At 43.7% G+C, this 144,179-nt stretch overlaps 3 protein-coding genes and 2 pseudogenes across 3 annotated transcripts in view; 2 read left to right on the top strand and 3 right to left on the bottom strand.

Moving 5' to 3' along the window:
- The window catches only part of LOC123402951 (thylakoid lumenal 15.0 kDa protein 2, chloroplastic-like), a 1,690-nt gene extending 1,337 nt beyond the window's left edge, over positions 1 to 353 (bottom strand). The window contains exon 1 of the mRNA XM_045096922.1: positions 58 to 353. Within this exon, the coding sequence (XP_044952857.1) occupies positions 58 to 180 (123 nt within the window). The 5' untranslated portion in view covers positions 181 to 353. The remainder of the gene's footprint in view (positions 1 to 57) is intronic.
- Positions 354 to 66,839: 66,486 nt separating this feature from the next.
- On the top strand, positions 66,840 to 69,962 carry LOC123405805 (annotated as a pseudogene).
- Positions 69,963 to 94,106: 24,144 nt separating this feature from the next.
- Positions 94,107 to 128,679, bottom strand: LOC123405804 (annotated as a pseudogene).
- A 1,900-nt stretch (positions 128,680 to 130,579) lies between these two features.
- LOC123401329 (putative F-box/FBD/LRR-repeat protein At4g00315) lies at positions 130,580 to 133,159 on the top strand. The gene is made up of 5 exons (XM_045095114.1): positions 130,580 to 130,937; positions 131,076 to 131,197; positions 131,300 to 131,356; positions 131,426 to 132,307; positions 132,413 to 133,159. The coding sequence occupies exons 2-5, from the start codon at positions 131,171 to 131,173 to the stop codon at positions 132,938 to 132,940; spliced, it is 1,494 nt and encodes a 497-aa protein (XP_044951049.1). The 5' UTR covers positions 130,580 to 130,937; positions 131,076 to 131,170; the 3' UTR covers positions 132,941 to 133,159.
- Positions 133,160 to 134,732: 1,573 nt separating this feature from the next.
- Positions 134,733 to 138,455, bottom strand: LOC123401327 (elongation factor 1-alpha-like). Its single transcript, XM_045095111.1, has 5 exons — positions 138,401 to 138,455; positions 137,239 to 137,362; positions 137,060 to 137,142; positions 136,402 to 136,875; positions 134,733 to 135,872 (listed from the first exon to the last, which is right to left on the bottom strand). Exons 2-5 carry the CDS (start codon positions 137,357 to 137,359, stop codon positions 135,009 to 135,011), a joined length of 1,542 nt encoding a protein of 513 aa, XP_044951046.1. The 5' UTR covers positions 137,360 to 137,362; positions 138,401 to 138,455; the 3' UTR covers positions 134,733 to 135,008.
- Positions 138,456 to 144,179: the final 5,724 nt, after the last annotated feature.

The raw sequence follows: 144,179 nt of genomic DNA, 5'->3' as shown, positions 1-144,179 counted from the left end.
AATCATCAGGCAGACAGACAGACAGCTCATGGTGCAAGATTTGAGGTGTGAATTTACCTGGCCTGAGGAGAAAAAACCGGCGACGTCGATGACGTTGGTGAACTCCTTAAAGAACAACTCGGGTTTGTTGACCCCGGCCTTGGCATTGGCCAGACCGACAACTGCAAAGCACGTACCCATCAAGGGGAAGTTCCCACTAGAAAATGCTACACTCACACTCAGGAAGCTGAATATGAAGGAAGGATAAGATGGATGGCTTACAGCAGGAGAAGGACAGGGTGAACGCGAGCGCGCCGGAGACGGCGGCCTTCTAGGACGATGTCATGACGATTAAATACATGTCATGACAATGGCCAGGACGATGCCACCCAGCACCAACCTTGGATGGTTGTGAAACATACCTTCTCTTTCCTGATAAGACTAATATTTAATCACAAAACTGAGATTGGTGCAACTGAATTTATGATCGGGAAGGTGTGGAGATCACTTATAGCGAGTGGGCAAGCACCGCAAAGATGGCATTGATGAGCTAGGCACGAGTGTATCCCTTCTCTATGATCAGCGTGGCTCCATACCATACCCCTAGAGAGTATCCACAGATCAAAATCATCATGACGGAGCCCATGCCGATGGCAGCGACGAACTGTAAGAGCTCTTAAGCTATTGTGAGTGGGTCTTCTCGTTCGACTCAAAAACAATGGTGTCACAGAAAATTGAATATCGAATATGGTAAATAGATGGAGGTACCTCGTGACATCGATGTGCCTCACAACGATCCTTCAATCTTTTATCAACATAGTAGAAAGTAATGGACCGAAATCAAATTGGTCACCTGAAACAAACCTCAGTGATCAGAGATCACTGAACATGAAAAATGCAGATTTGGCTTTACTTCTTGAGCACTCACAAAGAAACTATGTGCACCTAGAGAGGGGAATGGATAGGGCGGTCGGTGGCTGGTAGTAGGTTAAGAGAACTGCTTTATATAGTAACTTGTTCGATTGTCCAATCTCTAGATAAGCTATTCGTGGTGAGTGCAGATAACGTTTTGTCCTATCATTCAGTAACAATGCGGAGCATCGACAGCCCATCTAGCTGATTTGTACTGTTATATTATAATTTAGCAAGAAGGGTCTATGGTTACTTTTGTTGATTGCATTACAGGTGCATTGACTAAAAGACATAGGAACCAAACACAACAAACAAACAAACAAACAAACACATTATCTATTTTCACACATAAAAAATAGCTGGAGAAGACTGGTATATACTCATTAGCTAGACTGGTATTGGATCATCCTACACTTATTTTTAGTTAGACATGGTAAATTGCTGGTATATATACCAGTGTAGGATCTAATACCGTACCTACATATATACCAGTGCAGGATCTAATGCCATGGTACACTGAGCTAGGCACTGGTATATATTTAGTTGGACCTAATGTGCAGTGATGCAACTATTGTCAAGAACACCGTCGGTTCAACACCTCATCATGCAAGGAGTGGGCTCATCTATTTGCCACTCGTGGTACCGCAGGTAAAATCGGAAGGCCTTTTACTGCCACCTTGCATGAAAACTTTCTATTCACACATGTGAACCTGCACATATTGTCTAAATAAATGACAAAGGCTACCAGGATGGGAACTGAACTTTCTCTAATCACACACACACTCTGTGCACCAAGAAGTGCAATTAAATAACCCCTGCATAAACTGAATGGTAATAACACAAAATAACTAAAAGCGAATAAGGAGGAGCTCAATTAAACTGAAGAGTAATCTAGTATTATGATAGCCAAGCCCACAAGATCCATCTTCTCTTATTATACACCCGAAACCGCCTCGTTTCGACATCCGGTTGGACCAATCTTTCTCCATCCAGGATCTCTGCTGCTTGAGCAGAGTAGTAAACTGCGGAAAAATGGGGCATATTCGCATGCTTCTTCTGGAATGGCTCCATTTCCTTCATTTAGAAATGCTACTAGTCTAACATTTTCCCAGAAAACCGTTCCTAAATTGGTAAACAGTGCAAGCACATTAATTCCATGGATTTGCCATTTAAGCCCTAAAATAACGGTCAGACAAGAGTAAGACAAACAGACAATAGACTATAGCATATATCCAACACATGAGGAACATTACTAATTAATGATGGCATAGGTAAAAATTGACATGCATAAAGAACAGGGGTTGCTCGATCTTGATTAGTAGCGTTACTCAACACATATACATGAGGTCTAAATCTAATTACCAGGCCAATTAATGTGTACCCAAACAACATGAATTCAATGCTCATGCCAATCAGTGTGTACTCAAAAAATACGAATCAATACGATACGAGGCCAATTGATGTACTCAAAACAATCTGAATCCAATATCAGGCCAATCAGTGCTGTCAAATCAATCTGAATCCAGCACCAGGCCAGTTTTACTCCACCCAAAATGATCTGAATCCTAAACCAGGCCAATTAATGTACTGAAAACAATCCAAATCCAATACCAGGAGAATCTGAATCCAAGCAGAGCCAGGCATGAAATTCGTATTGACGAACCCCTCCTCGTATAGTCGTACGTGGGGAAGAAGAGTGCATATATGGGACACATGGACGAACACCATGACAAGGACTTATTTGTTTGCAGATAGAGGACAGCACCGCGGCATACAGATTCAGATTCGCTAACACAACATGTCTTCCTTGCAGAGCCTCAAGAAGAACATAACCTGAAGGTCAGAACTTAAAGGGGACGAACCCACCCAAAGAGATGATGACGAGGAGCAGCACGTAAATGCAGGGCAGGAGGCCCCTGGCGAAGCCGAGGAGGTGGCGGCGGTGGCCGTCGGCGCAGCGCGGCAGGCAGAAGGCGGTGGCCAGCACCACCGACACGGCGACGAAGAGGACGAAGGCAAGGATGGCGTAGTACGTCGGCTTGTAGTGCGCAAAGACGGGCCCGGCCGCCGGCAGGTGGAGCAGGGTGGTGAGGGCCTGCCGGCGGAGAGAAGATGGCACGGCAGCGGTGGCCCGGCGGGATCTGTTGCGGGAGGGAGGCGGCACGGGGGGAGGGGACAGTGGGGGCACTGGTGGAGGGCGTCGGTGGAGGGGGCGGTGGGGGCTGCCGGTGGGGGCTGCCGGTGAAGGGCGCCGGTGGGGGGCGCTGGTGGAGGGGGCTCTACTGAGGGGCGCACTGAGATCTCCTGCGGGAGGGAGAGGGCAGGGGCAGGTGAGCGACAGGATTTGGCAAAAATACTAGCGCGCGGTCGATTTGGGGAAAGCCCGCCTGATATTTCGCTGTGTCCCGCGCTTTTGTCGGTAACTAATGGCGCACCACCTACAAATGCGCCATTAGTAACCCTGGTTACTAATGGCGCATCAGTTGATGGTGCGCCATTAGTAGTTTTGCAAAAAAAATATAGTAGTGACGCACTGGGTGAGTGGTGCGCCATTACTAGTTAAACTAGTAATGGCGCACTCTGCCCCGGTGCGCCATTAGTACTTTTGGAAAAAAAGTTTGTTAGTAGTGGCGCACCGTGTGTGTGGTGCGCCATTAGTGCCCATCACTGTAACATTCCAAATTTCCTAATTTGGAATTTTTTACATTGTAGCTAAGCATTTATGCATGTTGATTGAAATAAAGTTTGCATTTGAATTCTTTCGACTTTTGCTTTTGCATTTCTATTTTTTTCTTCACACGAGAAATGCCGGGAAATAATTTCTTGCATGCAAGAGAGAGCGGAGGAAAATGACCCTCCAAAATGTGAGGCATTTCTGAAATATTTTGAGCCAAGAAAGCAAAAGTTTTATTGTGAAAATAATTGCAAAAGGAAAATATAGCATAAGGGATTTTTTTCCGAAAAACACATTTTTTTAAAGTTATTTTTGCCTTGGAAAAATGTTAATCGAGTATAGAATATTTTTCTGATCATTTTGGTATATAATACCCTATATTAATTATTTTATTTGGTTTCCTTTTAGTTCCTTTTAGTTTTTGTTTTTAGGAAACAACTAAAACACGAAACTTTTTTTTTAAAGGCAAGCGCCAGCCGGCGCTTTATAGCGCGCAGCCCACCCCGCCAGCCCGGGATTCGTCGTGCCCTTTCCTATTGGGGCACCGCACCGAGCCATCTACCCTCCCCCCACCCCACTGACGTTGGGCCCGGCCCTGTCCGACCCCACCTCCGCAGCGCCCCACTCCCCTCTTTTCCTTTCTTCTCCAGACCCCCGCGAATCTCTCCCTTCCTTTCTCTCTCACGGCCGAGCCGCCATGGCCGGACCTTCCTCGGCTAGCCCCGATTCCTTTCCCCCTCAGCTACCCCCCTCCCCCTATAAACACCCGACCCCCAATCCGCCCTCGCACCGTTCCGCACCCCACCGCCCCTGCCCAGCCACCTCGCCGGAGCTCGGCCCTGCTCGAGCTAGCAGGGAGCCCCTGCTGCCTCCCCGTCGCCCCGGACGCCTCCCCTGCTGCCTCCCCAGACGCCCAGGAGCCGACCGCCCCCTCCTCCGCCACCCCCACCTCCGCCGGTGACCACCCCCCCCCCCCCCCCGTCGGAGCTGCTTCCCCACCTCGCCGGAGTAGCGCCTCGCCGGACAACCTCTCCGTAAGTCTCCACCCCCCCCCCTTTTGACCGTTGGATTGGAATCAGACGCATAGGATTAGATGCAGCAAACACCCCCGGAGCCAACCAGAGACTGCCACATGTACCCCTGCCCGATTAGTAGCAAATCTTCTTTTTCTGTTTTAATTCAAAAAGAGAGAGAGTTTCAATTTTGTTTTGATCATAAATGTTGATCTAGAGATCCAATGAGGTTGATTATTTTTCCAGTAGATCACAAATTTTCTGTAGTGTTTAAAAATATATAATTTGTCTATGTTTCAAATTTTAAAATTTGAATTTGATCAGATTTAGTTTAAACCTTGTTTTGCTTATCCCAAGAGTTTAAAAAATGATTTTTATTTGATTCTTTTTGCTACTGCTTCCTAGTGATTATATCTTACTGTGGTATAAGTTTCAAAAAAAAAAATATTTTTACTTGGGGTTTTAACAGAAACAATTTTCTGCCTTAGTGCGGTGTAGTGAATCCTTTCACTTAGGCCATAGCTACTTATTACTTGTGATGTTATTTTACTTGTTGATTGATTGTAGTGCTTATGGTGTGTATTTGTTTGTATCGGTAGATCACCCGGAGTGCGAAGCTTGTTACTTAGAAGCGCTCGATCAAGACAACTATCATCAAGGCAAGTCATTTTGATCATACTATCTCCTATGTTTTTCTATGCATGGTAGTTTCACCTTTCTTTGCCCAATTGCATGCTGAGTAGGTACTTGGCAATTTTAGTATAGGTTGTAGTATCATGTGGTAGGCACACAACAACCCCGATACTTGGCCCGGGACGACAAATTTCATATTGCTATGCTTGAGTAGACGGGATTTTGGTTGAGTGCATAACACGAGTGATGCGAGGATGATTAAATACTCAAGACCGGTTAAGACAAGATTTTCAAGACCTCGTGATGCAATGCAACTCTGGGTGAAGGACGGTTGATCGGCTCCCTGGAGAAACCAGTGGATGACCCGGGATGCTGGAGACGGCCATGACATCTTGCGGAAAGCTTCACCCAGGCTCGAAGAGACGGACGGAGGCTTCAAGACCGAAGGCTTACGTGCACAGCCACAAGTCATTATGGGCTCTGGCTTGGTTGGACACCGCGGCGACTTTGGACAGGCGATGCTAGCAGATGTAGAAGAACGGTAGGAATGGATGGGCACCGACAGGGATTTAGAGGGACCCGTTGAAAGACCATGTTTTGATCATCCGGTCTTCAAACACCCTGAAGTGCGAGGACTTACTCGGAGGCGATCAAATCTTGTGGGGAACGTGTGCAAAACTCTGCAGAGTACCCAAACCTAATCGATTAGCCGTGTCCATGGTCATGGACAACTTGAGCCGAAGGCATTGAAATTTCCCTGAACTCTCGACACAACTTAATAATGATGTGGGTATTAACAACAACTGGGGTACAAGAATTGGTTGGGGGAACCATCTCGTTAACAACAAACAATGTAGTAATATTTTGCTTCCAGCCCCTCTTGTTGTAGGAGAAAATTGGCTTTATGCAAAACTTATAGCCCCACCTGCCAAATATGCATGTAGAGATAGTTGATTATTATTTTCCCCTCTCTTTGATGACTTGCCGGCATATTCCATATGCTGACCTACACGGCTGCAACGTATCATGTTGTAGAGTACTTTTTCGACCAGGAGTGAGGCTACGATCTACGCTCAATGACATGCCCTGGAGTCGGATGGACTCGTCTACCTGATGCTTCCGCTAGTCTTCGTTAGATATCTCATGAGATGGCCTTCAGCCACTTTATTGTAATCCATTATTGTAATAAAGTACTCGTTATGAGATTTCGATTAATAAAGCTGTGTGATTGAACTCTTGATATATACATTGATGTACTGAGTGTGTACCAGCATGATCTTGGGATGGTACGGAAACACCAGACGCTTGACTCGTTTTGAGTCGGGTCGCTACAATCACACTAATGGCGCACCTGCACATGGTGCGCCACTGCTATATAGTAGTGGCGCACCACTTCTCTAGTGCGCCATTTGTGTCTATATTATCTATAGCCCTTTTCCTAGTAGTGGCCATGTATAAAACAAAGTGTAGACTTTGGAAGAACTACTTGATGGTAGTAAGACTATTAAGTAAAGATGGATCTTTAAAAGGAAGACAGACGATGATGGTGATAAGTCACTAGTAAGAAAAGATCGACTTGTCGCAAAGATGTTTTCGACAAAATCAAAGAGTTGACTATGATGTGACTTTCTCACTCGTAGAGATGCTAAGAGTCTGTTGGAATTATGTTAGTAGTTGTTGCATTATTTGTGAAATATTGCACACAGGAAGACAAAACATTGTTTCCTTGACGGTTTCCTTGAGGAAAGATTGTATGTGATACAACCAGAAGGTTTTGTCGATCCTAAGGATACTAACAAGTATGCAAGCTCCAGCGATCCTTCAATGGACTGGTGCAAGCATTTCGGAAATTGGAATATACACTTTGATGAGATGATCAAAGATTTTGGGTTTGTACAAGGTTTATGAGAAACTTGTATTTCCAAAGAAGTGAGTGGGAGCACTACTGAATTTCTGATAAGTATATGTGGTTGACATATTGTGGATCAGAAGTAATGTAGAATTTCTGTAAAGCATAAAAGGTTGTTTGAAAGGAGTTTTTCAAAGGAATACCTGGATTGCGATACTTGAACGTTGAGCATCAAGATCTATGGAGATAGATCGAAACGCTTAATAGAAGTTTCAACAAGATGCATGCCTTGACAAGTTTTTGAAGGAGTTCAAAATAGATCAGCAAAGAAGGAGTTCTTGGTTCTGTTGTAAGGTGTGAATTTGAGTAAGACTTAAAACCCGACCCCGGCAGAATAAAGAAAATAGACGAATGTCATCGTCTATGCCTTGGCCGTAGAATCTGGAGTATGCCATGCTGAGTACCGCACCTGATGTGTGCCTTGCCTCAAAGTCTCTTGAGAGGTACAGAGAGTGATCCATGATTGAATCACTAGCAGCGGTCAAAATTTATCCTTAGTAACTAATGGACTAAGGAATTTTTTCCGATTATGGAGGTGGTTAAAGAGTTCGTCGTAAAGGGTTACGCAAGCTTTGACACTAATCCGAATAACTATGAGTAGTGAAACGGATTCGTATAGTAGAGTATATATTTGGAGTATTTCCAAATAGCACGTAGTAGCAGCATCTATAAGATGACATAAAGATTTGTAAAGAACACACGGATTTGAAAGTTTCAGAACCGTTGACTAAAACCTCTCTCATGAGCAAGACGTGATCAGACCCTAGAACTACATGGGTGTTGGATTCGTTAAAATCACATGGTGCTGTGAACTAGATTATTGACTCTAGTGCAAGTGGGAGGCTATTGGAAATATGCCCTAGAGGCAATAATAAATTAGTTATTATTATATTTCTTTGTTCATGATAATCGTTTATTATCCATGCTATAATTGTATTGATTGGAAACACGATACTTGTGTGGATACATAGACAAAACACTGTCCCTAGTAAGCCTCTAGTTGACTAGCTCGTTGATCAAAGATGGTCAAGGTTTCCTGATCATAGGCAAGTGTTGTCACTTGATAACGGGATCACATCACTAGGAGAATCATGTGATGGACTAGACCCAAACTAATGAACGTAGCATGTTGATCGTGTCATTTTGTTGCTATTGTTTTTCTGTGTGTCAAGTATTTATTCCTATGACCATGAGATCATATAACTCACTGACACCTGAGGAATACCTTGTGTGTATCAAACGTCACAACATAACTGGGTGACTATAAAGATGCTCTACAGGTATCTCCGAAGGTGTCCGTTGAGTTAGTATGGATCAAGACTGGGATTTGTCACTCCGTGTGACAGAGAGGTATCTCGGGGCCCACTCGGTAATACAACATCACACACAAGCCTTGCAAGCAATGTGACTTAGTGTATGTCACGGGATATTGTATTACGGAACAAGTAAAGAGACGTGCCGGTAAACGAGATTGAAATAGGTATGTGGATACTGACGATCGAATCTCGGGCAAGTGACATACCAAAGGACAAAGGGAATGACATACGGGATTATATGAATCCTTGGCACTGAGGTTCAATCGATAAGATCTCGTAGAATATGTAGGATCCAATATGGGAATCCAGGTCCCGCTATTGGATATTGACCGAGGAGTCTCTCGGGTCATGTCTACATAGTTCTCGAACCCGCAGGGTCTGCACACTTAAGGTTCGGCGATGTTTTATGCGTATTTGAGTTATATGGTTCGTTACTGAATGTTGTTCGAAGTCCCGTATGAGATCACGGATGTCATGAGGGTTTCCGGAATGGTCCGTAGACGAAGATTGATCTATAGGATGACATCATTTGATTACCGGAAAGTTTTCGTCATTACTGGGAATGTACCGGGAGTGATGAATGGCTTCCGGATGTTCACCGGGGGGGCAGCCCACCTGGGGGAAGCCCATAGGCCTTAGGGGTGCCGCACCAGCCCTTAGTGGGCTGGTGGGACAGCCCAAGAAGCCCTACGCGCAGGAAAAAGAAAATTCAAAGAGAAAGAAAAAAAGGGGGGAAGTGGGAAGGAAGAGAAGGACTCCACCTTCAATCCTAGTTGGACTAGGATTGGAGGAGGAGCCTCAAGGAAGGTCCCTCCCCCTCCCTCTTATATATACTGAGGTGTTAGGGCTGATTAGAGACAACTTTGCCTCGGCAGCCCGACCACATACCTCCACGGTTTTTCCTCTAGATCGTATTTCTGCGGAGCTCGGGCGGAGCCCTGCTGAGATAGATCATCACCAACCTCCGGAGTGCCGTCACTCTGCCAAAGAAATCATCCACCTCTTCGTCTCTCTTGCTGGATCAAGAAGGCTGAGATCATCATCAGGCTGTACGTGTGCTGAACGCGGAGGTGCCTTCCGTTCGGCACTAGATCGGAGCGGATCGTGGGACGGATCGCGGGACGGTTCATGGGACGGTTCGCGGGGAGGATCGAGGGACGTGAGGACGTTCCACTACATCAACCGCGTTTCTTAACACTTCCTGCTGTGCGATCTATAAGGGTACATAGATCGGAAATCCCCTCTCGTAGATGGACATCACCATGATAGGTCTTCGTACGCGTAGGGAATTTTTGTTTCCCATGCGACGTTCTCCAACAATACTTGCTATTTTGAGAGAAGCCTCTAGTGAACACTATGGCCCCCAGGGTCTACTTCACACCATATTTCCATCCTTACACTTTTTACTCCGTTGCACTTTCCGCCTTCATATCTCACTTTGCAAACAATCTTGAAGGGGTTGACAACCCCTTTGAAGCGTTGGGTGCAAGCTTGTTTGTGTTTGCGCAGGTACTCTGGACTTTACGAGACCCTCCTTCTGGATCAATACCTTGGTTCTCAAACTGAGGGAAATACTTACTGCTCCTGTGTTGCATCACCCTTTCCTCTTCAAGGGAAAAAACAACGCAAGCCCAATCTCCGTCAACATGTCAATTTCTGGCGTTGTTGTTTGAGAAGTAGAAGAAGGATTTATGGCGCCATTGCCGGGGAGTAAGATCAAGTCAAGAACTCATCCAAGTAAGTGTCGCAAATTCATCTCTTGCATTTACTTTGTTTGCCAGTTGCCTCTCGTTTTCCTCTCCCCCACTTCACCAATTTGCCTTTTTCGTTCGCCTTTTCGTTCGCCCTTTTTCTCGCCTGCTTTTTGTTTGCTTTTGTGCTTGCTTTCTTGCTGAAGTCACCATGAACGAAAACACCAAAATTTGTGACTTATCGAATACTAATAATAATGATTTTATTAGTACTCCGATTGCTCCCGCCACTAGTGCGGAGTCATACGAAATCAATGCCGCTTTGCTGAGTCTTGTTATGAAAGAGCAATTCTCTGGCCTTCCTAGTGAAGATGCCGCATCCCATCTCAATACCTTCATTGAGCTTTGCGATATGCAAAAGAAAAAAGATGTGGATAATGACGTGATTAAATTGAAGTTTTTTCCTTTCTCGTTGCGAGATCGCGCAAAAACTTGGTTTTCTTCTTTGCCCGAAAATAGTATCGATTATTGGGATAAGTGCAAAGATGCTTATATATCCAAGTATTTTCCACCGGGTAAAATCATCTCTCTCCGTAATGATATCATGAATTTCAAGCAACTTAATCATGAACATGTTGCACAAGCTTGGGAGAGAATGAAGTTAATGATTAGAAATTGTCCCGCTCATGGCTTGAGCCTTTGGATGATTATTCAAATCTTTTACGCTGGCTTGAATTTCGCTTCTAGAAATATCTTGGACTCTGCCTCGGGTGGAACGTTCATGGAAATCACGTTAGGAGAAGCCACAAAGCTCTTAGACAACATCATGACGAACTACTCTTAGTGGCACACTGAAAGGTCACCTACTAGTAAGAAGGTACACGTTATAGAAGAAATTAACTCGTTGAGTGCTAAGATGGATGAGTTAATGAATTTGGTTGCTAGTAGAAGTGCTCCTTTGGATCCTACTGATATGGCTTTGTCTTCTTTGATTGAGAGTAGCAACGCTAGCTTGGACGTTAATTTTGTTGGTAGGAATAACTTTGGCAACAACAATGATTTTAGAGGAAACTATATTCCTAGGCCTTTTCCTAGTAACTCCTCTAATAATTTTGGCAACTCCTACAACAATACTCATGGAAATTACAATAGATTACCCTCTGATCTAGAGAGTAATATCAAAGATTTCATCAACTCTCAAAAGATTTTCAATGCGTCCATAGAGGAAAAACTACTCAAAATTGACGATTTGGCTAAGAGCGTTGATAGGATTTCTTGTGATGTTGATGCTTTGAAAGTTAGATGTTCTCCTCCCAAATTCAACATGGATGAAACTTTGAAAGCTATGCGTGTTTCTATGATTGAGATCCAAGAAAGAACCGGCCAAATTCGTGCAAGACATGAATGGCTTAAAAAGGCATGTTCTCGTGATGAGAATCACGAAGATCTTAAAGTGCTTGGTGTGACTCCCATTGAATCTTTGTTTTCTTGTGTCAAACCTAATGATTATGGGGATGGATATGAATCCACTTTGGTTGAAAAGTGCCCCAATGATTCAGAGTCCATCTACCTTGATGCTAAAAGCATTAAAAGTGGAGTAGAAGACGTCAAAACTTTGAGTAGTAATGAAATTACTACCGTGGATTTCAAGGAATTCAATTATGATAGTTGCTCCTCGATTGAATGCATTTCTTTGATGCAATCCATGTTGAACTCTCCACACGCTTATAGCCAAAACAAAGCCTTTACCGATCATATCGTTGAAGCTATGATGAAGGCTCTTGAAGAGAAACTTGAATTGGAAGTCTCTATCCCTAGAAAGCTTCATGATGAGTGGGAACCTACCATCAAAATCAAAATCAAAAACTATGAGTGCAATGCTTTGTGTGATTTGGGTGCTAGTGTTTCTGCGATTCCAAAGTCTTTATGTGATGTTCTGGGTTTTAATGAGATTGAAGAGTGTTCTTTTAATTTGCATCTTGCTGATTCTACTGTCAAGAAACCCATGGGAAGGATTAATGATGTTCTTATTATTGCAAATAGGAACTATGTACCCGTGGATTTCATTGTGCTTGACATTGATTGCAATCCTACATGCCCTATTATTCTTGGTAGACCTTTCCTAAGAACTATCGGTGCTATCATCGATATGAAGGAAGGGAATATTAGATTTCAATTTTCTTTAAGGAAGGGCACGGAACACTTTCCTAGAAATAAAATAAGATTGCCTTATGAATACATGATAAAGGCCACTTATGGTTTGAGCACCAAAGACAACCATGCGTGATTCTATCGCTTTTATGCCTAGCTAAGGCGTTAAACAATAGAGCTTGTTGGGAGGAAACCCAATGAATTTATCTTTTTCTTTATGTTTTGTTGCGTCCACACTTTCATAGTTCTTTTGTGATTGTGTTTTTTGTGTTTGAGCCAAGCAAAACCTTTATGACTAGTCTTGGTAATGGTTGTTTGATCCTGCTGGAAAAAAGACAGAAAATTTTCGCTCACGAGATGATTTTTCATTTTTATTCAGAAAGCGATTTTGAGTTGATTCTTCTTGATGCTGATTTATATGCTTTTTCCCCAGACCGTCGTAATGTTTCAGATTTTTTGAGGTACCAAAAGTATACGAAGTATACAGATTGCTACAGACTAGTCTGTTTTTGACAGATTCTGTTTTTCTTGGGTTGGTTGCTTGTTTTGTTGAAACTATGGTTAGTATCTGGGGGTACTAGCCATGCGAAAGTGAGAATACAGTAGCCCATCATCAATATATATAGAATTCAAGTTTGCTACAGTAGCAAAAGAAGTGGTAGTTTGTTTTGTGTTGTGAAGTTTTCATGTTTTGGGTGATGTTCTCATGGACAAAGAGATAAGGAGTGGAAAGAGCTCAAGCTTGGGGATTGCCAAGGCACCCCAATCCAAATTCAAGGACACCAAAAAGCTTAAGCTTCGGGATGCCCTGGGAAGGCATCCCCTCTTTCGTCTTCAATCCATGGTAACATTACTTGGAGCTATATTTTTATTCACCACATGATATGTGTTTTGCTTGGAGCGTCGTGTCTCTTAGGAGTCTTTTCTTTCTGTTGTGTCACAATCATCCTTGCTGCACACCTTTTTGAGAGAGAGAGAGAGACATGCACTCATCGTGATTTTGCTAGAATGATCATTGTACTTCACTTATATCTTTTGAGCTAGATACTTTTGCTCATGTGCTTCACTTATATATTTTGAGCTAGATACTTTTGCTCATGTGCTTCACTTATATCTTTTGAGCACGGCGGTGCGTGATTTGGTAGTTGGGTTATGCTATGAAAGTAGTCCCATGTGCTAGGTACCCAAAGAGGATGCAAAAAACCTCCATCTTCATGTGCATTGAGTAGAAAGAGAAGTTTCGATTCCTCTCAATTAGTTTTGAGACATGGATTCGGTAATATTAAGAGTTATGTTAGTAGGGTGTTGTGAATCTAGAAATACTTGTGTTGAAGTTAGTGATTCCCGTAGCATGCATGTATGGTGAACCGCTATGTTAGGAAGTCGGAGCATAATTGATCTATTCATTGTCATCCTTTGTGTTGAGGTCGGGATCGCGCGATGGTTTACACCTACCAACCCTTCCCCTCGGAGTATGCATTTAGCACTTTGTTTTGATTACTAATAAAAACTTTCGCAACAAGTATGTGAGTTCTTTATGACTAATGTTGAGTCCATGGTATAGATGCACTTTCACCTTCCACCATTCCTAGTCTCTCTAGTGCCACGCAATTCTCGCCGGTGCACAAACCCACCAAATTCCTTCCTCAAAACAGCCACCATACCTACCAACTATGGCATTTTCATAGCCATTTCGAGATATATTGCCATGCAACTACCATCGTTCCGTCTCATGACTTGTGCCGTCACTCTCATATTTCCATTGCATGATCATACTAGATCGTTGCACATCCCGGTACACTGCCGGAGGCATTTCCTATGGACTCATCATCATTGTGATCTTCGAGCTATGAGTAAATAAAAGTGTTATTATCATCATTATTAGAACATTGTCCCATGTGAGGAAATAAAATAAAAAAAAGAGGCCAAAGATCCCAAAAACAAAAAAATAGAAAAGAAAAGAAAAGAAAAAAAAGAGGCCTAAGAGCCAAATAAAAAAAGGGAGAGAAAAAGAGAGAAGGGACAATGCTACTATCTTTTTCCACACTTGTGCTTTATGATAGCACCATGTTCTTCATGATTGAGAGCTTCTTGCTTTTTCACTACCATATTCTAGTGGGAATCTTCACTATATAACTTGGCTTGTATATTCCAATGATGGGCTTCCTCAAAATTGCCCTAGGTATTTGTGAGAAAGCAAGTTGGATGCACACCCACTAGTTTCCCTTTTGAGCTTTCATATACCTATAGCTCTAGTGCATATTTTCTAAGGCAATCCCTACTCATTCACATTGATATCTATTAATGGGCATCTCCATAGCCTATTGATACGCCGAGTCAATCTGACCATCTCCTCCCTTTTTGTCTCATAACCAACACCACACTCTATTCCACCTATAGTGCAATATCCATGGCTCGCGCTCATGTATTGCGTGATAGTTATAAAAAGTTTGAGAAAGTAAGAAGGCGAAAACAATTACTTGGCCAATTTCGGGGTTGTGCATGATTTACATTAGTTGTGTGAGGATGATGGAGCATAGCCAGACTATATGATTTTATAGGGATAACTTTCTTTGGCCTTGTTATTTCGAAAGTTCATGATTACTTTGGTAGTTTGCTTGAAGTATGACTGTCTTCATGTCAATAGCAAACTATTGTTTTGAATCTTATGGATCTGAACATTCATGCCACATGAAAGAAGTTGCAAAGGACAACTATGCTAGGTAGCATTCCACATCAAAAAATCATTCTTTATCACTTACCTACTCGAGGATGAGCAGGAGTTAAGCTTGGGGATGCTTGATACGTCTCCAACGTATCTATAATTTTTGATGGTTTCATGCTATTATCTTGTCAAACTTTGGATGTTTTGCATGCCTTTTATTATTTATTGGGACTAACTTATTAACTCAGTGCCAAGTGCCAGTTCCTGTTTTTTCCATGTTTTTGACCCCTTTCAGAGGAGATTTTGAAACCGAGTCCAAACGGAAGAAGACCCCCGAAAAGAATTTTTCTGGAATGGAAGAAGATCGGAGGACTTGGGAGCCAAGCCAGAAGAGACCCAGGGGCCCCACAAGCCCCCACCCCGCGGCCAGGGGCGCGCCATGCAGGCTTGTGGGCCCCCTGGAGGTCCCCTGACCTAGATCTTGCGCCTATATATTCCCAAATATTCCCAAAAAAATCAAGGGAGCATCGTAATCACTTTTCCGCCGCCGCAAGCTTCTATCTCCGCAAGATCCCATCTGGGGCACGTCCTGGTGCCCTGCCGGAGGGGGATTCGGACCCGGAAGGCTTCTCCATCAACACCATGACCTCTCCGATGATGCGTGAGTAGTTCACCATAGACCTATGGGTCCATATCTAGTAACTAGATGGCTAGTTCTCTCTCTTGGATCTTCAATACAAAGTTCTCCATGATCTTCATGGAGATATATCCAATGTAATCTTATTTTGCGGTGTATTTGTCGAGATCCGATGAATTGTGGATTTATGATCAGATTATCTATGAATCTTATTTGAGTTTTTCTGATCTCTCTTATGCATGATTTCATATCCTTGTAATTCTCTTTGAATTGTGGGTTTTGTCTGGCCAACTAGATCTATGATTCTTGCAATGGGAGAAGTGCTTGGTTTTGGGTTCATACCGTGCGGTGACCTCACCCAGTGATAGAAGGGGTAGCGAGGCATGTATCCTGTTGTTGCCATCAAGGGTAAAAACATGGGGTTTTCATCATTGGTTTGAGATTATCCCTCTACATCATGTCATCTTGCTTAAAGCGTTACTCTATTCGTCATGAACTCAATACACTAGATGCATGCTGGATAGCGGTCGATGTGTGGAGTAATAGTAGTAGATGCAGAAAGTATCGGTCTACTTGTCTCAGACGTGATGCCTATATGTATGATCATTGCCTTAGATATCGTCATGACTTTGCGCGGTTCTATCAATTGCTCGACAGTAATTTGTTCACCCACCGTAATACTCGCTATTTTGAGAGAAGCCTATAGTGAACACTATGGCCCCCAGGGTCTACTTCACACCATATTTTCAGCCTTACACTTTTTACTTCATTGCACTTTCCGCCTTCAGATCTCACTTTGCAAACAATCTTGAAGGGATTGACAACCCCTTTGAAGCGTTGGGTGCAAGCTTCTTTGTGTTTGCGCAGGTACTCTGGACTTGACGAGACCCTCCTTCTGGATCGATACCTTGGTTCTCAAACTGAGGGAAATACTTACTGCTCCTGTGCTGCATCACCCTTTCCTCTTCACCGGAAAAACCAACGCAAGCCCAATCTCCGTCAACGTGTCAATTTCTGGCGATGTTGTTTGAGAAGTAGCATTGTTGCAACTATTCTAACTCATAACCAGAATTTTAGCAAGATCACAAGCTAACCACATAAGCAAATGACATCTAGGTCTCACGGTAAACTCATATCAATGGCATAATCAACTAGCGAGGAAATAATAAAAAGTCTCAAACGTCAACACTTCAATCAAAACAATCATGAAGTAGTACGAACAGATGGTATCTCGCTAGCTCTTTCTGACACCGCAAAACATAAATGCAAAGCATCTTCAAAGACCAAGGGCTGACTAAACATTGTAATTCATGGCAAAGAAGATCCAGTCACAGTCATACTCAATCACAGTTAAAAGCAAAGCATAAAAATGACAGAGGTGCTCTCTAATTGGTGCTTTTATAAGAGGAGGATGACTCAACAGGAACATAAATAGATAGGCCCTTCACAGAGGGAAGCATTGATTTGCAGAGGTGCCAGAGCTCAAGCTTTGAAAACAGAGATAAATAATTTTGGGCGGCATGCTTTCATTGTCAACGCAATGACTAAGAGTTCTCACCATCTTCCACGCTACACATGCTATAGGCGGTTCCCAAACAAAAAAGTAAAGTTTTGACTCCCCCACCACCGATCAATCACACTCCCCGACTAGCCGAATACTCGGGTGCCGTCCAAACCAACATCAATCCAGGGGGAGTTTTGTTTGCAATTATCTTTTCGATTTGAGCATGGAACTGGGCATTCCAATTACCGGCCCCTTTCTCGTGAATGATAGTGAACAAAACATATCGAGGATAACACGCCTAGCATGGAAGATACTGATAGCCCCTTGTCACCACATGAGCGGTTCGGGCATGCAAAACAGATTATTTCTTGAAGATTTAGAGAGTGGCACATGCAAATTCACTTGGAACGGCAGGTAGATACCGCATATAGGTAGGTGTTGTGGACTCATATGGAACAACTTTGGGTTTATGGAACTGGATGCACAAGCAGTATTCCCGCTTAGTACAAGTGAAGGCTAGCAAAAGACTGGGAAGCGACCAACTAGAGAGCGACAATAGTCGCCAAAATGCATTGAGATTAACCAACATTGAGTGCAAGCATGAGTAGGACATAAATCACCATGAACATGAATATCATAGAGGCTATGTTGATTTTGTTTCAATTACATGCATAAACATGCGCCAAGTCAAGCCACTTGAAACATTCAAAGGAGGATACCATCCTATCATACTACATCATAATCATCTCAAAATTCATGTTGGCATCCAAGGCAAACCATTATAAGCTCCTAGATAATTAAGCATGGCATCAGAAACTATGATCTCTAAGTTTTCATTGCAAACATGTTTCTCTCACAACAAAGCTGAATCAGGAACAATGAGCTAGTCATATTTAAAAAAACAAAATAGATCGAGTTCATACCAGCTTTTCCAGGCTCAGTCACTTCATCATATATCGTCATTATTGTCTTTCACTTGCACGACCGAATGATGTGAACAATAATAAGAGTGCTCGTGCATTGGACTAAGTTGGAATCTGCAGGCCAAAACAAAGGAGAAGACAAAGTAATATGGCTCTTTGATAGATAAACAGATATGCATGCGAGAGCCACTAAATATTTTAACCATGGTCTTCTACCTTGACCCAAAGAAAAAGAAAACTATTTACACGGGAAAGCTCCCAACAAGCAAAAGAAGAACAAGAAAATCTTTTTGGGTTTTCTCAAACTAGACAGACACACGAAAAGAAAAAGAGAAAAAGAAAATAAACTAGCATGGATGATACAGTGGCAAAGTGTGAACACCAACGAACAAAGTGAAAGCATAAGCAAGAATGTAAAGTCGGTGAGAAACACGTACTCCCCCAAGCTTAGGCTTTTGGCCTAAGTTGGTCTACTCCCAAGGAGGGAAATAACCAGCTCGAGGGTACTTCAGAGTGGACTGAGGATGCCACTGCTGTGTGAGCTCCTCTGGCTCCCACTAATAAACTGACGTCAGGTACTCGACTGGTGGCTCGGGCACGGGCACCTCTGGTTGGGCTAAGCCCCAATATGCGTAGATGTCCGAGGGCATAATAATGTACCTACCTGCATGAAGATTGAACAAAGAAGGAGCAGGCAAAGTAATAGTCTCACGAGTACCCTGACTAAATACCAGGTTATAAATCATCCTTCTATTTATATCACTATCAAGAAAGTCATGGGGAACTATGCTATCATAATCTAGATATCTCTCGGGAAGAAGAATCTCTTCTTCCTCGTCCCTTCTTTAGAACAGTTCATGTTCAACCGTTGAGCTACTATAGCGCCCAAGCTATAAGTTTTATCATTATAAAGGGCTTCGCGCAAGACCGTAAGATCTGGGGAGCTAAGGGACCCAGCTTTCCCACGGCCAATCAAACATTTTCCCACTAGTAATGAGAAGTACCGAAGCACGGGAAAATGTATGCTAGCAGCTCTAGCACAAGACACTCCTCTCTCCTCTCCTACAGCAATTGTATCGATGAAAGCCTCCAAGTCCCGTGGACGAGGTTCATGAATATCCCCAACATAAGGTAATTTGCAAACATTGCAAAAATCCTGGAGTGACATGCGCTGGGAAATATCATATAATTTGAACTCAACCATAGGAGGATTCTTCCTTGGGTAGAAATTAAAGCTTTGCGCGAAGATATTAGTGAGGAGGAGGTATTCCGGACACTTAACTTCAACGAAGGTGGTAAGGCCTGCGTTCTCCACCAAGTAGTAAAAGTCCTCGTAAAGTCCGGCGGCGCGTAAGAACACGTCGCTTGGTGATACGTCTCAAACGTATCTATAATTTTTTATGGTTTCACGCTGTTATCTTGTCTTCTTTGGTTGTTTTATGTACCTTTTATATCTTTTTTCGGACTAACTTATTAATTCAGTGCCAAGTGCCGGTTCCTGTTTTTTCCGTGTTTTTGACTCTTTTCACATCTGATTTTGGAACGGAGTCCAAATGGAAGAAAAACCCTGAAATGATTTTTTCCCGAACGGAAGAAGATCAGGGGGCCTTTGGGCCAAGCCAGGTGGGCTCCAGGGAGCCCACAAGCCCCCACTCCACCACCAGGGGGGAGGCTGCGGTGGGCAGGCTTGTGGCCTCCCTGGCCGCCCCCTGACCTAGATCTTTGGCCTATAAATTCCCAAATACTCCGCAAAAAATCAGGGGAGCCTCGAAAATACTTTTCCGCCGTCGCAAGCTTCCGTTTCCGCGAGGTCTCATCTGGAGACCATTCCCGGTGCCCTATCGGAGGGGACTTTGGGGTTGGAGGGCTTCTTCATCATAATCATCGCCCCTCCAATGACTCGTGAGTAGTTCACTTCAGACCTACGGGTCCGTAGTTAGTACCTAGATGGCTTCTTCTGTCTCTTGGATCTTCAATACAAGTTCTCCATGATCTTCATGGAGATCTATCCGATGTAATCTTCTTTGGCGGTGTGTTTGTCGAGATCCGATGAATTGTGGATTTGTGATCAGATAATCTATGATATATATTTGAGTATTTGCTGATTTCTTATATGCATGATTTGATATCCTTAAGTCTCTCCGAGTCTTGGGTTTTGTTTGGCCAACTAGATCTATGATTCTTGCAATGGGAGAAGTGCTTGGTTTTGGGTTCTACCATGTGCTGACCTTTCCCAGTGACAGTACGGGCAGGAAGGCACACATCAAGTAGTTGCCATCAAGGGTAAAAAGATGGGGGTTTTATCATTGGTTTGAGATTATCCCTCTACATCATGTCATCTTGCTTAAGGCGTTACTCTATTCTTATGGACTTAATACACTAGATGCATGCTGGATAGCGGTCGACGTGTGGAGTAATAGTAGTAGATGAAGAAAGTATCGGTCTACTTGTTTTGGACGTGATGCCTATAGATATAATCATTGCATAGATATCGTCACGACTTTGCGCGGTTCTATCAATTGCTCGACAGTAATTTGTTCACCCACCGTCTACTTGCTTTCATGAGAGAAGCCACTAGTAAACAATACGACCCCCGGGTCTATTCACATCCATCGTTTACACCTCCTCTTTTACTTTGCTTTGTTACTTTGTTGCTTTCAGTTCAAACTTGGCAAACAATCTATAAGGGATTGACAACCCCTTCATAGCGTTGGGAGCAAGCTTTTGTATTTGTGCAGGATCTTGTGATACTCCTCCACCGGATTGATACCTTGGTTCTCAAACTGAGGCAAATACTTACCGTCACTGTGCTACATCACCCTTTCTGCTTCAAGGGAACACCAACGCAAGGCTCCAAGGCCACGGGGGTCATCCTTTGTATACTTGCCTAGGAAGTCCCTTAATGCGTAGCCGCAGCTGAAGGATTACTGGTGCCGTCGACACACCTGTTTCTGGCGCCATTGGAAGGACTTTTGTGCATTTGCATAGCTGACATCAGAAGCATTTCTGGCGCCATTGCCGGGGAGGAGAAATCAAGATCTATCCAAGTAGGTCTCACAAACTCATCTCTTGCATTTACTTTTGTTGCCAGTTTCCTCTCGTTTTCCTCTCCCCCACTTCACATTTGCCGTTTTCATTTGGCTTTTTCCGTTCGCCCTTCTTTCGCTCGCTTTCTGTTTGCTTGTGTTACCATGTGCCTTCTTTTAGCTTGCATCTTTGCTTGCTAAAAGTCCATTGATATGGATCCTCATCCACTAGCTAGTGTCTTTAAGAGACCCACTATTGTGGAACGAATTGCTAGTGAGTTGAGGGCAATTGATTATTTTGATGGAGTTTTTCTTGAGATGCGTGAATCTGAAAATTGTGAGGAAGAAATTCATGAAGTGATTCACGAGGGCTCCTTGGATGAAAAGCATGATTGCAATGATTTCACTATAAATCCTATTAGTGACAATCATGCTAAAAATATGCAAAACCCTAAGCTTGGGGATGCTAGTTTTGCTTTGTCCACTACTTGTTGCAATAATCAAGATTGGGGTGATGATCTTTCTTATGATCTTGAAAATTTGTTCAAACCTCATGATGAATATGATATTTGCAATAATATTGAAAGTGGGTTTGGAGAAGTCATGACTTTATTTGATGATAATCCCACTATCTTTGAAGAGCGTCAACTTTGCATGCATGTGGATCATGAAAAGAATATCCTATGGGATAGCTATATTGTTGAATTTGAATATGACCCCACATGTAATTGCTATGAGAGAGGAAAATATTATGGTAGAAACTTTCATGTTACCAAATCACCTCTCGTTATGTTGAGATTGCTCTTGTCTCTTTCTTCTTCCTTGCATATGGCAACTATCGGTTCTCTTACCAATTTGTTCTCCTATAAAATGCCTATGCGTAGGAAGTATGTTAGACTTAAATGTGATTTTCACATGCATTAGGATGCTCTCGTTGTGCTTCAATTCTTGTCTTTTGTGAGAGCATCATCGAATGCCTAGCTAAGGGCGTTAAACAAAAGCGCTTGTTGGGAGGCAACCCAACGAATTTATCCTTTTTCTTTCTGTTTTGTGTTTTCCACACTTTCATAATTCTGCTATGATTGTGTTTTTTGTGTTTCTTTTTGCGTTTGTGCCAAGCAAAACCGTTATGATTAGTCTTGGGGATGATCGTTTGGTCATGCTCGAAAAGACAGAAACTTTCTGCTCACGAAAAGAATTTTTATTTTTTTCTGTAAGAGCTTTTGAGTTGATTCTTTTTGCTTCTGATTGCTACGCAAATTCTTCAGACTGTCATAATTTGTCATAATTTTTTAAGTACCAGAGGTATACAAAATATACATATTGCTATAGGCTGGTCTGTTGTTAACAGGTTCTGTTTTTTGTTGTGTTGGTTGCTTATTTTGATGAAACTATGGATAGTATCGGGGGGTATTAGCCATGGAAGATTGAAAGTACAGTAACCCAACATCAGCACAAGTAGAATTTAAGTTTGCTACTGTACCTAAGGAAGTGGTGCTTCGCTTTCTTGTACTAATGTTATCACGAGTTTCTGTTTAAGTTTCGTGTTGTGAAGTTTTCAAGTTTTGGGTGAAGTTCTTATGGACAAAGAGATAAAGAGTGGCAAGAGCTCAAGCTTGGGGATGCCCAAGGCACCCCAAGAGATTCAAGGATGCCGTAAAATCCTAAGCTTGGGGATGCCCCGGGAAGGCATCCCCTCTCTCGCCTTCAATCCATCGGTAACGTTACTTGGGGCTATATTTTTATTCACCACATGTTATGTGTTTTTGCTTGGAGCGTCTTGTATCGTAGGAGTCTTTTTTTTGTCACAATCATCCTTTCTGCACACCTAGAGAGAGAGACATGCACACACCATGATTTTGTCGAGCTTCACTTATATCTTTTGGTAGACAATTCAGCTCACATGTGCTTCACTTATATCTTTTGAGCTAGATACTTTTGCTCTATGTGCTTCACTTATATCTTTTAGAGCAAAGCGGTGCGTGGCTTGGTAGTTGATCTATGCTTTGAAAGTAGTCTCAAAAGGGGTAGTTATCCAAAGGGATACGAAAACTTCCACCTTCATGTGCATTGAATAGTTAGAGAAGTTTGATTCATCTCAATTAGTTTTGAGTTGTGGTTATGGTAATATTAAAGTCATGCTAGTAAGGTGTTGTGGATCTAGAAATACTTGTGTTGAAGTTAGTGATTCCCGTAGCATGCACGTATGGTGAACCCCTATGTGATGAAATCTGAGCATGATTAGTCTATTGATTGTCATCCTTTGCGTGGCGGTCGGGATCACGCGATGGTTTATACCTACCAACCCTTCCCCTAGGAGTATGCGTTGAATGTTTTGTTTCGATTACTAATATATATAACTTTTGCAACAAGTATATGAGTTCTTCATGACTAATGTTGAGTCCATAGTTTAGATGCACTTTCACCTTCCACCATCACTATCTTCTTAGTGTCGTGCAACTTTCGCCGGTGCACAAAACCCACCATTACCCTCCCTCAAAACAGCCACCATACCTACCTACTATGGCTTTTTCAAAGTCATTCCGAGATATATTGCCATGCAACTACCACCATGACATGTGCCACCACGTCTACATTGCCATTGCATGATCGTAAGGTAGCTAGCATGATGTTTCCATTGATGTCTATGCCATGCTAGATCATTGCCACGGTACACTACCGAAGGCATTCCATATAGAGTCATCGTTACTCTAAGTTTTGAGTTGAAAGTGTGATGATCATCATTAATGGAGCATTGTCCCATGTGAGGAAATAAAAGAGGCCAAAGAAGCCCACCAAAAAAAAAGGCCAAAGAGCCCACCAAAATAAAAAAAAATGAGAGAAAAAGAGAGAAGGGACAATGCTACCACTTTTTCCACACTTCTGCATATTAAGCACCATGATCTTCATGATTGAGAGTCTCTCGTTTTGTCACCACCATATAGCTAGTGGGAAATTTTCATTATATAACTTGGCTTGTATATTCCAATGATAGGCTTCCTCAAAATTGCCTTAGGTCTTCGTGAGCAAGCAAGTTGGATGCACACCCACTAGTTTTATTTAAGAGCTTTCACATACTCGTAGCTCTAGTGCATCATTTGTATGGAAATCCCTACTCATTCACATTGATATCTATTGATGAGCATCTCCACAGCCCATTGATATGCCTAGTTAATGTGACTATCTTCTCCTTTTTGTGTTGCAACCTCCACTACATTCCACACCATCTATAGTGCTATAACCATGGCTCATGCTCATGTATTGCGTGAGAGTTGAAAAGGTTTGAGAAAGTAATGGTGTGAAACAATTGCTTGGCCAATACCGGGGTTGTGCATGATTTAAATTCGTTGTGCAATGATGATAGAGCATAGCCAGACTATATGCTTTTGTAGGGATAACTTTCTTTTGGCCTTGTTATTTTGAAAGTTCATGATTACCTTGCTAGTTTGCTTGAATTATTATTGTTTCCACGTCAATAGCAAACTATTGTTTTGAATCTAATGGAGCTGAACATTCACGTCACATAAGAGGAATTACAAAGGACACCTATGCTAGGTAGCATGAAAGCATCAAGAATTCGTTCTTATCACTTCCCTACTCGAGGACGAGCAGGAGTTAAGCTTGGGGATGCTTGATACGTCTCAAACGTATCTATAATTTTTGATGGTTTCACGCTATTATCTTGTCTTCTTTGGTTGTTTTATGTACCTTTTATATCTTTTCGGGACTAACTTATTAATTTAGTGCCAAGTGCCAGTTCCTGTTTTTTCCGTGTTTTCGACTCTTTTCAGATCTGATTTTGGAACGGAGTCCAAACGGAAGAAAAACCCCGAAATGATTTTTTCCCGGACGGAAGAAGATCAGGGGGCCTTTGGGCCAAGCCAGGTGGGCTCCAGGGAGTCCACAAGCCCCTACTCCGCCACCAGGGGGAGGCGGCGGTGGGCAGGCTTGTGGCCTCCCTGGACGCCCCCTGACCTAGATCTTTGGCCTATAAATTCTCAAATATTCCACAAAAAATCAGGGGAGCCTCGAAAATACTTTTCCGCCGTCGCAAGCTTCCGTTTCCGTGAGATCTCATCTGGAGACCCTTCTCGGCGCCCTGCCGGAGGGGACTTTGGAGTTGGAGGGCTTCTTCGTCATCATCATCGCCCCTCCAATGACACGTGAGTAGTTCACTTCAGACCTACGGGTCCGTAGTTCGTAGCTAGATGGCTTCTTCTCTCTCTTGGATCTTCAATACAAGTTCTCCATGATCTTCATGGAAATCTATCCGATGTAATCTTCTTTGGCGGTGTGTTTGTCGAGATCCGATGAATTGTGGATTTGTGATCAGATTATCTATGATATATATTTGAGTCTTTGCTGATTTCTTATATGCATGATTTGATATCCTTGTAAGTCTCTCCGAGTCTTGGGTTTTGTTTGGCCAACTAGATCTATGATTCTTGCAATGGGAGAAGTGCTTGGTTTTGGGTTCTACCATGTGCTGACCTTTCCCAGTGATAGTAGGGGCAGCAAGGCACACATCAAGTAGTTGCCATCAAGGGTAAAAAAGATGGGGTTTTATAATTGGTTTGAGATTATCCCTCTACATCATATCATCTTGCTTAAGGCGTCACTCTGTTCTTATGGACTTAATACACTAGATGCATGTTGGATAGCGGTCGACGTGTGGAGTAATAGTAGTAGATGTAGAAAGTATCGGTCTACTTGTTTTGGACGTGATGCCTATAGATATAATCATTGCATAGATATCGTCATGACTTTGCGCGGTTCTATCAATTGCTCGACAGTAATTTGTTCACCCACCGTCTACTTGCTTTCATGAGAGAAGACACTAGTAAACACTACGGCCCCCGGGTCTATTCACATCCATCGTTTACACCTCCGCTTTTACTTTGCTTTGTTACTTTGTTGCTTTCAGTTCTCACATGGCAAACAATCTATAAGGGATTGACAACCCCTTCATAGCGTTGGGAGCAAGCTTTTGTGTTTGTGCAGGATCTTGTGATACTCCTCCACCGGATTGATACCTTGGTTCTCAAACTGAGGGAAATACTTACCGTCACTGTGCTACATCACCCTTTCCGCTTCAAGGGAGCACCAACGCAAGGCTCCAAGGCCACGGGGGAAATCCTTTGCATACTTGCCTAGGAAGTCCCTTAAGGCGTAGCCGCAGCTGAAGGATTCTTGGTGTTGTCGACACACCTGTTTCTGGCGCGATTGGAAGGACTTTTGTGCATTAGCATAGCTTACATTACTTGGCCATTCGCACGCTCGAACTTCTGCAACTCGAGGGACCGGATACTTGGGCTTCTTCTCACTTCCATCATCCTTGGGGTCACGGCTTGAAGAGCCACTTAAGAACCTCCTCATCTTTTCCCATTTCTATCTCTGAAAATTTCTGAAATTTTTAGTGACTCTAAGGAAAAGTGAACAAGGCTCAACAAAACGCATAGCAACTACTCCCACAAGTGCCTAGAGGCCATATTATGCATCAAAACTACTTGGGACCAGCTAAAATTAGCATGCAAAGCTCAAGAACATGGTCACCAAGGCAGCAAAAATACGCGAAGTATAAGGCACTAGAGCAAAAACTAATTGGAACAATGAAGGAGTCACTTACCAAGGAGTAATTTCCTCAAAACAGTTCGGAGAATGGTGCTTTGAGCAAGGAGATCGAAAATCCCCGCAAGAAGAGCAAGAACACAGGTTTGAGCTACAAAACGATTTTTTCTGGAGGTAGGAGAAGCAGATGGGAGCTAGAATGAGTGGAGGGTGTGCACGTGGGCCCCACAAGCCAGGTAGGCGCGGTCAGGGGGGTGCCTGCGCCTCCAGGGCTTGTGGCCCAGTGGTGCAGCCCCCAGACTAGCTCTTTGTCTCAGTATTTTTCAAAAATTCTAGAAAAAATCATACTTGATTTTCACGACAATCGAAGAACTTTTATTTTCGGGGTACTTTTCCACGGGACGCTAAAAGCAGAAAATAGAGAAAACTAAACTAAATCTATCATTTTTCTTCTAAGCAACCGAAGGTGAAAGCTTGGAACAGAGGTTTGTGACTGCTCGATTCATCCATCTCATGGTCATTGAAAGAAATTCGTCAATGAAGTTGATCAAGTCTCCTTGAAAAACTTTTTCGAATCGTAAAAGAAGACGGAGAATTTTCGAATAGTCACTAGGTTACCTCAATGGGGATGTGAATCTCCCCAACAAGCAAATTATACTTCATCTTAATAGGTGGTATAGGGCATTCAAAGCTCCCAATAAGAATCGATGAAGTTTTTTCGATAGCATTGATGTAATGTACTCGATATTGTTTCTTCGGGAAGTGCACCATATGCTCATTACCGTTGACATGGAAAGTGATATTTCCTTTGTTGCAATCTATAAGAGCCCCTACAATGTTTAAAAAGGTCTTCCGAGGATGACCGCCATGGCATCGTCCTCGGGAATATCGAGAATAACAAAGTATGTTAAGATAGTGACGGTTGCAAACACAACAGGCGCATCCTCGCAAATGCCGATAGGGAAAGCAGTTGATTTGTCGGCCATTTGTAGAGAGATTTCAGTGGGTGTCGACTTATCCAGTTCAAGCCTACGATAAAGAGAGAGAGGCATAACACTAACACCGGCTCCAAGATCGCATAAAGAAGTTCTAATGTAGTTTCCTTTAATGGAGCAAGGTATAGTGGGCACTCCGGGATCACCTAGTTTCTTAGGAGTTCCACCCTTGAAGGTATAATTAGTGAGCATGGTCGAAATCTCAACCTCGGGTATCCTCCTCTTATTAGTCACAATATCCTTCATGTACTTAGCATACGGAGACATTTTGAGCATATCTGCCAAACGCATTTGCAGAAAGACAGGTCTAATCATTTCAACAAAGTGCTCAAAATCCTCATCATCCTTTTTCTTGGATGGTTTGGGAGGAAAGGGCATGGGTTTCTGAACCCATGGTTCCCTTTCTTTACCATGCTTCCTAGAAGCGAAGTCATTCTTATCGTATCTCTTATTCTTAGGTTGTGGGTTATCAAGATCAACAGGTTCAATATCCACATCCTTATCATTGCTAGGTTGAGCATCATCATGAACATCACTATTGATATTATCATTAGGCTCATGTTCATCACCAGATTGTGTTTCAGCATCAGAGACAGAGACATCGTTTGGACTCTCAGGTGTAGCAGCAACAGGGTTGCTAGCAGTGCTAACTCCGTGAGAATCTTGTTCAATTCTCTTAGGATGACCCTCAGGATACAAAGGTTCCTTAGTCATTCTACCGCCTCTAGTGACGACTCTAACAGAATTGTCATTCAACTTACTGAGCAAGGCATTCTAAGCTTTAAGTAGTTGTTCTACCTGAGTAGTAAACATAGAGGCATGTTTACTCAGAAGCTTAAGATCATTGACATTTCTGTCCACACAAACACTTAAATGACTAAGCATACGAGCATTTTGTTCCAATTGTATGCTAACATAATCATTGAAACTCTGTTGTTTGGCAACAAAGTTATCAAATTCATCCAGGCATAAGCTAGCAGGTTTATCAAAAGGAATATCACTCTCATCGAATCTACAAAGAAAATTTACTTCTACTACCAGTATCGGGTTATAAAACCATGGATCTCTTCGATAGGTGGTAGATTTTTGACATCTTCAGATTTAATGCCTTTCTCTTTCATAGATTTCTTAGCTTCTTGCATATCTTCAGGACTGAGGAATAGAATACCTCTTTTCTTCGAAGTTGGCTTAGGAGGTGGTTCAGGAATAGTCCAAGCATTCTCATTGCACAAGATATTATTCAATAGGATCTCAGCTTGTTCTATGGTTCTTTCCCTAAAAACACAACCAGCACAACTATCTAGGTGGTCCTTAGAAGCATCAGTAAGTCCATTATAGAAGATATCAAGTATTTTAGTCTTCTCAAGAGGGTGATCAGGAAAAGCATTCAGCAGTTGGACGAGCCTCCCCCAAGCTTGTGGGAGACTCTCTTCTTCAAATTGTGCAAAGTTGTATATTTCCTGCATGGCAGCTTGCTTCTTATGGGCATGGAAATATTTTTCAGAGAAGTAGTAGACCATATCCTGGGGGCTACGCACACAACCAGGAGCAAGAGAAGTGAACCAGGTCTTAGCATCATCCTTTAGCGAGAAAGGAAACAGCTTGAGGATATAGTAGTGGCGGATCTTTTCATCACTCGTGAATAGGGTGGCTATATCGTGCAGTTTGGTAAGATGCGCTACAACCGTTTCAGACTCATAACCGTGAAAAGGATCAAATTCGACCAGAGTGATTAACTCAGGGTCGATAGAGAATTCATAATCCTTATCGGTCACAAAGATAGGCGAAGTAGCAAACTTTGGGTCGTATTTCATCCTAGCGTTCAGATATTTATCTTTCCACTTGCGCAGTAAATTCTCAACATCATAGCTATCCTTAGACGCAAGAAAATCCTCAGCTATCTCTCCCTCCATAATATAACACTCAGGCATATCAGGCAATTCATATCTAGGAGAGCTAGTTCTAGCAGGCAAAATAGCAGGTTCTACTTCAATAGTATCAGCATTTTCAGAAGTATCATCACATCTATTAGCAACTCTAGCAATTTGTGCATCAAGGAATGCACCTAGTGGCAAAGCAGTATCAAGCATAGCATCATCAGGCAAAGCAGTATCAAGCATAACATCATCATAAGCATCATGGGCAGCAGAAGTAGCATCATCAAGCACAGGCGACATATGAAGATTTCTAGCAGGAGGTGGTGTCGCAAAGTTACTCATAACTGAAGGTGAATCAAGTGCAGAGCTAGATGGCAGTTCCTTACATGTCCTCGTAGTTGAGGGAAAGACTTTAGTTCTTGGATATTTCGGATTCCTCATAGTGACCAGCAGATGTAAATCCCAAGTGACTCAGAGAATATAGTTGTGCTTCCCCGGCAACGGCGCCAGAAAATAGTCTGGATAACCCACAAGTATAGGGGATCGCAATAGTTTTCGAGGGTAGAGTATTCAACCCAAATTTATTGATTCGACTCAAGGCGAAGCCAAAGAATATTCTCAAGTATTAGCAGATGAGTTGTCAATTCAACCACACCTGAAAGATTTAGTATGTGCAGCAAAGTATCAGTAGCAAAGTCGGGTGATAGCGGCAGTAGCAACAGTAACCAGTAGCAGCAAAGTAACAGCAGTAGCAATAGAGTAACAGTAGCAGCAGTGATAGCAGTAGCAACAGCAAAGTAACATAGCAAGGACCAGTAGGAAAAGACTCGTAGGCATTGGATCGGTGATGGATGATTATGTCGGATGCTATTCGTCATGCAACAGTTATAACACGGAGAGATAAGTAACTAGCTCCATTTCATCAATCTAATGTAGGCATGTATTCCGTATGTAGTCATACGTGCTTAGGGAAAAGAACTTGCATGACATCTATTGTCCATCCCTCCCGTGACAGCGGGGTCCTAATGGAAATTACGGGATATTAAGGTTCTCCTTTTAATAAAGAACCGGACCAACGCATTAACACTTGGGGAATACATGAACTCCTCATACTATGGTCATCTCCGGGAGTGGTTCCGGCTATTGTCACTCCGGGGTTGCCGGGTCATAACACATAGTAAGTGAGTACAACTTGCAAGATAGGATCAAGAACACACATATATTGGCGACAACATGATAGGTTCAGATCTGAAATCATGGCACTCGGGCCCTAGTGACTAGCATTAAGCATGGCAAAGTAGTAGCAACATCAATCTCAGAACATAGTGGATACTAGGGATCAATCCCCGTCAAAACTAACTCGATTACATGATAGATCTCATCCAACCCATCACCGTCCAGCAAGCCTACGATGAGATTACTCACGAACGGTGAAGAGCATCATGGAATTGGCGATGAAGGAAGGTTGATGATGATGATGGCGACAATTTCCCCTCTACGGAGCCCAAAACGAACTCCAGATCTGCCCTCTAGATGAAGAACAGGAGGTGGCGGTGCCTCCGTATCGTAAAACGCGATGAACTCTTCTCCTTGATTTTTTTCCGAGCGAGATGGACTAAATAGAGGTGGATTTGGAGGCGGTGGAGCATAGTGGGCCCCACAAGCCTGCCAGGCGCGGCCAGTGGGACCCGCGCCTGGTGGGCTTGTGGCCTCACGGCTCCACTTCCTCCGTTGATTCTTGCGTCAGTATTTTTTATATATTCCACAAAAATTCTCCATAAATTTTCAGGTCATTCAGAGAACTTTTATTTCTGCGCAAAAACAACACCATGGCAATTCTGCTGAAAACAACGTTAGTCCGGGTTAGTTCCATTCAAATCATTCAAATTAGAGTCCAAAACAAGGGCAAAAGAGTTCAGAAAAGTAGATACGACGGAGACGTATCAGATAACCCTGTTATACCTTGATAATTAATACTACTAAATAGGTATGCTATGATGATTCATATTGCTCTAATAACAAGTATATGCTTGAATGCCATAGATTGCATTGCTTAGTGTATATGTTAGTTTGGTTTTGCTTGCGAGTACATTCAAAAGTACTCAGCGGCTTTTAACATGGCCAGGTTCACATAAGGATCCGTCATAGGCGCGAGGTGCTGGAGCGTCCGCGGGCTAGGAGCGTAATCGAGTCAGATCCCTGTGGATTGGAGCCGCACCAGGACCATGCTGCCGTAGATAGAGTTTTTCCCACTGCCATCACCCTTGTAGTTCACCATGTAAAACTCTTATATTCATTAATAGAAATGCATGTGTTCATGATACTTGTTGTACATGTGCATGCTAGAGTGATTTCCTGGGCTGGTGTGTATGACGACCGTCTGGCTACAGTGGTAGTCAGGCGGTGCGCCACAATGCTTGTCACTTCTGCAATAACAACAAATGAAAATGGAACAAATGTTACATACTGCTGCAACAAGGATAATTGTTTCACTACAACTAAAGAGAAATTGATCTTTAGGATTCAAATGGAACATATTGCTATCCTATGCAATTTTCATATCTTATGAACTCATGAAGAAACCCTAAATTAACTATGACATATATATATGTTCTCCCACGGTTTTGCTAATATGCAACAAGGAAAATTGTTTCACTAAAACTAAAGAGAAATTTATCTTTAGGATTCAAATGGAACATATTGCTATCCTATGCAATTTTCATATCCTATGAATTGATCAAGAAACCCTAAATTAACAATGACGTATATATATATATATATATATATATATATATATATATATATATATATATATATGTTCTCCCACGGTTTTGCCACTATGCACCTAGGAATTTTTTTCACTACAACTAAAGAGAAATTGATCTTTAGGATTCCAATGGAACATACACTACTAGAATCCAGTTCTTTGCCGTCAACCAGCTATTTGCCGTCTGCTGGCTGATGGCAAAGAACCTCTTTGCCGCCAGTTGACATCAAGTAGACAGTAAAGGGCTGACTGATGGCAAACACACTATTTTCCATGTGTCATCCCTTTGTCGCCTGCCAGCGGACGACAAAGAGACCTAGGGCACACGACAAAGAGGACAGATGGGTCTCATGCCTGCCGTGTCCGACGAAAGGGACTCTTTGCCATCCGTGGGCCTTTGTCGTCCTCCATGGGGCCCTTTGCCGTCCGGGGGCGGACGGCAAATGGGACGAGCCTATAACGGCCGGCACCCCCTCCCCTCGCTCCACTAACCCTCCCACTGTCTCTCTCTCCCCTCACCCCGCCCCCGGCGCCGCCTCGCCTCGCTCCAGCACCACCGGCGGCCGGCCAACCCTCCACCGCCCCCTGCGCCGCCCCGCCCCCGGCGCCACCCCTCCCCTCACCCGCCCCCTGCGCCGCCCCTCCCCTCACCCGCCCCCGGCGTCGCCGCTCCTCTCACTGGCTGCGAGCGCCGCCCCCTGCGCTGCCCCCTCCCCTCACCGGCTTCCGACGACGCCCCTCCCCTCACCGGCCATCCCCAACTCCGAGGAGTGCCTTCGGTACGTACCCATATTTTCTGTTTTTTTAAATTAGATAGTTAGTTTTCTTCTTTTTTTTGTTAAATTAGATAGTTAGTTTATTAGGTAGAATAAAGTAGATAGAAAAAATAGATAGAAAAGAAAAAAAATTAGAAGAAAATAATAGAAGAAGAAAACTAGAAGAAAAAAGAAGAAGAAGAAGAAGAAGAAGAAAGAGGAGAGGAGGAGAAAGAGAAAAGAAAGAAGAAAAAGAAGAAGAGGAGGAGGAGGAGGAGAAAAAGGAATAATAATAATAATAATAATAATAATAATAATAATAATAATAATAATAATAATAAGAAGAAGAAGAATAAAAAGAAGAGAGAGGACAGAGGAGAAGAAGAAAGAAGAGGAAAAGGAACCCTAGCACTCCGGCACTGACCCTTGATACGTCTCCAACGTATCTATAATTTTTGATGGTTCCATGTTATTATCTTGTCAACTTTGGATGTTTTATATGCATGAATATGATATTTTATATCTTTTTTGGGACTAACCTATTAACTCAGTGCCAAGTGCCAGTTTATGTTTTTCCCGTGTTTTTGACCCTTTTTCAGACGGAGCCCAAATGGAATGAAACTTTACGATGATTTTTTTTGGACCAAAAGAGACCCCCGAAGCTTTGGAAGAAGGCTAGAAGAGACACGAGGGAGTCACAAGCCCTGACGCCGCCACCACCCCCCTAGGTGGCGCAGGGCAGGCTTGTGACCTCCTCGTGGGCCCAACCGACGTAATTCCACCGCCATAAATTCCTATAAATTCAGAAACCCCCAAAAATAAACCTAGATCGGGAGTTCCGCCGCCGCAAGCCTCTGTAGCCACCAAAAACCAATCTGGAGCCCGTTCCGGCACCCTGCCGGAGGGGGAATCCATCTCCGGTGGCCATCTTCATCATCGCGGCGATCTCCATGACGAGGAGGGAGTAGTTCTCCCTCGGGGCTGAGGGTATGTACCAGTAGCTATGTGTTTGATCTCTCTCTCTCTCTCGTGATCTTGAGATGTCTTGATCTCGATGTACCGTGGGCTTTGCTACTATAGTTGGATCTTATGATGTTCTTCCCCCTCTCCCTTCTTGTAATGAATTGAGTTTCCCCTTTGGAGTTATCTTATCGGATTGAGTCTTTGAGAACACTTGATGTATGTCTTGCACGTGTCTATCTGTTGTGATCAACTTGCGGGTTTGTAACAATTGGGAACCTATGCATATGGGTTGGCACACGTGGATTCATGTGAGTACTTGATGTATGTTTTGGTGATAAACTTGCGGGTTCGTGACATTGGTAACCTATGCACAGGGGTTGGCACACGTTTTGACTCTCTGGTAGAAACTTTGGGGCACTCTTTGAAGTTCTATGTGTTGGTTGAATAGATGATTCTAAGATTATGTGATGCATATCGTATAATCATGCCCACGGATACTTGAGGTGACAATGGAGTATCTAGGTGACATTAGGGTATCGGTTGATATGTATCTTAAGGTGTTATTCTAGTACGAACTCTATGATGGATCGAACGGAAAGAATAGCTTCGTGTTATTTTACTACGGACTCTTGAATAGATCGATCAGAAAGAATAACTTTGTGGTGGTTTCGTACCCGACAATAATCTATTTGTTTGTTCCCCGCTATTAGTGACTTTGGAGTGACTCTTTGTTGCATGTTGAGGGCTAGTTATATTATCCAATTATGTTATCATTGTTGAGAGAACTTTACTAGTGAAAGTATGAACCCTAGGCCTTGTTTCCACGCATTGCAATACCGTTCATGCTCACTTTTGTTACTAATTACCTTGTTATTTTTGTAATTTCATATTACAGAAACCTATATCTACCATCCTTATTGCACTTGTTTCACAATCTCTTCGCCGAACTAGTGCACCTATACAATTTACCATTGTATTGGGTGTGTTGGGGACACAAGAGACTCTTTGTTATTTGGTTGCAGGGTTGCTTGAGAGAGACCATCTTCATCCTACGCCTCCCACGGATTGATAAACCTTAGGTCACCCACTTGAGGGAAAATTGCTACTGTCCTACAAACCTCTGCACTTGGAGGCCCAACAACGTCTACAAGGAGAAGGTTGCGTAGTAGACATCAACCCTCGACCCCCAACCCCTGACGCCCGACGCCACTGACCCTCGACCCTCGACCCCCGACGCCACTGACCATCGAGGTTAGTTTAATGGACTCAACTATCTTTCCGCATTATGTTGTGCGTTGGAACCAATATGATTACAATGCTAACAATGAGTTGTGTTGCAGGCTGCTATTCTGAAAGAGAGAGAGGCAATGCAAGCGGTTTTGGCAGAGAATGATAAGGAGATGAGGGAGCTGGAGGAGAGGACGACTGCATTGGTGGAGGCGGAGAGGGCACGGAATGATGCGTCTAACAGGGCCACATACGACCTCTTCGTGGTAAGTTTCTTCATATTATTTCAAATATTGCATTTTAATGTCCGTTTCATTAATAACTAAAAAGCTTGACTTGTCAAAACCAAATGTACAGTGTATGTGCGGAAGACCGGCCAAGTCCCTCCGACGATGCGAGTCATTAACATGGCGGGGACGGTGAGTTTCATTTCAATGAAGTGATCTTAAGAGTGTCCTCATGCTAACGACACATTGCAAACGATGTTTGACGCAGAATATCTCCCGAAATGCATCGCACGACCCTTCTACAGTGGAGCCTTCTCCACGGCAGCCTTCTCCAGGTGAAACAAGCCAGAGCCACCGTGCTTCACCGTTGTGATGACGATAATGGTATGTTATTTCTAGTGTTTTGTTGAACAACCGCATAATGCTCCAATATGGCTTAATAAGCATATTAGCTCCAAAATGACATATTTAACCCAAGTTAGCTCCAAAATGACATATAGTTAGCTTGGCTTCCACTTAAATGACATAATTAGCTTAGTTAGCTCCAAAATGACCTATTTAATAAAAAATGACCTATAGTTAGCTAAGTTCTCTCCTAAATGACATAATAAGGCTTACGTAGCTCCAAGATGACCTATTCCCCCTAACTTAGGTATTAAATGGCATATAATTACCTTAGCTAGATCCAAAATGGCTTAATAAGCATAGTTTGCTCTGGAATGACCTATTTTACCCAAGTTAGCTCCGAAATGACCTATAGTTAGCTAGGCTTCCACTTAAATGACATAATTAGCTTAGTTATCTCCAAAATGGTCTATTTAATAAAACATGACCTATACTTAGCTAATTATCCTCGAAAAGACATAATTAGCTCCAAAAAGGCATTCTTAGCTAATTTAGCTCGAAGAAGGGGACAAGAGGAGAAGAAAGAGGAAAAATGAAAAGAAGGAAGAAGAAGAAGAAGAAGACAAGAAGAAGAGAAGAAGAAGGAGAAGGAGAAGGAGAAAGAAGAAGGAGAAGAAGGAGAGAAGCTCCTTCTCCTTCTTCTCCTCCTTCTTGTCCTTCTTCTTTTCTTCTTCTTCTCCTCTTCCTTCTCCTTCTACTCCTCCTTCTCCTCCTCATCCTTCTTCTTCTTTTACTTCTCCTTCTTCTTCTCTTCTTGCTTCTTCTCTTTCTCTTCTTCTACGTAGCTTAGACTCATCCAACAAAGACTAAATTGGCTAATTATCCTACAAAATGACATAATTAGCTTAGTTAGGTGAAAACATCATAAGAACCTTGCTTAGCTCATTAAAATGACCAATTTAGCTCAAAAATGAAATAATAAGCTCAAAATGGCATAAGAACCTTGGTTAGCTCATGAATATTATATACTTAGCTTGGCTTCCACCTAATTGATATAATTAGCCAATTTAGCTCCAATATGGCTTAATAAGCATAGTTAGCTCCAAAACGACATATTTAACCCAAGTTAGCTCCAAAACGACATATAGTTAGCTTGGCTTCCACCTAAATGACATAATTAGCTTAGTTAGCTCCAAAATAACCTATTTAATAAAAGATGACCTATAGTTAGCTAAGTTCTCTCCTAAATGACATAATTAGCTCCAAAAAGGCATAATTAGCTAATTTAGCCCGAAGAAGGGGACAAGAGGAGAAGAAAGAGGAAAAATGAAAAGAAGGAAGAAGAAGAAAAAGAGAAGAAGAATAGAAAAGGAAGGAGAAGGAGAAGGAGGAAGAAGAAGGAGAAGAAGAGAATGAGGGGAGAATAAGCTCCTTATCCTTCTTCTCCTCCTTCTTCTCCTCCTTCTTCTCCTTCTTCTCCTCCTTCTTCTCCTTCTTCTTGTCCTTCTTCTTTTCTTCTTCTCCTCCTCTTCCTTCTCCTTATCCTCCTCCTTCTCCTCCTCCTCCTCCTCCTTCTTCTTTTACTTCTCCTTCTTCTTCTCTTCTTGTTTCTTCTCTTTCTCTTCTTCTACGTAGCTTAGACTCATCCAACAAAGACTAAATTGGAAAATTATCCTATAACATGACATAATTAGCTTAGTTAGGTGAAAACATCATAAGAACCTTGGTTAGATCATTAAAATGACCAACTTAGCTCAAAAATGAAATAATAAGCTCAAAATGGCATAAGAACCTTGGTTAGCTCATGAATATTATATACTTAGCTTGGCTTCCACCTAAATGATATAATTAGCCAATTTAGCTGCAATATGGCTTAATAAGCATAGTTAGCTCCAAAATGACATATTTAACCCAAGTTAGCTCCAATATGACATATAGTTAGCTTGGCTTCCACCTAAATGACATAATTAGCTTAGTTAGCTCCAAAATGACCTATTTAATAAAAAATGACCTATAGTTAGCTAAGTTCTCTCCTAAATGACATAATAAGGCTATGTAGCTCTAAGATGACCTATTCCACCTAACTTAGCTATTAAATGGCCTATACTTAGCTAAGTTCTCTTTGAAATAATCTATATATACTTCTTCATCTAGTATTCTTCTTCTAACTTTCTTATTTGTCATTTGGCAGATTACATTCACTTCACGGGAAGCTTAGATGATATTGATGGAATGCTTGAATATGATTTCTTGTACCATGGCTTCACGGAAGCTTGTATTGAAACTATTGTAGTATATGGATATATATGAAACTTTGTATGCATGGATGAAACTGGTGTAATATATGGTTTGGTACGGATGCAACTTGCATAATATGTCTGTACTATGGACGAAAGTTATTTTAATATGGTTATGAGTATGGAAACAAATTTATTTTTGTCAAATATATATATATATATCCTGATTATTATGAAAATTGCTGGATATAATAGGAAATAAAATAAAAAGGGGTTGTTTTTAGCCTTTGTCGTCAGCCCCCTCATGGCAAAGGGGGGAGGGCAGACGGCAAAGAGGGGAGAGAGAGGGGATGGGTCCCCCCATTTGCCGTCAGCCCCCTCATGGCAAAGGGGGAGGGCAGACGGCAAAGAGGGGAGAGAGAGGGGTTGGGTGCCCCCTTTGTCGTCAGCCCCCTCATGGCAAAGGTAGAAGGGAAGACGGCAAAGGGGGGAGATAGAGAGGGGCTGGGTCCTCCCTTTGCCGTCAGCCCCCTCATGGAAAAGGGAGAAGGGAAGAAGGCAAAGGGGAGAGAGAGAGAGGGGTTGGGTCCCCCCTTTGCCGTCAGCCCCCTCATGGCCAAGGGGGTAGGGCAGGCGATAAAGAGGGGAGGCCTGCCGTTAACACTTAATGGGACCGTCTGTGGATCTGTCGTCCCATTTAATTTGCCGTCTGCCCCTCATGGCAAAGATTCTTTGCCATCCGCCTTACAAAAGCAGACGGCAAAGAACCTCTTCACCGGATATTTTTTTTGCCGTCTGCTGACGGACGGCAAAGCCTTTGCCGTCCGTGGTTCCCCCCCTTTGCCGTCAGCCATGGCAAACGGCAAATTCTCAGATTCCTGTATTGATATTGTTATAATATATGCAATTTTCGTAACCTTTCATGAAAGAAAAGCCTCAAAACTTACTTCGCCCATTGGAAGACCATGACATTTGTCTTGAAACAAAGTTGGATGACGGCAACACCTTCTTGATTGGTCGTGTACTCAAGATCAAGCCCCATGAACTTGTCTTTCTCCTCCGCCTCTTCAAGTCATTCTTCGAAATAGGAAAGAAAACGCGGCACCATGGCGATGTCGTCTGTGTAGACAACATTGAGTTTAGTCATGCCATGTGTGAGCACCTCTCCGTAGCGAGTGATTGGATCATTCATGGTGGAAGAATATAGGGGAAGAAGAGAGAGCGAGAGAGGAGACGAACAGAGCAAGGGAGGAGATGAACAGAGCGAGAGAGAATACTCTGCCTCGCGGTACAGTTCTTTTTTCATCACGTGAAACGATGCGAGATGTGAACCGTTTGAACCTTTAGTCCCGGATTATGCCACCAACCGGGACTAAAAAGGCAGCCAAACGGTCGCCACGACCCCTTAAGTCCCGGTTTGAGACACTAAACGGGACTAAAGGGTCTCGCATCAAGAGAACGGTTGTCACCAAACATTTAGTCCCGGTTCATGGCCCAACCCGGGACTAAAGGCCCTTAACAAACTGGGACAAAATCCTAGCTTCTCCAACGGGACTAATGGCCATTAGTCCTGGGCCAAAACCAAACCGGGACTAAAGGGCCAAACAGAAGACCAGTTTCTACTAGTGAGAAATGCAACTCCAACTCAAAATTATGTTTTTATTTTTAGTTTCTCTTCCCAACCAAGTTCTTATAGTAGAGTGAGAAAATTGTAATTCCAAAGTGATGATAGACCTTGTGCAATCAACTTTCTAATGCCTATTTTCATAATATCCAACATTCTAACCGTTGTGTCTCCTAGTGTACCTAGTACGATCGCTTACAATTCTCCAATGTTTGTCATAAGGTTTTTTGTTGTATTTCCATTCTTTTAAATATGAATTGCATGCAAAGGCTACATGAGGCCAACGTATTCTGACGACATTCTAATCCAGTGACCTAACTCCTCTATTTTATAGTTTCGTAGCAACACACATACATTGTGCATGAAATATGTAAATGTGGTGTATATAAATGTGTTTCTAGATTGTACCAACTCGCCCATTTTTGTGTATTGAAAATATCCTCTTAATGTCAGAATTACCATTAGATGCACTAATACTTGCATCTCTTCCGTTTTAGTACATTATTTGCTAGCACATATATTAATATAGTTGACATTTTTTTCTTGCAAATTATTTTCTCAAAATCCCCAATGCAGTGTGCGGGGAATCTTCTAGTTTGGAAAATGTTTGGGCCAAAACAAAATTATGATAGTTACTTACTTTCCTCTTAATATGAGTTGGTATATTTTGATGATATGTGATTGACACTTTATGTATGGATCCCCTTCAAACATATTTTCATGTTAGTTTGTGCATTTAAAAAAGATATTATCTTCTTGAGAGTATATATTGCAAATAGGCCAAAAAGTAAGCATATTATTAAGATCCTACAACTAATCACAACAAGAAATATTAGTGGGATATCAAATCACATGATTGTTATAGAAAATGGACAGATGATCAACAAATAAGACTCCATGACACACAAATTATCAACATTGACAAGTCTGAAGGCCCATTAACAACAAGTCATTTGTAGCTCCGCCACTAATATAATGACCATCGGGGTAGGCCCGTTTACTATTGTATATAAATAACATAAGAGACATCAAAGATGGTAATATGATCTTCATAGTTTTGCCAGAGCTAGAGCCACTGTGTTTCTGGATTGTTGGAGCAGAAATCGCCGCGTAGAACGTGTCTGCGTCCATCGGTTGGACTTGCTGCCCATTGTTTGCCGCTGCCAACTCATTGTTGGGAAACGTTGCATGGGAAAAAATCCTATGCACATGAATACCTATCATGGTGATGATCATCTACGAGAGGGAGATCGGATCTACATACCCTTGTAGATCGCTAAGCGGGAAGCATTAAGAAATGCGGTTGATATAGTGGAACGTCTTCGCGATCCAAATGGTCGTCGTCCCACAATCCGTCCTGATCTAGGACCAAACGGACGGCACCTCCGCGTTCAGCACACGTACAGCTCGATGACGATCTCCGCCTTCTTGATCCAGCAAGAGAGACGGGGAAGTAGATGAGTTATCCGGCAGCGTGACGGCGCGTCGGTGGTGGTGGTGATCTATTCCTGTAGGGCTTCGCCTAAGCACCGCATAAATCCGATCTAGAGGAAGAACTGCAAACTAGAGGAGAGGGTTGCACGTGGCTGAAATTTTGTCTCAAAAACCCTAAAACCTCTAGTATATATAGGAGGAAGGAGGGGCTAGCCTTGAGCACCAAGGGAAACCCCCTTGGGCTCAGCCGAACCTAGAGAGGAGGAGTCCTCCTCCAATCCTACTTGGAGTAGGACTCCTCCCCAAGTTGTCCACCTCTTTTGGTTTTTTCCATTTTTACTTCATGGGCTTTCTTTGGTTGACTAGTCAGCCCACTAAGAGCTATTGTGCACCATCAAGTCCACATGTGTCACGCCCAAGATGTGATCCTATCCTTATTTAGGCACGAGGGCCTCGACAGGGATAGAAGCGCATCTTGTCGTTTCGCAAGAATGGATATCCTTACAAGTACATGTACTAAAAAGATGAGATATATGGAATTGGCTTACACTCGCCACATGCTACATCAGAGTCACATCGATACAATACATAAACATTAGGAAGAAGAGAAGGGTCCGACTACGGACGAAAACAAACGAGAAAAGAAAACGATGTCCATCCTTGCTATCCCTGGCTGTCGGCCTGGAACCCATCCTAGATCGATGAAGAAGAAGAAGAAGAAGCAAATCCAAATGAACAATCAACGCGCTCGCGTCAAGTAACCTTTACCTGTACCTGCAACTGGTGTTGTAGTAATCTGTGAGCCACAGGGGACTCAGCAATCTCATTTCCAAAGGTATCAAGACTAGCAAAGCTTAATAGGTGAGGTATGGTTAAGTGGTGAGGCGGCAGCAAGCGACTAAGAATATGTGAGGTGGCTAACTTATGAGTACAAGAATAAAGAGGGGGATGATACGCATAGCGGACTTGAACTAATGATGATCAAAGGAATGATCCTGAACACCTACTTACGTCAAACATAACCCCACCGTGTCCTCGATCGGAGAAGGAACTCGCGAAAGAGAAAGTCACGGTTACGCACTCAGTTGGAATATTTTAATTAAGTTAACTTCAAATTATCTAGAACGAGTGTTAAACAAAGTTTCCTCGTTACCACATAACCACGGGCACGGCTTTCCGAAAGATTTAACCCTGCAGGGGTGCTCCAACTAGTCCATCACAAATTACCACAAGCCGCATAGAAATCCTCGATCACGAAGCTCGCGGTCTCGTCAGACTCCTTAGTGGAAAACCTCAACTCTGAGATTACCCTCACCGGAATCCCGGTGCACAAGATATTTTATCAAAGGTAAAACTAATCCAGCAAGGCCGCCCGACGTGTCGACGAACCCGATAGGAGCCGCGTATCTCGTTCTCAGGACATGACGGATGGGTCACACTAGGAGAAACCAAACCTCGGGTTGCCCCACGGTGGCCCCGTAGTCTGCCAGTTTGGACCAACACTCATGTGGAGCACTGGCCCGGGGGGGTTGATTAATTATCCGCGGGTGTCGGCGGGTCCCTATGCATTTATTAGTTATTAGGCAAGTGTAAAACCAAAGTTGGACCTTGCTAGACTAGTCTTAATCTAAAACGAATTATCAAGGGGGTCCCCATAACAACCCCGATCGTGCTAGGAATGCTCAATTATGGAACATAACACCGGTAGCCGAAACTAAGGGGGACAAAGGTGGAACAAATCACCAGGCAAGAAAGGCCGAGCCTTCCACCTTTACCAAGTATATAGGTGCATTAAATTAAATAGTAATTAATAGGGTGATATAACAAGGCACCCATGTTATCACATGGAAGCAACTGCACCTGCAACTAGTAACGCTAACACGTGGTTAAGCAAGCGGTAACATAGCCAATCAGTGGTTAGCTAGGTTGTGAACAGGTTGAAGGTTTTCATGGCAATGTTGAGAGGCTGATATTTAACAGGTGGTAAGCAGCGAGACATAACGATAAAAACGGTAAAACTAGCATGGCAATGATAGTAATGGTATCTGGGGAAATGGTCATCTTGCCTGAGATCCCGCTTGGAAGAAGAATGACTCCGTGAAGCAGACGAACCGATGTAGTCCATAGTGTCCTCACTTTCTGACACGCTTGCGGAACTCTATCGAGACGAAGCAAAACGGTAACAAGAATCAACACACGATATTCACCACGACACATGCACGACAAAATGCAATCCACATATGATGCATGATCAAATGAATATATGCAAGACATGACATGGCTACTCACAACAATCAAACACTACACATTAAGTGAAGTTCAATATGCAACGAGTTGCGTATTGACGAAACTCCACATACGATTTATTTAGTTCTATCCCGATTAGATACACGGCAGTATTAAATGGGGTTATACATGGCAAGAGTTGAAGCGTTATTAAACTAACTATCTAGGCATTTTAGATGAGGTCGCAAATGACATATAGCATCTCCGAGATGACCCCATATGTTAATTTATAATTCTGTCCAGATCTGAACTAACACGTTTAAATGTCTGTTAAAGAGCAAAATAAATAGGTTCACATGATTCTACGCATCGTTACAATCAATTTACACATAGAGAATATCTCCAACGGAGCTATGGTTCAGAAGATACGAACACCGCAAGATATGATGGCACGAATGCAATATGTGTGCAACAACAGTCACAAGCATTTCAAAACATGCAACCAGCAAGATAATATGAAACTACACGAGATTCTAAGCAAGTTTCATATAGGAAACAATCAAAACGGAGCAACGGTTCAACAACTACGAGCTAAACAAGAAGTAGACATAATCTGCCAAAAACAGCCATATAGCATTTTCTACCCCCTCGAACAACTAGCTAGACAAATCCAAAATGCTCAAACAAGGCATGAGGCAATAGAGGTCAAGATGCACTACAACATACAACCAATAACACCTAGCATGGCAGCATGGATCACTAGGAAAAGAACTCACAAAAGGGCATCTCACACACAGTTTCAGACTTAGAGAAAATAACAGTTTTTAACAGTGCGGTTTTCGATCTGAAGGCATATTGACAGCAGCAAACCTTTAAGCTACAGGGCTCCAAATGGCATAAAAATTGACAGCATTCTATGGAAACTTAAGATCTACAACTAACTCCATTGCACCAACCTCAAAAGAGCTATAGATCACCAGATAAACTCATGACAAGACAACAACAAAATATAACAGATTTGAGACTTAGAAATATTTCAGCATCTCCAAATCAGCACTATTTTCTAGCATGTTGAGAGCAAGCAAACATCACCTAAACATGGATTTATATTGCAACCAAAATTACCAGGGGCTAGTCTACACATCCAAGGGCAAATCTCTAGTTGACAACTCATTCATATCATGCGCGGATTAAATCACACAAAATAAACAAAAGGGTAACATGGCAAAATATCAAGCAAACTAATTTGATCAAAAGCTAAAACTAAATGCAAAGTTAAATTCTATGGATTTTCTACCCCGAAAACATATATAACATGAGGGGTTGCAAAATAAAAATAGCACCACACGAATATGCGAGAATATGTCCTAAACATGATATAGCAAACTAGCGACGGAACCCTACATGCAAAAATGCAAACAACTACTCTAAAATACATGGCAAAGGGTCCCTAAAAACATGAGCATTTAAACTACGGGATTTGAGCAATCCGGACTCGCACAAAAATAAATATGGGATAAGCAACCTATTAGGACAGCACGCATTTCTAGTCATATGTGTCACAACCCTAGAATAATTTTTTGCAATCATTTGCATCATCACCTTGCATCATGTTATTTTCAGTTTAATTTGAAATGGGGATGATCAAACCCTAGCATTAAATGAAACTCAAATAGTTCAACAAAAATTATTTTCAATGAACCCAAATGGTTTTCAAAAATGTTCACCCTTTCTGGTAAATGTTGGAAACAACATACCAGAGGTGATGAACTTTTTAACAACTCTTTTGTCATTTTAATTTAATCATAAATGCATCTGAAAATGATAACTAAATTGCTATAAATATTTTTAGTCTTTTCAAAAATGTTGAAACTTATTATGGAGCTTGGAAATAATATATTCAGATCCCATACTAATACTAGGATTTTCCCCTTTAGTATTTTTGCACAAACACATAATAACAGAAATAATAAATTGGAAAGAAAACAAAACAAAAATAAGAGAAGGAAGAACTAACCCTACGCTCACCTAGCCCAGAAGAGGCCAACCCACCAGGGGCACCGTTGTCTTCTTCCTCCTGCCACGAGGAGAAGCAGGTGCGTGCCCGACGCGCCGACGAGTGTGCCACGTCCCCGGCCACCTCCTACTTCCCTCCCATCACGTTGGCGACCTGGATGGACTCGCCAGAGCCGTCTGGATCGAAGCCACCCCTCCACTCCTCCCCGTTATCTCTCCCCTTCGCCCTCTACTCCGCCCTCGCCATGGCCGAGCTCTGCTCGAGCTTGTCGCCATCGTTCCCCTCACCTCTGGCCACCCCCACACCTCCCTTTCGCGCCCAATAGAACGGCCTCGTCGCCCTGCTCCTCCTCGCCATCGGAATCAAAGTCGGAGCCTCACTGGCGCTGCCACCGTTGTCGTCTCCACCTCCGGCCACCGAAGGCTGCCGGCCCTGATTCGTGATGTCCAGTGCACCTCCAAGCCTTCTGAGCCTGCCATCAGCCTCCCCGTGAGCTTCTCCGTCGATTCCACATGCTCCCCTTTCCTCTCGCAAGCCGTAGCCGCTACTCCTCCACGGCCGAGCTCCGGCCGCCGCCACGGGCTCGCCCCGGCGAGCTCCGGCCACCCCTCAGCCACCCAACCCCCCCCCCACTCGACGCAGCTGACCCGGGGGTACGCCCCAATGGCCTCAGCTGCTGCCCCCGTGCGTGTCAGGTGGATTCCGCCGTGGTCAGAGGCCACCGGCCCAAGCAACTGCCATGTGGGCCCGACCGGTCAGGGGTTAGATTAGCCCCTAATGATGTTATTCATTAACCCCAAGGCCACTAACAGTGGGCCCCAATGCGTATAAATTAAAAATTAGGATTAATCTAACCGTGTTAATTAGATGTGACACTGACATGTGGACCCCACACGTCAGATTGGACTTTGACCAGGTCAGTTGACCTGCTGACCTCACCATGACATCATGATGACGTAATAAAGCTTTTCTGGATTAATAAAACTCAGAAAATTCCAGAAAATGTTGAAATCTTTGAAAAATCATAGAAAATAAAATATAAGTCTCATGAAAATAATTTATATATGAAAAAGGATCAGAAAAATCCAAAGAATCTGATTATGGCATTTTCATGCATGTTTGAAAAAGTTAACAACACCAAATAGGCAAAATAATGAATAGGATAAATTTAATAATTAGTTTGGAGTTGGAATTTGATTCCTATTTGAATTCCACTTCAATTGTTATGACCAAACATTGATCAAGGGAAACCAGTACCTCAAAATACCATCCTCTTGCATGATAAAACAAATTATGCGTGAGCATCAGGTCGAATCAATTAAAAGGGTATCCGGAAAATACCTTGTTGAAGTGATGCTTGAATCCTGATTCAAATCCAGCTTCAACCTAAGAAATGGTAGCTATATTGGCCCTGTCACATTTCATTTCCATTTCTTGATCATGCATCATAGTGTTGCATTTCCGTGAAGTAATTTTTGTTCCTTTCTTGTTTGCCAGTGTTGTTCCCTCTCGGTAAATGATGGTTCCGACGATGTGATCGTTGACATTGATGAAGACTCATTGCTATCTTCAGACGTGTCAGGCAAGCAAACCCCCTTGAGCATATTGAAATAAACCCACTCTCTCGCTCCTGCTCTCTTTTACTGCATTAGGACAAACACGATTCAACTGTACATGTTATCGGTAGTTGAACCCATTCCTCTGCATGACCTGATTTTGTCACAGTAAATAGTTGAAACCACTTAGCATGAGTAGCAACTGCTTGAGCCTTGTTGTGCTTACTCATCCATGCTTGTTTACAATGCCTGCTATGCTTAAAGTCGTGTCGGGTCTGATCCGTCTGGATGATGAATCAGAATGGTTGTGCTCATGTCCTACAGTGTGAGAGTAAAAGTGTGAATCCGATTTGGTAAAGGTAGCGATGAGAGGCCATGTAGGAGTGCATGATGGGTTGTCTCATTGGGACCATCCTTAAGAACTGAGTTCTGCGTATGTTATCCAAGACAAGATACTACCATGCATTGGGCCCTCAAATATGACCCCGCTCGGCTTATTAATTGCCTAGATCCTTGTCTAGGAGTTGCAATTAGTTTCTGGTGTTTGTAGGAAAAGTGTTGGTGGCCATGTTTAGCTCTGCCCGACGGGGTAGGCTTCTCTGCGGTAGATACACAGTGGCACGGTGTACCAAGTGGCACCCGGATGGTGGGCTTGGGAACCCTGCGCACATCGTTTGGGGCCGTAGAGGAAACCTCAGCCGGACTTCCTTGCGGGTTCAGTCTCAAATAGGCGACAAACCTGGACTAGGGTCTTGTGTGGTTAACGGTCGTGGCCGACACCCACGCCAATGCTTCCGCTTGAAGGTTGTCGAGATGCATGACGTGCACATGGTGATAAGTGGTGGGAGCGTGTGTGAAGAAGTATACCCCTGCAGGGTGATTTAATCTGTTCGAATAGCCGCGTCCTCAGATATGGACTACTTGGAAACATTACGTAGTACATAGACAACTTAAATGGATACTCTAAAACATGCAAGATAAGTGTGAGTTCTATGGAAGGCTTTCTCGTAGGGAGACGAGAGTGGATCCATAGTAGTGTATTGAATTGGTGAATATGTGGACTCGTGTGCGCTATCCCACCTCAAAGAAAGAACTTGTAGTCGTAGTACAGGTTAGCGAAGATTCAAAGCTGGCTTGCTGCAATCAAACCCCACAATCCTTTCATTGAAACATGATGCATATGTAGATAGTTCTGATGTAAGACTTGCTGAGTACCTTTGTACTCACGGTTGCTTTATTTATGTTTTTGCAGTGAAGATTTAGTCTCATTAAAGGTTTCTACGCGACGTGTTCGATGTTGACCGGAATAGCTTGGGAATCCCAGACAGAGGTCTGGCTCCTTTGGTAGGGTCGTAGTAGCTTTCAGGCTCTTCCAGCCACTTTTAGTAGATGTCTGTACCCAGACATGATTTGCTTCCGCTTGTTGTTTGTATGACTTGAGTGTTGGGTCACCCTACCCTTGTTTGTAATAACACACTATGTTGATTCTTATGAGTCCTTAATAAAAGCTTGAGTCATAGAGTTATGTTGTGATGCCATGTTGTATCTACACATATCGTGCATATTGTGTGTATGTTATGAAATGCATTATATGTGTGGGATTCGACACTTAGTTGTGTGCCTTTAGTAGTACTCTTTACAGGGAAATGCCTCTTTGTGCTTCTATCGAGCCTTGGTAGCTTGCTACTGCTCTAGACACATTGATTGACCGGCATGTATCCTTCTTTGCTGTTGTGTTTGTCCCCTTGAGGAAATGTCACGCGGTGTAATGGAGTCCTTGTAGCTTTCTACGACTCGTCTACACACGCTCTTGATCGACACCTGCCTTGTTGGGTTATGTATGCTTGTCCCTGTACGGATGTACCGCTTGGGTTTATAACTAGTCATGTCAACCCGGGTTCTTTGTCGTTTGAACGCTAGCAACATGTTCATATACGTGAGCCAAAAGACGCAAACGGTCCCGGCCAAGGTAAGGTGGCAGCCGTGGAGTTTACCGTGTGTGAGGCCGCAAAGTGATGTGATGTGTTACAGGTTGGGTTCTTATGACTTAGGATCGGGGTCCCGACAATATGGCAAGTCAAATCACTTCAAACATGCATGCAAGTTGCAAATTATGAATCTACACGGAAAACTACACGATTTACATATTTAAAACGTTCCGATCCGATGCACGGTTTAGAAACTACACGCGTTTGAAAATATATCCTAATTCCTAAAATTAATAAATAAATGCGAAAAATCCTAAACAACTACACGGGCCGAAACAGGGCGCTATTGGTCCTACACAAGGTGGCACAAGATAATTAAGTTCCTCCCGGGGCACAACATAGGGGGCCTGAGGATCACTTTCATGGGCCGTGGCCCAGGACGGTGGGGAAGGAGGCGGCCTGGTCGGAAGGGCGAGGCAGGCCTGGGGGCGGTGCTGCGCTGGCCTGGGCCGGGAGGAGCTGGCCAGCTGGGCCAGGGAGGCCGCTGGGCCTAGGGCGGCCTGGAGCGCGGCACAGCCCAGCGCGGGGTTGCGGCCCAGGTGGAGGAGCGCTCGAGCTCCTACCGTCGCTCTGCTCGCTCTCCAGCGCATTAGGGGCGGCGGCGACAGGCTCGCCGGTAGTAGGGGTGACGACGGATGGCGCGAACTCGGCAGGACAAGGCCGAGGGGCTCGATCCCGGCTGGATCCTGGGGGGCGCACGCGGCGGTTGCCAGATCTGCCGAGGAACGGCGGCACGCGGCGGTTCCAGCAGCCACGGGTGCTGCGCCGGCTCCGGTTGGTCGGGGCCGACGGCGGAGGAAGACAGGCGGCAGGGCACAGTCGAGGCAAGGCGGCCGGAGGCTGGAGGCGAGCTACAGGCGGCACGGCAGCGCGCTGCGGATCCGCGAGATGAGGGAGCGAGCGCTAGGCCGGCGGCTCGGTTGCACTGTGGTCACCCGGACATGTTCGAGTTGGCCAGGGACATGTGTGGTAGGTGGGGTTTTCGACGAATTGGGGTCATTGGATCAAAATCTAATGGCTGAAATGGCTATGGGGCTAGGGCTGCGGGATTTGAAGGGTGTGGGCTAGCAGGTGGGGTTTTCTAGGGGGATGGCTGCAAAAATGACTAGGGGGAAACCCTAGTGAAGTGAGAGAGGTCTCTCCATGGGGTGGTCTTATATAGGGTTGGGCTATGGTGGGGTGGACCTCGTCCGTCCGATCGCGATCCGACGACCACGAATGCAGGAAGTGGCTAGATGGGTTCGATGGGCTGTGTACATGGGCTACGTAGGGATGAGAGGGAATTGGACGACCCGACAATGATATTTAAAACCCTGAAAAACGTCCGATGGATAACCGAAGACGGTGCCGCTACGGACGACCGTTCGGGTACCAAAGGACTCTGATTGCGACGAAATTTGGCAGGCACCCTACCTATATCTAAATAAGACCGCACGTCAAGTTTCAACCCAATCAGAGAAAGTTTTAAACACACTTTTAAAACAATGTTCTAACGATGCCGCGGGCGCGTGCGAGTGTGGTCGGGCTCAACACGGTCAATAACGAACACGGAGAGAACCGGCAACTAATAACGGAACCAAGTTTTGAAAACTGGCAGCAACGGGATGTCGATGCAATGCGGATGATGCGACAAGTAAAATAAGCCACACGATGAAAACGGAATAAAAGGGGAATCTTCTGGAACATCGGTCTCAGGTTGTCACAACGTGGCCCTCTTGGGGAGTGGTGGGCCCCCGGTACTCATTCGTCACTCCCGGTACACTGTCGGCAATGCCCGGAATTCTTCCGGAATCCAAATACCAACTTCCTATATATCAATCTTTGTTTCCGGACCATTCCGGAAACCCTCATGACGTTCCAGATCTCATCCGAGACTTCGAACAAAACTTCGGTCACCAGCACCTATAACTCAACTATACCGAAACGTCACTGAACCTTAACTGTGCAGACCCTGCGGGTTTGAGAACTATGCAGACATGACCTGATACACTCCCCATTCAATATCCAATAGCGGGACCTGGATGTCCATATTGGATCTTACATATTCTACAAAGATCTTATCGGTTGAACCTTTATGCCAAGGATTCATATAATCCCGTATACCATTCCCTTTGTCCTTCGGTATGTTACTTGCCCGAGATTTGATCTTCGGTATCTCTATACCTATTTCAATCTCGTTACCGGCAAGTCTCTTTACTCGTTCCATAATACAAGATCTCGTGACTAACTTTTTAGTCTCATTGCTTGCAAGGCTTATATGTGATGTTGTATAACCGAGTGGGCCCCGAGATACCTCTCCGTCACACGGAGTGACAAATCCTAGTCTTGATCCATGCTTACTCAACGGACACCTTCGGAGTTTGTTCATGCGTTTTATACCAATATGATCTAAGCGGTCATGCGACAAGAAGTGGTGTTATCATTATCAAGTCTACATCTTTTGGCTTCGGTGTTATGGATATGTGTGTCATTACTATTGAGATTCAACATGAACAAACTCCTCACATTGGGTGCATGACCATAAAAGAAATTACTCATATAAATAGAGCACCATTATTCTCAGACTTAAATGAGTAACCGTCTCGCAATAAACAAGATCCAAATATAATGTTCATGCTCAATGGAGGCACTAAATAACAATTATTTAAGTTCATAACTAATCCCGATGGTACGGGCATCGTCACTTCATCCTTCGCCAGCCTTCGTTTATTCTGTAGTTCCTATTTCGAGTTGCAAATGTGACCAACAGAACTGGTATCAAATACCCAGGCACTACTATGAGAGTTGGTGAGGTACACATCAATAACATGTATATCACATATACCTTGTTTGGCGTTGCCCTCCTTCTTCTCGGCCAGATACTTGGGGCAGTTGCGCTTCCAGTGACCAGTCCCCTTGCAATAATAGCACTCAGTTTCTGGCTTAGGCCCAGCCTTGGGTTTCTTCGTCGGAGGGGCAACAGTTTTGCCACTCTTCTTGGAGTTACCCTTCTTGCCTTTGTCGTTCTTCTTGAAACTAGTGGTCTTATTGACCATGAACACTTGATGCTCTTTCTGGATTTCTGACTCAGCGACTTTCAACATTGCAAATAACTCGTTAGGTGACTTATTCATCCCTTGCATGTTATAGTTCAACACAAAGCTCTTGTAGCTATGTGGCAGTAATTGAAGAATTATGTCAGTGATAGCTTCTTGCGGGAGAGCGATCCCCAGCTCAATTGGACGGTTTGAGTACCCCGACATTTTGAACACATGTTCACTAAGAGACGAATTCTCCTCCATTTTGCAAGCATAGAATTTATCGGAGGTCTCATACCTCTCGATCCGGGCATTCTTCTCAAAGATAAACTTCAACTCCTAGAACATCTCATATGCTCCATGATGTTCAAAATGTTGTTGAAGTCCCAGTTCAAAGCCATACAAAACTGCACATTGAACTAGTGAGTAGTCATCCTTACGAGCTTGCCAAACGTTCAAAACATCTTGGTCAGCTGTAGCGGGTGGTTCATCTCCTAGCACTGCATCAAGGACATAATTCTTTTGTCCAGCTTGAAGGATAAGCCTCAGATTTCGAGCCCAGTCTACAAAGTTACTACCATCATCTTTCATCTTAGCTTTCTCTAGGAAGGTATTGAAATTCAGGGTTGCTACTGCGCGAGTCTTTGATCTACAACATAAAATTTTGCAAAGATTACTTAGACTATGTTCAAGAAAATTGAGTTTAGCTAATCATATTACTTATAAACTCCCACTCAAATAGACATCCCTCTAGTTATTCGAGTGCTGCATGGTCCAAATTCACTAACTCAAGTTCGATCATCACGTGAGTTGAGTACAGTTTCAGTGGTGAGCATCTCCATGTTGATCATACCTACTATATGATTCATGCTCGACCTTTCGGTCTCTTGTGTTCCAAGGCCATGTCTGTACATGCTAGGCTCGTCAAGTTTAACCCGAGTGTTCCGCGTGTGCAACTGTTTTGCACCCGTTGTATGTGAATGTTGAGTCTATCACACCCGATCATCACGTGGTGTCCCGAAACAACGAATTGTTGCAACGGTGCACAGTCGGGTAGAACACAATTTTATCTTGAAATTTTAGTGATGGGTCACCTTATAATGCTACCTTCGTTCTAAGCAAAATAAGGTGCATAAAAGGATTAACATCACATGCAATTCATAAGCGACATGACATGGCCATGATCTTGTGCTTCTTGATCTCCATCACCAAAGCACCGGCATGATCTTCATCGTCACCGGCGCCACACCATGATATCCATCATTGTGCCACCATCAAGGTTGTCGTACTATCTATGCTATCACTACTAAAGCTACTACCTAGCAATATAATAAACGCATCTGCAAGCACAAACGTTAGTTTAAAGACAACCCTATGGCTCCTGCTGGTTGCTATAGCATCGGCGTGCAAGTCGATATTTAACTATTACAACGTGAGCATATCATACATCTAATATATCACATCATGTCTGGCCATATCATGTCACATGCATACCCTGCAAAAACAAGTTAGACGTCCTCTAATTTGTTGTTGCATGTTTTACGTGGCTGCTATGGGTATCTAGTATGATCGCATCTTACTTATGCAAAGCCACAACAGTGATATGCAAATTGCTATTTAACCTTTTCCAAGGTCCGCATCAGTCAAATCTGATTCAACTAAAGTTGAAGAAACTGACACCCACCACTCATCTTTATGCAACAAGTTGCATGTTAGTCGATGAAACCGGTCTCTCATAAGCGTACGAGTAAGGTTGGTCCGGACCACTTCAATCCAACAAGACCACTGAATCAAGAAAATACTAAGGAGGGCAGAAAATCAAACACCAACGCCCATAAAAACTTTTGTGTTCTACTCGAGATTTCATCTACGCATGAACCTAGCTCATGATGCCACTGTTGGGGAACGTTGCATGGGAAAAAAATTCCTACGCACATGAACACCTATCATGGTGATGATCATCTATGAGAGGGAGATCGGATCTACATACCCTTGTAGATCGCTAAGCGAGAAGCGTTAAGACATGCGGTTGATGTAGTGGAACGTCTTCGCGATCCAAATCATCGCCGTCCCACGATCCGTCACGATCTAGTATCGAATTGTCGCCACCTCTGCGTTCAGCACACGTACAGCTCGATGACGATCTCCGCCTTCTTAAGCCAGCAAGAGAGACGGGGAAGTAGCTGAGTTCTCCGGCAGCGTGACGGTGCGCCGGTGGTGGTGGTGGTGATTGATACGTCTCCAACGTATCTATAATTTTTGATGGTTTCATGCTATTATCTTGTCGAACTTTGGATGTTTTGCATGCCTTTTATTTATTTTTTGGTACTAACTTATTAACTCAGTGCCAAGTGCCAGTTCCTGTTTTTTCCATGTTTTTTACCCCTTTGAGAGGAGATTTTGAAACGGACTCCAAACGGAAGAAAATCCCCGAAAAGAATTTTTCTGGAACGGAAGAAGATCGGAGGACTTGGGAGCCAAGCCAGAAGAGCCCTAGGGGCCCCACAATCCCCCACCCCGTGGCCAGGGGGGCGCCGTGCAGGCTTGTGGGCCCCCTAGAGGTCCCCTGACAAAGATCTTGCGCCTATATATTCCCAAATATTCCCAAAAAAATCAAGAGAGCATCGCAATCGTTTTTCCGCCGCCACAAGCTTCTGTCTCCGCAAGATCCCATCTGGGGCACGTCCTGGTGCCCTATCGGAGGGGGATTCGGACACGGAAGGCTTCTCCATCAACACCATGACCGATCTGATGATGCGTGAGTAGTTCACCAAAGACCTACGGGTCCATAGCTAGTAACTAGATGGCTTCTTCTCTCTCTTGGATCTTCAATACAGAGTTCTCCATGATCTTCATGGAGATCTATTCGATGTAATCTTCTTTTGCGGTGTGTTTGTCGAGATCCGATGAATTGGGGATTTATGATCAGATTATCTATGAATCTTATTTGAGTTTCTTCTGATCTCTCTTATGCATGATTTCATATCCTTGTAGTTCTCTTCGAGTTGTGGGTTTTGTGTGGCCAACTAGATCTATGATTCTTGCAATGGGAGAAGTGCTTGGTTTTGGGTTCATACCGTGCGGTGACCTCACCCAATGACAGAAGGGGTAGCGAGGTACGTATCGTGTTGTTGCCATCAAGGGTAAAAAGATGGGGTTTTCATCATTGGTTTGAGATTATCCCTCTACATCATGTCATCTTGCTTAAAGCGTTACTCTGTTCGTCATGAACTCAATACACTAGATGCATCCTGGATAGCGGTCGATGTGTCGAGTAATAGTAGTAGATGCAGAAAGTATCGGTCTACTTGTCCCGGACATGATGCCTATATGTATGATCATTGCCTTAGATATCGTCATGACTTTGCGCGGTTCTATCAATAGCTCGACAGTAATTTGTTCATCCACCGTAATACTTGCTATTTTGAGAGAAGCCTCTAGTGAACACTATGGCCCCCAGGGTCTACTCCATACCATATTTTCAGCCTTACACTTTTTACTTCGTTGCACTTTCCGCCTTCAGATCTCACTTTGCAAACAATCTTGAAAGGATTGACAACCCCTTTGAAGCGTTGGGTGCAAGCTTGTTTGTGGTTGCGCAGGTACTCTGGACTTGACGAGACCCTCCTTCTGGATCGATACCTTGTTTCTCAAACTGAGGGAAATACTTACTGCTCCTGTGCTGCATCACCCTTTCCTCTACAAGGGAAAAACCAACGCAAGCCCAATCTCCGTCAACGTGTCAATATCTGGCGCTGTTGTTCGAGAAGTAGCAGAAGGATTTCTGGCGCCGTTGCCGGGGAGGAAGATCAAGTCAAGAACTCATCCAAGTAAGTGTCGCAAACTCATCTCTTGCATTTACTTTGTTTGCCAGTTGCCTCTCGTTTTCCTCTCCCCCACTTCACCAATTCGCCTTTTTCGTTCGCCTTTTTCGCTCGCCCTTTTTCTCTCGCTTGCTTTCTGCTCGTCTGTGTGGGATAGTCTATCCTGATGGCTAGATCCACCACTTCGAACGATACTCCCTAGAGCGAAGTTCCCAATTTCAAACAAATTGAGGGAGAAAACTTAAAGGATGCTTGGTATAGGATTTGCAATGCTCTGAGTAGATCTACTCATAAGCAATCCACTACCGTCTTGCTTCGCAGTTTTTATGTGGGTATTTCTCCTTGGAATAGGTATATTCTTGACACCATCGTAGGTCGAAATTTCTTGGGTAGCCATACCGTTGATTCTTACGGAGTTGTGATAAATTTGGTAGGCTCACCCCCACTCATGGTTAATGGAACTACCTTAACTCTGGAACATGTGATGCGTAGGCTGGACGCTATTGAAAATAAAGTTGCTACGATTGAACTCATTGAGAATTTGGATAAAAAGATCCACAATCAAATCACTCAGTACGGATCCAAGGTGGGAATGGTTTTGAAAAATTTAAAGGAGAAGGAACCCACAGTTAACGAAAAGCTAGGTCATGATTCCGCTAGGATTGGCAAACTAGAGGATGTTATAACCAACTTGCGTTCCGCTTTTCCCGCTGTGCAGAATACTCCAAATTTTGCCCACAATAAAATCACCAAGTCCGTATTTGTTCCTAAAATTAGTGGTGAATCATCTAGCAAGAAAGATGAAAACCTCAAGATGATAAGTGATGACGCCACTTATGGTTTGAGCACCAAAGACGACGATACGTGATTCTATCGCTTCTATGCCTAGCTAAGGGCGTTAAACAATAGCGCTTGTTGGGAGGCAACCCAATGAATTTATCTTTTTCTTTCTGTTTTGTTGCATCCACACTTTCATAATTCTGTTGTGATTGTGTTTTTTGTGTTTCTTTTTGTTTTTGAGCCAAGCAAAACCTTTATGACTAGTCTTGGTAATGGTTGTTTGATCCTGCTGGAAAAAGACAGAAACTTTTCGCTCACGAGATGATTTTTCATTTTTATTCAGAAAGATCTTTTGAGTTTATTCTTTTTGCTTCTGATTTATATGCTTTTTCCCCACACCCTCGTAATTTTTCAGATTTTTTGATGTACCATAAGTATACGAAGTATACAGATTGCTACAGACTGGTCTGTTTTTGACAAATTCTGTTTTTGTTGGGTTGGTTGCTTGTTTTGATGAAACTATGGTTAGTATCGGGGGGTACTAGCCATGGGAAAGTGAGAATACAGTATCCCATCATCAATATAGATAGAATTCAAGTTTTCTACATTACCAAAAGAAGTGGTAGTTTGTTTTCTTGTACTAATGTTATGACAAGTTTCTGTTTAAGTTTTGTGTTTGAAGTTTTCAAGTTTTGGGTGATGTTCTCATGGACAAAGAGATAAGGAGTGGAAAGAGCTCAAGCTTGGGGATGACCAAGGCACCCCAAGCCAAATTCAAGGACACCAAAAATCCTAAGCTTGGGGATGCCCCGGGAAGGCATCCCCTCTTTCGTCTTCAATCCATCGGTAACATTACTTGGAGCTATATTTTTATTCACCACATGATATGTGTTTTTCTTGGAGCATCTTGTATCTTAGGATTCTTTTCTTTTTGTTGTGTCACAATAATCATTGCTACACACCTTTTTGAGAGAGAGAGACATGCACTCATCGTGATTTTGCTAGAATGCTCATTGTGCTTCACTTATATCTTTTGAGCTAGATACTTTTGCTCATGTGCTTCACTTATATCTTTTGAGCTAGATACTTTTTATCATGTGCTTCACTTATATCTTTTGAGCTAGATACTTTTGCTCATGTGCTTCACTTATATCTTTAGAGCACGGCGGTGCGTGATTTGGTAGTTGGCTTATGCTATGAAAGTACTCCCATGTGCTAGGTACCAAAAGAGGATGCAAAAAACCTCCATCTTCATGTGCATTGAGTAGAAAGAGAAGTTTCGATTCCTCTCAATTAGTTTTGAGACATGGATTCGGTAATATTAAGAGTTATGTTAGTAGGGTGTTGTGAATCTAGAAATACTTGTGTTGAAGTTAGTGATTCCCGTAGCATGCACGTATGGTGAACCGCTATGTTAGGAAGTCAGAGCATAATTGATCTATTGATTGTCATCCTTTGTGTTGAGGTCGGGATCACGCGATGGTTTACACCTACCAACCCTTCCCCTCGGAGTATGCGTTTAGCACTTTGTTTCGATTAATAATAAAAACTTTTGCAACAAGTATGTGAGTTCTTTATGACTAATGTTGAGTCCATGGTATAGATGCACTTTCACCTTCCACCATTGCTAGCCTCTCTAGTGCCGCGCAATTCTCGCCGGTCCACAAACCCACCAAATTCCTTCCTCAAAACAACCACCATACCTACCTACTATGGCATTTTCATAGCCATTCCGAGATATATTGCCATGCAACTACCACCATTCCGTCTAAAGACTTGTGTCGTCACTCTCATATTGCCATTGCATGATCATACTAGATCGTTGCACATCCCGGTACACTGCCGGAGGCATTTCCTATGGAGTCATCATCATTGTGATCTTCGAGCTGTGAGTAAATAAAAGTGTGATGATCATCATTATTAGAGCATTGTCCCATGTGAGGAAATAAAAAAAAAAGAGGCCAAATATCCGAAAAAAAGAAAAAGAAAAAAAGAGGTCTAAGAGCCCAAATAAAAAAACAGAGAGAAAAAGAGAGAAGGGACAATGCTACTATCTTTTTCCACACTTGTGCTTCATGATAGCACCATGTTCTTCATGATTGAGAGCTTGTTGCTTTGTCACTACCATATTCTAGTGGGAATCTTCACTATATAACTTGGCTTTTATATTCCAATGATGGGCTTCCTCAAAATTGCCCTAGGTCTTCGTGAGCAAGCAAGTTGGATGCACACCCACTAGTTTCCCTTTTGAGCTTTCATATACCTATAGCTCTAATGCATCTCTTGTATGGCAATCGCTACTCATTCACATTGATATCTATTAATGGGCATCTCCATAGCCTATTGATACGCCGAGTCAATGTGACCATCTCCTCCCTTTTTTTCTCGCAACCACCACCACACTCTATTCCACCTATAGTGCCATATCCATGGCTCGCGCTCATGTATTGCGTGATAGTTATAAAAAGTTTGAGAAAGTAAGAGTGCGAAAACAATTACTTGGACAATTCCGGGGTTGTGCATGATTTACATTAGTTGTGTGAGGATGATGGAGCATAGCCAGACTATATGATTTTGTAGGGATAACTTTCTTTCGCCTTGTTATTTCGAAAGTTCATGATTACTTTGCTAGTTTGCTTGAAGTATTACTGTTTTCATGTCAATAGCAAACTATTGTTTGAATCTTACAGATCTGAACATTCATGCCACATGAAAGAAGTTGCAAAGGACAACTATGCTAGGTAGCATTCCACATCAAAAATTCATTCTTTATCACTTCCCTACTCGAGGACGAGTAGGAGTTAAGCTTGGGGATGCTTGATACGTCTCCAACGTATCTATAATTTTTTATGGTTTCATGCTATTATCTTGTCAAACTTTGGATGTTTTGCATGCCTTTTATTTATTTTTTGGTACTTACTTATTAACTCAGCGCCAAGTGTCAGTTCCTGTTTTTTCCATGTTTTTGACCCCTTTCAGAGGAGATTTTGAAACGGAGTCCAAACGGAAGAAAATCCCCAAAAATAATTTTTCTCGAACGGAAGAAGATCGGAGGACTTGGGAGCCAAGCCAAAAGAGCCCCAGGGGCCCCACAAGCCCCCACCCCGTGGCCAGGGGCGCGCCATGCAGGCTTGTGGGCCTCCTGGAGGTCCCCTGACCTAGATCTTGCGCCTATATATTCCCAAATATTCCCAAAAAAATCAAGAGAGCATCGCAATCGTTTTTCCGCCGCCGCAAGCTTCTGTCTCCGCAAGATCCCATCTGGGGCACGTCTTGGTGCCCTGCCGGAGGGGGGATTCGGACACAGAAGACTTCTCCATCAACACCATGACCTCTCCGATGATGCGTGAGTAGTTCACCATAGACCTATGGGTCCATAGCTAGTAACTAGATGGTTTGTTCTCTCTCTTGGATCTTCAATACAAAGTTCTCCATGATCTTCATGGAGATCTATTCGATGTAATCTTCTTTTGCGGTGTGTTTGTCGAGATCCGATGAATTGGGGATTTATGATCAGATTATCTATGAATCTTATTTGAGTTTCTTCTGATCTCTCTTATGCATGATTTCATATCCTTGTAGTTCTCTTCGAGTTGTGGGTTTTGTGTGGCCAACTAGATCTATGATTCTTGCAATGGGAGAAGTGCTTGGTTTTGGGTTCATACCGTGCGGTGACCTCACCCAATGACAGAAGGGGTAGCGAGGCACGTATCGTGTTGTTGCCATCAAGGGTAAAAAGATGGGGTTTTCATCATTGGTTTGAGATTATCCCTCTACATCATGTCATCTTGCTTAAAGTGTTACTCTGTTCGTCATGAACTCAATAAACTACATGCATGCTGGATAGCGGTCGATGTGTGAAGTAATAGTAGTAGATGCAGAAAGTATCGGTGTACTTGTCTCAGACGTGATGCATATATGTATGATCATTGCCTTAGATATCGTCATGACTTTGCACGGTTCTATCAATTGCTCGACAGTAATTTGTTCACCCACCGTAATACTTGCTATTTTGAGAGAAGCCTCTAGTGAACACTATGGCCCCCAGGGTCTACTCCATACCATATTTTCAGCCTTACACTTTTTACTTTGTTGCACTTTCCGCCTTCAGATCTCACTTTGCAAACAATCTTGAAAGGATTCACAACCCCTTTGAAGTGTTGGGTGCAAGCTTGTTTGTGTTTGCGCAGGTACTCTGGACTTGACGAGACCCTCCTTCTGGATCGATACCTTGGTTCTCAAACTGAGGGAAATACTTACTACTCCTGTGCTGCATCACCCTTTCCTCTTCAAGGGAAAACCCAATGCAAGCCCAATCTCCATCAACGTGTCAATTTCTAGCATTGTTGTTTGATAAGTAGCAGTGATCTAATCATGCAGGGCTTCGCCTAAGCACCGCAGAAATCCGATCTAGAGGAAGAACTACAAACTAGAGGAGAGGGTTGCACGTGGCTGAAATTTTGTCTCAAAAACCCTAAAACCTCTAGTATATATAGGAGGAAGGAGGGGCTAGCCTTGAGCACCAGGGGAAACCCCTTTGGGCTCCGCCGAACCTAGAGAGGAGGAGTTCTCCTCCAATCCTACTTGGAGTAGGACTCCTCCCCAAGTTGTCCACCTCTTTTGGTTTTTTCCATTTTTACTTCATGGGCTTTCTTTGCTTGACTAGTCAGCCCACTAAGAGCTATTGCGCCACCATCAAGTCCACGTGTCCCTATTGGGGTGTGATGGGCCCACCTGGTGGGACCCGGTACCCATTCGTCACTCCCCATACACTGTCGGCAATGCCCGAAATTCTTCCGGAATCCAAATACCAACTTCCTATATATCAATCTTCGTTTCCAGACCATTCTGGAAACCCTCGTGACGCCCGGGATCTCATCTGCGACTCAGAACAAAACTTCGGTCACCAGCACCTATAACTCAACCATACCGAAACGTCACCGAACCTTAAGTGTGCAGACCCTGCGGGTTCGAGAACTATGCAGACATGACTTGAGACACTCCCCGGTCAATATCCGATAGCGGGACCTGGATGTCCATATTGGATCCTACATATTCTACGAAGATCTTATTGGTTGAACCTCTATGCCAAGGATTCATATAAGCACGTATACCATTCCCTTTGTCCTTCGGTATGTTACTTGCCCGAGATTTGATCGTCGGTATCTCTATACCTATTTCAATCTTGTTACTGGCAAGTCTCTTTACTCGTTCCGTAATACAAGATACCGTGACTAACTTTTTAGTCACATTGCTTGCAAGGCTTATATGTGATGTTGTATTACCGAGTGGCCCCGAGATACCTCTCCGTCACACGGAGTGACAAATCCCAGTCTTGATCCATGCTTACTCAACGGACACCCTCGGAGATGCCTGTAGAGTACCTTTATAGTCACCTAGTAACGTTGCAATGTTTGATACACACAAGGCATTCCTCCGGTGTAAGTGAGTTACATGATCTCATGGTCATAGGAATGAATACTTGACATGCAGAAAACAATAGCAACAAAATGACACGATCATATGCTACGTTCATAGTTTGGGTCTTGTCCATCACATCATTCTCCTAATGATGTGATCCCGTCATCAAGTGACAACACTTGTCTATGGCTAGAAAACCTTAACCAATCTTGATCAACAGGCTAGTCAACTAGAGACTCATTAGGGACACAGTTTTGTCTATATATCCACACATGCATTTATGTTTCCATTCAATACAGTTATAGTATGGATAATAAACGATTATCTTGAAACAGGAAATATAATAATTATTATTTTATTATTGCCTCTAGGGCATATTTCCAACACTCATGGCGGCCTACACTTCAACAGCACGAGCACACTGCCACTATGGCAATGAGGGCCAGTAGCAAGATGCCGATGCTGATGCCAATGGAGACCTATAGTTCATGCCAAGGGTGAAACCAGTCATACTAGCTTGTTGCATGAGTTGATCAATTTTATTGAATGAATGATTATGATCACTCGATGGATGTTGAGGAAGTGTTTGATTCTTCCCAAAACCAACATAGTCAAAAAGGTAAGAGGCAAATGGATTACACAAATGATGAGACATGGAACTGGTGAGTGCATGGAAAAAAATCTCACTTGATGCGGTGACCGGAAATGATCAAACCGGAGGACTTGTTCCAACGGTTTATGCGAGATACATCAAGTCCCACAATGAGATATCTACAAGGCATATATAATTTGATCAAAAGTTTTTGTAGTTGGTGGAGTGGTTGTTTGGAGCAAGTTGAGGAATGATCCTCCAAATGTCTGCACCATTCATGAATATGTGAGTTCTTTGTTTGTATAACATTGTCTCATTTTTGGTGAATGTGTCTTGTATGAATGTGCTCAAGCTTGTCTTCTTCCAAATTTGTGAATGTAGAATCTTATTGCACAAGAAAGGTACAAGAAATGGCCTCTTCCAAGGGCAAACCATTTGTGCTCCAACATTGTTGGGAATTTCTAGAAAATAGTGAGAAGTGGAAATTAAGGGATCTAGAAGGTCCTCCCCCAAACAAAGAAAGATCAAGTAGCCCCTCCATCAATGAGGATGCCGACGAGGAGGAGGAGGACGAAACAAGGCGTACTACAATGCCAATGGCAAGCAAGGGGAGGCCAGATGTAAGGAAGTGGGCAAAGGTGTATGTGGCCAAGCCATAAGCACGGGGGAGAAAATCGATTAGTTGTTGACAACAAAGGCAATGGCGGCTGAAGCTTTGCAAATGAGCAGGGATTTGGCTCAGAAGAAGCAACAAGAGAAGATAGAAAGGTAGTAATAAGTTAAAGAAAATGAAGACAACAAGTTGGCCTAGGAGAAGCACGAGGCCGACTTTGAGGAGTGTAGGCTTCTTCTCGAGGAGACCCAGATGAGGAAGGAAATCATTTTTGAGGAGAACCGGATCATGATTATGGACCCCAATGGGATGGACGAGAAGGTGAGGGAATATTGGGAGATTAGAAGGGGTGACCTTGCGATCATGGATGTCTTGGACCGAGATGATGGGAGATGGAGCTTCTTCTAGCTTTGGTGGCGGCAACTGCTAATGTAATACGCTGGGACTGTCTTCTCCACAAGCAGCCCGACAACAAAGTGTTCGGCAAATTGCGTATGTATTTTTTTCCTTTTCCATTGTATTCTACTTTTTTGAAATCAAATTCAACATGGAAGACAAGCGTCCTCGAGTCAACAAAAGGCCCCGCCTTACAACATGTCAAGAGTCGGCATTAAGAGAGAGCTTTCAGCGTGGATCAAAAGCGTTTCGGAATTATTCATAGCCCTACCGAGTATTGAGAACCATTGTTCTATGAAAAATCATGACATGTTGCATCCTCTTACACAACTTGATCATTGAAAATGAGAGAGGCGTACCAGAGAACTTTCAATACATCTTCGAAGGGGATCCTATCGATTCGGAACACAATGCAAACGTGATATGAAAGCTCCTTGCAGCGCATTGAAGTATCGAGAACCGACAAGTACATATCCAACTCCAAGATGATCTTGTTGAACACTTGTGGGAACTTCATAACACTTGATTGTTGTGCTTCTATAATGCTCTTTATTTGGATTATTACTTCATTTGGACCTTTTTGTGTGTTTGAATTTGAATAATAAAAAATTAATTTGTAGTGACCGTGAATTGTGTGAACGTTAATTATCAAGTTTGGATTTAACATGTGTGTAAATATGTAGTTGAAATGAAGTATGTAAATCAAAAGTTCAAAAAATTAACGAAGAAGATTCATTAAGGTGTTAAGATTTAGGTGCTAGTTTAGAAATTGTTTCATTTTTATACGAAGAATGAAGGTTTCTGGGCTAAAATCTAGGATTTTAGCTACAGGAGCTCTCTCTCTCAACAAAAAATAAATAAAAATTACACTGCTCTAGAGAAGCGAACCATGTTGCCTAGAAACTCGGCCATGTTAAGATTTTGATTGTAAAAAATTATTATAAAAAAATAAGAACAGAAGTTTGGTGACCGAGCTTAGTGGAACTCGAAAGTTTTGAAGAATTCAAAATTCAAAATCCCCGATTTCAAAGAAATGTAAAAAAAAGTTTTACAAGTAAACATCAATGTTATTTGTAGTGTGTAATTTTTTAAGATCAAGTACCTTGAAATACGATCTATTAAAAAAGATAAATCTATGGTTTGGAAGGATGAATAGTATCATATGTTAAAAAGATTTAGATTTGTCTTTTTTGCAAAGGCCACATTTCAACGTACTTTGCCCTGAAAATCTCTCCCTAATAATAATAAAGCAAATTCGGTTTCTGATCGTCCGTCTTCGAACTTATCCCCAAATTTTGCATTAAATTACCCACCATGTCACCAGTAAGTAATAGAAAACGTTTCACAAACCGAAAAATCTTGGACTGGGCGGGCCCATGTAAAAACCTCCTATATTAGGCTCTGCACGCTGGGAGAATATCCAGCACACCGTATGGGCTGGCCCATGCACACGCGCCTACTTTTAGTTCCGTTTATTTATTTATTTTCAGTTCCATTTTATTTATTTTATTTTAAATAATTTAGAACTTCAAATAATCTTTAAAATTTTAATAAACTGAAAAGTATAAATCAACATATTTAAAAAATTAAAATGTTTGTGACTTCAAAAACTGCTCGGAGTTTTGTAAAAAATACTCGCATATACAATAAAATGTTCTTAATTTTAGAAAAAATGTTTGTACAATAAGAAAAGTCCAAGATCTCAAATACAATTCCATGTATTAAAAATTACTAAAAGCATTTAACAAAATGTTTTCTAATTCAAAATATGTTAATGCATATAAAAAATGCCCTAAAAATTTAAAAATAGCTAATGCCTGTTTTGATAGTTTCTTTTTTTATTTAAAATTTTCCGTTCCATTTTTGTTTATTTATAAGTTAAATAATTTAGAATTACAAAAACTTTTGCATATTAAAAAATAGGAATTTTGAAAACTAATGCTAACGAATTTTTATTTTGAATTAAAAATAGGATTCAAAAAAAGCGCCGGATTTTATATTTCTTTTGCAAATTCCAAAACAATGTCCATGAATTTAATAAATATATGACTGAGTTATAAAAATGTTTGTTTATTCAGAAAAGCTTCATGCGTTTCAAAAAATGTTTGTAAATTTAAAATAAAATCCTCCAACATCAAAAATTATGTTCGTCTTTTCTTGAATTGGTCGCCAATTCAAAAGAAAATATTTAAACTCGTTCGAAATATAAAAAATATTCACAATTTGTAATAAATGTTTGTGAATTGTAAAAAATGTTCTCGATTTTAAAATTATTTCCATATTTGTAAAATTGTTCACGAAAGATCTAATGTATGTAGTTAAACATTAATGCTTATAAGTCTTCGTGACAATATACATGTGTGAATTTTGAAGAATTAACTATTGGATGGATCGGATTATTATTGTATGTTTTCTAAAAAAATCTTGAAATTCAGAATAATTCTTTGAGTTACCAAGATTTTTGACAACAATGATATATATTTTTTGAAAATGTAAAGATTGCTTCAATTTTAAATAAATTTAAAAGAAAAAACATTTTCTTGCATTTGTGAACAAAATTTCTAAATCAAGCGATGATATGTGAACATAATGTGGTCATCATCATTGAAGATTATGTTTTTTTTCTTCCGTGACAACGCACGGGCCATTTTGCTAGTTTACATACATGTGTGTTATGCCTTCATTTATCCTTGTATTTTTAACAAAAAAATTTAACATGCAATAATATAAATTTTCATGAATTTTGAATTTTGCATTTGAAGGCCTTCATAGAGGTTGGTCTCCAAAAGCAATTTTCGTAAAAAGAAAAAAAATGCATACGGGGAAGCATAGCCGAGAGCAGATCTAGCAAAACGGGTCGTGTAACCGGGCCAGCCCGACAGTCCGCGTGCTTGGCACGACACGGGCCCGGCCCGACAGCCCGCGTGCCTGGCACTACACGGGCCCGGCCCGACATGGGCTAATCGTGCTCGGGCTCGGCACGAAGCACGCCTCGGGCCGTGCCTGGCCCTGGAGGCAGGGCACGTGGGCCGACACGGCACGACCCGTTTACCGTTTTTAATTTATATATATAAGATAAAAAACCAATTGGTTAAAATTAACTCAAAAACAGCTCGGTATGTCAAAATCGACCAAAATAATAACCGAACAGGTCAAAATTAGCCCAAATAACGATCTAAAATACTAAAATCCTAGCAGGCCAGCGGGTCTAACGTGCCGACGGGCCGGCCCGTATAGCGCCCGTACCGTGCTTGGGCCTGGACCCCGGGCACGTGGGCAGGCACGGCACGGCCCGTTTAATAAACGTGTCTCGGCGGGCCGTGCCAGGCCGGCCCGTTTGGTCAGGTTACCTCAGGTATGGCCGAGAGCCCGAGATGGTGCGGATCTATCCCCTCGGCCGCAGGCGCCACCCCTTCCGCAACCCTCCCTGGGCCCTCTCCACCGGCGTCCACCACCACTCTACCCCGCGGCCACCCCCTTCGTCGTCCGCCGCCGGCAACCACGTCTTTCCTCCGCGGCCATCCCTGCGACCACCCCGCCCCCGGCCCTGCCGTCCGCAGCCGGCCACCACCACTCTCCTCCGCCGCCGGCCACCAACTCTGCTGCCTGTGTTGTCATGCCTGGCGGCGTTTGGGGGAAGTAATCTCACGGGAGACAGGGGCGGGAGAAGAGTTGATTTCCTTGTGCAATCGGGGAAGAGAGGTGTGCCTGGTGTTTGTAGTTTGTACACAACCTAGGGTTCATCCTCAAAATGCTGATTATCTGTTGTTCCAGCTAAATGCAACGCAAAAGGCAACTCGCAACGAAGCCGCTGCTAGCAACGCAAACGAAGACAGGCTCAGCAAGCTGCACAATGGCCTTCTTCTCAACATTCTGGAGAGGGTGGACACGCTCGATGCTATTAGGACCTGCATCCTCTCCAGGCAAATGCTGAAGCTCCCCAGTTCCCCACCATGCTCTCACACTTCTACCTAAGTGTTAGTTCCATTCCAGGTCTCCAGGCTAAGCCATCTCGCGCCATCACCCTAAGGAAGTACTCAGAACCAACAGTGCTGTTGCACATGTAACAGATAACATCTTGAGCACTAGGAGCCCGGAGGTTACCATCAACAAACTCAAAATCAGATTTGTCTTGTGGCCTGATGGCTCCCCCCGCCAATGATTTATTTGGTGCTTGTCCGCATGCATTTGCTGGCCTTGACGAAAAAGAGTTTTTTTTTTCCGCTTTGTATTACAAAGCAACCAACCAGAACATTCGATGATAGGTGTTGGGACGAAAACAGCACAGTCACGTTCAAAAGAAATGGAAAAGAAAATACAAAGGAAACAAATGCCGACACCGACGGATTGACAGAAAACACAAAAGACTTGCGACCGCTGCGCCCACCAAGAGTCTTCCACCAAGCTCCAAGACTCCGAAGCGTCGGTACCCATCAGCACCTTCAAGAAGTAATGCGACGATGACGCTGCTGCTGCCAAGGGTTTCCCCCGGTACGCGACGAGGCGCGAGGAAGGGTAGCCCCGACGCCCTCCAGGAAGGTTCGGCGACACCCAAGGGCGTCACCGCGTCAATGTCGGTCGGGCCGACAGGGGTTTCCCCCGATCCCAACCTGCACCTCGGGCGCTCCGGAGCCTGCCACCAAACCACCCGACACCCTGCACCAACACGGTCTTGAGGCTCCTGCGCCGTCTCACCACGACACCGTAAGGAGAAGCCTGCACAACGATGAAGAGGAGCCGGGACAAGGAGTAGCAGCACCCTCGGCACGCAGGAGGGCTCAACCTCCGCCGTCAACGACGGTAGCCGACCGGACGCAATATCAGGAGCATACCATGCCCGTGGGCCCACAGGCCCGGCCGGGACCCCCCGTAAAGCTCCCGCCATCACGCTGCAACAGGCATGCCGTCGACAACGCCGCCCCTTATCCAAGCTGCTCCGCCTCACCACCATACAGAAGACACCGCAGCCACACCGGGAGCCGGGCCGCTAGGACCCAGATGGGCCCACAGGGCCCAGATCTGGGCCGGGGGCGCGCCGCCAGCCACCCCCACACCACCATGCCGCCCTGCCGCCAAGGAGCAGCGCCGCCACCTCACCCGCCCCAGCCACTATCACTGGGTCGCCGGACCGCAGCCGGCCGAACTGCACCGCCGCCGCCCCTGCCCCGGGAAGGGGGAACGCGCGCGCGGGAAATGAGGGCCCGCCGCCGCCGGCACCACCCGGGCCAGCGCCGGGGCCGCCCGCCGGCGGCGGGGGAGGAGACGATGGAGGAAACGCCCGCGGGGAGGAGCTCGCGTGCCGCCCCGCCCACCTTTCGGGGAGGCGACTCGAGGGCGGATCTGGAAGGAGGGGGGAGGGACGGGGGCGGGGGAGGTGGAGGGGGGCTGACTGGCGGCCGGCGGCGGAAGGGCCGGCGGCAAGGGGAGGGCGGAACCCTAGGTCGCCCCTGGTCGCGGGAGCCCCCTCCTTCCATTTGCTGGCCTTACTAGCCTGTGGCTGGAAAATATGAGGTTTAGTGAACTGGACATTCCCAACATCCTCAGCACTTGCAAGCTCTTGGAGTATTTGCGTTTAACCCATTGCGACTCGGGGATCCATTCTGTGCTGCAAGTAGAACACGCTCAACTTGTTGAGCTCGAGGTCGACCAGGGCAAATTTCAGAGAGTTGAGCTGATATGTCTACCAAAACTCCAACGGTTGACCTATAATAATTTGTTCTCTTCTGAGGATCCGATGTATTTTGGCTTTGCACCACAGCTTTCAAAGCTGAGCCTTATTAAAACTGGCACCCGTTCGGACAAGACTCTTGAGTCAAGTCGACTCCTTGCTAATGTTACTTCCGTTGGTGATCTGCACCTGGATTTTGGAAGTGAAAAGGTACTCATTGGTCAATTGAATCATATCTGTTCATTCTCTATGACGGTTATATGTAAACGTATATATTAATTCTATTAACTATTTTTTTTCTATTCCAGGTTTGGGTTCTACCAGAATATGCCCAAAACTGCTCACGCCTGTGCTCAGCAAACTACAGCATGCGAATCTGGACCATCTTCCTGAAGGATGTGATTTAGCTTGGACAATATTTATTCTTGAAGCTGCACCCTCCCTAAAAGAGCTATGCATCACAGTATGGGATCATTTGTGCATAATGATGACAAACAAAGAGTTTCCGGAGAAATATGGTTACGGTGAGAAGGCAGACGTGAAGTGGAAGCCATATGCCCCTGATTTGAAGCACAAGAATCTGGCTAAGCTAACCATCTATGGCTTCCAACCCGACGATAATTTTATGCAATACATCAGGCGTGTCGTGATCTACGGTTAATATAGCAGAGGTATCTCTGTACGACAGGAAGGGGTGTAGGAGGTGTGGTGACTTGGATCCATCAAGATATCCACGGAGTGCCGGGGAGAGGAAACAGACAGCTGATGCGTTGGGTTTCGCTTCGGATGTTGTGGTTCATTTCCGGTCGTAATTGGAAAAAATGAGATGCATGATGAGTAGTTTGTAAGTCATCTGTTCTATCATCTTTGTAGCTGGAAGGAGTTTGTAAGTCATCTGGTATATCATGTTTGTAGCTGGAAGTTCATGAACACAATTCAGTAGTTATTGTGCCTGTACCTTTTGCTTTGCTTTCAGTTGAAGCTTATGAACTAATGTGGATCTTTGTGATCTGTGAAATAATAATTGTGAACTATTGTGAAGTTTGTAGAAAACAGGTTTACTATTATAAGTCTGTGGAGCACTACATGTTATCCATACAAGTTTGTGCTACGAAATAATTGTGAACTATTGTCAAGTATCCTTTCTGAGGAAAATTGTGCATGGCCGTTTTGCATTTACATACATGCACTGTATACCTGAATGATACATGTAATCTCTGCGTTAACTTTCTAAACATTGCTGAAACCGATACTTGAACATTTTCGAATAAAAGATAGATAATTCTTGCTGAAGCACTTTATACAACGGATGGTTGAGCATACTAAATGCTCCGAAAATGACTTGTACACTACAACTTCTGTTAGATGGAAGACACTGAAGCATGGGCTCAATGGAAGACAGTTTCTTCTTGTTGGCCGCCTTGGTAACCTTGGCATTGGCGGGGTCCTTCTCCACGCCCTTGACGACACCAACAGCAACCGTTCCGGGAGAAATATGGCTACAGTGATAAGGCAGACGTCCCTGCCCCCTAGTTTATCATCTTTGTAGCTGGAAGGAGTTCATATGTTCCATAATTCAGTAGTCATCGAGCTTGCACTTTTTTGCTTTCCTTCCAACTGAAGCTTATGAACTACGTACTGTGTAGTATTGTATTATAATATACTCTCTCTGTTCTTAAATACTTGTTGTTGGAAAGAACTCAATAGCGGCGTCAGGAAAAAAAATTCTCGAATATGCACGAGTGTGCATATCATATACTCCCTCCGTTCCAAAATTCTTGTCTTAGGTTTGTCTAGAAATGAATGTATTAAAATACTAAAGCGTGACTAGATGCATTCATACCTAGACAAATCTAAGACAAGAATTTTGGTACGGAGGGAGTATTAAAGAAGAAGTTAAGCTGGGCAAGCCACTCGAACAGGGGGAAGTGGGAACGAGCTCAGTCACAGCAAGCATTAACCAACACGCGGATGATATCTGGACCCGATTGTGGAAGCTAACAGGCCCTAGGAATATTCAGATGTTCACATGGAGATTGAAACATGAATCACTTGCATTCCGCTCCAACCTGAAAAAGAGGGGTATACCGGTGGATGACACAAAATGCCTCTTTTGTGGCAAGGCGGAGGAGGACGGGGACATCTGTTTATCAAATGCAAACACGTCAAGGGGGTCTAGAGGGCGCTGGCGATGGAGCAGGAACGGGAGAAGCTGCAGGAAATAACATCGGTGCATCATGCCCTGGGCTACATATGGCGATTGAGTGAGATCAAACGCATGCACATTCTTACATTCTAGTGGCTATGGTGGTCCAACTGAAACAAGCTCAGGGAAGGGGAGATGTCGGAGCCGGCTGATACGTCCATTTTGCATCATGCTTTCATGTTGATATTTATTGCTTCTTGGGCTGTTATATTACTTGTGGTACCATATTTATGCCTTTTCTCTCTTATTTTGCAAGGATTATTTGAAGAGGGAGAATTCAGGCAGCTGGAATTCTGGACTGGAAAAGGAGCAAATCCTAGTCCACTATTCTGCACATCTCCAAATGCCCTGAAAATTTACGTGGATTTTTTGAATATATTAAAAATACTGGGCGAAAGAACTACCGAAGGGGGGCCACCAGGGCCCCACAAGCTTGCCCACTGCCACCACACCCCTGGTGGCGCAGGGAAGGCTTGTGGGCTGCCTGAAGGCCCACTAGCCCCCCTCTTTTGCTATATGAAGCGTCCTGGTCTGGAAAAAATCAATCGGGGGCTTTTTCGTGGTTTCGCCGCCGCCACAAGGCGGAACTTGAGTAGATCCAATCTAGAGCTCCGGCAGGACGATCCTGTCGGGGAAATTTCCCTCCCGGAGGGGGGGAATCGTCGCCATCGTCATCACCAACACTCCTCTCGTCGGAGGGGGCATCTTCATCAACATCTTCATCAGCACCATCTCCTCTCCAATCCCTAGTTCATCTCTTGTAACCAACCTTCGTCTCGCAACTCCGATTGGTACTTGTAAGGTTGCTAGTAGTGTTGATTACTCTTTGTAGTTGATGCTAGTTGGATTATTTGGTGGAAGAGTTTATGGTCAGATCCTTGATGCTATTCATTACACCTCTGGTCATAATTATGATTATGTCTTGTGAGTAGTTACTTTTGTTCCTGAGGACATGGGATAAGTCATGCTGATAATAGTCATGTGAATTTGATATTCGTCCGGTATTTTGATATGTTGTATGTTGTTTTTCCTCTAGTGGTGTTATGTGAACGTCGACTACATAACACTTCACCATATTTGGGCCTAGAGGAAGGCATTGGGAAGTAGTAAGTAGATGATGGGTTGTTGGAGTGACAGAAGCTTAAACCCGAGTCTATGTGTTGCTTCGTGAGGGGCTGATTTGGATCCACTAGTTTAATGCTATGGTTAGACTTTGTCTTAATTCTTCTTTTGTAGTTTCGGATGCTTGCGAGAGAGTTTAATCATAAGTGGGATTCTTGTCCAAGTAAGGGCAGTACCCAAGCGCCGGTCCACCCACATATCAAACTATCAAAGTAACGAACGTGAATCATATGAACATGATGAAACTAGCATGACAGAAATCACCGTGTGTCCTCGGGAGCGTTTTTCCTCCTATAAGACTTTGTTCAGGCTTGTCCCTTGCTACAAAAGGGATTGGGCCACTTGCTGCACCGTTGCTACTACTTGTTACTCTTTGCTTGCTACGTTTCACCTCGCTACACAATCACTTGTCACCGCTACTTTCAGTGCTTGCAGTTATTACCTTGCTGAAATCCGTTTATCAGAGCCTTCTGCTCCTCGTTGGGTTCGACACTCTTACTTATTGAAAGGACTATGATTGATCCCCTATACTTGTGGGTCATCAAGACTCTTTGCTGGTGCCGTTGCCGGGGAGTGAAGCGCCTTTGGTAAGTGGAAATTAGTAAGAAAACATTTATATACTGTGCTGAAATTTATTGTCACTTGTCACTATGGAAACTCTTCCTTTGAGGAGTTTGTTCGGGGTATCTTCACCACGAACGGAAGCAAGAGGAGTTGCTCCTCAACCTGAGGTACCTACTGAAAATATCTTTTATGAAATTCCTTTGGGTATGCTTGAGAAACTGCTGGCTAATCCTTTTACAGGAGATGGATCTTCACATCCAGACTTTCATCTAATCTATGTAGATGATGTTTGTGGTTTATTTAAGCTTGCAGGTTTGCCCGAGGATGAGGTAAAGAAGAAAGTCTTTCCTTTATCTTTGAAGGATAAGGCGTTGACATGGTATAGGCTATGTGATGATACTGGATCATGGGGCTACAATCGGTTGAAATTGGAATTTCATCAAAAGTTATATCCTATGCATTTAGTACATCATGATCGGAACTTTATTTATAACTTTTGGCCTCATGACAGGGAAAGCATAGCTCAAGCTTGGGGGAGGCTTAAATCAATGCTATATTCATACCCCAATCATGAGCTCTCGAGAGAAATCATCACTCAAAACTTTTATGCTCGACTTTCTCATGAAGATCGTACCATGCTTGACACTTCTTGTGCCGGTTCTTTTATGAAGAAGGATATTGATCACAAGTGGAATTTATTGGAGAGAATCAAACGCAACTCTGAAGATTGGGAGCTGGAGGAAGGTAAGGACTCAGGTATGAATTTCCAGTTTGATTGCGTTAAATCTTTTGTTGAGACAAACACTTCTAGAGATTTTAGCGCTAAGTATGGACTTGACTCTGAGATAGTAGCTTCTCTATGTGAATCTTTTGCTGCTCATGTTGATCTTCCCAAAGAGAAGTGGTTTAAATATCATCCTCCTGTAGAAAGCAACATAGCCAAAACCAATCTAGTTGAGGAGAAAATCATAGCTTTTAGTGATCATGTTGTTCCTTGTGCTTACACTGAGAAACCACCATACCCTGCTAGGATGAAGGATTATTCTAAAGCTCCAACTGTGATACGTAGGGGTTACATTAGACCACTTGCACCCACTGAGGAGATTATAGTTGAACCTAGTGTTGCTATTATCAAAGATCTCTTAGCTGAAGACATAGATGGGCATGTTATCAAATTCTGTGAGGACTCCGCTAGAATTGCTAAACCTCACGCGAAAGACAAGCACAGACCTGTAGTTGGCCTGCCCGTTGTTTGTGTTAAGATATGAGATCACTGTTACCATGGTTTATGTGATATGGGAGCTAGTGTTAGTGCGATACCCCGTTCTCTCTATGATGAAATCAAAGATGACATTGCACCTGCTGAGTTAGAACCCATTGATGTCACTATTACGCTAGCTAGTAGAGACACTATCTGCCCTCTGGAAATTGTGAGAGACGTAGAAGTCCTGTGTGGTAAGACGAAGTATCCTACTGATTTCCTCGTCCTTGGTACTGCACAAGATAGCTTTTGTCCCATCATATTTGGTAGACCCTTTCTCAACACTGTCAATGCTCACATTGATTGCATTAAGCAGACTGTCATAGTAAGTTTCGAGGGTGTGTCTCATGAATTTAACTTCTCCAAGTTTGGAAGACAACCCCATGAAAGAGAGTCGTCTGGTAGGGATGAAATCATTGCTCTTGCCTCTATTGCCGTACCTCCTACGGATCCTTTAGAGCAATATCTGCTTGAGCATGAAAATGATATGCATATGGAGGAGAGAGATGAGATAGATAGAATTGTCTTAGAACAACATCCTATTCTCAAGAATAATCTGCCTGTTGAACTGCTTGGGGATCCTCCCCCACCAAAGGGTGATCCTGTGTTCGAGCTTAAACAGTTGCCTGATACTCTTAAGTATGCCTATCTTGATGAGAAGGAGATATATCCTGTCATTATTAGTGCTCTCCTCTCAGAGCGCGAAGAGAAGAAGTTACTAAAACCTCTGAGGAAGCATCGCGCTGCTATTGGATATAATCTTGATGATCTTAAGGGTATTAGTCCTACTCTATGTCAGCACAAGATTAAAACCGATCCTGACTTTAAACCAGTTGATGATCATCAAAGGAGATTGAATCCTAAGATGAAAGAGGTCGTTAGAAAAGAAATATTAAAGCTTCTGGAAGCAGGAATCATTTATCATGTTGCTCATAGTGATTGGGTAAGTCCAGTACATTGCGTACCCAAGAAGGGAGGTATCACCGTCGTTCCTAATGATAAGGATGAACTAATCCCACAAAGGATTATTACCGGTTATAGAATGGTGATAGACTTCCGGAAACTGAACAAGGCAACCAGGAAAGATCATTGTCCTTTGCCGTTCATCGACCAAATGCTAGAAAGGCTATCAAAGCACACACACTTCTGCTTTCTAGACGGTTATTCAGGTTTCTCGCTGATACCTGTTGCACAATCTGATCAAGAGAAAACCACTTTCACCTGCCCTTTCAGTACCTTTGCCTATAGACGTATGCATTTTGGCTTATGTAATGCACCTGCCACCTTCCAAAGATGTATGATGGCTATATTCTCTGACTTCTGTGAAAAGATTGTCGAGGTTTTCATGGATGACTTATCCGTTTACGGGTCTTCCTTTGATGATTGTCTTAGCAACCTTGATCGAGTCTTACAGAAATGCGAAGAAACCAACCTCATCTTGAATTGGGAGAAGTGCCACTTTATGGTTAATGAAGGTATCGTCTTAGGACACAAAATCTCTGAAAGAGGCATTGAAGTTGATAAGTCTAAGGTTGATGCAATTGAGAAAATGCCTTGCCCCACAGATATCAGAGGCATACGAAGTTTCCTAGGTCATGCTGGTTTCTATAGAAGGTTCACTAAAGACTTCTCTAAGATTTCTAGGCCTCTTACCAACCTCTTGCAGAAGGATGTTCCTTTTGTTTTTGATGAGGATTGTGAGGAAGCTTTCGAAATACTTAAGAAGGCTTTGATAACCGCACCTATTGTTCAACCACCTGACTGGAACTTGCCCTTTGAAATCATGTGTGATGCTAGTGATTATGATATTGGTGCTGTTCTAGGACAAAGAGTTGACAAGAAGTTGAATGTCATTCACTACGCTAGTAAAACTCTAGACAGTGCCCAAAGAAACTATGCCACTACGGAGAAGGAATTTTTAGCAGTCGTGTTTGCATGTGAAAAGTTCAGATCTTATATAGTTGACTCCAAAGTCACTATTCACTCTGATCATGCTGCTATTAAGTACCTCATGGAGAAGAAGGACGCTAAGCCTAGGCTGATCAAATGGGTTCTCCTGCTACAGGAATTTGATTTGCACGTCGTTGACCGAAAGGGTGCTGATAACACTGTAGCAGATAACTTGTCTAGGCTAGAGAATGTCCTTGATGACCCACTACCTATTGATGACAGCTTTCCTGATGAGCAATTAAATGTCATCCGCACTTCACTTAGTGCACCGTGGTATGTCGATTATGCAAACTATATCGTAGCCAAATACATACCACCCAGTTTCACCTATCAACAAAAGAAGAAATTCTTCTTAGATTTGAGACACTACTTTTGGGATGATCCTCACCTTTATAAGGAAGGAGTAGATGGTGTTATTAGACGTTGTGTGCCTGAACATGAACAGGGATAGATCCTGCAGAAGTGTCATTCCGAAGCCTACGGAGGACACCATGCTGGAGATAGAACTGCCCATAAGGTATTGCAATCAGGTTTCTATTGGCCCACTCTCTTCAAGGATGTCCATAAGTTTGTCTTGTCTTGTAATGAATGCCAAAGAATAGGGAATATCAGTAAGCGTCAGGAAATGCCTATGAACTATTCACTTGTCATTGAACCATTTGATGTCTGGGGATTTGATTATATGGGACCCTTTCCGAGTTCCAATGGATACACTCACATCTTAGTTGTTGTGGATTACGTCACTAAGTGGGTAGAAGCTATCCCCACTAAAAATGCTTATCACCACACCTCTATTAAGATGCTTAAAGAAGTCAAATTCCCAAGATTTGGAGTCCCTAGATACTTGATGACTGATGGCGGTTCACACTTCATTCATGGTGCTTTCCGCAAGATGCTAGCTAAGTATGATGTCAACCATAGAGTTGCATCTCCTTATCATCCTCAGTCTAGTGGTCAAGTTGAGTTGAGTAATAGGGAGATCAAGTTGATCCTACAAAAGACCGTCAATAGATCTCGAAAGAACTGGTCTAGCAAACTTGACGATGCACTATGGGCTTATAGGACTGCTTATAAGAATCCCATGGGCATGTCACCGTATAAAATGGTTTACGGTAAGGCCTGTCATCTACCTCTTGAGCTGGAATACAAAGCTTATTGGGCAATCAAAGAGCTCAACTTTGATTTCAAACTTGCCGGTGAGAAGCGGTTGTTTGATATCAGCTCGTTAGATGAATGGAGAGCCCAGGCATATGAGAATGCCAAGTTGTTCAAGGAAAAGGTTAAGAGATGGCACGACAAACGAATACAGAAACGAGAGTTCAACGTAGGTGATTATGTCTTGTTATACAATTCTCGTTTGAGATTCTTTGCAGGCAAGCTTCTCTCTAAATGGGAAGGCCCCTATGTTATCGGGGAAGTATATCGTTCCGGTGCCATCAAAATCAATAACACGGAAGGAAATTTTCCTAGAGTGGTAAATGGGCAAAGAATCAAGCATTACATCTCTGGTACTCCCACAGATGTTGAGACCAATATCATCGATGTCATAACTCCAGAGGAGTACATAAGGGATGTTTATCAGCCTGTTTCAGACCATGAAACGAAGATGTATCTGTTTCGGCAAGAAATTGGACTCTGATACTTTTCCAATAGGAAATTTCCTCAGTTTTGGAATTTTTGGAAAATTAGAAAAATAAAAAGCAGTCCGGAGAGCAAACAAGGAAGCCACAAGGGCCCACTCCGCCACCACCCCCTGGTGGCGGTGCGCAAGCTTGTGGGCACCTCGTGTGCCTCCCGGACTCCGTTTTCTTGCGGAGGACTCCTTCTGGCCTAGAAAAAATCAATATATAGTTGCCCGAAGGTTTTGATCTCCGTATCGCGTAGTTTTCCTCTGTTTTCGTTTCGAGCTTGTTGTCTGCCGCAGATTTAGAGCAAAGATGTCTCAGGAATCTGTTGGGGAGAATGATCTTCACCAAGTTCATGAGGAAGTAGATGCTGATCTGAAAAGAGTAGAAGTTACAGAAGCCACAGACCAAGCTAAGGAGAAAACCCAAGCTAGGGAGGAAGTTCAACCTATGTTCAACATTGAAGACGTTGAAGGAGTAGACTTTCTCCAACCCTTCCTCCACATGTTATCTCCATCCTTGATTGAAGTCTTGAGGTTTTGCGAAACAACTCGTGCTCGCAATATTTCTCTTTCTCGTGAAGTTGTTTTGCTGGAAAACCATGTCATAGATCTCAGAGGTATAAATCAAAAGATTGATAGCTCTCTTGGAATCAAAGGCAACAACAACACCACCATCACCGCCAAAGGAAGACAACTAAGCATTGGTATGGGCAATCCCCTTGGCTTCTGCCAAGCTTGGGGGAGTTGCCCTGGTATCGTATCACCTTTATATCTTTTGCTTTTACCTTTGTTTTAGTTCTTTCCTTTTCAGTTTTTATTTCTTCTTTTAGAGGAATAAGTCTTTAGTTTTTAGTTTGAGTCTTTTGCTTTGTCTCTCCCCCGATGTATTCGAGCTTACGAGCTATATAATAAAGAGTGTCTTAGTCAAGGGCTTTGCTTTGTGCCATGATCAAAGAGTATGAAAAGAACGATAGCATGAAAGATCATGAGACGATCTTATGGAAAGTGATAACTTCACTTATGACACGTATGATGATTGAAACTTGTTGATAATAAATTAACATAGACCTCAGTCATTGTTGCAATTAATAAGAAGTAATAAGGAAAGAGAGGTTCACATATAAATATATCATCTTAGACACTTTTTACAATTGTGAGCACTCACCAAACTATTACATGCCTAGGAGTAGAAGTTGGACAAGGAAGACAACATAATGAATTGTGTTTGCTTGGTTCCAAACAATGTTATATGATTAGAGATCCCTTAGCATGTGACGATTGCTTCCACCTCATATTAGCCAAAACTCCCGCACCAAGTAGAGATACTACCTGTGCATTCATAAACCTCCAACCCAGTTTTGCCATGAGAGTCCATCATACCTACCTATGGATTGAATAAGATCCTTCAAGTAAGTTGTCATCGGTGCAAGCAATAAAAATTGCTCTCTAATATGTATGATCTATTAGTGTGTGGAAAATAAGCTTTGTACGAACCTGTGATGAGGAAGACATAAAAGCGACAGACTGCATAATAAAGTTCTTTATCACGGGAGGCAATATAAAGTGACGTTCCTCCGCACTAAGAGGACACGCATTCAAACCTCAAAAGCGCATGACAACCTCTGCTTCCCTCTGCGAAGGGCCTATCTTGCACCTTTACTTTTTACCCTTGTAAGAGTCATGGTGATCATCACCAATTCCCTTTTTGCCTTTGTCTTGGCTACCGTCACATGCTTGGGAAAGATCTATATTCATATATCAACTTGGAGTTGAGTACTTATGCTTTATTGTTGTTGACTTTACCCTTGAGGTAAACCGTTGGGAGGCAAAACTATAAGCCCCTATCTTCCTCTGTGTCCAGCTGAAGCTTTGACACCATGAGTACCATGTGAGTTATAACAATTGTGGAAAACAAAAGAGATGATTGAGTATGTGGGTTTGCCTTACAAGCTCTTATTTGACTCTTTCAGATGTTGTGATAAATTGCAATTGCTTCAATGACTATGGACTATTGTTGGTTACTTCTCGGTAAGGTTTTTGCTTCATGCTTTGCTTTGTGAAGGAATTGTTACTTTCCCATAAGAATCTTTATGATATATTGTTGTTCTATGTGTGATCATGATGCCCTCATGTCATATTATGTTTTATCGACACCTTCATCCCTAAACATGTGGACATGTTTATGGAACTTGGTTTTCGCTTGAGGACAAGCGAGGTCTAAGCTTGGGGGAGTTGATACGTCCATTTTACATCATGCTTTCATGTTGATATTTATTGCTTCTTGGGCTATTATATTACTTGTGGTACCATATTTATGTCTTTTATCTCTTATTTTGCAAGGATTATTTGAAGAGGGAGAATTCAGGCAGCTGGAATTCTGGACTGGAAAAGGAGCAAATCCTAGTCCACTATTATGCACATCTCCAAATGCCCTGAAAATTTACGTGGATTTTTTCTGGAATATAATAAAAATATTGGGCGAAAGAACTACCGGAGGGGGCCCACCAGGGCCCGACAAGCTTGCCCACCGTCGCCACCCCCCTGGTGGCGCAGGGCAAGCTTGTGGGCTGCCTGAAGGCCCACTAGCCCCCCTCTTTTTCTATATGAAGCGTCCTGGTCTGGAAAAAATCAATCGGGGGCTTTTTCGTGGTTTCGCCGCTGCCACGAGGCGGAACTTGAGCAGATCCAATCTAGAGCTCCGGCAGGACGATCCTGTCAGGGAAATTTCCCTCCCGGAGGGGGGAATCGTCGCCATCGTCATCACCAACACTCCTCTCGTCGGAGGGGAGGCATCTTCATCAACATCTTAATCAGCACCATCTCCTCTCCAATCCCTAGTTCATCTCTTGTAACCAATCTTCGTCTCGCAACTCCGATTGGTACTTGTAAGGTTGCTAGTAGTGTTGATTACTCTTTGTAGTTGATGCTAGTTGGATTATTTGGTGGAAGAGTTTAAGTTCAGATCCTTGATGCTATTCATTACACCTCTGGTCATGATTATGATTATGTCTTATGAGTAGTTACTTTTGTTCCTGAGGACATGGGATAAGTCATGCTGATAATAGTCATATGAATTTGATATTCGTTCGATATTTTGATATGTTGTATGTTGTTTTTCCTCTAATGGTGTTATTGTGGGGAACGTCGCATGGGAAACAAAAAATTTCCTAGGCGCACGAAAACCTATCATGGTGATGTCCATCTACGAGAGGGGATGAGTGATCTATGTACCCTTGTAGATCGTACAGCAGAAGCGTTAGAGAACGCGGTTGATGTAGTGGAACGTCCTCACGTCCCTCGATCCGCCCCGCGAACAATCCCGCGATCAGTCCCACGATCTAGTACCGAACGGACGGCACCTCCGCGTTCAGCACACGTACAGCTCGACGATGATCTCGGCCTTCTTGATCCATCAAGAGAGACGGAGAGGTAGAAGAGTTCTCCGGCAGCGTGACGGCGCTCCGGAGGTTGGTGATGACCTTGTCTCAGCAGGGCTCCACCCGAGCTCCGCAGAAACGCGATCTAGAGGAAAAACCGTGGAGGTATGTGGTCGGGCAGCCGTGAGAAAGTCGTCTCAAATCAGCCCTAATTGCTCCATATATATAGGAGGAGGGAGGGGGGCCTTGCCTTGGGGTCCAAGGACCCCCAAGGAGTCAGCCGAGCCAAGGGGGGGAGGACTCCCCCCCCAAACCGAGTTGGACTTGGTCTGGTGGGAGGAGTCCCCCTTCCTTCCCACCTCCTTCCTTTTTTTTTCTTTCCTCTTGATTTTTCTTCTCTTGGCGCATTGGGCACTTGTGGGCTGTCCCACCAGCCCACTAAGGGCTGGTGTGACTCCCCCAATGCCTATGGGCTTCCCCGGGGTGGGTTGCCCCCCCCCCCCCCCCGGTGAACTCCCGGAACCCATTCGTCATTCCCGGTACATTCCCGGTAACTCCGAAAACCTTCCGGTAATCAAATGAGGTCATCCTATATATCAATCTTCATTTCCGGACCATTCTGGAAACCCTCGTGACGTCCGTGATCTCATCCGGGACTCCGAACAACATTCGGTAACCAACCATACCTTAAGTGTGCAGACCCTGCGGGTTCGAGAACTATGTAGACATGACCCGAGAGACTCCTCGGTCAATATCCAATAGCGGGACCTGGATGCCCATATTGGATCCTACATATTCTACGAAGATCTTATCGTTTGAACCTCAGTGCCAAGGATTCGTATAATCCCGTATGTCATTCCCTTTGTCCTTCGGTATATTACTTGCCCGAGATTCGATCGTCACTATCCGCATACCTATTTCAATCTCGTTTACCGGCAAGTCTCTTTACTTGTTCCGTAATCCAAGATCCCGCAACTTACACTAAGTTACATTGCTTGCAAGGCTTGTGTGTGATGTTGCATTACCGAGTGGGCCCCGAGATACCTCTCCGTCACACGGAGTGACAAATCCCAGTCTTGATCCATACTAACTCAACTAACACCTTCGGAGATACCTGTAGAGCATCTTTATAGTCACCCAGTTACGTTGCGACACACAAAGCATTCCTCCGGTGTCAGTAAGTTATATGATCTCATGGTCATAGGAATAAATACTTGACACGCAGAAAACAGTAGCAACAAAATGACACGATCAACATACTACGTCTATTAGTTTGGGTCTAGTCCATCACGTGATTCTCCCAATGACGTGATCCAGTTATCAAGCAACAACACCTTGTTCATAATCAGAAGACACTGACTATCATTGATCAACTGGCTAGCCAACTAGAGGCATGCTAGGGACGGTGTTTTGTCTATGTATCCACACATGTAAATGAGTCTTCATTCAATACAATTATAGCATGGATAATAAACTATTATCTTGATACATGAATTATAATAATAACTATACATTTATTATTGCCTCTAGGGCATAATTCCAACAGTCTCCCACTTGCACTAGAGTCAATAATCTAGCCCTCACATCACCATGTGAATTAAATTGTAATAAATCTAACACCCATACAGTTCTAGTGTCGATCATGTTTTGGCCGTGGAAGAGGTTTAGTCAGCGGGTCTGCTACATTCAGATCCGTGTGCACTTTGCATATATTTACGTCCTCCTCCTCGACGTAGTCGCGGATGAGGTTGAAGCGTCGTTTGATGTGTCTGGTCTTCTTGTGAAACCTTGGCTCCTTTGCTAAGGCAATGGCACCAGTGTTGTCACAGAACAAGGTTATTGGATCCAGTGCACTTGGCACCACTCCAAGATCCGTCATGAACTGCTTCATCCAGACACCCTCCTTAGCCGCCTCCGAGGCAGCCATGTACTCCGCTTCACATGTAGAATCTGCTACGACGCTTTGCTTGGAACTGCACCAGCTTACTACACCCCCATTAAGAATAAATACGTATCCGGTTTGCGACTTAGAGTCGTCCGGATCTGTGTCAAAGCTTGCATCGACGTAACCTTTTACGGCGAGCTCTTCGTCACCTCCATACACGAGAAACATCTCCTTAGTCCTTTTCAGGTACTTCAGGATATTCTTGACCGCTGTCCAGTGATCCACTCCTGGATTACTCTGGAACCTACCTACCATACTTATGGCCAGGCTAACATCCGGTCTAGTGCACAGCATCGCATACATGATAGAACCTATGGCTGAAGCATAGGGGACGGAGCGCATATGCTCTCTATCTTCATCAGTTGCCGGGCACTGAGTCTTACTCAATCTCGTACCTTGTAACACTGGCAAGAACCCTTTCTTGGACTGTTCCATTTTGAACCTCTTCAAAACTTTATCAAGGTATGTGCTTTGTGAAAGTCCTATCAGGCGTTTTGATCTATCCCTATAGATCTTAATGCCTAGAATGTAAGCATCTTCTCCTAGGTCCTTCATAGAGAAACTTTTATTCAAGTAACCTTTTATGCTCTCCAAAAGCTCTACGTTGTTTCCAATCAGTAATATGTCATCCACATATAATATTAGAAACGCCACAGAGCTCCCACTCACTTTCTTGTAAATACAAGATTCTCCAACCACTTGTATAAACCCAAATGCTTTGATCACCTCATCAAAGCGTTTGTTCCAACTCCGAGATGCTTGCACCAGTCCATAAATGGATCGCTGGAGCTTGCACACCTTGTTAGCATTTTTAGGATCGACAAAACCTTCGGGTTGCATCATATACAACTCTTCCTTAAGGAAACCGTTAAGGAACGCCGTTTTGACATCCATCTGCCAGATTTCATAATCGAAAAATGCAGCTATTGCTAACATGATTCTGACGGACTTAAGCATTGCCACGGGAGAGAAAATCTCATCGTAGTCAATTCCTGGAACTTGTGAAAAACCCTTTGCCACAAGTCGAGCTTTATAAACGGTCACATTACCGTCAGCGTCCGTCTTCTTCTTAAAGATCCATTTGTTCTAAATAGCCTTGCGGCCCTCGGGTAGTATCTCCAAAGTCCACACTTTGTTCTCATACATGGATCCTATCTCGGATTTCATGGCTTCTAGCCATTTGTTGGAATCTGGGCCCACCATCGCTTCTTCATAATTTGCAGGTTCATTGTTGTCTAACAACATGATTGATAAGACGGGATTACCGTACCACTCTGGAGCAGCGCGTGATCTCGTCGACCTGCGTGGTTCAACAGAAACTTGAACTGGAGTTTCATGATCATCATCATTAACTTCCTCCTCAACCGGCGTCGCAATGACAGAGGTTTCCCCTTGCCCTGCGCCACCATCCAGAGGGATGAGAGGTTCGACAACCTCGTCAAGTTCTATCTTCCTCCCACTCAACTCTCTCGAGAGAAACTCCTTCTCGAGAAAAGTTCCGTTCTTAGCAACAAACACTTTGCCCTCGGATTTGAGATAGAAGGTGTACCCAACTGTCTCTTTTGGGTAACCTATGAAGACGCATTTTTCCGCTTTGGGTTCCAGCTTTTCAGGCTGAAGCTTTTTGACATAAGCATCACATCCCCAAACTTTAAGAAACGACAACTTTGGCCTTTTGCCATACCACAGTTCGTATGGTGTCGTCTCAACGGATTTTGATGGTGCCCTATTTAAAGTGAATGCAGCTGTTTCTAATGCATAACCCCAAAATGATAACGGCAAATCAGTAAGAGACATCATAGATCGCACCATCTCTAACAAAGTACGATTACGACGTTCGGATACACCATTACGCTGTGGTGTTCGAGGCGGCGTTAACTGCGAAACAATTCCACATTGTCTTAAGTGAGCACCAAACTCGAAACTCAGATATTCACCCCCACGATCAGACCGTAGGAACTTGATCTTCTTGTTACGATGATTTTCCACTTCACTCTGAAATTGCTTGAAATTTTCAAATGTTTCAGACTTGTGCTTCATCAAGTAGACATAACCATATCTACTTAAATCGTCAGTGAAGGTGAGGAAATAACGATATCCGCCGCGTGCCTCTACGCTCATTGGACCACACACATCGGTATGTATGATTTCCAACAAGTCACTTGCACGCTCCATTGTTCCGGAGAACGGAGTCTTAGTCATCTTGCCCATGAGGCATGGTTCGCACGTGTCAAGTGAATCAAAGTCAAGTGACTCCAAAAGTCCATCAGCATGGAGTTTCTTCATGCGCTTTACACCAATATGACCCAAGCGGCAGTGCCACAAAAATATGGCGCTATCATTGTTTACTCTAACTCTTTTGGTCTCAATGTTATGTATATGTGTATCGCTATCAAGATTCAATATGAACAATCCTCTCACATTCGGTGCATGACCATAAAAGATGTTACTCATAGAAATAGAACAACCATTATTCTCAGACTTAAAAGAGTAACCGTCTCGCAATAAACAAGATCCAGATATAATGTTCATGCTCAACGCAGGCATTAAATAACAATGATTTAAGTTCATCACTAATCCCGATGGTAGCTGAAGTGACACTGTGCCGACGGCGATTGCATCAACCTTGGAACCATTTCCTACGCGCATCGTCACTTCGTCTTTCGCCAGCCTTCGTCTATTCCGCAGTTCCTGTTTCGAGTTGCAAATGTGAGCAACAGAACCGGTATCGAATACCCAGGCACTACTACGAGAGCCGGTTAAGTACACATCAATAACATGTATATCAAATATACCTGATTTTTCTTTGCCCGCCTTCTTATCTGCCAGATACTTGGGGCAATTGCGCTTTCCAGTGACCCATACCCTTGCAATAGAAGCACTCCGTTTCAGGCTTAGGTCCAGCCTTGGGTTTCTTCGGCGGATTGGCAACAGGCTTGCCATTCTTCTTCGAATTGCCCTTCTTGCCTTTGCCGTTTCTCTTGAAACTAGTGGTCTTGCTCACCATCAACACTTGATGCTCTTTACGGAGTTCAGACTCTGCGACTTTTAGCATCGCAAACAACTCGCCGGGAGACTTGTTCATCCCTTGCATGTTGTAGTTCAACACAAAGCCTTTATAGCTTGGCGGCAGTGATTGAAGGATTCTGTCAGTGATAGCCTCTTGCGGGAGTTCAATCCCCAGCTCAGCTAGACGGTTTGAGTACCCAGACATTTTGAGCACATGTTCACTGATAGACGAGTTTTCCTCCATCTTGCAAGCATAGAATTTATCGGAGGTCTCATACCTCTCGATCCGAGCGTTCTTCTGAAAGATAAACTTCAACTCCTGGAACATCTCAAATGCTCCATGACGCTCAAAGCAACGTTGAAGTCCCGGTTCTAAGCCATACAAGACTGCACATTGAACTATTGAGTAGTCCTCCTTACGTGCTAACCAAGCGTTCTTAACATCCTGATCAGCCGTAGCGGGTGGTTCATCTCCTAGCGCAGCATTAAGGACATAATCCTTCTTCCCAGCTTGTAAGATTAGCTTAAGATTACGAGCCCAGTCTACAAATTCAGGATGACACTCGCGTGAGCCATGATCTACAACACAAATATATTCAAAGTGGACTTAGACTATGTTCAAGATAATTAGAGTTTAACTTAATCGAATTATATGCTAAACCCCCACTCAAAACGTACATCTCTCTAGTCATTTGAGTGGTTCATGATCCACTTACACTATCCCAAGTCCGATCATCACGTGAGTTGAGTATAGTTTCAGTGGTAAGCATCCCTATGCTAATCATACCAACTATATGATTCATGATCGACCTTTCGGTCTCATGTGTTCCGAGGCCATGTCCGCACATGCTAGGCTCGTCAAGCTTAACCCGAGTGTTCCGCGTGCGCAACTGTTTTGCACCCGTTGTATGTGAACGTTGAGTCTATCACACCCGATCATCACGTGGTGTCTCAAAACGATGAACTGTAGCAACGGTGCACAGTCGGGGAGAACACAATTTCGTCTTGAAATTTTAGTGAGAGATCACCTCATAATGCTACCGTTGTTCTAAGCAAAATAAGGTGCATAAAAGGATTAACATCACATGCAATTCATAAGTGACATGATATGGCCATCATCACGTGCTTCTTGATCTCCATCACCAAAGCACCGGCACGATCTTCTTGTCACCGGCGCCACACCATGATCATCCATCAACGTGTTGCCATCGGGGTTGTCGTGCTACTTATGCTATTACTACTAAAGCTACATCCTAGCAAAATAGTAAACGCATCTGCAAGCACAAACGTTAGTATAAAGACAACCCTATGGCTCCTGCCGGTTGCCGTACCATCGGCGTGCAAGTCGATATTTCTATTACAACATGATCATCTCATACATCCAATATATCACATCACATCATTGGCCATATCACATCACAATCATACCCTGCAAAAACAAGTTAGACGTCCTCTAATTTTGTTGTTGCATGTTTTACGTGGTGACCAAGGGTATCTAGTAGGATCGCATCTTACTTACGCAAACACCACAACGGAGATATATGAGTTGCTATTTAACCTCATCCAAGGACCTCCTCGGTCAAATCCGATTCAACTAAAGTTGGAGAAACCGACACTTGCCAGTCATCTTTGAGCAAAGGGGGTTACTCGTAACGATGAAACCAGTCTCTCGTAAGCGTACGAGTAATGTCGGTCCAAGCCGCTTCAATCCAACAATACCGCGGAATCAAGAAAAGACTAAGGAGGGCAGCAAAACGCACATCACCGCCCACAAAAAATTTTGTGTTCTACTCGAGAAGACATCTACGCATGAACCTAGCTCATGATGCCACTATGGGGAACGTCGCATGGGAAACAAAAAATTTCCTACGCGCACGAAAACCTATCATGGTGATGTCCATCTACGAGAGGGGATGAGTGATCTACGTACCCTTGTAGATCGTACAGTAGAAGCGTTAGAGAACGCGGTTGATGTAGTGGAACGTCCTCGCGTCCCTTGATCCGCCCCGCGAACAATCCCGCGATCAGTCCCACGATCTAGTACCGAACGGACGGCACCTCCGCGTTCAGCACACGTACAGCTCGACGATGATCTCGGCCTTCTTGATCCAGCAAGAGAGACGGAGAGGTAGAAGAGTTCTCCGGCAGCGTGACGGTGCTCCGGAGGTTGGTGATGACCTTGTCTCAGCAGGGCTCCGCCCGAGCTCCGCAGAAACGCGATCTAGAGGAAAAGCCGTTGAGGTATGTGGTCGGGCAGCCGTGAGAAAGTCGTCTCAAATCAGCCCTAATTGCTCCATATATATAGGAGGAGGGAGGGGGGCCTTGCCTTGGGGTCCAAGGACCCCCAAGGAGTCGGCCGAGCCAAGGGGGGAGGACTCCCCCCCCCAAACCGAGTTGGACTTGGTCTGGTGGGAGGAGTCCCCCTTCCTTCCCACCTCCTTCCTTTTTTTTTCTTTCCTCTTGATTTTTCTTCTCTTGGCGCATTGGGCACTTGTGGGCTGTCCCACCAGCCCACTAAGGGCTGGTGTGACTCCCCCAATGCCTATGGGATTCCCCGGGGTGGGTTGCCCCCCCCCCCCCGGTGAACTCCCGGAACCCATTCGTCATTCCCGGTACATTCCCGGTAACTCCGAAAACCTTCCGGTAATCAAATGAGGTCATCCTATATATCAATCTTCGTTTCCGGACCATTCCGGAAACCCTCGTGACGTCTGTGATCTCATCCGGGACTCCGAACAACATTCGGTAACCAACCATATAACTCAAATACGCATAAAACAACGTCGAACCTTAAGTATGCAGACCCTGCGGGTTCGAGAACTATGTAGACATGACCCGAGAGACTCCTCGGTCAATATCCAGTAGCGGGACCTGGATGCCCATATTGGATCCTACATATTCTACGAAGATCTTATCGTTTGAACCTCAGTGCCAAGGATTCGTATAATCCCGTATGTCATTCCCTTTGTCCTTCGGTATATTACTTGCCCGAGATTCGATCGTCAGTATCCGCATACCTATTTCAATCTCGTTTACCGGCAAGTCTCTTTACTCGTTCCGTAATCCAAGATCCCGCAACTTACACTAAGTTACATTGCTTGCAAGGCTTGTGTGTGATGTTGCATTACCGAGTGGGCCCCGAGATACCTCTCCGTCACACGGAGTGACAAATCCCAGTCTTGATCCATACTAACTCAACTAACACCTTCGGAGATACCTGTAGAGCATCTTTATAGTCACCCAGTTACGTTGCGACGTTTGATACACACAAAGCATTTCTCCGGTGTCAGTAAGTTATATGATCTCATGGTCATAGGAATAAATACTTGACACGCAGAAAACAGTAGCAACAAAATGACACGATCAACATGCTACGTCTATTAGTTTGGGTCTAGTCCATCACGTGATTCTCCCAATGACGTGATCCAGTTATCAAGCAACAACACCTTGTTCATAATCAGAAGACACTGACTATCATTGATCAACTGGCTAGCCAACTAGAGGCATGCTAGGGACGGTGTTTTGTCTATGTATGCACACATGTAAATGAGTCTTCATTCAATACAATTATAGCATAGATAATAAACTATTATCTTGATACAGGAATTATAATAATAACTATACATTTATTATTGCCTCTAGGGCATAATTCCAACAGTTATGTGAACGTCGACTACATAACACTTCACCATATTTGGGCCTAGAGGAAGGCATTGGGAAGTAGTAAGTAGATGATGGGTTGCTCGAGTACAGAAGCTTAAACCCCAGTCTATGCGTTGCTTCGTGAGGGGCTGATTTGGATCCACTAGTTTAATGTTATGGTTAGACTTTGTCTTAATTCTTCTTTTGTAGTTGCGGATGCTTGCGAGAGAAGTTAATCATAAGTTGGATGCTTGTCCAAATAAGGGCAGTACCCAAGCGCCGGTCCACCCACATATCGAACTATCAAAGTAACGAACGCGAATCATATGAACATGATGAAACTAGCATGACAGAAATCCATGTGTGTCCTTGGGAGCGTTTTTCCTCCTATAAGACTTTGTTCAGGCTTGTCCCTTGCTACAAAAGGGATTGGGCCAATTGCTGCACCGTTGCTACTAGTTGTTACTTGTTACTCTTTGCTTGCTACGTTTCACCTCGCTACACAATCACTTGTCACCGGTACTTTCAGTGCTTGCAGTTATTACCTTGCTGAAATCCGTTTATCAGAGCCTTCTGCTCCTCGTTGGGGTTCGACACTCTTACTTATCGAAAGGACTACGATTGATCCCCCATACTTGTGGGTCATCACTGGCTGAGGAGGTGGCGCGAAGAACTAGGGCTAATGTTATGGAATACATGCAGATATTCAACGCACCATCCAAAGGAAAGTGCCCTACTAGATGGAAACCGCCTCCGAGTGATACGATCAAGATCAATGCAGATGGGTCCTTTATTCCAGGGCAGGCGGATTCGAGCTGGGGTGTTGTGGCTAGAGATGGCAATGGAGAAGTACTGGCTGCTCGTGCGGGTCGCCGGGCACACGCAAATGATGCATTCGCTGCCAAGGTTTATGCCCTCTCACATGCAATAGCAATGGCGACTGACCTAGGCGTTGTGCGGGTGATATTTGAAACGGATAGCACGCTACTAATGGAGGCTATGGATCTAACTCGCGTGGATGCATCAGCGTATGCATCGGTAATAGAGGACATGAAATACCAGCTGAAGATCTGGTTCTCCCAACAAAAGATCTCGGTCTGCCGCCGAGAAGCAAACGTTGTCGCGCATCAGCTAGCTAGTATTGGTCGTATGTATGAAACAAACCACTTCGAAGAGTGGGGGAACATTGTTCCTGCCTAAGTGGCAGCTTGTGTTGAGGGGGATTTACCCTCGCACCGTCATAGTTAATGAGAATTGGTGTTGCCTTCAAGAAAACAAGCATGTCTCCACCTTAGTTACAAGTGTTACATAATATGCGCCAGGAAATGAAGGCTGGGTATTCATCCAGTTTTTTTCCTATAAATATAGTGTATGAACCATACAACGCAACACTAGCAATATATGAACAAAACAACACTAGTATAACGACAATAGCAATATTTCAATGTATCAGACCATAACGACATGAATACATAAGTACTTTTGATTGATACAGTGATGATATCCTGCTTATAATATAACTCTGCGGTCGCCTTTTTGAAAGAGATTGATGACATCTTCATCCTTCACTTGATTGAAAAGTTATATCTCAACAAATGTAACCAAATAATTATTCAAATATTCATCACCCATTTTATTCCTTAGCTTATTCTTCACGTAGCTCATTGAAGAAAATACCCTTTGAACACTAGTAGTAGCTACTGGCAGAATCAATACCAACTTAAGAAGCTTATAAACAATATGATATTGTTCATGCTTGTTTGTCTCAACAAGCATAAGTGGAAGCTGACACAGATTTTTCAGGTTTTGAAACCTTTCATCTCTACGCACATTAGTAACATCCCTCTTCTTCATCTACATCACATAAACTAAGTAAAAAAATTAATGGCTTCTACTCCTTATATCAACCATAGGCAATGTCATTTATAAGAAATCTTCAGATTACTTAAATAAATAGAGGGCAAAAAAGACGAGAGCAGCAATACCATAGACTAGTTCTTTCCAACAAGTATTGTGATACAGAGGGAGTACTTGTGATGCATCCTTTGGGTTAAGTCGGCATATTCACCTCGTATGTATTCATATACCAAGCGTTGAAATAATAATTTGGTAATGCATTGCAATATTCTGCACTCCATCTTTCCAGAGTACAATGTGACACGTTGCTTGAGAGCATTGCAATAATAATTTGATAACGTTCATGACAAGATACTTGTGATTACACGCATCCACCTTTGTGGTGCATTCATTACATATGCAATCTCTGCATCAACTTTCTAAACATCATTGAAACCTTTTTGGCACACAGCAATAAAATATGATGAAAACGAACGTAAGACATATTGCAATTCATTAGTTCTTCCTCTAGCACTTTTTAAGCATACTAAATTATGCAAAAAGGACTGCACTAAAACTTGTGCTAGGAAACATTGCAAAGTACTACTCCCTCGGTCTCAAAAATTGTGTTTTAGATTTGTTTAAATATGAATGTATCTAGTCACGTTTTAGTATTTAGATACATCCATTTTCAAACAAACATAAGACAAGAATTTTGAAACGGAGGAAATACTATTTAACATGGACATTATGAATATTTTCTGACAAAACAAGAGAACCACACTACGTAAGACAAGACTGCAATTTGTTAGTTAAGCAATTCTTATACGGTTTTGCTAGTTCTCAGCTAGTTGAGTTTTTGTTTTTGTCTCGATCACCTCTATACCTGATACATTAATACACTCAGATTTATACGCGTATAGTTTTCTCCTGTTTATGTCGTTGTTTTTTGTGTGTGAGCAGTCAAGACTGGGTCTTTGTGTGGTTAGGACCATAATTGGCTTTTCAACGCTAATCTTTTTTACCTTTTTTGTGTTGACCCTATGCTACAAGTACTTGTGGGAGAGAAGAAACAAGGTGAGCTTCTTTTTTCTTTTTTGAATTTATTTTCTGGTTCTTGTTATCATTTGGTTTTATTTTCTATTTTCTATTTACTGTTTCTCTGTTCATATTTTCCTACTTTGTGTTTTAGTCTTTATTTCTTGTACATGTAAACACTTTGTAACTAATTTATTCCACTCTTTTCCCTTTTCCTAAATAAGTGTGTTCATTTTATTTAACTTAATGTTCATTTGTTATCATAGATTATAAAATTGTCTATTTGGGCTTTCATTATTCAAAGTCGAGTCGCAACTGCAAGACTTAAAATGTGGCCGTAACTTTAAATATTCAAAGTCGGGTTGCAACTTCAAATATTCAAAGTCGGGTGGCAACTGCATGTATTTGAAGTCGGGCCGCAACTGCAAGTATTTAAAGTTGGGTCGCAACTGCAAGATTTGAAATGTGGCCACAACTGTAAATATTCAAAGTCGGGTTGCAACTGTAAATATTCAAAGTCGGATGGCAACTGCATGTATTTGAAGTCGGGCAGCAACTGCAAGTATTCAAAGTTGGGTCGCAACTGCAAGATATGAAATGTGGCCGCAACTACAAATATTCAAAGTCGGGTCGCAACTGCAATTATTCGAAGTCGGGTCGCAACTGCATGTATTCGAAGTCGGGTCGCAACTGCAAGATATGAAATGTGGCCGCAACTGCAAATATTCAAAGTCGGGTCGCAACTGCAATTATTCAAAGTCGGGTCGCAACTGCATGTATTCGAAGTCCGATCGCAACTGTAAGTATTCAAAGTCGGGTCGCAATTACAAATTACAAGTATTCAAAGTCTAATCGCAACTGCAAATACTCAAAGTCAGGTCGTAATTGCAAGTATTCATAGTCGGGGCACAATTGCAAGTATTTATAGTCGGGTCGCAACTACAAGTATTCACAGACGGGTCGCAACTTCAAATCTTATTTGTGCAACAACTACATGAAAAAGGTAGAATCAAGTTGTTTTTTACTAAGAAAAATACAAATTATTACATCACAATTCATATAATAAGGACACACTACTTCTTTGTACAAAAATGTTTAGTGGTCAAAGTAGTTGAAGCTAACAAGCCATTATGTAGCTTTTTTTGCTCATTCTTTTTTTCTCTACCGACGATTTTTTTCAAAAGATGCGACTTGCAGCAATAAAAATCAAACGAGTAGTTATTGGACCGGCTAGATGAAATGCATAGCAACAACAACCAAAAATATGACATGTCAGCCCAAAAAAATAAAATGATGGACTAAAGGAAACAAAAAGACAAATACAAAAATACAATAATATTATGTGAATGAGACCATAGAAAATCTCAGCTAGCTGAGTTCTAGGCACTCCCATTTTTATAAGAGACACCAAAATTTCTTCTTAACTTCACACTACAGGTTATGCTATACAACTCCGCGGCAGACACTGGAGCCCTCTTGATGGCAGCCTTGGCAACCTTGGCACCCGCAGGATCCTTCTTCTTCACGCCCTTGATGACACGCACAGAAAAACTGCCAAGAGGAGGGTAGCTGGCCAAGGTCTCCACAACCATGGGCTTGGTGGGAATCATCTTCACGATACCGGCATCACCGTTCTTTCAGGAACTTGGGCAGCGCCTCCAGCTCCTTACCAGATCGCCTGTCGATCTTGGTCACCAGCTCAGCAAACTTGACAGCAATGTGAGAAGTGTGGCTGTCCAGCATTGGGGCATAGCCTTTGCTAATCTGACTGACCAGGGTGGTTCATTATGATGACCTGGGAGGTGAAGTTGGCTGCCTCTTTGGCAGGGTCATCCTTGGAGTTGGATGCAACAAACCCACGCTTCAAATCCTTCACGGCAACGTTCTTCACATTGAAGCCAACAATGTCACCACAAAGCGCCTCCAGGAGAGACTCATGGTGCATCTCAAGTTCTCAACGATGCAGAGGCCGGGACTCAGCCTCCATTTCGAAAAAAATCTCAAGTTCTCAACAGACATGACCTCAGTTGTCAGACCAATGGGACCAAAGGTAACAACCATACCAGGCTTGATGACACCAGTCTAAACACGGCCAATGGGTACAGTTCCAATGCCACCAAGTTTGTAAACGTCCTCGAAGGGAAGACGCAGGGAGCAACTAGTTAACAAACGCTTTCTCGGAAGCATCCCAGCGATCGTTCCTACGCGCCGTCACTTGGCGCGTTTTCAGCCATCGTCATATGTCTTGCTCTGAGCGTTTCGTTCGGATTTTATTTATTTTTTTAATTTTTCGCACGCGTTTTCGTCTTTTTAGTGGGTTTTTTTGAATTTTTGGGTTTTACGGTTTTTCACCTGTCTTTCGTAACTTTTGGATGACTAGTAAGCTTGCACGTGCAATGCACGTCTCCACAATGCTTCTTGAAAAGACACGCTTGCTACAAATTGCATCTCATAAGTAAATCACGATAAACATGAATTTAGAGATCCAACTAAAGACACTAACAACGCTTGTAGATAAAGCTAGGCACCATATTCGGTTCGCTATCATCATGTAAGTTGAGCAACAATGAAAGGTTCTCAAAAGAAGAACAATGGTGGGCATGCGGTCCAATACAGCTAACAGAAGATAGTACAAGCAGAAATAAACATAATGTAATTAAATAAACAATTGGTAAAAGGAATACAACCACAAATAAATTGCATATAATGGTGGAGAAAATGAATCATGATGTATTAGACAACAATGCCCAACCATGTTATGAATTTTGTAGAGTAGCTTAAAAAATGCAAGGAGTAACTTCAAATTTGATTGTGAGATATCATCTATTCCAAGTTGATAACGCATAAAAATACATGGGGAAGGGAATAGAGAAAAGTAGCAATAAAAAGCTATTGCTCTAGTCTAATAAATTTACATGTACAACATTGTCCCATCTTCTTTGAAATGTCTTCACTAAGATTATATTCTCTGCACCTCTTTATCCAGATTTGTTACTCAAAAGGAATTTAGGTTACAAATAACAACAAAAATAGCCAAGATTATACTAAAATATGACATGGTACCATAATTTGCAACTTAGTTTTGCTAGCTAAAAATCTGAAACATGCATACCAACTGAAACAAGATGTGTCTTGTACAAGAAATCCAAGTACGTATTCAACCATCTTGACACCAACCATAAGAAAGGGTATCAATCGCTGAAAAACATGTGAACTATTCTGCCAGTATATTCAAATCACATACAATGAATGCAAGATAACTGATTAAATGAGCCAACCATTTCCACCAAAAAATAGTGTAAGCATGCAAGGAAAGACCAGTTGGTTCAAACACAAGTGAAAACAATAATTCAAGATATCAAAGGGTTGTAATCAATATCCGGGTATTAGATAATTAATGTGAGTTATTCACTACAAAAGAGTGGCGAAACCAAAAAGTACTATGTATATCAGTTTTTTGTGGAAACACAAAAAATATATACAAACCATTTACGACTTCTCTTAAAAACAAGTATATCATCAACAAGTTATATGAGGTAGTAGATCAACATAATGTCATACCACTCTTCTCTTGACAATCAAACTCCCCTTTATATAAATTATAAACACATAAACCATATATAGTAGCCAACAATGTGGTAATTTTCTTTTTTACACCAAGCAACCAAATTACTCGAAAGCAAAAAAGGCATTACCATATTTAGGGAAAGAAGCCAGCATAACATCACGGTTTATTCTAGAATAGCACGCGCCCATGATCAAAAGATTCAGATGGCAATGAAACTTCTTATGTATGCCTATGTTTCTCCTAATAATAGGCGACCACATTTTTTTTACATTCAAACCAAGGTAGAAAATATGCATGTAATCTTAAAAACGATTGTGTAAACCAAGTTAATTTGTTTATACCGTTGAGTCAAATCATAAGTAATTATAACTACGAATTTCAACATATATTTTTACATGGCACTATGACAGTCAAGAGGAAATACATTTATTTAACAGCAAAGTGGTAAATTACTTGATAGTTGTTAGCACTATAAACCTAAAAATATGAGAGTTGACTTCAAGACCCTTGCATATGGCTCCTATATCATAGCATCATAAATCAAAACTAATACTTGCTAGTTACTCTCGTAACACAAGAATTCCTACGGCTACACGGAAAATCTTGTAGTTCATTCTTTCATAGTAAACGCTAACCGAATTATGGTTGCCAACACTCATGCATCACAGTGCCAGGAGCTCAGGAGTCCTGTAAAATAGCAGGAATATCACTATTTTGTCACATATGTAGCACAATACGTAAAAGGAAAATATTATGAATCCCTCGCATTAAAGTGACAATAATATAGGAGGTTTTTGATTTTTAATGGAACTTGTAGCGATCACGCACACAAATGGAGTACTACAGATGGAAGTACTACAGAGATAACAATTGACCAACATGTAGACCAAAATAGTACATCAGAAAACTGAAGTGAGCACACTTGAAGAGTGAAAAAGAGGCGACCCTCAGAATAACTTTCATCACCAGTTTGTTTACTATATATATCCATAGTTAGCAGCATATGACCAATATGACTTCCATAAAAAAGGTTCTTCATTTTTTTACGCATTAGCTTGCATGGTCGGGTCTCGTCGAAAAATGCAACCTCATTCGGTCTACATAAACAAAGGTAGCTCCGCCCTTAGCTACAGCTAGACAAGTCGGAAGAGAATCATGTCCACCCTCCATCCATCTCCGTCTCTCAAACTGATTCAATGTAATTTCTCACCTACTGGTCCATTTAGTTGTTTCACGATTCATCGTTCATCTTGTAATTAACGATGATTTAGTACAATTGTAGTAAATAATCAGGATTGGTTCATTCCAAATAGAAGGAGTATTTTTCAATATCGTGCGTACTGTTTTCTCACTAACCTTGTAAGAATAGTAAGCGTGCACGACGCACGAATGATCTTGGAAAGAAATTTCCTCTGTCATCCTAGTTAGAACAGTTATTTCAAATCATTATTTGTACTACATATAGATTTTGCAGATATAGTTTTTTTCATGAGCACCATGTCTGAGTGAACTTCTCGACCATTCAAACAAAAACACATTACATACCTTAGTCAATTCCGTCCCATAGATTGACACTTAAGTAACTACATTGATAACATCGTCACCGACTCTGGATCCATATAGAACAAAATGCGAAATTAAGTTAGCGATTGAGCATATTTCACCTATTATGGACACTCGAGCATACATAACGGCTCACACGAGTTTGCAGAATAAATCTATGAGATAGTCTGGAAGGTCCACTAATGTACCCAAAAAAAATCCATGTGACTTGCACCCAAAATGTAGGTGAACAAATTTATCATCTTGAGTGCTCGTGTAGGTATCATTTTCTAGCTAGAAAAACAAACCAGAACTTGTCAATGGAGGAGTGTCCATGTCGGTTTAGTTAGATATAATCCAAACTTGCCGAGCAATTGGTATTTTCAAGCAATCATGTACGCTTAATGCACACATGAAGTAATGAACAAATATTTACAATCAAATCATGTTGGACAGAATGCGTCCACCATAATACAATTCACGCAAGCATAAACACCTACACAAACTCTTCTCTTGTTCTTCGATCCCATTTTTATGTATCTCGATATCACACATCTTCACCTCTGCCGGCAAAAGTCAACATGAGTTTATTAAGTGACCATGATCTAATGTATTTTTATAAGAAGAAAAACATAAAAAAATTTAATGGAACTGTATATATTTTAAATACGACATGCGCAAGTTGACTGAACACTATTAAGAAAAACCTTGCTGCCAACTACAGATTATTCATCTGTGTTGCTCCAGAAGATGCACGGTGACGTTGGTGATACTGCTGGTCGTAGTTTCGTTGTCACGTGTTTTTAGACTCCCCCTGTGTGGGTGTTTTAGTCGATTCCTGAGTGAATCTGACTGTGTCTTGTGTTTTTTTCAGACTTGTTTGCTAGGTGTTTTGGGGTTTTCGCCCTGCGGTAGGCTGCTCTATGACGAGTGCCTATGATGGGTTTCCCAAAAAGGCTTTGAAATCGCACCCCTTTCTGTTTTTTCCTTTGTCGAACTTTGTATTTCCGTTATGTTGGTAATGGAAAGGGGTTTGCCCGGTTAAAAAAACTACAGATTATTCAGACGCAAGAGTAGAACATCTAGTGTTCACCTTCGATGGCAACACACCTTTGAGAATCTGATTACGTAGAGTAGAGTATACACAATAGGAAAATAATCACAATTATGTCTCCTATACACACACTAGTGGGGACAGGGCCTATAGCCCCGGCCCGTAAGGGGCTTTAGTCCCGGTTCACCAACCGGGATTAAAGGCCTAACCTTTTCGTCCCGGCCCTCTTACACGCCGGGACTAAAGGTGCTCCACGTGGGCGCCTCGTAGCGCCCCAGGGGCAGGCCCTTTAGTCCCGGTTCGTTACACGGTCCGGGACTAAAGATTTTCAGATTTTGCTGGCTTTTGGTTTTTTTTTTGAATGAAATTATTTTTGGGTTTTAGGGTTTATGTGTTCAGGAGATTAACGTGATGCCTCGTTTGGTGTTCGGGAATTAGTTTTCATATAATTTAAAATAGAAATAATTATGCATATATATATATAAGATTAACTTATCTTACAAGCGATCATATATATACAATTATATGGAGATCTGAATTATCGGGACTAGAGCCCGTCTATTCGATTACATGGACGAACATCAGTAATGGCCCTTAGCTACACTAAATCGTCATTTGTCTTCTATAGCTTCCGTCCTCACAAATCCCGCAAGCTCCTCTGCAACAGCAATCGCGCGTTGCTCTGGTAGGACCTTCGTCCTCATGGCCGTGTGCTATATAAGAAGAGGAGATGAATATGAATATCAATCATGATAACAAAGAATGACGGGTAAAAATAGAGGTGTGAATGTTCATTGCTTACGTCGAATCTGTGATCCTTGAACTCAGAGGTAAACGTGTGAATGGTCTCGCAAACATAGTATCCGCATAGATGCGTTCCCCGTGGCTGCTGGTCGCACTTTACGAGAATAGAATATATATAATCAAAATAATAATCTAGCATCATAAATGTATTGAAAATTAATAGAAGTATATCATACTACTACTTACCTGAGCCGCTCTAAAGGTCAGCTTCTCAGGAAAGTTACCGGGAGTCACGCACTTGAACCGATTCCAAACCCTCCCCGACAAGGATAATGATTTTCTGAGTTTTTCATTAATTGATATATCAGAAAATCATCGAAAGAGACCGATAGAGCGCAAGAATGATTAAAATTACCCTTGGAGCATGTCCTGCAGGCTTTGGAACTGTTCCAAGGGTCTCGATAATGGGTCGAAGGCATCAACTCTTCCCTTATCAATTTGAATGTCCAACAGAATCCGATGAAAGCTGCACATGTATATATATATATTTGTCAGTAACTTATCAGTTACACTTACAAGTGAATGGACACAACAGAGTAAAGACCCTCACCTGAAGTTGTATGGAAACAGTATGTGGTCACAAAAATTTTGATCTCTTAGAAACCTTAGAAGGTTTTTCTCTGTCTCCTTGGGATAATTAGTTAGCGTCGCTATATGTATTTTATCTCGATCAATAAACCCAATATTTAGGATGCTCTTACTTTTACACTCCAGAATCTTCATTCTGCATAATAGAGTACAAGTTATATATAGACAATAAATTGAAATAACAAAACAAGTTATATGTAGACAACGAATTGAAAAACTTACAGACAATAGCAACTCATAAGCGATTTGTCGAGGCCGTCGCCATTGTACATCTGGAAGAGTTCATCAAAGTCGATATAGATTTCTTCGGAGCGGCCGTAGTACTCCTGTGGGACACTCAGCACGATCATCGTTCTCCCATTCTTTGATTCACTTAAGTACCATTTATGCAAGTAACGCATATTTGTTGGGAGATCATCTTTGCTGACCAAAGGCTCTCCCATGACAAATTGTGGCTTAGGGGCTACCACAGCCTTGGGTATCCTGTCGTCTTGGTAAGCCAGCAAATCTTCAACCGAGATACCACATTCATCCGCCAACTCCTTTGCTTTTTCAAAAGCTTGCCCCTGCATCGGAGGGGGAACATTCTCGGTTAACACCTTGAGGGGTGGGATCGACTGTTTGGCCTGTTGTTCAAGCTGAGGAACGTCTGATTTTTTCTTGCTTGTAGTTGAACTTGATTTGCACGTGACCTGCTCTTTTTCACTTCCTTCTCCAATGTGCGTGTATAGTCATCAGGCTTATAGTGTAAGTCATACTGTGATGGAGTGGTTATTAAGTCTTTTGCCCATGCTACGTTCTTCTCGGTGTATTTCGGGCGGGGCTCGGGTTCCTTCCTTTTCATCTGCGCATCATGTTGTTCCTTTGCTATCCTGGCGTTCTCCTCGGGGGTACGATCATAAGGTCTGATAGGAAGATTAGCATGAGGTACCTTTGGGAGGGGCGACAGATTGCGCTTTGGGGAGCTCCGTCCCTTAGAAATCATCGACGAAGCGTTCTTGCTGGCACGCTTCCGCTTAGTATCATGTGCGGGCGGCGGCGGAGACGGACGACCCAAGTCCGGCGGCGGTGATCGAGATGGACTCGTGTTGTGCTGGACGACGTCATGTGGAGGGCTTGGAGGTAATGGAGGTGTAGGTGACCTGCACGACTCGGAGGCGGTGTTGTCCTTGGGGCCGAGCCTGGAAGCTTGATGTAGTTCTTGTCCCATAGGATGACTCCACCCAGTACTTCTCCGAGTGTCCTCTCATCTTCGGGTCCAGCTATGTCGAGCTCCATATCATTAAACCCCGTCATGATTTCATCCACCCCGACTTTAGCAAAGCCAGCTGGAATCTCACGGCCATGCCAGCGTGCATCAGGGCCAGAAGGTAAAGCTTGTCCGACGGCCACCTTCATGGATATGTTCTTGAATTTCTGATGGAGTTCACATGATGTTGACTCCTTGATTCCATCCACGGGGTAGCCGGGACCGCCCTTTATCATTCTTCGTTCATCGTCAGGCGGGGGCCTCAGATTCAGCCACACTCCTTTTCCGCTTAGATGGGGCGCCGATAATATCAACTGCAGGATCTTCCTGACGCGGTACTCCTCTAAGCTCATCAATCTGCTTCTGTTGCTTGTTAATCCTGGCAAGCAACTGGTTGAACTTGTCATTCTCCTCATCCTGTTGCCGCTTCTTTGCTCTCTCTCGGCTTCTGTAAGTGTCTTTGTCTCTGGCAAACCCAAGCCACCACGGGTAAGAAGGACTGAAGCCTCGCGTTCGTCCTCCATGTTCGTCATTGCCGAGGACCAGTGTGAGCAAATCTTTATCTCTATCTGCAGTGAACTTTCTTTGTCCCTCCTTAATTTCTTTCACTATCCTTTTCCAATTCTCCCTGGGTATCCTAAGATTGTCATTGCAGATGAGGTCCACTGTTGTTTCTGTTGGGATTATGCCCTAGAGGCAATAATAAAAGTATAGTTATTATTATAATTCCTGTATCAAGATAATAGTTTATTATCCATGCTATAATTGTATTGAATGAAGACTCATTTACATGTGTGGATACATAGACAAAAACACCGTCCCTAGCATGCCTCTAGTTGGCTAGCCAGTTGATCAATGATAGTCAGTGTCTTCTGATTATGAACAAGGTGTTGTTGCTTGATAACTGGATCACGTCATTGGGAGAATCACGTGATGGACTAGACCCAAACTAATAGAGGTAGCATGTTGATCGTGTCATTTTATTGCTACTGTTTTCTGCGTGTCAAGTATTTATTTCTATGACCATGAGATCATATAACTCACTGACACCGGAGGAATGCTTTGTGTGTATCAAACGTCGCAACGTAACTGGGTGACTATAAAGATGCTCTACAGGTATCTCCGAAGGTGTTAGTTGAGTTAGTATGGATCAAAACTGGGATTTGTCACTCCGTGTGACGGAGAGGTATCTCGGGGCCCACTCGGTAATACAACATCACACACAAGCCTTGCAAGCAATGTAACTTAGTGTAAGTTGCGGGATCTTGTATTACGGAACGAGTAAAGAGACTTGCCGGTAAAACGAGATTGAAATAGGTATGCGGATACTGACGATCGAATCTCGGGCAAGTAACATACCGAAGGACAAAGGGAATGACATACGGGATTATACGAATCCTTGGCACTGAGGTTCAAACGATAAGATCTTCGTAGAATATGTAGGATCCAATATGGGCATCCAGGTCCCGCTATTGGATATTGACCGAGGAGTCTCTCGGGTCATGTCTACATAGTTCTCGAACCCGCAGGGTCTGCACACTTAAGGTTCGACGTTGTTTTATGCGTATTTGAGTTATATGGTTGGTTACCGAATGTTGTTCGGAGTCCCGGATGAGATCACAGACGTCACGAGGGTTTCCGGAATGGTCCGGAAACGAAGATTGATATATAGGATGACCTCATTTGATTACCGGAAGGTTTTCGGAGTTACCGGGAATGTACCGGGAATGACGAATGGGTTCCGGGGGTTCACCGGAGGGGGGCAACCCACTCCGGGGAAGCCCATAGGTATTTGGGGGGGTCACACCAGCCCTTAGTGGGCTGGTGGGACAGCCCACCAAATCCTATGCGCCAAAGAAGAAAAATCAAAGAAAGAAAAAAAAAGGAGGGGAAGTGGGAAGGGGGAAGGACTCCCTCCCACCAAACCAAGTAGGACTCGGTTTGGGGGGGGAGAGTCCTCCCCCCTGGCTCGGCCGAACCCCTTGGGGTCCCTTGGACCCCAAGGCAAGGTCTCCCTCCCTCCTCCTATATATATGGGGCTTTTAGGGCAGATTTGAGACGACTTTCTCACGGCTGCCCGACCACATACCTCCATAGTTTTTCCTCTAGATCGCGTTTCTGCGGAGCTCGGGCGGAGCCCTGCTGAGACAAGATCATCACCAACCTCCGGAGCGCCGTCACGCTGCCGGAGAACTCTTCTACCTCTCCGTCTCTCTTGCTGGATCAAGAAGGCCGAGATCATCGTCGAGCTGTACGTGTGCTGAACGCGGAGGTGCCGTCCGTTCGGTACTAGATCGTGGGACTGATCGCGGGATTGTTCGCGGGGCGGATCGAGGGACGTGAGGACGTTCCACTACATCAACCGCGATCTCACATCGCTTCTGCTGTACGATCTACAAGGGTACGTAGATCACTCATCCCCTCTCGTAGATGGACATCACCATGATAGGTCTTCGTGCGCGTAGGAAAATTTTTGTTTCCCATGCGACGTTCCCCAACAGTGGCATCATGATCTAGGTTCATGCGTAGATGTCTTCTCGAGTAGAACACAAAAGGTTTTGTGGGCGGTGATGTGCATTTTGCTCCCTCCTTAGTCTTTTCTTGATTCCGCGGTATTGTTCGATCGAAGCGGCTTGGACCGACATTACTCGTACGCTTACGAGAGACTGGTTTCATCGTTACGAGTAACCCCCTTTGCTCAAAGATGACTGGCAAGTGACGGTTTCTCCAACTTTAGTTGAATCGGATTTGACCGAGGAGGTCCTTGGATGAGGTTAAATAGCAACTCATATATCTCCGTTGTGGTGTTTGCGTAAGTAAGATGCGATCCTACTAGATACCCTTGGTCACCACGTAAAACATGCAACAACAAAATTAGAGGACGTCTAACTTGTTTTTGCAGGGTATGATTGTGATGTGATATGGCCAATGATTTGATGTGATATATTGGATGTATGAGATGATCATGTTGTAATAGAAATATCGACTTGCACGTCGATGGTACGGCAACCGGCAGGAGCCATAGGGTTGTCTTTATACTAACATATGTGCTTGCAGATGCGTTTACTATTTTGCTAGGATGTAGCTTTAGTAGTGATAGCATAAGTAGCACGACAACCCCGATGGCGACACGTTGATGGAGATCATGATGATGGAGATCATGGTGTGGCGCCGGTGACAAGAAGATCGTGCCGGTGCTTTGGTGATGGAGATCAAGAAGCACGTGATGATGGCCATATCATGTCACTTATGAATTGCATGTGATGTTAATCCTTTTATGCACCTTATTTTGCTTAGAACGACGGTAGCATTATGAGGTGATCTCTCACTAAAATTTCAAGACGAAATTGTGTTCTCCCCGACTGTGCACCGTTGCTACAGTTCGTCGTTTCGAGACACCACGTGATGATCGGGTGTGATAGACTAAACGTTCACATACAACGGGTGCAAAACAGTTGCGCACGCGGAACACTCGGGTTAAGCTTGACGAGCCTAGCATGTGCAGACATGGCCTCGGAACACATGAGACCGAAAGGTCGATCATGAATCATATAGTTGATATGATTAACATAGGGATGCTTACCACTGAAACTACTCTCGACTCACGTGATGATCGGACTTGGGATAGCGTAAGTGGATCATGAACCACTCAAATGACTAGAGAGATGTACTTTTTGAGTGGGAGTTTAGCATATAATTTGATTAAGTTGAACTCTAATTATCTTGAACATAGTCTAGAGTCCACTTTGAATATATTTGTGTTGTAGATCATGGCTCACGCAAGTGTCATCCTCAATTTTAATACGTTCCTAGAGAAAGCTAAGTTGAAAGATGATCGAAGCAACTTTGTAGACTGGGCTCGTAATCTTAGGCTAATCTTACAAGCTGGAAAGAAGGATTATGTCCTTAATGCTGCGCTAGGAGATGAACCACCCGCTACGGCTGATCAGGATGTTAAGAACGCTTGGCTAGCACGTAAGGAGGACTACTCAATAGTTCAATGTGCAGTCTTGTATGGCTTAGAGCCGGGACTTCAACGTCGCTTTGAGCGTCATGGAGCATTTGAGATGTTCCAGGAGTTGAAGTTTATCTTTCAGAAGAACGCCCGGATCGAGAGGTATGAGACCTCCGATAAATTCTATGCTTGCAAGATGGAGGAAAGCTCGTCTGTCAGTGAACATGTGCTCAAGATGTCTGGGTACTCAAACCGTCTAGCTGAACTAGGGATTGAACTCCCGCAAGAAGATATCACTGACAGAATCCTCCAATCACTGCCGCCAAGCTATAAAGGCTTTGTGTTGAACTACAACATGCAAGGGATGAACAAGTCTCCCGGCGAGTTGTTTGCGATGCTGAAAGTCGCAGAGTCTGAACTCCGTAAAGAACATCAAGTGTTGATGATGAGCAAGACCACTAGTTTCAAGAGAAACGGCAAAGGCAAGAAGGGCAATTCGAAGAAGAGCGGCAAGCCTGTTGCCAATCCGCCGAAGAAACCCAAGGCTGGACCTAAGCCTGAAACAGAGTGCTTCTATTGCAAGGGTATGGGTCACTGGAAAGCGCAATTGCCCCAAGTATCTGGCAGATAAGAAGGCGGGCAAAGAAAAATCAGGTATATTTGATATACATGTTATTGATGTGTACTTAACCGGCTCTCGTAGTAGTGCCTGGGTATTCGATACCGGTTCTGTTGCTCACATTTGCAACTCGAAACAGGAACTGCGGAATAGACGGAGGCTGGCGAAAGACGAAGTGACGATGCGCGTAGGAAACGGTTCCAAGGTTGATGCAATCGCCGTCGGCACCGTGTCACTTCAACTACCATCGGGATTAGTGATGAATTTAAATCATTGTTATTTAGTGCCTGCGTTGAGCATGAACATTATATCCGGATCTTGTTTATTGCGAGACGGTTACTCTTTTAAGTCTGAGAATAATGGTTGTTCGATTTCTATGAGTAACATCTTTTATGATCATGCACCGAATGTGAGAGGATTGTTCATATTGAATCTCGATAGAGATACGCATATACATAACATTGAGACCAAAAGAGTAAGAGTAAACAATGATAGCGCCATATTTTTGTGGCACTGCCGCTTGGGTCATATTGGTGTAAAGCGCATGAAGAAACTCCATGCTGATGGACTTTTGGAGTCACTTGACTTTGATTCACTTGACACTTGCGAACCATGCCTCATGGGCAAGATGACTAAAACTCCGTTCTCCGGAACAATGGAGCGTGCAAGTGACTTATTGGAAATCATACATACCGATGTGTGTGGTCCGATGAGCGTGGAGGCACGCGGCGGATATCGTTATTTTCTCACCTTCACTGACGATTTGAGTAGATATGGTTATGTCTACTTAATGAAGCACAAGTCTGAAACATTTGAAAAGTTCAAGCAATTTCAGAGTGAAGTAGAAAATCATCGTAACAAGAAGATCAAGTTCCTGCGGTCTGATCGTGGGGGTGAATATCTGAGTTTCGAGTTTGGTACTCACTTAAAACAATGTGGAATTGTTTCGCAGTTAACACCGCCTGGAACACCACAGCGTAATGGTGTGTCCGAACGTCGTAATCGTACTTTATTAGAAATGGTGCGATCTATGATGTCTCTTACTGATTTGCCGTTATCGTTTTGGGGTTATGCATTAGAAACAGATGCATTCACTTTAAATAGGGCACCATCGAAATCCGTTGAGACGACACCATACGAACTGTGGTGTGGCAAAAGGCCAAAGTTATCGTTTCTTAAAGTTTGGGGATGTGATGCTTATGTCAAAAAGCTTCAGCCTGAAAAGCTGGAACCCAAAGCGGAAAAGTGCGTCTTCATAGGCTACCCAAAAGAGACAGTTGGGTACACCTTCTATCTCAAATCCGAGGGCAAAGTGTTTGTTGCTAAGAACGGAACTTTTCTCGAGAAGGAGTTTCTCTCGAGAGAATTGAGTGGGAGGAAGATAGAACTTGACGAGGTTGTCGAACCTCTCATCCCTCTGGATGGTGGCGCAGGGCAAGGGGAAACCCCTGTGATTGCGACGCCAGTTGAGGAGGAAGTTAATGATGATGATCATGAAACTCCAGTTCAAGTTTCTGTTGAACCACGCAGGTCGACGAGATCACGCGCTGCTCCAGAGTGGTACGGTAATCCCGTCTTGACAATCATGTTGTTAGACAACAATGAACCTGCAAATTATGAAGAAGCAATGGTGGGCCCAGATTCCAACAAATGGCTAGAAGCCATGAAATCCGAGATAGGATCCATGTATGAGAACAAGGTGTGGACTTTGGAGATACTACCTGAGGGCCACAAGGCTATTCAGAACAAATGGATCTTTAAGAAGAAGACGGACGCTGACGGTAATGTGACCGTTTATAAAGCACGACTTGTGGCAAAGGGTTTTTCACAAGTTCCAGGAATTGACTACGATGAGACTTTCTCTCCCGTAGCGATGCTTAAGTCCGTCAGAATCATGTTAGCAATAGCTGCATTTTTCGATTATGAAATCTGGCAGATGGATGTCAAAACGGCGTTCCTTAACGGTTTCCTTAAGGAAGAGTTGTATATGATGCAACCCGAAGGTTTTGTCGATCCTAAAAATGCTGACAAAGTGTGCAAGCTCTAGCGATCCATTTATGGACTGGTGCAAGCATCTCGGAGTTGGAACAAGCGCTTTGATGAGGTGATCAAGGCATTTGGGTTTATACAAGTGGTTGGAGAATCTTGTATTTTCAAGAAAGTGAGTGGGAGCTCTGTGGCGTTTCTAATATTATATGTGGATGACATATTACTGATTGGAAACAACGTAGAGCTTTTGGAGAGCATAAAAGGTTATTTGAATAAAAGTTTCTCTATGAAGGACCTAGGAGAAGCTGCTTACATTCTAGGCATTAAGATCTATCGAGATAGATCAAGACGCCTGATAGGGCTTTCACAAAGCACATACCTTGATAAAGTTTTGAAGAGGTTCAAAATGGAACAGTCCAAGAAAGGGTTCTTGCCAGTGTTACAAGGTACGAGATTGAGTAAGACTCAGTGCCCAGCAACTGATGAAGATAGAGAGCATATGCGCTCCGTCCCCTATGCTTCAGCCATAGGCTCTATCATGTATGCAATGCTGTGCACTAGACCGGATGTCAGCCTGGCCATAAGTATGGCAGGCAGGTTCCAGAGTAATCCAGGAGTGGATCACTGGACGGCGGTCAAGAATATCCTGAAGTACCTGAAAAGGACTAAGGAGATGTTTCTCGTGTATGGAGGTGACGAAGAGCTCGCCGTAAAAGGTTACGTTGATGCAAGCTTTGACACAGATCCGGACGACTCTAAGTCGCAAACCGGATACGTATTTATTCTTAATGGGGGTGTAGTAAGCTGGTGCAGTTCCAAGCAAAGCGTCGTAGCAGATTCTACATGTGAAGCGGAGTACATGGCTGCCTCGGAGGCGGCTAAGGAGGGTGTCTGGATGAAGCAGTTCATGACGGATCTTGGAGTGGTGCCAAGTGCACTGGATCCAATAACCTTGTTCTGTGACAACACTGGTGCCATTGCCTTAGCAAAGGAACCAAGGTTTCACAAGAAGACCAGACACATCAAACGACGCTTCAACCTCATCCGCGACTACGTCGAGGAGGAGGACGTAAATATATGCAAAGTGCACACGGATCTGAATGTAGCAGACCCGCTGACTAAACCTCTTCCACGGCCAAAACATGATCGACACCAGAACTGTATGGGTGTTAGATTTATTACAATGTAATTCACATGGTGATGTGAGGGCTAGATTATTGACTCTAGTGCAAGTGGGAGACTGTTGGGATTATGCCCTAGAGGCAATAATAAAAGTATAGTTATTATTATAATTCCTGTATCAAGATAATAGTTTATTATCCATGCTATAATTGTATTGAATGAAGACTCATTTACATGTGTGGATACATAGACAAAAACACCGTCCCTAGCATGCCTCTAGTTGGCTAGCCAGTTGATCAATGATAGTCAGTGTCTTCTGATTATGAACAAGGTGTTGTTGCTTGATAACTGGATCACGTCATTGGGAGAATCACGTGATGGACTAGACCCAAACTAATAGACGTAGCATGTTGATCGTGTCATTTTATTGCTACTGTTTTCTGCATGTCAAGTATTTATTTATATGACCATGAGATCATAAAACTCACTGACACCGGAGGAATGCTTTGTGTGTATCAAACGTCGCAACGTAACTGGGTGACTATAAAGATGCTCTACAGGTATCTCCGAAGGTGTTAGTTGAGTTAGTATGGATCAAAACTGGGATTTGTCACTCCGTGTGACGGAGAGGTATCTCGGGGCCCACTCGGTAATACAACATCACACACAAGCCTTGCAAGCAATGTAACTTAGTGTAAGTTGCGGGATCTTGTATTACGGAACGAGTAAAGAGACTTGCCGGTAAAACGAGATTGAAATAGGTATGCGGATACTGACGATCGAATCTCGGGCAAGTAACATACCGAAGGACAAAGGGAATGACATACGGGATTATACGAATCCTTGGCACTGAGGTTCAAACGATAAGATCTTCGTAGAATATGTAGGATCCAATATGGGCATCCAGGTCCCGCTATTGGATATTGACCGAGGAGTCTCTCGGGTCATGTCTACATAGTTCTCGAACCCGCAGGGTCTGCACACTTAAGGTTCGACGTTGTTTTATGCGTATTTGAGTTATATGGTTGGTTACCGAATGTTGTTCGGAGTCCCGGATGAGATCACGGACGTCACGAGGGTTTCCGGAATGGTCCGGAAACGAAGATTGATATATAGGATGACCTCATTTGATTACCGGAAGGTTTTCGGAGTTACCGGGAATGTACCGGGAATGACGAATGGGTTCCGGGGGTTCACCGGAGGGGGGCAACCCACTCCGGGGAAGCCCATAGGTATTTGGGGGGGTCACACCAGCCCTTAGTGGGCTGGTGGGACAGCCCACCAAATCCTATGCGCCAAAGAAGAAAAATCAAAGAAAGAAAAAAAAAGGAGGGGAAGTGGGAAGGGGGAAGGACTCCCTCCCACCAAACCAAGTAGGACTCGGTTTGGGGGGGGGGAGAGTCCTCCCCCCTTGCTCGGCCGAACACCTTGGGGTCCCTTGGACCCCAAGGCAAGGTCTCCCTCCCTCCTCCTATATATATGGGGCTTTTAGGACAGATTTGAGACGACTTTCTCACGGCTGCCCGACCACATACCTCCATAGTTTTTCCTCTAGATCGCGTTTCTGCGGAGCTCGGGCGGAGCCCTGCTGAGACAAGATCATCACCAACCTCCGGAGCGCCGTCACGCTGCCGGAGAACTCTTCTACCTCTCCGTCTCTCTTGCTGGATCAAGAAGGCCGAGATCATCGTCGAGCTGTACGTGTGCTGAACGCGGAGGTGCCGTCCGTTCGGTACTAGATCGTGGGACTGATCGCGGGATTGTTCGCGGGGCGGATCGAGGGACGTGAGGACGTTCCACTACATCAACCGCGATCTCACATCGCTTCTGCTGTACGATCTACAAGGGTACGTAGATCACTCATCCCCTCTCGTAGATGGACATCACCATGATAGGTCTTCGTGCGCGTAGGAAAATTTTTGTTTCCCATGTGACGTTCCCCAACAGTGGCATCATGAGCTAGGTTCATGCGTAGATGTCTTCTCGAGTAGAACACAAAAGGTTTTGTGGGCGGTGATGTGCGTTTTTCTGCCCTCCTTAGTCTTTTCTTGATTCCGCGGTATTGTTGGATCGAAGCGGCTTGGACCGACATTACTCGTACGCTTACGAGAGACTGGTTTCATCGTTACGAGTAACCCCCTTTGCTCAAAGATGACTGGCAAGTGACGATTTCTCCAACTTTAGTTGAATCGGATTTGACCGAGGAGGTCCTTGGATGAGGTTAAATAGCAACTCATATATCTCCGTTGTGGTGTTTGCGTAAGTAAGATGCGATCCTACTAGATACCCTTGGTCACCACGTAAAACATGCAACAACAAAATTAGAGGACGTCTAACTTTTTTTTGCAGGGTATGATTGTGATGTGATATGGCCAATGATTTGATGTGATATATTGGATGTATGAGATGATCATGTTGTAATAGAAATATCGACTTGCACGTCGATGGTACGGCAACCGGCAGGAGCCATAGGGTTGTCTTTATACTAACATATGTGCTTGCAGATGCGTTTACTATTTTGCTAGGATGTAGCTTTAGTAGTGATAGCATAAGTAGCACGACAACCCCGATGGCGACACGTTGATGGAGATCATGATGATGGAGATCATGGTGTGGCGCCGGTGACAAGAAGATCGTGCCGGTGCTTTGGTGATGGAGATCAAGAAGCACGTGATGATGGCCATATCATGTCACTTATGAATTGCATGTGATGTTAATCCTTTTATGCACCTTATTTTGCTTAGAACGACGGTAGCATTATGAGGTGATCTCTCACTAAAATTTCAAGACGAAATTGTGTTCTCCCCGACTGTGCACCGTTGCTACAGTTCGTCGTTTCGAGACACCACGTGATGATCGGGTGTGATAGACTCAACGTTCACATACAACGGGTGCAAAACAGTTGCGCACGCAGAACACTCGGGTTAAGCTTGACGAGCCTAGCATGTGCAGACATGGCCTCGGAACACATGAGACCGAAAGGTCGATCATGAATCATATAGTTGATATGATTAACATAGGGATGCTTACCACTGAAACTACTCTCGACTCACGTGATGATCGGACTTGGGATAGCGTAAGTGGATCATGAACCACTCAAATGACTAGAGAGATGTACTTTTTGAGTGGGAGTTTAGCATATAATTTGATTAAGTTGAACTCTAATTATCTTGAACATAGTCTAAAGTCCACTTTGAATATATTTGTGTTGTAGATCATGGCTCACGCAAGTGTCATCCTCAATTTTAATACGTTCCTAGAGAAAGCTAAGTTGAAAGATGATGGAAGCAACTTTGTAGACTGGGCTCGTAATCTTAGGCTAATCTTACAAGCTGGAAAGAAGGATTATGTCCTTAATGCTGCGCTAGGAGATGAACCACCCGCTACGGCTGATCAGGATGTTAAGAACGCTTGGCTAGCACGTAAGGAGGACTACTCAATAGTTCAATGTGCAGTCTTGTATGGCTTAGAGCCGGGACTTCAACGTCGCTTTGAGCGTCATGGAGCATTTGAGATGTTCCAGGAGTTGAAGTTTATCTTTCAGAAGAACGCCCGGATCGAGAGGTATGAGACCTCCGATAAATTCTATGCTTGCAAGATGGAGGAAAGCTCGTCTGTCAGTGAACATGTGCTCAAGATGTCTGGGTACTCAAACCGTCTAGCTGAACTAGGGATTGAACTCCCGCAAGAAGATATCACTGACAGAATCCTCCAATCACTGCCGCCAAGCTATAAAGGCTTTGTGTTGAACTACAACATGCAAGGGATGAACAAGTCTCCCGGCGAGTTGTTTGCGATGCTGAAAGTCGCAGAGTCTGAACTCCGTAAAGAACATCAAGTGTTGATGATGAGCAAGACCACTAGTTTCAAGAGAAACGGCAAAGGCAAGAAGGGCAATTCGAAGAAGAGCGGCAAGCCTGTTGCCAATCCGCCGAAGAAACCCAAGGCTGGACCTAAGCCTGAAACAGAGTGCTTCTATTGCAAGGGTATGGGTCACTGGAAAGCGCAATTGCCCCAAGTATCTGGCAGATAAGAAGGCGGGCAAAGAAAAATCAGGTATATTTGATATACATGTTATTGATGTGTACTTAACCGGCTCTCGTAGTAGTGCCTGGGTATTCGATACCGGTTCTGTTGCTCACATTTGCAACTCGAAACAGGAACTGCGGAATAGACGGAGGCTGGCGAAAGACGAAGTGACGATGCGCGTAGGAAACGGTTCCAAGGTTGATGCAATCGCCGTCGGCACCGTGTCACTTCAACTACCATCGGGATTAGTGATGAATTTAAATCATTGTTATTTAGTGCCTGCGTTGAGCATGAACATTATATCCGGATCTTGTTTATTGCGAGACGGTTACTCTTTTAAGTCTGAGAATAATGGTTGTTCGATTTCTATGAGTAACATCTTTTATGATCATGCACCGAATGTGAGAGGATTGTTCATATTGAATCTCGATAGAGATACGCATATACATAACATTGAGACCAAAAGAGTAAGAGTAAACAATGATAGCGCCATATTTTTGTGGCACTGCCGCTTGGGTCATATTGGTGTAAAGCGCATGAAGAAACTCCATGCTGATGGACTTTTGGAGTCACTTGACTTTGATTCACTTGACACTTGCGAACCATGCCTCATGGGCAAGATGACTAAAACTCCGTTCTCCGGAACAATGGAGCGTGCAAGTGACTTATTGGAAATCATACATACCGATGTGTGTGGTCCGATGAGCGTGGAGGCACGCGGCGGATATCGTTATTTTCTCACCTTCACTGACGATTTGAGTAGATATGGTTATGTCTACTTAATGAAGCACAAGTCTGAAACATTTGAAAAGTTCAAGCAATTTCAGAGTGAAGTAGAAAATCATCGTAACAAGAAGATCAAGTTCCTGCGGTCTGATCGTGGGGGTGAATATCTGAGTTTCGAGTTTGGTACTCACTTAAAACAATGTGGAATTGTTTCGCAGTTAACACCGCCTGGAACACCACAGCGTAATGGTGTGTCCGAACGTCGTAATCGTACTTTATTAGAAATGGTGCGATCTATGATGTCTCTTACTGATTTGCCGTTATCGTTTTGGGGTTATGCATTAGAAACAGCTGCATTCACTTTAAATAGGGCACCATCGAAATCCGTTGAGACGACACCATACGAACTGTGGTGTGGAAAAAGGCCAAAGTTATCGTTTCTTAAAGTTTGGGGATGTGATGCTTATGTCAAAAAGCTTCAGCCTGAAAAGCTGGAACCCAAAGCGGAAAAGTGCGTCTTCATAGGCTACCCAAAAGAGACAGTTGGGTACACCTTCTATCTCAAATCCGAGGGCAAAGTGTTTGTTGCTAAGAACGGAACTTTTCTTGAGAAGTAGTTTCTCTCGAGAGAATTGAGTGGGAGGAAGATAGAACTTGACGAGGTTGTCGAACCTCTCATCCCTCTGGATGGTGGCGCAGGGCAAGGGGAAACCCCTGTGATTGCGACGCCAGTTGAGGAGGAAGTTAATGATGATGATCATGAAACTCCAGTTCAAGTTTCTGTTGAACCACGCAGGTCGACGAGATCACGCGCTGCTCCAGAGTGGTACGGTAATCCCGTCTTGACAATCATGTTGTCAGACAACAATGAACCTGCAAATTATGAAGAAGCAATGGTGGGCCCAGATTCCAACAAATGGCTAGAAGCCATGAAATCCGAGATAGGATCCATGTATGAGAACAAGGTGTGGACTTTGGAGATACTACCTGAGGGCCGCAAGGCTATTCAGAACAAATGGATCTTTAAGAAGAAGACGGACGCTGACGGTAATTTGACCGTTTATAAAGCACGACTTGTGGCAAAGGGTTTTTCACAAGTTCCAGGAATTGACTACGATGAGACTTTCTCTCCCGTAGCGATGCTTAAGTCCGTCAGAATCATGTTAGCAATAGCTGCATTTTTCGATTATGAAATCTGGCAGATGGATGTCAAAACGGCGTTCCTTAACGGTTTCCTTAAGGAAGAGTTGTATATGATGCAACCCGAAGGTTTTGTCGATCCTAAAAATGCTGACAAAGTGTGCAAGCTCCAGCGATCCATTTATGGACTGGTGCAAGCATCTCGGAGTTGGAACAAGCGCTTTGATGAGGTGATCAAGGCATTTGGGTTTATACAAGTGGTTGGAGAATCTTGTATTTTCAAGAAAGTGAGTGGGAGCTCTGTGGCGTTTCTAATATTATATGTGGATGACATATTACTGATTGGAAACAACGTAGAGCTTTTGGAGAGCATAAAAGGTTATTTGAATAAAAGTTTCTCTATGAAGGACCTAGGAGAAGCTGCTTACATTCTAGGCATTAAGATCTATCGAGATAGATCAAGACGCCTGATAGGGCTTTCACAAAGCACATACCTTGATAAAGTTTTGAAGAGGTTCAAAATGGAACAGTCCAAGAAAGGGTTCTTGCCAGTGTTACAAGGTACGAGATTGAGTAAGACTCAGTGCCCAGCAACTGATGAAGATAGAGAGCATATGCGCTCCGTCCCCTATGCTTCAGCCATAGGCTCTATCATGTATGCAATGCTGTGCACTAGACCGGATGTCAGCCTGGCCATAAGTATGGCAGGCAGGTTCCAGAGTAATCCAGGAGTGGATCACTGGACGGCGGTCAAGAATATCCTGAAGTACCTGAAAAGGACTAAGGAGATGTTTCTCGTGTATGGAGGTGACGAAGAGCTCGCCGTAAAAGGTTACGTTGATGCAAGCTTTGACACAGATCCGGACGACTCTAAGTCGCAAACCGGATACGTATTTATTCTTAATGGGGGTGTAGTAAGCTGGTGCAGTTCCAAGCAAAGCGTCGTAGCAGATTCTACATGTGAAGCGGAGTACATGGCTGCCTCGGAGGCGGCTAAGGAGGGTGTCTGGATGAAGCAGTTCATGACGGATCTTGGAGTGGTGCCAAGTGCACTGGATCCAATAACCTTGTTCTGTGACAACACTGGTGCCATTGCCTTAGCAAAGGAACCAAGGTTTCACAAGAAGACCAGACACATCAAACGACGCTTCAACCTCATCCACGACTACGTCGAGGAGGAGGACGTAAATATATGCAAAGTGCACACGGATCTGAATGTAGCAGACCTGCTGACTAAACCTCTTCCACGGCCAAAACATGATCGACACCAGAACTGTATGGGTGTTAGATTTATTACAATGTAATTCACATGGTGATGTGAGGGCTAGATTATTGACTCTAGTGCAAGTGGGAGACTGTTGGGATTATGCCCTAGAGGCAATAATAAAAGTATAGTTATTATTATAATTCCTGTATCAAGATAATAGTTTATTATCCATGCTATAATTGTATTGAATGAAGACTCATTTACATGTGTGGATACATAGACAAAAACACCGTCCCTAGCATGCCTCTAGTTGGCTAGCCAGTTGATCAATGATAGTCAGTGTCTTCTGATTATGAACAAGGTGTTGTTGCTTGATAACTGGATCACGTCATTGGGAGAATCACGTGATGGACTAGACCCAAACTAATAGACGTAGCATGTTGATCGTGTCATTTTATTGCTACTGTTTTCTGCATGTCAAGTATTTATTTATATGACCATGAGATCATAAAACTCACTGACACCGGAGGAATGCTTTGTGTGTATCAAACGTCGCAACGTAACTGGGTGACTATAAAGATGCTCTACAGGTATCTCCGAAGGTGTTAGTTGAGTTAGTATGGATCAAAACTGGGATTTGTCACTCCGTGTGACGGAGAGGTATCTCGGGGCCCACTCGGTAATACAACATCACACACAAGCCTTGCAAGCAATGTAACTTAGTGTAAGTTGCGGGATCTTGTATTACGGAACGAGTAAAGAGACTTGCCGGTAAAACGAGATTGAAATAGGTATGCGGATACTGACGATCGAATCTCGGGCAAGTAACATACCGAAGGACAAAGGGAATGACATACGGGATTATACGAATCCTTGGCACTGAGGTTCAAACGATAAGATCTTCGTAGAATATGTAGGATCCAATATGGGCATCCAGGTCCCGCTATTGGATATTGACCGAGGAGTCTCTCGGGTCATGTCTACATAGTTCTCGAACCCGCAGGGTCTGCACACTTAAGGTTCGACGTTGTTTTATGCGTATTTGAGTTATATGGTTGGTTACCGAATGTTGTTTGGAGTCCCGGATGAGATCACGGACGTCACGAGGGTTTCCGGAATGGTCCGGAAACGAAGATTGATATATAGGATGACCTCATTTGATTACCGGAAGGTTTTCGGAGTTACCGGGAATGTACCGGGAATGACGAATGGGTTCCGGGGGTTCACCGGAGGGGGGCAACCCACTCCGGGGAAGCCCATAGGTATTTGGGGGGGTCACACCAGCCCTTAGTGGGCTGGTGGGACAGCCCACCAAATCCTATGCGCCAAAGAAGAAAAATCAAAGAAAGAAAAAAAAAGGAGGGGAAGTGGGAAGGGGGAAGGACTCCCTCCCACCAAACCAAGTAGGACTCGGTTTGGGGGGGGAGAGTCCTCCCCCCTGGCTCGGCCGAACCCCTTGGGGTCCCTTGGACCCCAAGGCAAGGTCTCCCTCCCTCCTCCTATATATATGGGGCTTTTAGGGCAGATTTGAGACGACTTTCTCACGGCTGCCCGACCACATACCTCCATAGTTTTTCCTCTAGATCGCGTTTCTGCGGAGCTCGGGCGGAGCCCTGCTGAGACAAGATCATCACCAACCTCCGGAGCGCCGTCACGCTGCCGGAGAACTCTTCTACCTCTCCGTCTCTCTTGCTGGATCAAGAAGGCCGAGATCATCGTCGAGCTGTACGTGTGCTGAACGCGGAGGTGCCGTCCGTTCGGTACTAGATCGTGGGACTGATCGCGGGATTGTTCGCGGGGCGGATCGAGGGACGTGAGGACGTTCCACTACATCAACCGCGATCTCACATCGCTTCTGCTGTACGATCTACAAGGGTACGTAGATCACTCATCCCCTCTCGTAGATGGACATCACCATGATAGGTCTTCGTGCGCGTAGGAAAATTTTTGTTTCCCATGCGACGTTCCCCAACAGTTTCGTCGTACGACCCACCATGCGCAAGGAACCAATTTCTTGCTCTCAATTCCCACTCATCACGGAGTGGTTCAGGTACGACGCCTTTATCTATCAGATCTTGCTCTTTCTTATCCCACTTTGGGATGGCAGTCTCATAGCCCCCTGGCCCCAGCTTGTGGTGATATTTCTTCTTGTCGGCATTTATCTTGTTCTTTTCTGATAATGCCTGGGCATCTTCTGACTCCTTGTACTCTTGAAATGCCTTCCAGTGATTCGCCTGCTTGGCTAGATACCCCTCGAATACTGGCACTTTCTGCGTCTTCAGATAGTTTTTCCATAGCTTCTTCTTCCAGCTACGGAACAGTTCGGCCATCTTCTTCAGAGTCCACTGCTTGACTTTGGCCCTCAGTTTGTCTGCGGCGTCTTCATTCTCACATTCTGGCAGGTTGAAATGTGACATGAGATCATTCCAAAGATTATCTTTGTACCTTTCGGCGGCATAGTCACTATCGGCTGCCCCTTTGCGCGTGTTCCACCCCCGAACGCTGATCGGGACGTGATCCCTAACGAGAACTCCGCATTGCTTCTTGAATGTGTCAGCAGCATTCTTAGGAAGCTTGGGTTCGCCCGTAGGAAATATCACCTCAAATGTGTAATGCGTCCGTGCATCCAACTTTCTAGTCGGGCCTCGTTTCGTAGTTTTGCTCGATGTGGAGGCCTAAGAGGGAGAAACATTCGTCAAATGAATGTATATGTATACAATATAGAGCTATCTCCAATATTTTTCACATATTACAAGTGATTGTCGAACTTCATATGTATACCTCACCGGACTTCTCCTCTTCACCGGCTTCTCCATCAGTGGAGCTATCACCTTCTCCGTCATTGGACCTATCTCCTGCCCCATCGGCTTCATCTTCGTGTCGCTCGACCTCCATTCCAACGTCCTGGTTTAGATATGACGACGGAGATTCAGCTGGTTCAACGTCGGGGCCGTCTTTGATTATATCTTCCAGAAGTTCTTCCTCTTCGAGGTTCCTGATATGTGGATCCATAGTTCTGCAAAAAATGGATTCTCTTAACCTTTGTACCAAAAACCAAAGTAGGGGTACTTTTCCAATTTGAGACTCCTAGATTTCTGCATAGTATTCAAAGTAGGAGTGCTTTTCCAATTTGAGCATTCAATAAGCAAAACCAAATCGTAAAATAAAGTAGTATTCAAATTAGCATGCATTCAATTATAAGCTAATACATCATCACTTTTGTCCGTACATCGTCGAATATTATCACTAATACTCCTCGAATACTATCATACATATAGCATCACTAATACATCTAGAACCGTAGCGCCCGACGGGTATCGGCGCGGGCGGTGGACACCCAAAGAGAAGGAACCATCACAGGATCATAGCTCCAGTGAGATCCCCGAAGAACCTACCAGGTATGCTCGAACCTGCCCTCCAACGCAACCATGTAGCGACGGACGTGCTCATCCTCCTCGCTGACACAGTGACGTACCACCTCCGCGGAGTCCGGAAGCCTCGACACCCTCACTGGCCCACGCGACCGCCACCAAACAAGGGTCGGGTCAACGACGGGCTGGCTCCTCACCAACCTACGCCCCCCGGAAGGTAGCACCTCCCAATACCAGCCGGGCGGAGCCCAGTCCCGGACAGGGCCCCTCTGATCAAGCAGGTGTCCTCCGCCGAGTCGACGACGAGGATGCGGGATAGGCATCATAAAATGAACTAAAAAATAAACTAGTTCTATTAATTTTCTTGCTAAAAATAAAATATTAACACTTAAGCATATACAATAGCAAAATTAAACTATTAACACTTAAGCATATACAATAGCAAAATTAAGCAATAATCTAAGAAACACTATTAACACTTAAGCATATACACTATACAATATCAAAATTCCTCCTCTTCTTATTTTCATTTTTCTTCTCCTCCTCTTCTTTTCTTCTATTCTCCTCCTCTTCTTTTCTTCTTTTCTTATACACTATACACTATATACACTATAGCAAAATTCCTCCTCTCCTTATACACTATACACTATATACACTATACACTTAAGCATATACACTATACAATATACACTTTTTCTTCTTTTATTCTCCTCCTCTTCTTATTTTAATTTTTCCTATTCTTATTTTCTTATTTTTGTTCATATTTCTTCTTCTTGTAACCCTAACCTAATTCTAAATATTACTAACCCTAATAATCTAGCACAAACCTAATAACAACAGGAATTAAATGACAAAAAAATCTTTTTCTTTTTCTTCTTTTTTTCTCCTTTTTCTTTCTTTCTTCTATATATACTGGCCGGAGTGTTGGTGAGGAGGGGCGGGGGGCTTACCGGCCAGAGGTGTCGACGGCGCGTGGCGAGGAGGACGGCGCGACGGCGAGGAGGACAGCGCGGCGGCGAGGAGGACAGCGAGGAGGACGGCGCGGCGGCGAGGAGGACGGCGCGACGGCGAGGAGGACGTCGAGGAGGACAGCGCGGCGGCGAGGAGGACAGCCGACGGCGAGGAGGACAGCCGACGGCGAGGAGGACGGCAGGTGGCGGCGAGCAGGACGGCGGGCAGCCTGACGGCGTCGGTTAGTTCGTCGTTGTGCCGCGCCGGGCAGGAGAACGAGAGGAAGAAGAAGAGAAATGGACGAATTGGGTTGGAAATTTTCGAAGTCCCGCTTATATAGGTGGATCTATAGTCCCGGTGCGTGGCTCGGGCCGGGACTAAAGACCCCCTTTAGTCCCGGGTGGAGCCACGACCCGGGACTAAAGGCCTCTTTTCGGGTAGACCAGGAGGCGAGAAGCAGGGGGTCTTTAGTCCCGGGGCGTGGCTACAGCCGGGACTAAAGGGGGTCTTTAGTCCCAGGTCGTGGCTCCACCCGAGACTAAAGCCCCTCCTCGGCTGCACGATAAGTTTAGTCCCACCTCGCCAAGCGAGGGGGACAAACACTTGTTTATAAGCCCCGTCGCAGCTTGTCCATCGAGCTCCTCTCTAAAGCAGGCTTACGGGCCTAAACTTACTGAAAATTGAAACTGTATTCGAAATTGTGGAGAAAATTCAATCTGAATTCGAAGTGAATTCAGGTCGAATTTTGTCCATGATTTCTCATATAGTTTCAATTTTTTTCTATTTTCAAAATTAATTATTTTGACTATCCAAACTATTAACTTATTTTGTTATTTTTAATTAAAAACTATGTTTATTAAAAATTCTTTTTGCATATTTGAGAATTTGACAAAACTATGATAATGAAAAGTGTTTGAAATTGAATAAATAATTCAAAACTATTTTCTATTTTCATAATTAAAAATTTTGACTATCCAAACTATTATCTATTTTGTTATTTTCAATTAAAAACTATGTTTATTAAAAATTCTTTTTGCATATTTGAGAATTTGACAAAACTATGATAATGAAAAGTGTTTCAAATTGAATAAATAATGCAAAACTATTTTCTATTTTCATAATTAATAATTTTGACTATCCAAACTATTATCTATTTTGTTATTTTCAATTAAAAACTATGTTTATTAAAAATTCTTTTTCCATATTTGAGAATTTGACAAAACTATGATAATGAAAAGTGTTTCAAATTGAATAAATAATGCAAAACTATTTTTTATTTTTATAATTAATAATTTTGACTATCCAAAACATTATCTATTTTGTTATTTTCAATTAAAAACTATGTTTATTAAAAATTCTTTTTGCATATTTGAGAATTTGACAAAACTATGATAATGAAAAGTGTTTCAAATTGAATAAATAATGCAAAACTATTTTTTATTTTCATATTTAATAATTTTGACTATCCAAACTATTATATATTTTGTTATTTTGACTTCATTTGGTATATTTCGTGCATTTACTTATTTTTTTGAGCTAGTTGACCCTGAAATTGAAAAGCACTACAATTGAACTCTGAAAATGTTGAAAGTTGGCATGCTATCATCATTTCACCCACATAGCATGTGTTAAAAAGTTGAGAGGGCTACGACAAAAACTGGATGTAGTTCGTGTACAAAACTGACAATCTCTCTCGAAGTAGCAGGGTTTCGAACGAGAACTCATCTCTTACAAAGGGATTTCATTTTTTTTAACTTATTTGAACTCCATAATTTTTGTGTGTTCAAAATGCACCATTCAAAGGCACATCACAAAATTTCAACAATTTCTGACTTCATTTGGTATATTTCGTGAATTTACTTTTTTTTGAGCTAGTTGACCCTGAAATTGAAAAGCACTACAAATGAACTCTGAAAATGTTGAAAGTTGGCATGTTATCATCATTTCACCCACATAGCATGTGTTAAAAAGTTGAGAGGGCTACGACAAAAACTGGATGCAGTTCGTGTACAAAACTGACAATCTCTCTCGAAGTAGCAGGGTTTCGAACGAGAACTCATCTCTTACAAAGGGATTTCATTTTTTTTAACTTATTTGAACTCCATACTTTTTGTGTGTTCAAAATGCACCATTCAAAGGCACATCACAAAGGGATTTCTTCTTCTCTCATATATGGTGGACACTAGCTCACCTGATTTTTCAACCGTCGATGATGGTCGCTACTCCTACTTCCCCTAGTGCATGACCAATATCTAGCACAAGGAGAAGAAGGAGAAGCGACCCCCACAACAAAAGTGGTTCCGCGGCACGCCACGTGGTTCCGCTGCACGCCACGTGGGACTAATGGTCTTTCATTTTTAAATGATTGTTTTAATCAAAAACAGATATGTTACAAAAGGGATTTCATTTTTTGAACTTATTTGAACTGAAGATTTTTTGTATATATATGTGGTCGAAATGCATGATACCATGAAGTTAGAAAGGGCTAAACCATTCAAAAGTAGCAAATGAAGTTAGAAAGGGCTAAACCATTCAAATTTGCAAACTATAATGGCACAAAAAGAAACTAGACATATATAAATTGGTCCAAGAAGTACATGATACTAGCCCAAACAGTACATAATAATAGCTACCATAGATATATATACAAGTGTTCGACGTTCAGAACACTGCTCGTCTGAATCATCTAAATCAGAATGTCCACGTTCCTCGAGGTGACGCTGGCCATAGTTGACGACTCGAATCTTGCGGTACAACTCGTATGAAACGTATGCATCTTTTGCTGCATACTCAATGTTGATATCATCAAGTGGGCCCTTCTCCCAAAGTTTGTGCTGATACTTTGGGAAACTGGTCTTCATATCACCATATGACTCGTCGATCAAGGCAACTGCCATATGAGCCATCGAAGTCCTGTCATGTCGAAGCATGAATATCGTTTGGAGATCAACGAGGCAACCAGCTGGTATCTCAATACCGAAGTTGTGCCTTTCAGCTTGTCGTTCCTTATGTCAACAGAAGAAAAAGTGATGCCGTTGCGAAGGAACTCCATGAGTTCTGGACAATGCTTGTCACTCCTGCAACAGAAACAAATTAAAATGGAACAAATGTTACATACTGCTGCAATAAGGAAACATGTTTCACTACAACTAAAGATAAACTTATCTTTAGGATTCAAATAGAACATATGCAATGGAACCTAGAGAGATCACTATAGCTATCCAATGGAACCTAGAGAGATCACTAGCTATATGTAATTTTCATGACTATGACATATCATATTGCTATCCAATGGAACCTAGAGAGATCACTAGCTATATTCAATTTTCATAACCTTGGATCAAAGAACACCGCATAAAATTGTATCACTACAACTATGATTTCAATGGAACATATTGAACCAATCAGATTTTTTAGATTATGGAACACTATTCCAATCAGATTGTGTTCCCTTCAACTAATCAAAATTGTTTCACTACAACTATTTGAAGCGAACCAACTATGATTCCAATGGAACATATTAAACACTAGTTCATTCTAATACGCTTTTTCAGATTATGGAACACTATTCCAATCAGATTGTGTTCCCCTTCAACTAATCAAAATTGTTTCACTACAACTATTTGAAGGGAACCAACTATGATTCCAATGGAACATATTAAACACTAGTTGATTCTAATACGATTTTTCAGATTATGGAACACTATTCCAATTAGATTGTGCTCCCCTTCAAGTAATCAAAATTGTTTCACTACAATTATTTGAAGGGAACCAACTATGATTCCAATGGAACATATTAAACACTAGTTGATTCTAATACGATTTTTCAGATTATGGAACACTATTCCAATTAGATTGTGCTCCCCTTCAACTAATCAAAATTGTTTCACTACAACTATTTGAAGGGAACCAACTATGATTGAAACAAATAAACTTACAATGTCATTATCTTGGATCAAAGAAAGCCTCAAAACTTACCTCGCCCATTGGAAGATCAAGACATGGCTTGCGCAGCATATTTGGATGACGGCAACACCGCGTTGATCGGCCGTGTACTCGAGATCAAGCCCGAAGAACTTCTCATGATCCACTGCGTGGTCAAACCATCATTCCTTCAACTGTTGAAGAAAAAACGGCACCTCCCTGCTCAGGTTCGTGTACACGACACGGAGCTTGGCCGTGCCATGTGCGAGCACCTCACGAAAGATAGTTGGCATGGTGGAAGAAGAGAAGGGAAGAAGAGAGGAGAAGAACAGAGGAGAAGAACAGAGAGGGCGACGTGAGAGAGAAGAAGAACAGAGAAATGGCGACTGTACGCTTCGGTTCGTGCTTTTCATCGCCCGAAACGACGCGGGATGCAAATCATTTGGGCCTTTAATCCCGGGTTGAGCCACCAACCGGGACTAAAGAGGTATACCAAACGGTTGCCACCACTACGACAGGACACGTGTTAGGCCTTTAGTCCCGGGTTGAGCCACCAACTGGGACTAAAGAGGTATACCAACGGTCGCCACCACTTCGGCAGGCCACGTTTTAGTCCTTTAGTCCCGGGTTGAGCCACCAACCGGGACTAAAGGGGGATACGAACGGTTGCCACCACCACTGCCCGCCGCGTAGCCCTTTAGTCCCGGTTTGGGACACGAACCGGGACTAAAGGCTCCTTACGGGCCGGGACTAAAGCCTCGAGGGAGGCATTGAGAATTGGGGCGACGTGGCCGGGCCTTTAGTCCCGGTCCAGAGGCAGGCCGGGACTAAATGGTCCAGGCCAAAGGCCCGTTTTCTACTAGTGACACCTGTGCATACACATCTATTCCTCCCAAATCACAGTGTCTTAATTTCAGAAACTAATGACCACTCCAAAAAGATATATGAATTATCAGAAAGTCGTCACCATACCGGCAATCAGATAGAAGGGAGAAATGAATTGGTCGTGCATCAGACCCTCACTGGAGAAAATAAAATACAAAAAATCAGTAGAGGTTTTATTGGGCGGTCAGTCACAAAGTGTAAGCGTAAGCTAAAAGAATACAAGAAAAGAGGAGGCAGAATTACTTCAATATTTACACTTCATACTGCCACTAATATCACCTCATTCTCAAATTTGTGCTACAGCAACATCAATTAACTGTTGCCATGTAAAAAATTGAGAAGAGAATCAAAACACCCTAGGTCTGATGCTTATACAAGTTTCAACTAAAAAATGATTGTACAAGTATGCAGGCTGAAAATATTTTAACAACTTACATAACAAAAATTGTGGGATTTCACATAAACTCATAATATATAGTAGCGAATACATCTGGAGCATCTGCCTAGATAACAAGATTGGAGGATTTCACATCAACTTACGGTAGTAGTATAGAATCAAATAATAATGTTTAGTTTGCAAAGCAGAGTCCGGTGAATAGTCACGAAGAGTACATTGCATAAATAAGTATAACTTGAAATGCGGAATTGCTAAAATAATCAAATTCAGCAAGCAAGGCAAGGGTACAAGTTAACTCACTGTATGTGCATGGATCATATTTACTTCTGCAAGGTTTTATGCAGATTACCCCCACTAACATGGTCAATACAATAGTCATCTATCCAATATTTCAGGGATGAAAGTTAAACAGTACAAAAGCATAACAACTCATGTGATAAGGATCAAACAAAGAGAATTGCTATACAGACGATGGGATGTGCCCGATTTCTACACGATAATATATAGCAGCCATCGATCACCTCACTTCAGGTGGGCAGCAGCCATTTATCACGAGGTTGTGTGCAAACCGTCCTGCAAAAATTAACACTCTGCATTCACAATAGTCAATAGTTAATTAACTAATAAAAGCACCGTAGGTGAGGATCCTCCACTGTTCCGTATTTCTGCACGCGATGCAAACAACAAACTTGTTGCCTAGCTTCCCCATTAATTCCTAGTATCCTTTTCTCCATTCTACACATGCTGCATAAAAAATATTGGGATATTGTTCAGTTTGTGTGGATCATTCCAAGCTTCCTGGGCGACTCTCGGTCATGGCACCAGACCTTGATGGCGTGCGACAGACTGTTGGCGACGGAGCACGCGGCGCAGGGCGCGATGGCGCTGCGCGGGGACCCGACGACGCCCAACTTCCTGACGCTCCCGCCATCTTCTGCTTCCCGGTGCTCGAACGACTCGACATCTCGCTATGGGGCCACCCTTTGCTCTCCTCAGCGTCGTGAATCACAGGGCGCCCGCATCCTCCTCATCCGACCACCTCCTGCTCCACTTGGAATAGATCGTCGAACAGAACGCCGACCCCTCCATGTTCGCCAGCCTTGCATCCTTGTGGCGACCAAGCTCTCCATCGCCGATCTAGGGGGCATCACGATTGTGAGAGCCCCGCCCTCCGTACGATGGCCATGTCGTCCTGCAATGTGGGAACGGGACGGGGAGAGGGAGAGAGATTAGTGAGGAGAGGAGAGAAAAGGAAGCAGGGCATTGGGCGCGCCTAACCGACACAGGAGGTCGGCGGAGGCTTGGAGGAGCGCTGGCAGCGACCATAGGCAGGGTCGACTGGGGTAGATCGGGAAGCGCATGGAAGGAGGGCGAGGGAGGAGCGGCGGCACAACGTTGTTGCGGATTCGTATTTGTCGATCCAGGGAGAGAAAGAAGGATCGGATAGGCACGATTCAGGCGTAATTGACCCGAAAATTAAGGTGAGGGGGAGGGGGAGGCGGAGGCGGACGGGGAGGGGGAGTTGGAGGCGGAGGCGGACGGGGAGGGGGAGGCGGAGGCGACCGCGATGGTGCAGGACAGGGTGTGTGGCTCCTGTTAATTCTGCCTAAATTTCTATAGTTGATTGGCTCGTTTTTTTTCGGGAAGGTGCAACGGTTTTTCGCTGTAGGAGGAGGTGGAGCACGGTCAGCCTTTGTTAATTTGGTAACTGCACACCGTCGTGGTGCATGGATGGTGGAAGGCTGTTAGATTGTAATTTGTTGACTAATTATGTGGTGGTGATTGGTGTTTTTTTGTGTGGGGGTAATAGCTGTTTGTACTTCGAGAAGTTTTCGTTTGATCTTTTATTAGTAGTATAGAAAAACAAATCCGGAAAAAACACGTTTTTTCATTTATTTTTATTTTTTTGCGAGAGGCACGATTTTGCTTCCGCGAGAGGCACGGTCGTGCCCTCTCGGAAAGAGAGAGAAAACGCGTTTTCTGTTTTTTTCTTTTCGAGAGACACGTTTTTGCTTCCGCGAAAGTCATGGTCTTGCCTTCGCGAGAGGCACGATCTTGCCTTTCGGAAAAGGAAAAAACGTGTTTTCTGTTTTTTGTGAGAGGCACGATTTTGCTTCCGCGAAAGGCACGGCTTTGCCTTTGCGAGAGGCACGCCCGTGCCTCTCCCGAAAGGAAAAAAAGTGTTTTCTGTTTTTTTGCGAGACGCACGGTTTTGCTTCCGCGAAAGGCAGGGTTTCGCCTTCGCGAGAGGCTCCCGGAAAGGGAAAAAACGCGTTTTCTGTTTTTTTCTATCGCTTGAGGCACGGTTTCTTTGTCCGGTTTTTTCTTGAAAAAAAAGTTTGTCAAAACCTATCAACATGGAATCTAGTTTTGAAGATCTCGACGCGAGAAAGCTAACGGTGAAAATGGTTCGAGATTTGGACGCACGGTTCAGGAGATAAAACGTTTTGAAAATACATATCTACGAAAAAAGAGAAAATTATCAGGTTGCGATACATGGCACACATACAGTGCGCCATTTATCGCAACCTGTGAAGGTGGAAGTAATCGTTGGAAGGTGTATTCGTTAACTAGTGATTTCAAAAGACGCAGGGGCTTGTCTGAGGGCCTCTTGGGCTCGTTGATCTGGCCAAGCGCCTCAAGCAGGGTAGGGCCCTTGTACCAGTCGAGGTTGGTGGACCTCTCAATCATGTTGTCACCCTCAAACCCAGAGATGGAGACGAAGGGAACCTTGTCAGGGTTGTAGCCGACCTTCTTCTTCACGTAGGAAGAGACTTCCGTAACAATATGCTCGTAACGGGCCTTCGAGTACTTGGGAGTGGTGTCGTCCATCTGTAACAGATAAGGAGCAATTCCATCGAAACAACACAACTGTTGATAAGTACTACTTCCTCCGTTTCTAAATATAAGTCTTTTTAAAGATTTTGCTAGAGGACTACATACAAAACAAAATAAGTGAATCTATACTCTAAAATATGTCTATATACATCCGTATACGGTCACCTTGTAAAATCTCTAAAATGACTTATATTTAGGAATGAAGGGAGTACTATGTAATGATACAAACAAATATTAGAAATAACATAAATTTCTAATATCTGTTGGCTGTTATATTTGTATTAATATCTGTTGGTAGATTGAATGAACTGTGATTTACTTTTTACTTAGGACTGGAACTATGTTCAGATCATGTATGGTAAGGTTACCATCAGTAAGAAGTGATGATAGCATCCGATGCAGTTTGTAACTAAATATCATATAGTTTATGTGCCCACTGCAATGCAAGCAACCAAACGACGGGTCAATATTGGTTCCTTCATGAGCCAACCTAGATACACACAAACAAATTGTGTCCAGATGCTGATTTTTTTACATGTTTTATCCGAGTCAATCCTATCTGAGACACGCATGCAAGGAGGAGAAAAACTCAACCAAAACGTCCTTAACATTGAACGCGTCAACGCACATGCTTTGTACTCCCTTCATTCCTAAATATAAGTCTTTCTAGGCATTCTACTAGAAGACTACATACGGATGTATATAGACATACTTTAGAATATAGATTCATTCATTTTGCTTCGTATGTAGTCACCTAATGAAATCTCTTAAAAGACTTATGTTTAGGAACGGAGGGAGTACTAGTACGAATATATAAAATCAAGGAAATACATTTTGATTTTTGATGTATCTATACCTTATATTAGATTTTTTTTTAATAATTACTCCCTCCGTCCGGAAAATACTTGTCCTAAAAATGCATATAATGGATGTATCTACAATTAAAGTAAGTCTAGATACATTCATCTCTAGGACAAGTATTTCCGGACGAAGTTAGTATAAGTCTTTTAAGATATTTCACTAGTTGTCTACATACAAAGCAAAATGAATGGATCTATACTCTAAAGTATGTCTATATACATCCGTATGTAGTCCATTAGTTGAACCTCTAAAAAGACTTATATTTAGGAACGGAGGGAGTACAAAAAAGTCAAAATAGTTTGAAAGTTTTTATAGAATAAAACTGACTTTCTTTCGCACCGGTATATAATTTTTCATGAATAAAAAATGAGTGTTGACTTCATGGCAAAAACAACAAAATTCATTTGTTATTATTAAAAGGCACTATTCATACTATTTTGGCGGGAAAAATATTTTTCATGTATCAAAGTCAAATATTTTTTTATGGATTTTTTCACAGGTACAATGGAATGTCAAGTTTGTTTAAAAATACTTTCAGAATTTTTGAATTTTATATAATTACTCCCTTCATCCCAAAATTCTTGTCTTAGATTTATCTAAATATGAACGTATCTAATCACGTTTTAGTATTTAGATATATTCATTTCTAGATAAATTTAAGACAAGAATTTTGGGACGGAAGGAGTACTATTTTTTTAATACAAGGTGTATATACAACCATAGACCAAAAGTCCCCCTCCCGTAAAATCGTTGCAGCCTTTTTTTACGAGTGGATAATAAAAAATCATTGGAGCTAATTTTGTTTTTTCAGATGTTATTATTCTGTCGATTGGCCATTGATTGAAGGCTTAAGTGGCCCAAACGCTTGGGATATGCGCATACGAGCAACTTTCTCTCAAAAAAAACAAAATGATAGCATAAGAGGAAACCATAGCCGATCTTGCGGATCCATCCCCTCGGCGCAGGCGCCGCCGTCCCCCCCTCCCCGCTCCCCCGCCGCCATCCCCTGCGGCAACCCCCTCCCTCCCCGCTCCCCCGCCGCCATCCCCTGCGACAGCCTTCCAACCTGCCCGCTCCCCCGCCGCCATCCCCTGCGGCAGCCTTCCAACCTGCCGTCTACCGCCGGCCACCCACCACTCTCCTCCAACGCCATCCCCTGTGACAACCCCGACCCCTGCCCTGCCCTGCCCTGCCGTCCGCCGCCGGACACCACATCTGCTGCCTGCGTTATTATGCCTGGCTGCGTTTTTTTTTTGGAGTAAATAATCTCGCGGGAGACGGAGGCGGGACAAGATTTGATTTCCTTGTGCAATCGAGGAAGGGAGGATGCCGATTTCGGATTTAACGGCGAGGGCAGCCCAAAAGGAGTGTTTTTTATTCGGAGTTGGCAAGTTGTAATCCGGATCCTCCTCCCTCTCCTCTGAATAATCTCCTCCTTTTTGGAGTCGGGGCCGCCTGTATCGATTTAATAAATTGGTGTCCCCGATTTGTTTTTCGCCGGCGATTGTTGCGGCGCTCTAAATTGACAGAAGAGGAATAAGGGGGATTCGGATAAGGCGCGTCCTCCGTTGTCACGGATCCAATAAGGTGGTTATTCTAAGGTCATTTGTTGATCCCATCAGCCATGAAGAACAAAAATGGTCGTCCCAGGGTAAGTGCCTGCTTATTTTGTGTGTTTGTCCTTCCCTTCGATTCGTCGTCATGGCTAGGTTGCTGATTTGTTCTTCTTTTCCTGCTAATAAATGCAATGCAGAAATCAGCTCTCAACCAAGCCGCTGCTGGCAACAAGAATGGTCGTAGCAAGCGGAATGTAAGTGGGTCTGGTGTTTGTACACAACCTAAGGTTCATCCTCAAAGCGCTGATTATTTCTTGTTCCAGCTAAAGGCAACTCGCAACGAAGCCGCTGCTAGCAACGCAAACGAAGACAGGCTCAGCAATCTGCCCAATGACCTTCTGCTCAACATTCTGGAGAGGGTGGAAACGCTCGATGCTATTAGGACCTGCATCCTCTCCAGGCAAATGCTGAAGCTCCCCACCATGCTCTCACGCCTCTACCTAACTCCCAGCCTCAAGGGAGTGTTCCGAACCAACCATGCTGTGGCTTATGTAACTGATAACATCTTGAGCACAAGGAGCCCGGAGGTTACCATCAGCGAACTCAAAATCAGATTTCTCTTGTTGCCCAATGACTCTCTAATCATTGGCAGATCTGTTGCCCGTGCCATGGCAACCCAGAAGGTTGCCGCAGCTGAGTTTGAGATTGTAACGAAGAAGCGTTATAGCCTCTGCTCTTCTGCTGACCTCCTCCAGTTTGGGAAGCAGTTCAATGATTTATTTGGTGCTTGTCCGCGTGCGTTTGCTGGCCTTACGAGCCTGTGGCTGCAAAATATGAGGTTTGGTGAACTGGACATTCCCAACATCCTCAGCACTTGCAAGCTCTTGGAGTATTTGCGTTTATCCCATTGCGACTCAGGGGTCCATGCTGTGCTGCAAGTAGAACACGATCAACTTGTTGAGCTCGAGGTCGACCAGGGGAAATTTGAGAGAGTTGAACTGATATGTCTACCAAAACTCCAACGGATGACCTATGATAATTGGTTCTCTTCTCAGGATCCATTGTATTTTGGTTTTGTACCACAGCTTTCAAAGCTGAGCCTTATCAAAACTCGCATCCGTTCGGACAAGACTCTCGAGTTAAGTCAGCTCCTTGCTAATGTTCCTTCCATAGACTATCTTCGTCTGGATTTTCGAAGTGAAAAGGTACCAATAAGTCATTTGAATCATATCTGTCCATTCTCACTCCCTGAAAGAGCTGTGCCAGATTTGGACAATAGTAATTTTGTTAATTGTTTTTTTCTATACCAGATTTGGATTCTGCCAGAATGCCCAAAACTGCTCAAGCCTGTGCTCAACAAACTACAGCATGTGAATCTGGACCATCTTCCTGAAGGATGTGATTTAGCTTGGACAATGTTTATTCTTGAAGCTGCACCCTCCCTGAAAGAGCTGTGCATCACAGTGTGGGATCATTGGTGCATAATGATAACAAACAAAGAGTTGCGGAAGAAATATTGTTTCTGCGAAAAGGCAGACGTGAAGTGGAAGCCATATGCCCCTGATTTCAAGCACAAGAATCTGGCTAAGCTCACCATCTACGGGTTCCAACCTGACGACAATTTTATGCGATACATCAGGTGTGTCGCGGAACATGCGGTTAATATAACAGAGATATCCCTGTATGACAGGAAGGTGTGTGGGCGTTGTGGCGACTTGGATCCTGAGATCAAGGACAGTGTATGTCCATCAAGATATCCACCGACAGCCGAGGAGCGGAAGCAGATAACAGAGGAGTTGGGTTTGTCTTCTGTTGCTGTGGTTCACTTCCGGTCCTAATTGAAAAAATGTAGCAGTTTCTAAGTCATCTGTAATATCATCTTCATAACTGGAAAGAGTTCATCAAACTCCATAATTCAGTAGTTATTATGCTTGTACTCTTGCTTTCCTTTCAATTGAAGCTTTTGCACTATTGGGAAGTATTCTGGTGTTTGTGATGTATGGAAATAATAATTGTGAACTATTGAAAACAAGTTGACATTAGTTCATCTTTATCCATACCAGTGTTGAAATAATCATTTGACAATGCATTGCAATGGTATGTGCTCTGATGTTCCTTTTGAAGGAAAATTGTGCATGATCAGATATTTGCTTTTACACACATCCACCTCTAAACTAATTTTCTGAACATCACACACAAGCACCATATGTGCTGAAACAAATACTTTGATATCTATCTATACCTCTATACCTAATAATAAAGAGGCTATTGCTTCCGTCGGAAAACCCACCGTGGCATTTTTATAAAAAAAAGCCCCTGTAATTTTTGTTATTCAACCCGCGCTCCATCATTTATCTGAAACGCAAAAGAAAAAAAAATGATTCGTTGCAAAATTATATCCGTACACATCCCCTCCTTCCGTCGACCCTGGTCCACCCTGGCCTGTGCCCAGGCCGCCGCCACACCACTCGCCGCCGCGGCCGACCTCAACCGCCACCGCTGCCGATCTCAACCCACCCGCCTCCGCGGCCGTACCTCACTCCGCTCACTGCCCCCGTTGCGGCGCTCGAGCGCATCGCGTCGACCCTGGTCCACCCTGGCATGTGCCAGGCCGCTGCCACACCACTCGCCGCCGCGGCCGACCTCAACCAACACTGTTGTCGATCTCAACCCACCCGCCTCCGCGGCCGTACCTCTGCCCGCTTGTTGCCCCCGTTTCGACGCTCGAGCACAGCTTCTGGATCAAATCAACGCGACAGCTACAGTGACTGGGGATGATGCGTCTGCTCGATGCAAAACGACGACGGCGCGCGGATAAGGCTCGGTGGAGCGAAGTACTTGCAGGTGGAGGCGGGCCTCCATGGCTCACACGGGGAACTCCGAGGTTATGGCGCGGCAACGGCGACTCCTTATGGCCAGATAGAGGCGCCTAACCCTTACTTCCCTCATCGTATCCCCTCCTCCGGCAGGAACTCATCATCTGGTGAGATCCCCTCCCCATGCCTTCAACCGTGTGCCAAGCACCGGCAAGAAATTTTATTTTGTGGGGATTTGTTTGCTGATGAATTAATGTATTTAATGTAAGATTGTATTGTTGTAGAGACAGAGAATGAAACACCACCTTCAGTTTGTCATCTGATCCCACATTCTTTATCCAATGAATGAAATAAGATAACAGTCCATTGATCAATTCATGTAGCCTCTTTGTTTTACTTTGGTTGTCCCACTCAATTTCTCATCATGGTGGAATTAACAATGGACGGGTTGATTTCTCAACAAAATAGGATAGAACTAACTACATTAGTTAGTTAGTTTATTATTTTATAAAAAGATTAAAAGCGTGTGGTATTTTTTTCTCCCGTTGCAACGCACGGACCCTTTTGACCTTTTGCTAGTTTCTGACAAACCAGAGAAGAACACAAAAAGATATCCAAGGAAAGTTTTTTTTTCTTGCGAGAATCCAAGTAAAGATTTTACACTAAAAAATATGCAAGTACATTGTGACACGTTGCTTGATTACTTTATCTATGTAATCTCTGCATCAACTTTCTAAACATCACTGAAACCTTTTTGGCACACAGCAACAAGATATGCTGAAAACAATACCAAATATTTTCTGAAGAACCTAGAGGACGTAAGACAGATTGCAATTCATTAGTTCTTGCTCAAGCACTTTTTACAACGGATGATTTGAGCACACTAAATTCTCCAGAAAGGTTTACACTAAAACTTGTGCAAGGTAAGCAAGCAAAGTATTACATGGACATTATATGAATATAACCAGAGAATCACACTACGTGAGACAGACTGCAATTCGTTAGTTAAGCACTTGTAACAACGGACACCAAAATTTCTCCAATTAAGTACATTACACTACAGGTTACGGTGGATCACTCGATGGCATACTCATTTCTTGATGGCAGCCTTGGTAACCTCCTTCTTCTCCACACCCTTGATGACACCAACAGCAACCGTTTGTCTCATGTCACGCACAGCAAAACGGCCAAGAGGAGGGTAGGCGGCGAAGGTCTCCACAACCATGGGCTTGGTGGGAATCATCTTCACGATACCGGCATCACCCTTCTTCAGGAACTTGGGCAGCGCCTCCAGCTCCTTACCAGATCGCCTGTCGATCTTGGTCACCAGCTCAGCAAACTTGACAGCAATGTGGGAGGTGTGGCAGTCCAGCACTGGGGCATAGCCATTGCTAATGTGACCAGGGTGGTTCATGATGATGACCTGGGAAGTGAAGTTGGCTGCCTCCTTGGCAGGGTCATCCTTGGAGTTGGATGCAACAAACCCACGCTTCAAATCCTTTACGGCTACATTCTCGACATTGAAGCCGACAATGTCACCAGGAAGCGCCTCCAGGAGAGGCTCATGGTGCATCTCAACAGACTTGACCTCAGTTGTCAGACCAGTGGGGCCAAAGGCAACAACCATACCAGGCTTGATGACACCAGTCTCAACACGGCCAACGGGCACAGTTCCAATGCCACCAATCTTGTAAACGTCCTGAAGGGGAAGACGCAGGGGCTTGTCTGAGGGCCTCTTGGGCTCGTTGATCTGGTCAAGTGCCTCAACCAGGGTAGGGCCCTTGTACCAGTTGAGGTTGGTGGACCTCTCAATCATGTTGTCACCCTCAAACCCAGAGATGGGGACGAAGGGAACCTTGTCAGGGTTGTAGCCGACCTTCTTCAGGTAGGAAGAGACTTCCTTAACAATTTCCTCGTAACGGGTCTTCGAGTACTTGGGAGCTGTGGCGTCCATCTGTAACAGATAAGAGCAATTCCATCAGAACAACACAACTGTTGAGAACAACTAGTATGTAATGATACAGACAAATATTAGAAATAGCATAAATTTCTAGCCTAGTACTCATGTGATGAAGGCGCATGGAACAAGAGATAATGAGCAAACAAACAATTGCACTTATAAATTAAGATGAGCAACAACAAGTACCATATATGATTGAGCTACTCAGTAAAGCTACGCTATGGAATCACAGAAAATTGGCAACTTCACAGAAGTTAAACTAATGACCTACTCAGTGAAGAAATGCTATGAAATCACCCAAGATTTGGAATTCAGTAGCAGTAAATAACCTGTACATCCACAAAGTCATTCATTCTGAAAATTCACATCAGGTATAGCAAAATAGCACTCCTATAAATTAAGATATAACTAAAGAAGTGAGGAGCATATATTATAAAAAATAACTGGGTTGAACAAATATCAATCAGTTCACAGCAAGCAAGGCTCGTAGGAATCTGCATTTAAAGTTGAATAACTACTATACCTTGTTGCAGCAGCAGATCATCTGCTTAACTCCTAAAACAAAGGCAAGCAGCGAATGCTCACGGGTCTGGCCATCCTTGGAGATGCCAGCCTCAAAGCCACCTTTGGTGGAGTCAATGATGAGCACAGCACAGTCAGCCTGGGAGGTACCAGTAATCATGTTCTTGATGAAGTCACGGTGACCAGGGGCATCAATGACAGTGCAGTAGTATTTGGTGGTCTCGAATTTCCACAGGGCAATATCAATGGTGATACCCCTCTCCCTCTCAGCCTTCAGCTTGTCAAGCACCCAGGCGTACTTGAATGACCTCTTGTTCATCTCAGCGGCTTCCTTCTCAAGGCACTGGATCACAGTCTCATCGATACCTCCAAGCTTGTAGATCAGATGGCCAGTGGTGGTCGACTTGCCAGAGTTGACATGGCCAATGACCACGATGTTCATACGAGCTTTCTGCTTACTGATGGGTGGATCGAGCTAAAATCAACATAAACAGGTGTTAGAACAAAAGATCAACAGAATAAAATTAACTACTCCGTATTTGATAAAAGTGACATGTCAGATGATCTTGTAGAAATTAACTCGATCTGATGGATTTTTACACTTAAGACAATTAAACCACATGCACTAGTTGGTCCAGAAAACGATAAATGGAACTTACTTTGACCAAACTATCCTCATAGCCATATACGACATGCTCGTCCTGATCCTCCTCCTCCTTGTTCGGAGGGTCCTGGCCTTGACCTTCACCAGCAACATAAACACAATATTAGCTAAATTTTGATGTATCAACCAGCTACATAAACATTGTTAGCTAAATTTTGATGTATCTGCATATACCTGTACTCAAACTTCTATGGTGTCGGTTGTGAATCTTCCGACTTGTGTCGTAAGGGACACTGATTTTAATCTTAACTTTCCGGGGCTGAGGTGTCATGTCAACACCCTTTTCGGCGAACATGATCTGCTAAAGAATGAATTGTATAATTTCCGATATACATTAATAAACTGTAACAGTGTACATATCATGAGCTCACAGTCATCAGGCCTTTTCAGGTGTGCTGTTCCTGCAGTCTGTGCAGATCATTGACAAATAATATGTACTAATAAACTGTAATCTATGGCCTTCGTTCCTTCAGATGTCAGGAACAGTTCAGGACGAAGGCCAGGTTAGATATATAGTAAAATTCATACGGCAGTGAGCTTGAGCAGTGACTTGGGTCTAAGGAATCAGTTATCTCTATCATATAACGCACATCAGAAACATAATTCCACATGCTAAAGCAGATCCTAGGCACAATCAACAAGGAATTGCAATGTCAGGTCAGGTTGCAGTATGCAGCACATCAGGGCAACCGAAAAAATTATTCAGTGAACCAGCATTCGCAGGAAAACTGGCATTTCAGAATCTGCTGAGATGTGCAGGGAAATTTATTTAGTCAAACAAGGCACCTGTCCTGTCCGGACCTAGAGTTTGAATCGCCGGAATTCCACATCTCCAAATGTTAATTAAATCAACCAACATGCACGGGAATGAAAACGAACCAAATGGCTAGGTTCCTAGGGTTCGCGACCTATGAACAAAATTTGAACTACGAACCACTACACTATTTGGCGACCTGAAGGGTGGTCGGGAGGGGAAACACACCTAACGCGTTGGATCGGCGGATCCGCGAGGTGGGGGGCGCCGCGGCGCTGGAGATCGCTGGTCCGCGAGGTGGGGGGGGGGGGGGGGGGGGGCGCGGCGGATCGCCGGATCCGCGAGGTGGGTGGGGGGGGCCGCGGCGCGGTCGATCGCCGGATCCTTGAGGTCGCGAGGTGGGGGGCGCCGCGGCGCTGGATCCGCGAGGTAGGGGGCGCCGCGGCGCGGTGAAGCGGCGGCGGTATTGCGATCGAGCGCGGAGGGGGAGGCGGTTATGGGGATCGGGCTTCGAGATTTCGCACATAAGCGACCGGGGAACCAGAGAAAAATGGGGATCGGAGGGAGGGGGGACTCACGTACCGCCGTGGATCGGCTCGAGGTTGCGGAGGGGGCCGCCGAGTAGAGGAGGAAGCGGCGAACTGGGGCGGCGGCGGGTGCTGAGAGGCGGCGGCGGGCGTGGGGATCGGGGCGCGGAGGGTGCGGCGGCGGCGGGCGTGGGGATCGGCCGCGGAGGGTGAGGCGGTTATGGGGATCGGGCGCAGAAGGGGGCGAGGGATATATAGGCGCCGATTAAATTGGGGGATTGGGGATGGTGTTTGCGGGGTGGATCTGGATAGGCGAATGAACTGGGTGAACGGGGCTCGGGATGATGTTGCGCAAGACACTGGAGAAGAGAAAGAGGTAAAAAATCAGTAGCAGGCCAAAGAAAACAATAGCAGCAACAGAAAGAATCTTGCAAACCCAAATCCTGATTTCAGATGAAAACTTACAGATGTTCCTCTTCATTGAGAAAACCTGCAGGTCTTGTGTTGCTCAACCAATTGGTTCCTCCTCTTGGATGATGCTACTCATCCCAGGTTCTTCTTCATTTTCTCTGGCATCCAACGATGCTCTTTCTCTGCTCGAGCAAAGGAGAAATCGGCCATCTCTCTGGATAACAGAGAGGCTGATTCATCCGTTGCTCGCGAGAGAAAGAATCTTGCTGGTTGTGCTTTGGAGCACATGAAGCAGAAATTGCTTCGGCTTGGGGGAGAAGAGGGCTGCGGAGGCAGGACGAACATGAACGGAGAGAGGGTCAAAGGGGAGGGGGAGGGGGGAAGAGCTGCCTCGCGAGAGCACCGCTGCTTATATAGGCCAACGGACGGTCGGCACGCATCCACCAACCAACTGCCATCCCTTCGATTTCGGCAAGATATTTTCTTTAGGGCTAAATATGTTACTCATACAGCACCGCGCCACCAGTTTTTGGCAGGTCATCAATCAAATACTACGTATTTTAAATGGCATCGATTTGGACCTTTCCTGGCGCATGGTCCATGCACGGCACCACGCAGTGTCTCGTGCCGTGCCTGGTTTCCATCTTCACGTCAATAAATTAGCTTCAAATTCCAGCTATAATACCTACTCCGTACTACTATAAAAATGAGAAAAAAAAATCAAAATAAAACTTGAATCTTAGACGAAAGCTAAATGAAACCCTAAACTTATAATTCTGGAAAATGACACACCCAACTCTTCGATCCCAATCTATTTTGAATCTTGAAAGGGATGCCAAACAGGGTTTCTTGATGTGGCACCTCAAATCCGAAGATTGTTATATGTGGTTGCGACTGGCCGGTCCAACAGATACGAATCAAGTTTTTCTTTCTTTTTCATTTTTTTTGCGGGATTTTTTTTCATAAAACGCGAAGTATAAAAATACCGAAAGGCTGCGGCCGCGACTGGGTCGGGGCGAACAGACACGAGGCAATTTTTTTGTTTTCATAAAACATGCAAAATAAAAATACAAAAAACATTTATTTGAAAACATGTGAAGAAATTTTCAAACCTGATTATTACAAAAAATGTTTAAACAATGTAAGAAATGTTCATATAGTTTTATAAATGTTTATTTGATTAAGAAATGTAAAATGTGTATGTGGCCAAATGTTACCGTGTCACATTTTATTTTTTTTGGAAATTTGTGAATTATTTGCGTTAGAAACTTACAGTCGGTATTTCAGAATTGTTCATCTTTTTTTCAAGAAATGTTTCAAAATTAATTAGGAATGATTTTATATATGAACAGTTCTGGCCCTTTTATAACGGCGCGCGCTACATATAACCACTAGGAATCCTCACGAAAAAATTTCAGTAAGACAAGTGGGTACGTATAGTTTAAAAACATGTGTATTGTCATCAAAAAAAGAGAATTTATTATGTTTACTAAAATGAAAAACAAAGAAAACAGAAAGAAAAAAGGAAAAAATAACCAGAGTAGAGCGACTGCGCTAATGGGCCAGCCCAATTCGTCCTAATGTCCAGCCAGCCCTTGCCACGTCACTGAATACCAACTAAATACCCGTAGGGTTTTAAATAGATCGGGATTAGAAAGTTCGATGTGCTAATTTTCGGGATTGTAAGTCTAGGGTTCGATTTAGCTTTCGTCTACAAGTTCAAGGTTTGCTTTGTACTTTTTCCTAAAAACAATCATGACAAGCATTGTTTGCCGGTTGGCGGCAAGAGTTTTGTGATACATGGTAATGCTATCCACAGGCCAATTACAAGTGGGACCGGGGTGTTCATCGAGGCAAGTTAACAAGCGGAGTGAAGCATGTGACGCCATCGATCCGTGAGAAAGATCGTGATTAAAGGACGAAGGGCTAAAAGCATCTATAACAGGACCTATCAAACCCGTGTGAAACATTCGGAAAGGTCGTCCGGTCACTGATCAGTAGAAAAAAATGATCCAGACGAGCGTCTCAAACGGGTCTCAAACGTCTGGACTGACCGACACCCCTAATATACATCCAAAATATGAGCCGGATATGGGGCGTCGGGGCCCATCCTGCCACATTGGAACTGGCTCATGCTGGCCTATCCGACCCCACATATATTACTTTCCATCTGCTCGTCGGACCAAACCCTAAAGACTTCACTCCCCTCCCCTTCACTTTCATCCATTCTCCCTCGCCACGCGATCTCACATTCGGCCTTCCCCCGAATGGTGGGCAACGGATCTGACTCCGACCAGTTTGGATCCATCGACTAGGGTGTCATCTCGTGCAGGTTGGAGGAGGCAATGGCCATCTGCATTGCACTTCGCCGCTCCCGCAAGGACAACGCCCGACCGACGACAGTATCTGTCATGCGCGACTCCATAGCGTTGGCTCAATAGATGCTCGGATCCTCCGACGTTGGATCATCGCGGTAGCAATCAAATATCTTCTTCCCCATCACCGGCCGGGCAGAGCATGAGTCCCACCGGGACCGTGTGCCCATTGTGGGAACGAGAGGATAAGGGTCGTCGAGACCCGACTTGCTGTCGACATGGCGGCGACGAAGGCGCTGGTGCAGTGGCATGGGTGGTCGCAGAGGAGGAAGCCATCCGTGCCTGGATTGTGAAGAAGCGGCGACGGAGGAGCACGAGTTCCCTTGCCCAAGAACAGAATCGGGTGGTCCGTGAAATGGCCAGATTGCCACCAAAGAAGGAGAAGGAGGAAAGAGACGGTGAGGACAACTCCGATGAGGAGCACATCTGAATCAATCCATAACGTGTCTTCGACCACTACTTCCGCGTGAAGCCAAGAAGGATGACAATGGTGCCGGGAAGGGCAAGTGTAGTCGAGGATGATATTCTCCACCATAGCCAAACATGCCAAATTTTGGCAGTGTGATGTCACGTCGTATGTAGTAGCTAGACAATGTGTATGTGGCGTTTATGTAGTTCCATGAGATTGTATGGATTTGAGGTATCCAATTGTGAGAATGGAAATATGAGGCATGACTGGTTAGTGCCCGCGGACGCGCCGGACGCGTCCGTCGATGTTTGAGTGGTCGGATTTGCCAAGTCCAGTTGTAAATGATCTAAGGCCATGTTTGGTAGGCGCTCCTAGCAAGACTGGCCCGTGGAGCCTTTCTCAACAAGGCCTAGTTGAGGTAAAATAGGCACGAAACTAACATCTCCACTTAGTTTGGTTGCTTGCATACACTCTAGGCTGCATGGGGTGTCAAGAAAGGCATGTTGTTTGGTTGCCCGTTTGTGTACGTGTAAACAAGAGACATGCTTTTTGGTTGCTCGTTTGTGTACCCACAAACAGAAGTCATCTTGTTTGGTTGCATGCAACGCTCGTTGTCTAATAACCTCTTCGACGCGGTGGTGAGGTTACCAACACACATCAGCGTCAAAAAGAACTCACAAAATAGAACATAGTAGTAAGCAGTTATAAATATTTTGCCGCACTTAAACAGTTCAGTTCAAACGCAGAACAGTTTGATATTAAGCTAAAGAAGCTGGAGCATATCAGGGGTTTCCCTAGGCGTTCATGATGAAGGCATCGTCTGTGACGCCCTCGATTTGATTGTACGCTAATCATACACGCAAATGCGTACGATCAAGCTCAAGGACTCATGGGAAGATATCACAACACAACTCTAGACACAAATAAAATATACAACCTTCATATTACAAGCCAGGGGCCTCGAGGGCTAGAATACAGAAGCTCGGTAAACACACGAGTCGGTGCAAGCAACAAATATCTGAATACAGACATGAAACATGATAATGCCTTAGAGAAGGTAGCACAAAAGATACAACGATCAAACGAGGCGAGGCCTCCTGCCTGGGAACCTCCTAAACTACTCCTGGTCTTCAGCGGCCTCCACATAGTAGTAGACACCATCGGGGTAGCAGTCATCATCGACGCGATACGTCGACTCCTGGGCTCCATCATCTGGTCACATCAACATATCAAGGGGGGGAAGGGGGAGCAAAGCAACGATGAGCACTCATCCAAAGTACTCGCAAGACTGACATCACAACTATGCTAAGTTATGCATCAGTATCAAAGGAAGGGGGTTATATGTGGACTGACTGCAACAATGTGAGAATATAGAGAGAAGGCCTAGTCCTATAGAAGACTAGTATCTTCAAGGGTCTTGCAGCAATAGATGAGAGTAGAGCAAGTAACACATTTATAGTCATATTGTTGCAACAATATTAATATGAGGTCTCGCCCAAAGATTCTTTCTCGACTCCCTGCGAGGAAGCAATCCCGGGGCAAACATTCCAGTTAAGTAACAATTGTAGTTATATAAGATCGGGGCACAACACCAAGCCGTCCTTTAACCGTGGACACGGCTATCTAAATAGCTAATTTTCTTCCCTGCAGGGGTGCACCAAGTTTCCCGTCACGGTTGATAAACTCTGGCCGTACACACTTTCGTGGGTCATGCCCGCCCTCGGAACATCAACACGTCGCAGCCCACCTAGGCTCAACAGAGAGGCGAGTCCGTTGGTCTAAATCCTAAGCGTGCAGGGTTCATGGGCCCATCACCCTTTGCACTCATGCACGTTGCGTGGGCGGCCGATGCCAGTCCTGGCACCTCTTATACAAGAATAATGCTTATCCTCACCACTAGGGCGTGCGCCGCTCCATTGCTGACGTATGAACAGCTTCGGCTGATACCACGACATCGAGTACCCATAACTTCTCCCACGTAGACGGTTAGTGCGAAAAGGTCTCCGACCAACACAGATCAAATACCCAAATCCTTAGCATTTTAATTAACTCATCATCACATCGACACGGGAATCCACCCGCAACACACCATTCATGTTCGCAGTAACTCGGTCAAGTAACTGTGTGGTTGTACATCAGAGGGATCCGAGGTATCACCCTCGATGGATTCCGAACGATGTAACCGTCAAGGTGGTCAGGGAGGAATCACCCTCAGTGGGCCATGCTCGAGGGCTTGTACGACAGAGTCGTTATCGGAGGTGGTGAAGGAGGAATCACCATCCGAGAACCACCTCTGGTCAACTACAGTACAACGCTAACATCGGAGTACGTAACGAGGTGTCACACTCGGCACACAATAGTAGCTCTGCAGCGTTGTACATCTAAGGGGGTGTGAGTGTTGTGTCGGGTCTTGACTCGTCGATCAGTTGATCGAGACTTGACGATAAAGCGGAAAATAAAAAAATGTTCTACAATTTGTGGCGTAAAAGAAGATTACAATTCGAAACTACTCCCACAACCGACACTCTGCGAACGATTCATGCACAATTTAAAAAAATCGAAGGATGTGTTGCAGCTTGTTCTAAAAACTGGATGACTCGATGTTAGAATTAATGGCTTGGCCCATCTATAAAATTCTG

The sequence above is a fragment of the Hordeum vulgare genome, chromosome 6H (genome assembly GCF_904849725.1).
Source record: "Hordeum vulgare subsp. vulgare chromosome 6H, MorexV3_pseudomolecules_assembly, whole genome shotgun sequence".
NCBI classification, from domain to species: domain Eukaryota; kingdom Viridiplantae; phylum Streptophyta; class Magnoliopsida; order Poales; family Poaceae; genus Hordeum; species Hordeum vulgare.
This window is presented reverse-complemented; position numbering and strand designations above follow the sequence as displayed.

What these genes read in the sequence shown, in the direction of transcription:
- LOC123401329 (XM_045095114.1), top strand. Translation starts at nt 131,171, where the DNA reads ATGAAGAACAAAAATGGTCGTCCCAGG. An exon ending in ATGGTCGTAGCAAGCGGAAT is followed by an intron (nt 131,357 to 131,425) that starts GTAAGTGGGTCT and finishes TTCTTGTTCCAG; the next exon opens with CTAAAGGCAACTCGCAACGA. An exon ending in TGGATTTTCGAAGTGAAAAG is followed by an intron (nt 132,308 to 132,412) that starts GTACCAATAAGT and finishes TTTCTATACCAG; the next exon opens with ATTTGGATTCTGCCAGAATG.
- LOC123401327 (XM_045095111.1), bottom strand. Translation starts at nt 137,359, where the DNA reads ATGTTCGCCGAAAAGGGTGTTGACATGACACCTCAGCCCCGGAAAGTT. An exon ending in CCATAGAAGTTTGAGTACAG is followed by an intron (nt 137,143 to 137,238) that starts GTATATGCAGAT and finishes TTGCTGGTGAAG; the next exon opens with GTCAAGGCCAGGACCCTCCG. An exon ending in ATGAGGATAGTTTGGTCAAA is followed by an intron (nt 136,876 to 137,059) that starts GTAAGTTCCATT and finishes TGTTGATTTTAG; the next exon opens with CTCGATCCACCCATCAGTAA.